The 127,336-nt window shown below is 46.9% G+C and overlaps 2 protein-coding genes, 2 long non-coding RNA genes and 1 pseudogene across 4 annotated transcripts; 2 read left to right on the forward strand and 3 right to left on the reverse strand.

Moving 5' to 3' along the window:
- Positions 1-1,401: 1,401 nt before the first annotated feature.
- On the reverse strand, positions 1,402-7,439 carry LOC144105046 (uncharacterized). The gene is made up of 3 exons (XR_013308695.1): positions 7,373-7,439; positions 2,546-2,611; positions 1,402-1,452 (listed from the first exon to the last, which is right to left on the reverse strand). It is a non-coding gene; the product is annotated as an uncharacterized LOC144105046 (long non-coding RNA).
- A 28,963-nt stretch (positions 7,440-36,402) lies between these two features.
- LOC144127165 (uncharacterized) lies at positions 36,403-112,046 on the reverse strand. The gene is made up of 2 exons (XM_077660465.1): positions 111,539-112,046; positions 36,403-38,373 (listed from the first exon to the last, which is right to left on the reverse strand). Exons 1-2 carry the CDS (start codon positions 112,044-112,046, stop codon positions 37,991-37,993), a joined length of 891 nt encoding a protein of 296 aa, XP_077516591.1. The 3' UTR covers positions 36,403-37,990.
- Positions 41,294-44,462, forward strand: LOC144102375 (uncharacterized; annotated as a pseudogene).
- Positions 57,551-64,805, reverse strand: LOC144105055 (uncharacterized). The gene is made up of 5 exons (XR_013308696.1): positions 64,338-64,805; positions 60,672-60,778; positions 60,362-60,542; positions 57,925-58,039; positions 57,551-57,682 (listed from the first exon to the last, which is right to left on the reverse strand). It is a non-coding gene; the product is annotated as an uncharacterized LOC144105055 (long non-coding RNA).
- A 600-nt stretch (positions 112,047-112,646) lies between the features above and the next one.
- LOC144127181 (uncharacterized) lies at positions 112,647-119,637 on the forward strand. Its single transcript, XM_077660466.1, has 4 exons — positions 112,647-112,926; positions 114,178-114,378; positions 115,187-115,354; positions 119,555-119,637. Exons 1-4 carry the CDS (start codon positions 112,647-112,649, stop codon positions 119,635-119,637), a joined length of 732 nt encoding a protein of 243 aa, XP_077516592.1.
- Positions 119,638-127,336: the final 7,699 nt, after the last annotated feature.

A 127,336-nucleotide genomic window follows, 5' to 3' on the forward strand; every position in this document is an offset into this window, starting at 1 on the left:
TGACGATTAAAAAAGTAGCCATAAACTCGTGTGTTAGCACACAAGCCGAGAGTATCTCTCAGAAGTACTGGTAAAAAAGGTGCCCTTAACATCAAAAATACAGTGCAGATGACTCATCTGACTGAATTGTTATGAATTGACCATTTACTACTGGTTAGGAAGTAGTAACTAACAAAGTTTTGCGATTTTCTGCGTGTGGAATTGGGACGAGAGTACTCATTGCCCGGGTGAATGAGTTGTGGCAAACATAGTAGGTCGCGAATAGCCGTAAGGCCAATGCCATTCAATTTATGCGTATTGACCACTCGAATGCCATTAAAACTTAAGGCAGTGGGCACTTAATGGCATTACAGTTGCCCGTGTGGCACAGGTATTAATGTCTCACATAAGCTTAAAGACACACTGAGAAAATATTGAGGTGCATAACCCATCTAACTGAAAACAGAGCTTTTATAAGCTAGAAAAGACCAAAAAATAAAAATCAGGAGTCACCAGTACAGCCCGATTTCTCAAGTAATCTGAGTGCATAGACAGAGATTTTTTTTTTTTCACAGATCCCAGAGGCAAGGTTACACTGCCACTCACTTAAAAACGACGACAAGCAGTTCTACTAGATGTGGATATGACTAGATTGAATCGAATAGCGGAAAAATATTAAGTTCTATCTTTTTCAGTCATAACTAGGTTTTCTGCTCCCAGACAAACATTAACATACCAAAGAGCCATGTAATCAATTTTTACTGAGAAGAATAATTAAGTAGAGTTATCCTCAGTGTCTCTAATTTTGACAGATTAAAAGCCTTTAACAGCATAACCACATCTTAGCCCGACAGAGCAGGCAATCCCTACTTGAAAAATCTCGTACATATGTGTTATATGTGTCTCATATATACGCAATTATTGGATTGTGTCAACATATGTGCTCGTATATATATATATATGTCCGGATACATATGTGCGCGTATGTTTATGTGCTCGTAAGGCATACGCGTCCCTCGTATGGTGAAACATATATGTGTGATACGTGTCTCGTACATACGCAATTATTCGATACGAGTCATACCTATCCCTCGTATATACGAGGGCCACGTAAACTTCGTACAGATACGACGGCCTCGTCTTGGGGGTACAATTGCCTTGCAACTCTTACTCTGGTGTACAGTTAATAGCTCTGAATATGTATGCTACCTGAATGAACTTGCAACCCTTCAGTGCAGCAAATGCTGCATCCCAGCACTAAATACCCGGCTGCAGTCAATGAAATAATTTTTGTTGCTGCCTTTATTTTATCATTTTTATCTGACTACAGTCATTTACTACAGGGGCAGGAGCAGGTGCCGGCGATGATTACTTGATGTCCCTCAGCATGTCCGTCAGGTAGCCATTCAACTGCTTCCCGCGTTTTCTCATCCTCGGCAGCTCGTGCAGCTTTGATGTATGCATCAAATGCATCTGAAAAAGTATTAATCAGACAAAATTGAAGACATCCAGGTGCTTTAAAATAAAGGTAATTAAGTCGTGCAAATTTAAACAAACAAATGCCTTTGGCAGCCAAGAAATGTACCTAAATGAAAGAGGCATATTGATTACAGCTGCTAGTTTTGCTGAGCTAATCCGAAGCTTCTGCATGACACCTGCCTTAAGGAATTGCCGGCATACTGAGCCGATGATGCTCCTTCCCCGAAGGCTCTTCGGGGAAGGAGCATCACCAGGAAGGAGCGTCACTTTTGTGGGGAACCCCACAAAAGTTTTATGACGTCCTTGCAAATCAAGGAGTCTCGACCTCGGGAAAGAAGCCAGCGCCACTGCTCTGCACTGACAATTTCCGCTCCCGAGGTGTACCTGCAAAAACACAGCTGCACATATACTTTGTAAAAAGCCCTAAAACAGATTGGGGAGAGAGTTATTATTTGCCACATTAAAACTGCTAAAATCCCATTCCTCAGGACTACGATAAGTAACATAACGAAAATGGCAATTTTCCTTACAAACGCTACTAATGATAAAACATGACACATCGCTCTCTTCTTTGGAGTCAGCAGCGCGATGGGCCACCAGGTCACGTTTGTGTGCAATGACATAAAGTTGCCTTTGACAACATAGATGAGCCATTTTATCTCTGCTTCAGGCTCGACTGCACCCTGGCAACAGTAATGCTGCCAAATATTCGGAAGCACAGCACTAACAGATGGAAGATTATGAATATTAAAACACAGCAATTAAATCTTAGCACAAGAGGCAGTGCTAATTACAACATGAAAGGTGACGGGTTGTGGCCATGGTCCAGTGATCTAAGCCTTCAATAAGCAAAGCTGCCCTGAGCTGTCACAGCTTCAAATTGTGCCTGGGGCTCCTGTGCGGGAAATTTTTTTTTTCCTCTCCAGGCCATTTGGACGGAAAATTTCACGTTTCCGAGAGGTGTGCACTGATCCTCAGCCCTATACGTTTCCCCAGTTTCTAGACTGTTCGCCTGCAGTTACCAAGAACGAGAGTTAAAAGCATTTCAAGCTTACAAACTAGTTCTAAATATGAGAAGCCATCGTACCTGGCCATTGACCTCAGCAAGAACACCTGGATACCGTGGTGCAGCAGGACCCATGCTAGTGGAAGCCTGGAAAGTGTGAGAAGTGCTCGCATTTGCAACAAGATTAATGTACAGTGTTGATGAAGTCTTAAGGCCGAAGGCGTTTTGCTTCAGCCGCATAACAGAGCCATCACGGACCTATTAAAGACCGAGTGACCTCGAAATGCTAGCAGAAGGTTCCTTCTTGCGATGGAGAAGCTTCATGCTCGACTATTCTTTTGAATGATCCGCTACATGTATCACTCTAGGAACATTCATTTCATTGCAGCTGAATGATTTAGCCTTAACATTTCTGACCAAGACTGTACATGGTACATTAATGGGACAGTGAGGAGAACTCATATCAATTTTTTTTGTTAGCAAAATCTGATATTTCGGCATTTCATGGCTTTGTTGCCGCTTGTCCGGGAGCGAAAGATGCGTTTAGTTCAAAGAAATTTGGGTTCGAAGTTGAAAGTTTTTCCCGCCGCTCTGATTCAAACTCTGGAACTCTTATGACGTCACGGCGCACTTTTATGACGTTATAGGACGGCGTGACGTGATACGTGACGTAAACGCAGACTCCGTGATTTCTGGTGGCTAGCGGTGCAGTCTAGCATCAGCCGAAATGAAAGCTACCGCCGCCGCACGTTGAAGGCATCTATCGGGACTCGCTACTGTCGCTTCGTTAATATTTGCATCGGCGTCTTGCCAGCGTTAAGATCAATCCCGATCCCGGACCCGACGACGAAGTTCTCGCAAAAACTCCGGCCTGCATTTCAGCGACCTCAAGACCACAGAGCGTGCGATGCTTTTGAGGGGCACGGTTAGGTTATGCGCCGGCGGGTCGTTTCCCCCTTCCGCCGTGAGCAGCCCTTGCAAATAAATATCATAACCCCAGTGCGGGGAGTCGTGAGGGGCCAGTACAAGGTCGGCGCTTCGCATCCATCGGAGGTTGGCCGGGGCTTTGGGGCTAACGGATTGTGATTCCTTGAACGGCGCAGTTGCACGGTGCAGCAGGCGGCGTCGAGGTCTCCCTCGGTTGCAAGGGCCAGGTTATTTATTTATTTTTTGCCACAAAAACAGATGGGTGCTCAATGGCGCTCGCGTTTAAGGTTGGCGGCTTGAATGTAAAGCCGACGCTTCAACGGCTTCCGCGCGTTTCCAGAGTTACGGGGTCCACTGGATCGGGCTCTCTCGCCCACTTGCATGTACCTTCCGATCTGTACTGTGAATGGATTAAATTAGCCGAGAGCTCGATCAGAACAGCCCCGCCCAACTACCGAAGCTATTGAATGAAGTCACAACGCGCACCTCGCCACGGAGCCGAATCGGTCTGGCCGGGCTGGCACGCCTAGCGCACTCGGCGGGAAATACAGACATGCTCCAAGTCTCCACCAGTGCGGTCAGAGTGCGCGGAAGCCGCCGCACGCGTCGGCGGTCAAGCCCAGTTGGAGTATAGAGAGTCTCGCTTTGGCCGGCATGACGTCGCCGTGCAGCTCGCGCGTTATGCCGGAGTATAAGCGCGCCTTAACATAGCCTGCGCTTAACCGCTAACCGACGTATTCGGTGGCGGCATCTATGCGAGCCACGGACACCCCCCGCCCATTCACTGTATAATAATAAAAAAAACCTGCGCCGCAGCTCTGAATCGAACCAGGGTCATTGGCGTTTCATGCGGAGACGCTACCACTCCGTCACGACGAATTCAGGCGCATCAAGATAGAATAAAGGCGCATCTAATGAATGCACTCTTCCGATGTAGAAGTCTCCGCGCTTTCGCTTCGTATATCCTGGCCTAACAGAACTAGGTCGTCAGCATATTTTTCTTAACTGCCTTGTACCTTGTCTCCCGTCCCTTACAAACGATTTCCGTTAAGTAGTTTGAAGTTGACTGGCACAGCCGGGAATGTTTCGCCGGACGAGCGTGCGAAGATACAAGTGCTCTGTATACTGCGCACGGCCTTGTACGATCACCGACCATCGTGCCATCTTAGGTTTTCATCGACCGTGGCTATCAAATGACCAGCCTTAACAGGCTTCTTCAACGGTTAACTTAGCCGCCGCGGTGGCTGAGTGGTTACGGCGCTTGGCTGCTGGCCCAAAAGACGCGGGTTCGATCCCGGCCGCGGCGGTCGAATTTCGATGGAGGCGAATTTCTAGAGGCCCGTGTACTGTGAGATGACAGTGCACGTTAAAGAACCCCAGGTGGTCGATATTCCCGGAGCCCTTCACTACGGCGTTCCTCATAGCCTGAGTCGCTTTGGGGCGTTAAAACCCCCATAAACCATAAAACCATAAACCAAAGGTCAACTAGCACTTGAAGCGGCACTTGGAGTTAATCTGCTGTTTGGCGCTTGTAAATCGAGGCGCGTCAAAAACAAACCACGGGGCACGCAAAGGTCATAGACGCGAAGCGCCATAACAAATCGAAACTCTCCTGGCCGCTTTTGGCGCCGCCAATCATCGGCTTTCTTTGCTTCCAAAATTCAGGTTGCTTTTGTCTCTCTTCCTTGTGTGATAAAAGTGCACTATCAGTTTTAAAACAAAATTAACTTCCATACTGAACCGCGTAACCTTCCTTTGTCAGCCTCAGAGATTTGCTGTTTCATGTAGGAAACAAAATTCCTCCAATGGTGGCGTCTCTTGTCCTATGACTTCATCACGCATGTACATGCGAGATTCGCCTGTGGCGGCGATACCTGTATTTTGGTACTTGCTATTTTCTACCTAACAAGAGCTTTCTTTTCAGTAAGAGCGGCGTTTTTGTGATCAGGAGCTGGTATTCTATCGATACAAGCCAACTTCAATTTCTCCTCAGTGACACTGAGGAGAAATTGAAGTTGAAGAAATTGAATCTCTGAGACTGACAAGGTAAGGTTGCGCAGTCCAATATTGAAATAAGTGTTGTTTTAAAACCGAGTGCACTTTTATCACACAAGGAAGGTAGACAAAAGACAACCACAATGTTGGAAGCAAAGAAAAAAGATGTTTGGCGGCGCCACAGGCGGCCTGGAGAGTTTCGATTTGTTATGGCGCTTCGCGTCTATGAGCTTTGCGTGCCCCGTGGTTTTTTTTTTTTAATCGCTTCTATATACAAGCGCCGAACAGCAGAGGAACTCCAAGTTCCGCTTCAAGTGCTAGTTAACCTTTGAAGGAGCCTATTAAAGCTGGACAGATAATCGCCACGGCCGATGAAAAACTTTAATGGCACGATGGTCAGTGATCGTACAAGGCAGTGCGCAGTATAAAGAGCACTTGTGTCTTCGCACGCTCGCCCGGCGAAACATTCCCGGCTGTGCCAGCCAACTTCAAACTACTTAACGGAAATCGTTTTTTAGAGACGGGAGACAAGGTACAAGGCAGTTAAGAAAATTAAGCTGATGACCTATAGCTCTGTTAGGCCAGGATATACAATCTGAAAGCGCGGAGACTTCTGCATCGGAAGAGTGAATTTACTAGATGCGCCTTTATTCGTCCTCAAGCGTTGAGCCGTCGTGGCGGAGAGGCAGCGTCTCCGCCTCAAAACGCCAATGGCTGTGGTTCTACTCCGAGCGGCGGCACAGTTTTTTTTTTTAGTGAATGGGCGGGGGGTTCCAGCAGCTAAGCGCCGCTAGTTTTTGCGAGAACTTCGTCGTCGGGATCGGGAACGGGATGCATCGTAACGCTGGCAAGATGCCGGTGCAAACGTAAATGAAGCGCCGGTAGCAGCCCCCGATAGATGCCTTCAACGTGGGGCGGCGGTAGCCTTCAATTCGGCAGCTGCTAGACCGCACCGCTAGCGCCAGAAATCACGGAGTCTGCGTTTACGTCACGTTTCACGTCACTCCGTCCTATGACGTCATAAGAGCTCTCAGTGACGTCATAAGAGTTCTTGAGTTTGAATCGGAACGGCGGGAAAACTTTTTTCAACTTCGAATCCAAATTTATTTGAAATAAAACCATCTTTCGCTCCCGGACAAGCGGCAACAAAGCCATGAAATGCCGAACTATCAGAGTTTGCTAACAAAAAAAATTGATAGAGATCTCCTCAGTGTCCCTTTAATGGGCATCTGCATGGGATTTTAAAACTTTTTGAGCTAACTATCACATTACACTTCTTGAACCTTGTCTCAATTGCAAGAAATACTGCAAAATAATGAAACTTCAACAACTAGAATACAAACAAAAACTGGATTTCGACCTCAAAGCCACAGCTAAGCAAAACTGCTCTGAGCTTCCTCGCGTTACAATTGTGCCTCGGGCTGCTCTGCAGGCAATTTTTTCTGCTTCAAATCATTCGAACGGAAAATTTCCCATTTCCGAGAGGTGCGCAGTGATGCTCATCCCCATGTTTCCATTTTCTAGATTGTTTGACTGCATTTATCAAGGATGAGAGCTAAAAGCATTTCAAGCTTACAAGATCATTCTTGTAAGACCGACAATTGGGCTTTGATGCCCCAGCGGCCAGTGCTGAAAAGGAGCAAAACACAGACGGAAGACGAGGCTGACAAAATTCAGTTTGGCGCTCAGGAACGCTTGGCTACCGAGGTTTCTCTGTGATAGCAAAGATTGTGGCCGTCGGCACTTCTTGTTAGCACGGCGCACCCAGCGCCTCCAACTGTAAAGACGCAAATCAAACAAGAAGTGTGGACGGCCACAATCTTTGTTAGCATGACACACCCCGGTAGTCAAGCGTTTTTTCAGCGCCAAACTGAACTTTATCAGCCTCATCTTCCGTCTGTGTTTTGCTCCTTCTTCAGCACTGGCCGATGGGGCATCAAAGCCCAATTGTCTGTCTTACATTCTAAATATGCGACACCATCATACCTGGCTGATGACTTCAGCAAGATATCCGGGTTCTGTGGTGCAGCAGGATCCATGCTTGTGGAAGACTGCAAAGTATGAGAAGTGTTCGCATTTGCTACAAAAGACTAATGTACAAGGTAAATTAAAGGGCAAATTCAGAGGATTTTCAAACAGTTTGAGATCACTATCACATCACACGTCTTGAGCCTGGTCAGAGACCCAAGAAATGATTTTTCAAAATAAGGAGCAAAGAAATAATGAAACACCATTAACTAGAACACCAAAAGACGATTTCAATCACTAGATCAAAATATGATGTTAAAGGATTTGATTGGTAACACTGGTTACTGTCACATTCTGTAATGCACCAACTAGCTTTAAAGGAGTATAAACACCTAACTTTTGGGCGTGTGTTTTTTGCTTTCTAATGAGGCATCAGGCATTATTTTACATGGATCACCTTGTGGCATTCTTCTATTCTCAACAGTCTAGCAAGGGAACAGCAGTTGACAATTGGAAGCGAGGTAAGGGAAGTGGTAAAGGAATACCTCTATTTAAGGCAGGTACCTACAGTGACAACTGATCCGGATCATGAGGGAATAATTAGAAGGATCAGAATGCGATGGATCACGTATGGCAGGGTCTCTCAGGTCATGAATGGCAGTTTACCAATATCCCTGAAGAGAAAAGTGTACAACAGCTGTATCTTACCAGTACCCACCTATGGGGCAGAAACGTAGAGGCTAACGAAAAGGGTTCAGCTTAAGTTGAGGACAACGCAGTGAGCCATGGAAAGAAAAATGATAGGCGTAACGTTAACGGAGTATAACACCTACCTTTTGGGTGCGTGTTTTCTTGTTTGCAATGATGCGTAAGGCATTATTTTACATGAAGTTCCAGCTAGAATTCTCTTACGACCGCTAAATATTTTTATAATCGCATTTCTATTTCGTCTAGTTTCGGCTTAACACTTGAACGAGGACAGTGACGTCAACGTGTGCTTACATGACACATGAGATATGAAAAACTGCAATATAATTGCTGCTTGCACATTCGTTGTCATTTCGGCAATTGAGAAAGCCTGATTTCAGCATTGCAGTAAAATAGAGCAATGAAGCAGCGATTATATGGACATTTTTCCGTGGCTCACGTGAAGGAAAGGCCCTCTTTGACATCACAGCCATCGGTCGGCTGTTGAAACCGAAACTGAATCAGCGTGACAGGAAACAACAATTTTAAATTATGTAGCAGTCGTATGCAAACATCACATGGTGATTCGTGCATAGTAGCGCCTTCTGCATCATTGAAGAAAAGAAAACGTTCCACCAAAATTAGGTGTCTACACTCCTTTAAGAGAGCAGAAGCAGGAAGAGTGGTTGAGGAAACAAGCGTGGGTTAATGACATCCTAGTCAAACTCAAGAGGAAGAAATTGGCTTCAGCAGGGCATGTAATGCGAAGGGAAGATAACTGCTGGTCTTCAAGGGTAACGGAGTGGATTCCCAGAGAAGGAAAGCATAGCAGCGGGTGGCAGGTTAGGTGGGCGTACGAAATTAAGAAGTTGCAGCCATAAGGTGGGCGCAGCTGTCAAAAGACATGGTTATTTGGAGAGACACGGGAGAGGCATTCGCCCTGCACTGGGTGTAATCAGGCTGATGATGATGATGATTATTCTATGACTGCTAAATAATTTATAATCGAATTTCTTTCTCGCGCTCTTTCAGTTTCAAGAGCTGAACGGGGACAATGACGTCAAAGTGAGCTTATAGGTCACGCGAGGCATGAAAAACTGCAGTATAATCGGTGCTGCTACTTTTGTCATTCCGACTATTGAGGAAGACTGGCTTCAGCACTGTATTGAATTAAACCGATCAAGCAGCAATTAGATCAAAAATTTTCCATGCTTCACGTTACATATAACCTGACTGATGTCACAGTCTGCTCGGCTGTTGAAACCGAGACAGCATAACAGAAAAATTTGATTATAAATTATTTATAGGTCGCAGGAAAACACCACAGGATGATTCATTCATAGTAGTGTCTTCTGCATCATTGTATAGAAGGAAACGTGCCACCAAAATTAGATGTCTATGAATCTGTAAATTATCATTGGGCTTCTAATTGCCGCGCTCGGAGAGCCTGTTCGCTGCCAGAAAATTCACTCCTGACAGGAAGGTGTATCATGCTCACATGAACTGGTAGCCGCCAGAACCAGCCCGCTGGCAATCATGGCGCCAAGGCCGTCCATGGTTCACGGAAGGCGAGTGCCCTCTGCTGCTTCGCGTGCTGTTGCGTCTCATTGCTCGCATGCGTACGGTAGAAATCTGATCCTTGAAAGTGAAAAAAAGGACGTTAGTTATTGAGGGCAGCCGCGGACTCTTGCGCTCAGACTCATAGATCGGCGGCGACAACACAAGTTTATGTCCTTCAGTGTGTTGTCTGCTGCCGTGAAGTCTGCATGTAAGCATCGAGATATCCTCAAAAGCATATGTGACGGGCAGTCGCACTCTAAACACTTGCATTTGACACCACATCAGAGGGTTAAATGTACAGGGTTAATTGGAGAGACATGGGAGAGGCTTTTACCCTGCAGTGAGCGCAGTGAGGCTGATGATGATGAGGAGGAGGAAATACCTGCGCATGCATTGCTCAAACAACATGCTGTAGTCTCCGGTTATTGCATATTTGTTGACTACACACTATTTACTTGGGTGCCAATGATCGACCCTGCCTGCACTGACTCTCCTGTGGTAATTGCAATTTCTGTTTGTGAACTAACTCCTGTGGGCTGTAAGCAGAAATAATAATAATAATAATAATAATAATAATTGGTTTTGGGGGAAAGGAAATGGCGCAGTATCTGTCTCATATATCTTTGGACACCTGAACCGCGCCGTAAGGGAAGGGATAAAAGCAGAAAACAATCAGGATATGTTCCGCTCAACTGTACTCTGCCACCCAGCAGCTGTTAATACTGCTGCCAGCAAGCAATGAACGCATAATTTTGACAAGCATGTATATCAGCTGGTTGAACATTTTTCTGAAGTGCGTGTACTGTACAAATTTAGCTGCACGTCGTGTCTGTATGCTATCTATCGCTTTACAGCAAAGCTAGCACTCGAATGAAAGGCATTACAATCTGGCGTTGCATGTCGGCACCGAGCTGTGTGTGAAGGCATGATGATCCACACTGGGAAATTTTTCTTTTTAATGAGTCAAATGCAAGGTGAAGTATGCATACGGTATTTCTCAGGTATTTTAAGCACTTGTGGCAGAAGACCCGAGCATAAAGCTTTATGGCAACGACCGAATCGGCACACACAAGGTTAAGCTTCTTCAGCTGTCCAATGAAAATGACCCCCGTAGAAATTTTGAACAAATTTGGCAGAGCACACATGCACGCCAGCCGGCTGCCACTACTTAAAGGGCCCCGACCACCCTCTGGCTGAAAATGTCCTCTACCAAGGTTGTTGTGAGACACCACCCCCGGAACACACAACCGCAAACAATTCTTTAATAAAAAAACCCATTATTGGAGTTACATATATTGCAAACAAGCTACTTCACCATGCTCCTCTCCTTCCATTCCCTCTCAGAGGTTTTTCTCCCTTCTGCTTGGTCTACTAGCTTTAGTCCTCCATCCCTGCTTGTTCTGTGTACCTGCACTTCCGTTTACAAGAGTAGACAGCAACCCTTTTGTTTGAAAGTCAAGTGGGGAGCTTTCGGTGGCGTCCGCGTTGCACCTGTTATGAACGGAATGCACACCAGCCGAAGACGATTAAGGTGCAGATCCCATCGACAGGGATGCCCACGGTGGCGCAGCAACTGCAGTGGCAATTTCGACACGTCAGGTGGCCGGCGACTGCACAAAAAAAAAAGGATGACTGGCTGGGAAGGAGCCTGTGGGATTCTTCCCACGCTCGGCTCGATGCAAATGACCTTCCCCCTTTGACTGGTTTCCTGCAAGAAGCGACCGACGATGGACAGACGACGGGAAAAGGGGAACGGTGCCTTCCAGTAATTAATCGTGTCTGACAAGAGCCGCCCCGACCGGAGAGAGCCCACCGCAGTTGTAGCCCACAACGCGGCACCGGTGTTTTCGATAGGCACGTGCCGCTTGCAATATGGTTGCACCACGGTGCAATAGAGCAGCGGACCTGTGAATCCTCCTCACCCATTCCCACGAGTGCCTCCGCTTGCTAAATGCTGTGTGCAACTTTTCTCATCGTGAAGGAATGTGCCACGTATTGTGTTGGCCCCCGCCTTGCGAAGGGGCGGAACCTTAGGGTATTTCACAAGCGTCCTGAGTGAGAACAAACGTTCTGTGCGCTGGGGACAAGGCTCATCCAATTGGCTCAACGTTATGAACATTTAATTTTTGACTGTTTGCTCTTTTCTAAATTACGTAAATAAGTTTCTTAAAAGTGCCAGTAAACCCACTTCTTTCTGTTTCTCCCAAATGTCAGGCTTCCATCGTTCCTCATCACCTCTCCGGCCCAACAACGCTACCCTGCATCGTAACAAGTAGTGGCAGCGGTGCGATGCTGCTACCCGACCCATAACTGGCCCTATTGCCTACTGTCTGACCTCAATGGATATCCGAGGCAGGGACCCCAAAAACCCTGCAGCATTTCTTGGAAAGCAACCCTACACATGTGTGCATGTCTTCTGCGTGTTTGTCTTTTCTGCGTTTTTGAGTGCGTGACTCTCAACAGCGCTAAGAGAAACAGTAAAAACGCAGTAAATGCGAGATGAATGAACACGAAGCAGTGTATAGGGTCGTTTAGAATAAGTGCGAACACTGCTCAGCGTGGCCGCGCTCTGCGGAGCGCATCCGGCGCTGGCGCGCATCGAAACTAATTAAGCGGCGCAGGTACAGATGGGCCCGGAGGCGGTGCTTCGTGTCGTCTGCTACAGTGCAGAAGCGCACAGGCACTGTGTTTGCATTGCAGTGAAGCGCACCAGACTGTGTGCCGATAGCGTCCGAGCCCACCGATACCGTGTTTCGGGAAAGCGCACTTCTCTCATTGCAGTGTGTTGTCTTTGCTTCTGCTTGCAACTCAGTGGCCTGTATTCTCAGTGCCACGATGCCGGTTGAATATATGTATTGCTGCAAATTTATAAGCCCTGCTTTTGTTCGGTTATGCAGCTTACTAAAGCTAATCGGTCTTCTTGGGACGCCAATACGGCCCCGAACGATGACGACCATGGGGAGGTGGGTAACTTGCACTGACAACGCGCATTAAACAGCTGCTTCGCGTTTGACCCACCCGAACGGGGTCTCCGCAGCTAAGATCGATCTCGGGTGCCCCGAAACTGCAGTCGGGCGGTCTGCATTGAGCCAGCGCGGCAAGGCTTCCTCAGAGCTTTATGCAAGTGACGTGGATAGCGGAGAACTTCATTTTAGTTGCGTGCTGTGTGAGGCGGATGAGATACTTTGCAGCAGCTGCTAATCACGGGGCAGATCGATGAAATCAATGTCATTCTTTTTGGCAACAGTTCTCTTATAATAAGCCTCGTGCGAAAGTGTTCGCAGACTGCACCGCTCTGCATTGAATTTTACTACAGGACGGATAAACATCATCAACCGTTGTAATGAGTTTGAAAGAAATCAGAATACGTTTAACTTATCAGGAAATTTTTTTTTATGGATGTCATTGATTCCAGCATTAAGCAGACTGTGCGACAATGCATTTGGAAGCTCAAGCGACCACTCACAGGACCCTATTCGTAGTGCGTTGTAATAGCCTACCACGCTGGGATCCCCGATAATATAAAAGAGCGAAACCAGCAGTCAACGAAGCTGAGGTTGCGGATCGGCGCGTGGGTACAGCATTAATATCGATGATGAAATGCAAGTATGCCTAAGGGCTGTGCAATGTGTGTGCACGTTAAAGACACCTCGTGAATAATAATTATCAGAGACCCTATCCGCGTCTCACGTGGCCCGATTCGCTTTGCCAAGCCGCATAACCAAAGAATAGCAGGGCTTATAAATTTCCAGCAATACATATATTTAACCAGCATCGTGGCACTGAGAAAACAGGCCACGGAGTTGCGAGCTGAAGCTAAGACAACGTGCTGCAATGAGAGAAGTGCGCTGCCCCGCAACGCCGTATCGGCGGACTCGCTACAAAGCTCTCTGTTGCTGAAGGCAGCCTGGCTGCTCCTCCAAACAATAAATATTTTAGACGACAATGCGAGGAGGCAATACGAAAAATGAAACTTTGACCTGACATCAAGCACACAATACACGAGAGAACAAAAAACAGCACGATGCTTTCATTCCACATGCTGTTCTCTAGTGTCCTACGCAATTTTTCACAATGGCAGCATTTAAGCAATATGTCTGTACTACAATTCAAAGATCCGCTCCAAGGCTCTCTCTGTTGCTGAAGGGAGCCTGGCTTCTTCTTCCCGCAACCATAAATATTTTAGACACACACAGAGAGATACATCTGTCTGGGTCTGAAGTATGATGCTATGTAATGTACTTATTGCGACTGGTAAGCGTGCGAGTGGCACTACCAGAGGCATCCGCAGTAAAACTTCGCTCAGTACATACATGCATCTGTGCAACTGTTGTTGCTGGCTCAGACTTTTCAAAGTCCATCGCAGTGATTTTTCTCTTCGACATCCTCTGGATGCGCTCGGCTCTTGTTACTGGAACACAAAAAATTAGAGATAAAATAATGAAAGCGACATCAAACACAGGGCAAGCTACGAAAACGGATCTGTTAGTGTGTCGCGGTCATTGATTTCCAAAACCCATATGATGCGAAAAATTAACAGATCTGAAAATAGCGGTTTCTCCCTGCCTTATGCAATTACTTGAATTCATGAAAAAAATCACGAAATATTCTCTCGCTCAGAGTGACGCTTGCATCGAGACCTGCTACAACGCGACCACGCAGTTTTTTCTTTCTTTGGAAAGCGTGCGCTGGGCTACTGTGCGCACGGATCGCAAGCATAGAGGAAGTGGTATAGTAAGCGTTCTGCTAGTGCTCTGAACAGTCAAAAAAGTACGTGCATCGACTTTATGTGGAACGCCACCAAGCTTCGGTAAAAGCGTTATGCTAGACTGTACAGGCATCACTAGTTTGGCACACTTCTGTAATCTGACCACGTAGCGAAGTAACTGCAAAACTCACCTCCAAGCTCCATTACTTGGCCGGAATAGAATGCCTTCTCATCTTTTCCGCCGCGCCAGTAGGCGTCCTTTTTTTCGCCAGGTCGCTAACGCCGGTCGGTGAGGCATCATAGATAGGTGTAGCGCAATGGAAACAAGGACGACATAGAGACGTGTACGATAGCTTTTGCACCATCGGTCGAAGTATTTCACGTACGCATTGCTCGCCGCAGCTGACGAACTCATAGTGGAAGTGTCACATGTGGCTGCAAAACACACAATCTAATAACTGTAACAACCACACACACCGGCACAGTGCTGAGTGATGACGCAAACGTTGGACGCAAATGACCGCAGACTTGGATTGGCTTGGCGACGCGGACCGCACAGGGCGCTGCATACGATGATGATGACCTCTTCGTTACAAACCAGAATAATAAATACGTTTCATTCTTTCAGTTTCGTCTGTTTATTTCCTGCGGCAGAACTTGCGTCTCCGACCGTGATTTGTATCCCGCTCCATGTCGCAGCCTCCTCGTGCAGCGCATCCGGTCATCCAGTTGACTGCTGGTTGACCGCACGTAGTAGCAGACGACGCGGAGCTCTACACGGCATGAAATACTTATAATATTTGAAAAGTTAAAAATACTACTTTGAAGGGGAAATAGTTATGGGCGCCGTGCCAAGCCGTTACACAGAGGGTTGGTCCAACACAAGCAGAACCAACTGCAGAACGAACTAGCCCGTCAAGTCCCTCTTGCACCTGTGACAGTCCATGGAGTGTGAATAAAGTGGCTTAGTGTAACGCTATGGGCTCTATCATGTATGAGCTTTATGGTACCGCTGTAACCTAGATGTCTGAAGTGTTCTGCGATTTTTGATCGCCGCTGCATTAAAACAAAAGTAGTCGCTATGTGACAAATCGCCTTCGGTTTCGGCTTCAAAGCTGGAAGCTAGTGGTGCGCAGTGCCTGATGGTGCTTTGCGCTTTTTACTTAGTGCTTTAAGCAGAAACTTTTGTGTGGTTTACGACAAACAGGACGCACCTATAAAGTCTGAGCCTAGCCGTTAGACGACGCTAGAATATTTTCAGTTTCGTTTTCGAAATATAAAAGCTCCTGTTGCGCGGCTCTTGATCATTACGCTGGGCCCTTCCCTCTTCTCTGCGCTGTAAACAGCAACTGCTGTGTTATCTACGATAAAACACACACTTCCTTTAGAACGCCCATAAATGCAGCAAGTGCTTGAAAAGTCTGTAATTGCAGCAAAATAAGCATTTTCGGGCATGGTGCGTGGTATATATCATAAGTATTATAATGCCACCGACCTGAAATCAGCGACTTTGGACCAGCAGAGAGAGAAATATAGATTGCTGAATAGGTAAGCTGGTGCACTGAAGGAATATATGTTAAGAAAACAGAATAGTGCAAGTTACGAGGAGGAAGAGGCTCTAAAAATAAACTGTAGCGTGCGCTAGAACACGGAACTGGGTCGCACAACCGCGCCCTCGGTCGAGGTGCTTCTTTGAGTTCTATATGTATAGTTTCGCAGTGCTCTCTGGCACACCGCTGTCGTGTCCGGGTCATAATGGCAGCGGGTGAAGGTATGGGCTACGCTGGAGACAATTAGTATAGCCAGGGACTCCGGAACTTTTTTTTAGAGGGAGGGCAGGACTTCGAGCTTATTTTGTTATTTATTTATTGCTCATTTACATAATAAATTATATATATATATATATATATATATATATATATATATATATATATATATATATATATATATATATATATATATATATGCTCTCGTGGCTCGCTTACACCTAGTAAACATAAATACCCACGAGAGCAGCAGATTGGACAGCCGTCGCCGTAGCTCAGTTGGTAAGAGCACCGGACGCGATATTCGGAGGTCGTGGGTTCGGATCCCACCGGCGGCATGGTTGTTTTTTCTGCTGCTTTATAAGTAATTTTCTTTAAGCGATTTATTAATCTAAGTATTATTATCCCACTGATAGGCATAACACATTATTAATAATAAAAAAAAAAATTAACGTTCCCCTATGCACCTTGGTTTCGGTGACTGTTGGCTCCCTTCATAAATTTGTCAAACGGGCCCCTCATTTCCTTTAACTTGTCTGCTAATATATATATATATATATATATATATATATATATATATATATATATATATATATATATATATATATATATATATATATATATATATATATATATATATAATTTTCACTGTACAAAACTTCATGCAAAGTGTCACGTGGCGGTGACGATACTCCAGCTGTCGGGAAGAGAACGAAAAGGCTTCCAAAATTAACTGTTTAAGGGTCTGATTCACACCCACTAAGAACTGAATTACTCGGCGGCGGCGATAGGCTCAATTAAGCGTGCTCGGCGGTCATCGAACTGAATGTCATGCAGAATTTAAAGCTAGCAAAGAACCTTCGAGATAAAGAACCAAAGACAGCAAGAATCTGGAAAAAATGTGGATTCATTTGCACGTGGCCATGATCAATGGATATGTCTGGTCGCATCTCGCATTACAAAACAAAATGATAAATCCGCGTGCCAGCGGTTGTGAGTGCAAACGAACAAACGGTGCAAAGATTCATGGCAATATAAAATTAATTGAAATGAGGAGCTTAATTAATAGGTGGGAAGCTGTACGCACGAGGAGTGATCAATCCCATTAAAAAGTATGTGCCTAGTTTGTTTAAATTCTGTTAATCATGTTCATGTACACGGTCAGGTCGACAGTCGATCGAATTCTATAGGGACATGACTGCTTTAGGTTACTCATATACGAAATGCTTTACAACTGGCTACTAAGCCAAGCAGCTAAGCCCCACTGTGCTTTGAATTAAAAGAGTCCTAGAACTAATCCGTTTCAATTTTAAGAAGTCTGATCCAAGTACAAGCAATTGGAGACTGGGGGGGAGCGCTGCCCCCTCCGGAAAAATGTGGGGGGGGGGAGGGGGGGGAGGGCGACCGTCCCCTATGCCCGCACCCTTGTTCCGGGGTTCCTGAGTATAGCCTACCTGAACTCAGGTAGGCGGCCCTATAGATACGTGATCGGCCCGCTGGAGTCGGTATCTCGCATATTGTTTACCTGATATTCGTCGCAAAGCCGATGTCTATTGGTATACAAGTTTAAAACGTCCAAGGTGTTCCGAGAGATGTTCGATCCGACGAAGCATTCGGTCGGGAAAGATCTTTGAAGGCAGTTCGCAGTGTATTGAATTGTTTTTTCCGAATGTAAAGCTTTCGTCGAACTAGGAACTTTAAGGACTTCTTTTATGGACATATCTCCAATAAAGCCTTCATTTCTGAAAAAAAAACACACACAGTGAACGAGGTTCATGAAAGTCTCCTCTAGGTCGAAACAGACAAGTAATTAAGGTAATTAAGAAATTGCGAAGTACGATCGTTGGACGTGCGCCGCAACCATGAGAACGAGAGGTACGCGCGACATGCTAAAATAATGCTGGGACTAGAAGGAACAGACTCGTACGTGTACAGTTTCGAGGAAAAACGGCATGCGCAAATTCGATGCAGCCTGCGGAAATCGTCTCTCACTGCAGCTCCACGAATTTTCACGGAAAGCTGCGTTTCTTGTATATATTGAATTCACGTCTGCATTCATTTCTTTCGGCGTGGCTTGTTTACAGTTCTTTAAAAAAATTCAGCATATTAACAGCAGGAGTGATTTCCAATCGCCTCTATCCTTGTTATCACAGGTCTGAACAAGTAAGCGGGAATGGTATTCACGTGCAGCAAGCAATATGCATCAAGAGGCTTCTGATTGTGCTTCCGGTTTTGGAACATGGTGCCACGAACTTCACGGACGCATGCAAGGCGTTTATAGTAGCTGTGTTGTCGGGAAAAACCTTGAACCATTTTCCCTATAGCTTCCCTATAGCCGACAGGGATAACCTGAATGTGATAACGACCGCGGTTTCTTGCTCCTCTGACTTGAAGTAAACATTTGGAACGTTGCAGCTGTGCATTTTTGTATCGTTACAAGTACGATCCTCGATGCGTCACTGATAACAGGCTTTCACGAAACAAATGAAGGAAATAATCTCAAAAAGAACTCTCAGCGAGGGCTACTTTTTGTTACAATGGCAGTCACATAAACATTGTGTGTCGTCTGCTAGCGGTTCATCTGAAAGCGCTGCCTTGCGGTGGACGCGGGCTGGGGGGTGGCGTGAGCCGCCGTCCGATTTCAAGGCTTCGGCTTTTTTCATCCATCCATGCATTTATCCATCCATCCAGCCATGGATCCAGCCAATCCAGCTGATCCTGCTTTGAAAAGCGTGTATGGCGTGTCTTCTACAATGAATGGGTCAGCAGTGGCCTAAAAGCCCTTTACATTACGTCGCCATGAGCTAGAACAGCCAACCTACGATTCCAAAGCGTCGCAAGGTGTACTTGGCTAACGAAAGCAGCGCAGCGGTCACTCACGTCGAGCGAGGCTGCTGAAACGCCGCTTTCGTCGTCTGGTAACCGGAACCCAACTTGTCTCTTTCTCCGCTCGCGTTTCATGTAGCTCTAGTGCCGCTGAGCCTAGCAGTGAATCCCACTTTGGAGCTGTGCCGTTGGCGGACGCCACAGGCGAAACTGGCAGCAGCGATGAATGCTTTCACTTGTACGACAGCAGAGACGACGATACCAGAGGGGCCCACGATGGTTTCTGTCGCACACGGAATACGTGAAACCGCAGATAGATGCCACAAGCGAGGGTGACTGCAGCAGCAGCAGTGATGAGTGCGGTGACCCTGGACGACGGCCAAGATGACGGTGCCGCTGGACCGCACGGTGGTGCTGTGCCACAGTTTAACGCTGCAGTGCTTCTTCATCAATGCGTACTGGACTTATGACGCCAAAAACACTGCCTGGCTCGTCGACGACATTGGCTGAGGAAGTTGTTCTGATAATGGCCTTCGTTGTCGCTAACGGGCTGATTAGGGCAGTGCTTGATGCCTTGTCCGGGTATTGGTCAGGCCTGCCGCACTCAGATTACCTCTTTAAAAAGTTGTGAGCGCCGAAATGTGCAAGCTTCTTTCAAAGTCATTTTTACTGCGAAGTGTGCATGTCTCCCCTCCAAGCCAGCAAAGACAGAAGCTAGCTTGCAAAGTGTGCAAAACACAACCAGAAGTGTGCATTTTTAAGAAAAGAGGCTGTTTTTTGTGATAATGAACCTCAGGGGACAGATTTGCCTTCGCAGGGAAAAATAATTTTCTGCTGAACACCGCTTTGTTGCTCCTTCAAGAAGCGCACTTAACATAACACGTTTTCTAAGGAGTACTTGTAGCTAGGCTTATTGGCGCATATTTAGGAAAGGTACAGGAGCGCAAAGTATGGACAAAGGTGAAGTGATTTTGACATGCCAGCATATTCACCCTTATGCAGAGGGACAGACCGCGAACATTCACGCATTTATCGACAACAGCTATACTCGGGTACAACTTAAGAACACTGCACTTTTACCCGTCAAAGGACCTCCTTCCAGCCAGTGGCGTCGGCCGATTCTCATGACCCTGCTGATGTGACCAAGCAGGGAGCGGCGGACGAAAGGGGGCATCCCTTCCCACTGTGTCCAGGGATAGAACCCTCTGTTCATTGCGAACTGCCTGCAAGGTTGAGCACTATGATATTCTTAACTTAACACCGGTGCTGTGCGATGAGCATGTGATGCTTCGTGCTCCTCAGGGCATCCATACTCCAGCACAGTGCATGTCGCAGGTCCAGCTTTTGTGCTTCTCTTCAGCGAATAATTGACCACACAAATCTGATGCTTCCACTTGTAGAGTAACACTCATGCTGGTAGCATTGTGTGCCTAAGCTACGTTTTGAGCTACTTTTACTGCATATCACAACAAGTTACTTAGAGCATGTAGCTCATAGCATGGTAACGGCTAAGCCACTCCGATATGAAACAGGCTAGCAGATGCTAACATCCACCCTGAAACATTCAATCAGAGATACTACCGGGGTACTGTGCAAACCTGAAGAAATAAATGAGAGACAGGAGATGGCGGGAATTTCTTTTAGCATCTGCTCGTGGTTACCTGCCTTCTGGTGGCACTGAGTAGTTGTGGTAGTTATGGCTGCCCTTTTGTGGTCATTAGCAATGCCAACATTCAGGGTGAGCTTGTCGTGGCACACTCTGTACGGATTACTAATTCCCAGGAGAGTTGTCAGCGTACTCTCCACAGCATTTTGAACTTGTTGCAGCCCATGTTGCCCATTGTTTATGTCCTAAAAAAACAGGTAGTCGCTGACATAGTTATAAAAGCATTCCAACGCAGTTTGCAAGGCCCTCTTTTTATAGCAAAGAAAAATGCCCTCTACAGAAATATAGCACTTGGCTTTAAAAGCAAGTTCATCATTGTTTCTTGCTGTTCCTTTTTAGAATGAAACAACTCATCTAGCTCTTCATGTTATCATGATTGATGCTGAAATATGTTGAACTATGATCGTTATGTTAGCATAAAGTTAAAAACATGCCAATATGTAACGTGCGCACAGGCCCCTTCCTTTCTTCTCCACAATTTGTGCTGCAGTGTTCCGGCTATAATTCTGCCGTACTGATATCATTTTGATGGGACTGTAATATATAAACCTTAAATGTACACAGGTCAATGTATTTGTTGTAACCCACAGCTGACTGAAATGCCTGTAAACAACCCTCACAATCCTGGGATAAATTGTATATGTGTTGCATTAAAAGGTATCTTAAAACTGTTCTCATCCTTAGCCAAGGCATTTTTGGTGTAAACTGTCTTTGCATTCTCTGTTTTACATGACCAACCAGTTCAGTTCATGACAGCTCATCACTAACTTTTTTATGTCAGTCTGCGAACACCAAAGGTGGAGCGTTAGGTAACATTTTAAATGGACACTGAAGATAAATTCTATTTGCTACGTGTCAACACATTCCTGCATTCCAATGACGAAGTGGTTACTTTAATTGAAAAACTTTTTAAGCTGGTAAAGTTAAAAAATTGAATACAGATATCACCACCACCAGCCCTTTTCTCAAGGAAATTGTGGTGGTGTCAAGACTGGTTTCCCGCCATTCACTTTGTAGCAGGGATGACAGAGTATTTCTCAGTCTAGATATGAATTTGAATGAAGTAGCGAGCAAAACAAACTCATTTTTAAATCCAGTTTTCGCAACAATAAATATATATTTTGCTGCTGAAGAAGTAACAGAATTGCTAGAAAGGGCCGTACAACGTATTTTTACTGAGAAGAGGAATTGCATGGACATGTCCTTAGTGTCCCTTTGAGAAGTAGTACGTATTTTCTTTTGTGTGTTGTGTAAACTATAGTTGAATACAACTCAAGAATGAAGTGGTAAATACTCCTCTATATTCATCTCGCAAGTTGTTTGCATGGAAGGTACGACAACCTGAGCCAATCAGGATGGCGCACACTATATAATTGGGTTGCTGCGTGCCTGCCACAATCATTGCCTTGTGACAGGCAGCTCCATTCTTGTAAATGAAGATGTACTAGTGTTTAGGCTGTTTATTTCTTCAGCAGGTGACACTTGATGTCTTTTTTATTTTTATTTTTGTTTTGTTTTTAGATGGGTGGACATGTTCGCATAGTAAAGAGGGCATATATGGACTACTTTTCTTTTTGTCATTACCTGTAAATATTCAGTTCTTATGTTGTCACGCCACAGTTGTTTGGAAGTACATTTATTCACTCCATTGTGGCCTATGCCCAAGGAAGCTGAGTCAAATCCAGGTGAGGGCAGCCACATGTTAATAGAGGTGAAGTGGAAAACACGCCTCCTTGCTGTGCTCTGTCAGCGCATATGCGATTGAAATTAACTTGGAGCCCTCCACCATGGCGTCTGCAATAGCTGATCAGAGACAATGTCATTCTGATTTTTGATAATCTCATTGTGGCAGTGCTCGAAGTGCTCGGATTGTATACGCAGACATTTATTGGGTCACACTGGCCTGTTAACGGGCTCACATCTCATCGTCATCATCAAAACTCGCATGAACACTGCTGGTTGTGTCCTCCTCCATGCTCATTACGCCTGGTCCTTTGAGAGGCATCTGCCACTTCATTCTTAAGTTGTATTCGAGTATAGTTAATATGGAGAATTGTAACCGATATTGTATGTCACTTGCTGCTGTGTTGTCCGTGTGGTGTGTGTACAAAACTTACTCTTGTGCCATGATATATTATGTAGTGTTTTGTGTATTATGTAGGCTTTCATTGAACAGATGGTATTGATGGATTCTATTTGTACGAGCGGTGTTCAGTATATTTTTTACCTCCTGGTCTGTAACACGTTTATTAACTCATGAAAGGGAAAGATGTTACATGGAAAAGAAAGGTTGATGTTCCCACTTTTCACAATGTTTTCAATTTGCACATGGCACCATTGATATTGAAGTAGTCGCAAGCAAAATGTTAGTATTCATCAGTGCACAGTTAGAACAGCTTTTCGAAACCAAATTTTGGATTAGCAGAAGGTGTTCTCCTTATCAATATCCACCGTCGAATGAATCCTATTTGTGGTGATGTGCATGTTATGTTTCCAGTCAGAAGGTCGGTACAAACTGTACGTACATGCAAGATATAGTTGTGTTGAGTGTTAAAGACGAGGAGCGCAGTGGATGCTGCTGTCTGCATCTCACACCTGAGCTCGTGGCACATGTGGATGAATTTATTCGTGATGATTGCCACATTAAGGAGACGGTTATTGCGGGCATTCTTGAACTTCAGGATGCTGAAGGACCGTGCACTATTGCTTAAAGTTTGTCCCAAAAAATCCATAATTTAACGTGACAGTGCTTGGCATGACAACAAGTTAGGTGGCAAAACCGCCGTGTTGAATAAGCTGCAGTTTCGGGATGCTCTGCCTCACCCATCCACAGTTCTGACCTAGTGCCTTGTAGCTGCTGGCTATTCCGTAGCTGGAGAAACATTTCAAGACCTTTAGTGCCCAGTTGGGGCCACCAGCCTCATTCTTCTCTTAGGGCATGTAGACAATATGCATCGATGACGCAAGGGCATCAGTGTAAGTGGGGCACTGTATCAAAAAATGAATTAAACCTCTGAAAAAAGATCTGAAGCTTTATTTTTACAATAATATCTTTCACTTTCAGTAATTAGCACGTTATAGACAAGGAGGCAAATTATTGAACACACCTCTCGAGCTTAGGGTATATGTATAGGGAATTTTTGGATCTGAATAGTCACTTCCTTATTATTGGAGGCTTCTTGAGTCTTTTATCTCATGGACCAATGTTTTGTGGCCTCATTATCTATTATATTTTAGATAGTGTCCTTCGGTTAATTATACTTCATTTCCCGATGGTTTTCTAAACCTTTTTTGCGAATATGTGTGCTTCAGCTGAGATGTAGCTTTGAAACAGCACAGTATAGAAATGCCTTATGCTAGTTCATATATGTTTTACTAAGCTCATACAACCTAGAATGGTACTTTACTTGGGATTTAACATCCCACCCCGTTAGAGGGACTTATTTTGATCACCTGTGGTTTTTAATTATGAGCTCAAGTGCACCGCGTGAAAGAAAAGATGAAATGTAATCCCTTTATTTTCATATGAGTCATATAAAAGGCACACAAATGAGTGATACGAGAGCTGCATATTGGCTCAAATGAGTGATACAAAAGACGCATATCGGCCCATTCGAGTGATACGAGAGCCATATTTCAGCTCAAACAACTGATACGAGAGATTCGTATCAGCCGAAGCGAGGGATACGAGGGACACATATTGCCTATACGAGAGATACGAAGGACACATATTGCCCCCGAGGGATATGAGGGACATATATCAGCCCATAAGAGACACATGTTGTCTCAATGAGACGCATATTGGGCATATATCATCTCTTCTGACCACTTACTAGACACATAAATTCATACGAGACAGATATGCATCCATAGGAGATTTTTCGATAGGGATGATTTTTCAGTTCACTACGATGCAGTCGTAACGGCTGTGCCTTGATAGGTATTCAGCACAGGGGCACGTTATTATCAAAATAACCAGTGAGCCACCACATTCACGGCATAGTTATTATTTCAATAATTTTATTGGCATTTGTAACAAATCAATCACCCACATTTTTTTAGGCTTCAAGTGAACCGAATTTTTCTTGCCGCTGCATGTACGTTCTCGACTGCGAAAGATTTAAACCATGCCTCAAAGTGAAATCCTAACGAGCGCATATACTATCGGCACCATTACCGCCTTTTTACTGCTTTCATAATTAAGTTTTATAGCCACGTGGAATGTAGCAGTCGCGTCGGTGCATTAGTAAAACGTGGATAAAATGCCGACCATCCATGTTACTGCTTCAGATGTGCTTATATGTTGTCACAGGAACTGCGCTAGCATATTTTGTTCCATAAACATAACCTAGGGCTGTATTTTATGTTTTTTTTTCACTTTCTCTTTCTCATTTAGTCGTACATGCAGCACTGAGGTGAAGCACGCTTTACATTTTTGAAAGGAACATCCTTGCACCTCGACGGCACTACCAGGAGTATTAGGGTCACACGCACCCGTTCATGCAAACTTCTAAAATTCATGGGTGCAGGATGGGAGCATGCGTAATAGAAACTCCTATTTTTATGGTGTAAGGGTGCGCATGGAATTATGCTCCCTTTAAAGGTGTGAAATCTTTTACAGTGTGTTAGGCTGCTTTTACAGTGTGTGTTAGACTATCGCAAATCTGTCCCCAGTTGGATCGGAAGAGCTCCTCAGAGTGCTCATTAATTTGTGTTTGCAGTGCGGCAGCCGCTTTTTAAGGGTTCGATTGAGATTCTGCCCTTTCCAGCGCTCTAGGATGCTATGGTGGACCTCCCATAGGTGGGCTGGGCGAGTGCCGAGGGTGGGCGTATCTGCTGTGGTGTCAAGGGTTAGATTGTGTGCGGAGACATCGTTCATGAGTGATGACACCCACTGGTGATGTCTGTAATGTGAGCGTCAGGAAGGGCCGCCCGTGCGCTGCTGACCGCATCGCAGTTGGTGAGTTTGTGTGTTAAGTGAAGGGTCGTTCTTTGTACGGTACTGTAAAGGGCGCTGTACGATCACTTTTTTCCGCATGCGCACGCGTCATTGCGACCATGCGCACGGGCGCTTGAGGGCGCGTTGCGGATGAGGTGCTGTGCGGTAAAGTTTGCAGCATGCGATCGAGCAGACGATTCCGGCGTTACGATTGGTGCGCTCGTCAATGCCGCCCGTGCGGCAGCACAGGCATCTTCAGTAGCGAAACACGAAGATATCTTGCCGTACGAATATACACACATTGGTATTGTGGCTCATCCGAGACATGTTCAGCTGTGAGATTGTTCGTAGCAGGTAAAACCGCGATCGGCTGTGATAGCCATGGATCTCGGCGCGGCCGATTCTGATGTCCGCGAACGAAGTAGCAACAAACTTTGCAAAACCACAGGAAAGGTTCTAAAACAGCGTCGCGGGCAACGATTAACGTTTGCGCTATTTCCACTTCGGAAAGTGAAAAAAAGGCATCACACCGCGATCTTGACACGACTCGTTCGACCGTTAGCGGGCGGGCTAGACTCCGCTGAAGACCGCCCATATATGCAACTGTTCTAACTACGAAATAAGATTTTTGCCTCCTAATATTTGATGAGTGCCCCATTGAAAGTTACCGTATGCCCTAACATGCAATAACATTTTCAGAACGACGACGCGATTAGTATAGCGAATTCTTCAGGTCAATGATGCGGGACTAGAACAAGCTATAGGTTAGTAGTAAATATTCGATCATTTGTAATTATAACAGGGAAATTCACATAGCTGAGCACCGGCACAGTTCAAATCATGAGTTTTTAAATCTAGCACACAGCAGTCTTTTTACATGTATTTTAATTGCCTTTATTTTTAGCTTTTTCATTAATTCATGCACACTTTAGTTGTCATCTATAAACGTTTGTTACTGTAAAGTAAACAGGCCTCCTTGCTGTCTTATCTACTTAACTGTTATTGCAATAGACACTTATCTATTCGTCGATATATGTAGTGTGTATGAATTGTGCATGTATTAAAAATTCCATATTTTAGCACTCTGCTGTCGAATACGAACCCAAATACACAAGAAAATTATGACAACCCCAGTAATATGGAATATGTAAAATCAGTTGTAACTGTAGCAGTTGTGCATTTCATAGAAGAGACCGTGCCACAGTACTGCTTTCTCCCTGTAATGTTATTCGGTCCGTTAGAAAAGCCAAAATTGAAATAGCACAGTGTGGTGACAATTAAAGGGGCTAAACCACCTATCACTGCGCTGAAATGCACAACTTTGTTTTTTGCACAGCGACAGCGGGCGACCAGTTTTATTTTAGCAGTCATTCCTTAGGTCATATTGCAATGGCAATTGACAAGCTGAAATGCAGCAGTGCAAACAAGCCTGGAGAGTTGTGCTCAGAGCCAATCAATGGTAATACATGCAGAAACAACCTGGCATGTTTTCTGTACAACTCCAAAAAATTCTGAAAGTGCCCATTTGAATGAAAACAAAGTGGTTGCTTAGTACTTAGTAAAAGGCCATACCTGCCTTTTACCTTCAGTGTAAACATAACATGATGTAGGAGTTGGTAAACTGGCTTATATCTGGAAGGCTCCTGGTTGAGGTTGGGAAAGAGTACTTCATATATTCAGAAAAACAGGATGCACTGACTACGCATAGTGGTCCTCTCAAGCAGAATTTGTAACGATATATTTATAAGGTGAAAGCTGTGTTGTTGTAAGACACAATGAAATAAAAAATAAGCGTATAAGTGTGTGTAGGGCATACACGCGTATATCCTCTCTATAGCTGTACAGTAATGTTTAAGACTCTTTTCTGAGCAGAAAAAAATGGGGTATCGTAACAGTGATTGTGGCTAACAAAACAGCAGATAAAAGTGGGCATTTTCTGCACAACGTGTCATGTATAAAATTTTAGAACGTGCTAGCTGTTGTGGGGTTTGACATGGGGAGATAAGTACGTTCTCCCCACTCAATCGCGGCTGACACGGTTCAAATCCGCCCGGACCCCACCCCGTGATCGCGTACGCTACCGAGCGCACGCCGACCACGGCGGGCCTTGCTCTGGGGGAACAAAGGAACGACACATTGGCTGACACAAACAGGCATTTATTGCTACAGAAACAATAACGCCAGCTAGCAACAAGGTACGCTAATGAATCAAGGACGTCCGACTCACCAGCAAGGTTCCGAGCGAATGTTCGCCCGCGCTAGGGCAAGGGATATAAACTCCGCAGGCCGGACGGGACGAGTACGGGAGCCTGTCTCCCCGTCGCTTCTTCGCCCCGTCCGCGAAGAGCGGAGACCCGAGCGACGCGTCCGCTCAGGGTGATTATCCCGGCCGAAGAGACCCCATCTCCCGCGGGCAGGCTTCAGCAGTCTCCCGCGCAGCGACGCTGGCGCCCTCTCTTGCCAGTTAATGTAACTGACAAGGGAATCCGCTCAGCCTCGAGGTGAGACCGCCGCTGCACGGTGCATCGCGGGAAAGCAAACTCAGGGGCTGCAGGGCAGGTCCCCACACTGTTGCTATTAGCAACAACTGCAAAGTAAAGCTTGTTTTATTGCCAGTTTGGTTTTCAAACTGGCAAAGTTCTCTTTAGGGATACCTTATGTGAAAATGGCTTAGCCGCAAACCTAACTGCTTGAAGATTTTTGCCTAGGCTATGCCTGCTTCTCGGCTTCATACATGGAGTGTATGTGAATTTAAACAGTCCTAGAAGGACTGCATGTATTAGGCAAACAAAAGTCTTGTTTTGTGGCCTTTTTTTCAAAATAATGCACCAAAATGATAACCCTCCTTAGGGCCTTATATGAAGTCTCGTGTTACTAGTGTAAGAAAAATAGCAACTCTATGAATGAATTAATATTGAGCACAGGTTTGTGCCTATCCGTGCGTTTGAATGCAGTCAATGTAAGAAAATCACATTCACACGCAAATTCACAGCAGATGTAATCTCACTCCATTCATGACAACCGAACTGTATGTGAAACTTAGCTTCATTACAGAGAAGGAAGCGCCCTTTTATAAACGCTGTAAATGCTGGCCCCATAACATACCTGACTGGCCATTTCCGATGAGGATAAGGATCAAATGACACACGCACATAAAAGTCACATGCGTAAACACACGCACCTAGCATTTTAACCACATCACATAATTGAAGTCTCCGTGTTGCTTCGCTTGAAACAGGGTAGGATAGAAGCACAAAGGAAATACTGACATATATCAGCTCGCAATAGAGAGGGGTATTGCTGACAGCAAAAACTATTATTGCAGTCCTATTAACATTGGCAAATAGGCCATTCCCGAGCACGCAGATGGTTGTCCTTGAGGGTTGGAATGTTGATATTGATAGCGGGATGGCAGACCATATAGCAATCAATGAGGACTAGTTAAATGAAACAGTGAAAGGAAGCAATTCAGCAATGTGGGCTAGTTGGTTGCACATTTGATGGGAATAACGCGCTACACACGGACAAGAACCGACAACTGAAACGAAGGACACAGGACAAGTATGGACTAACAACTAAAATCCATTCTGGTACGAGGGCACATCAATACATTTCATTCACCTGCTCAAAACAATCAGTTCATTGCCACCGGCTGTGTCGCACGCTCCTTCGTTTCTTGATTAGATCTAACTCTTCACTTGATAACAACACTGAGGTTGTGCTTACGCACTCATCTACAATGGCCTCCCGTATCTCAAAGGCTTCTTTTTTTTTCTGTATTTCTTGTCCCTTGCACGAGCTAAAATGGTAGTCTCTTCAAAGTAAGGTGAACATTTGTGATTTGCACAATGGGGGGCTGGTCCTGTGTCCGTCGTTTCAGTGGTCGGTTTTCCTCCGTGCGTAGCACGTCATTCTCATCAAGTGAAAGGAAGGTCATTAATGAATGTAAGAAATTGGGAAGGGCCAAGTACAATACCTTTGAGGTTGCCCGAGTTTTCAAAAAAAGAAAGGCAGGATGGGGCCAAGAGTTAGCATGGGCCAACTGCTGTTAACTGGCTAGGATCGCTTACATCCCGCTCAGTACAGTTATGATGCAAGACATTACTTTATAAAGGATTTTATCGCATGCTTTCTCAAAGAGACTAAGGTGCAAGTGTATGCCACGAAGAACGAAAAGTTGGCTATCACATGAATGCTTTTCAAAAAGCGTACCGATCTGGAAGGAACAATTTAATGGGCCACAAAAATTTAGCAGTGTGAGAGTATATAGTGTTTTTCACGATTAGGAATCCATGCTAGTCATAGAAATGGTGCAATGATTTGGTGCTTGTGATATTATCAGAACTAAAAAAATTTACCACATTCTGTTCTATGCAGCCATGCCTCATTAATATCCACCCTGTGATACGACGGCTCGCATTATGGACAGTTTTTCTGGGGATGAAACTTTATCAAAGCATGCATGCCTAAACATAGAAACTTGCTGTTTGAAAAAATGCCAGCGTTTAAATGCACGAAGCCCATTGGCACCCGCATATTTTTGTCGTGTAATATGGACTGCAATGCGAACATCTGGACTGTGGTAACCAGCTACTATAACATAGTGCAAGGACTGTTAGAAGTGTTTGGCGACAAATACAGACTGAATCATATGACTGTTGCACCCTGGAATTGGCCTCATACCCCTTGCAGCATAGCGTGCAGTTTTTGATAAACATTGAACTGCCAGGCACGCCGACTCTCTCCGCTTGCACTTTCTGACTGACAAAGTACTTCTCGTTCTGGTGTCAAAATCATTGGCACTGAAAGGCTCGGCGACTCATTTCCTGGCACACATTGTTCACTGTACGAATTATTTAATTAAGCCGCTGGCTGACTGTATAACCTTTTTGTCATAATCTCACAGATGTTTACTTGCAACACTAATTTAATGTTTTCTTTTTAACAGAGCACACAGGAAGCAGGAAAAAAAACTGCTCGAGTTAAAGCACGGCGGGCACGAGGAGAACTCAGCACAGGTGCAAAGCAGGGAATCTTCAAATACAATCCAAGCAGTGAGGAAATGGGTTGAACTTAAATGTGATCTGAACCTCGACAGGTCGATGGCTGCACCGGCACTATAGGATGTGCAGAAACGGCTCAATGTCAGCATTGGAGGGCCAACCACCGTGCAATAGCGCATAGCACATTTTGCAAAATCAGAATTAATCTTGTTAACGTGGTTTTGGCAATACGCACACATATGGCCCTGTCGCGACCATACGACAAATGTGAACAGATGTGCATCCACAGAAACCTATGGCTGAGCATTGTGGAAGGTGCAAACAAGCATCTACATTCAAGCAAACAAATTTAGAAATGCAGCAAATGCAAAGAAGGTGAAGGAAATCTAGGAAGCATTCTACATTTATGGCAAATACATTCTCCTAGGTCAACCATCGCCTTCATCCAGCAGGAATATAATGTTCACTGCAGGCAGTCACAGGTAAATAAGCACAGCAGATACACGTGTTCATGTGCATTGATGACATATGCGTCTAAGGGCTTCGAGAATGTCTCACACAAGCTGGTACAGCTTACTTAAGAAGCGCTAGTTAAAAACTGTTCGACACCAATAAAGCCAGGTTGTTGAGCACCTCGGCGACAGCAGTGTAGTGAAAGCAACAATAAATATGAGATCAGACGCTGATGCAAGGAGTACAGTTTCTATCCCGATTGTCGTGGCTCACGGAGCACTTCGATATAGCTGCATTTTACCAATAGCCATGGCAACCACGATAATGTACTTATATTGCAAGCATTTGTCTAAAATCCAGCTTCACTGCACGCTGCTAAGCAAAAATAAATTATAATCACAGCAGTTTACTGAAAGTGCTTTTGATTTTTAATCACGATTCACTATTATGGAAAACTCTGCATGTACAGTTCTGATCCAGAACCAAAGTGTTCATATTAATAAGGCAGAATTGTATATGGGTTCCTTGCTTTGAGAAGCGTAAGCATCTGCTGTGGTCTTTTTTTCTTTGTTGGCAATAAAATGAAATGCCCATGAATAAGAGCTGCACTAGTGGGCCCATATTGGATACTTCTGCATTGTGAAACACAGGTGAATGAGTTGCGACAATGGTTTTTGTTCGTACATAAGCGTTCCTGATCTGGTGATATGTTACAACCCAAACTTAACACTACTGCTTTGGCTCAGACCATGATCACATGCAGGGGAAGCTGTATTCATTCCATTTGTTACGAAAATATTTATTGCAGATATGGGCCCCCGCAGCCGGCAGGAAATAAAAAAAAACTCTCCAGGTGTGAGAGCTGCCATGCACACCGATGTTTTCACACAGAATTCACAGTGCCGCCGGCATACCATCGTAATCCGGCCACTCATAGTCGCAAATTGCACTTTATGGAGCACAATGGCGCAGAATGCTGGTGACGCTTCTGTAGTCCCGGCAGAAAACAGCCCAACGGCCGTGCAGCCGAGGTCGTTTCGCATACGCAATACACAACTTGCAGAATGGTCTCGTCGCACTCACGGCGGTTGTCTAACACAGTAGTACACCCGAACTACGATCGATATCGGTGATGGCTACGGCGCAGCACTACGACTTGTGCTCGCGATCACTGCAACCACTGCAACGATTGCGACTCGCTGCAGAGCGCGAAGTTAATTTCGTCACGTCGCACTCACGGCAGTTCTCAAACCCAGTACACACGCGTGCACCCGAACCAGGATCTGCTGTACAGCTCTGTACATTTCAGCACTCGGAAAACAAGGCGTGCGTAGTAAGCTTTTCAAACGTAATTATACTTGCAGGCGAGATCACTGACTGACGCGAAAGCACTCGTTCCGACTGCAATCATTTTCACTACACTGACGTTTGTCACTGCGCTGTGAAGCTTGCTGTATGCACAGGAAATTCACCCTGGGAAGCTGCTTCTCTCTGCTGTTCGTCAAGATCGTAGCGCGAATAAAAAACACTTGAAGCCATCACAAACGGCTCCAAATAAACACATCGCGACACCGGCACTGTTACGTCTAGCGTAGCCGCTCGGTCACCTCAGTGCAGACGACGACAAAACAACTTGGGGGAAACTGCCGCTTGCCGCAGTTGCACACAGTGAAGCTCGAAGTCGCTGTCAACACTCGTAAATGTATTTCTCGGCACAGCTACCACCTACTAGGCCTGGTTAAGTATAGAGGAGGCACTGCCTGGTTTTTCACACCGCTTCGCGGGCGGCCATCTTGCTGAGGAGGCGCGGCCTGGCACCGGTCCGCTGCTACGTCACGGGACAGCAGCCAATAGCGTGATGCGACCATCCGCTCATGCGGAAAAAAGTTGAAGTTGAACCAACTTGTGCGCACAGGTGATGCATTCATGCGCTGCATTGTTCGGCTCTTGCGAAGCCTTTGCGCACTGTCGCAATGATGCGTGCGCATGCGGGAAAAAAGTAATCGTAGTGATCTAATGCAAGAGCTTATGATTCAATTTCCGAAATTTGGCTGCCAAAATACGATCGAAATTGAGACCGGGAGACTCCACCCACCGGCAGCGACCGCCATATTGAAAGCTCTCGTGTGGTCACTAGCACGTGCACGGAGCAACGTCGTCTTCTCTCGTTGCTGCAATATGCGCAGCGAAGTCTCATTCCCCCCTGCTCTTTCGCGGGCGATCGAAGTAGAAGTCGTCCCCCATATATGAATTACTGGTACCGCAAAAGCGATAATAACAGTAACGCAGTTTTTCTTAGGTATAGGTAGGGTCCGGTCACGCTATAGGCCGATGCGACGGCGAACGTCGGTCGGTGGGCTGATCGGTACGCAAATGCCGTCGCTGACGCAGTGGTCTGTCACGCTAGACCGACGACGACGCCAGCACCATCAACGATCGCGTACTGTAGTTAGAGTCAACTTAGTGGGAACCAGAAGAAAGTGGTAGGGGACTATAGTTGGTATGACATTCTATAAACTTAAGAATTTTAAAACTTATTGTACCGTATGCTAACCACGGCGATATACGCGATGTGCGTGCACCAGCGAAGATGTTCTTTCATTGGGTGCCTGCGCATAGAACCGATAGGCGAGGCAAGCGACACGGGCAGAAAACGCCACACGATGGTGCCGCTCGCCGCCGTCGCCTGGGCTTGTGCGGCCGAGCGAAAGCTTCACGTCCGGTGAGGCAACGGCCGGAAAAAACTGCGCTTGTGTACCATATCCGTATTCAAAAAAGCGAAACAAGCAACTACATATCATATCTTCACACTTTTTTACTAATTAGTGAGGAACTTTTGCCATATTCTTGAAAATTCGGTTGACGGTGAACCGCCGGCACCTTTCGTGACGAGGCCTTGCGAGTACGCAGGATTCGTGTGTGCGATTTCGCCGATTGCGGAGAACGAATTCGCACGTTTTAGCGCCTGCGAATAGCTATCGAGCGTAATTTTGGCTACAGTGCCCTCAAAGCGATGGCTGTTTACACCGCAGGACGCGAGTACAATATGGGGGAAGTGCCGATATATGTGACCCGGTCTACCTAGCATGTGCAGAAGGCAGCTTGCAGCAGCCGGCGGCGTCGACTGTGCACAACAAATCTGGTTGTTGTCATTAATTCAAGTAATGCCCGAACGTTTATTTAGCTAAGCCGATTTAAAATTAAATTTTTGTGACATAAGAGAAAGCAGATACAATTAGCGGAAATCGCCGGTATACTACGCGAAGCGTTCCCTATAGGCAGGCGATGTAGCATCATCAGCGATTATTGCAGTGTTATCATGGTAAGTAAATGAGTAAAAGTAAAATTTGTGAGCAAGAGCACGTAATATTTAAGATAAGGATAACCCACCTGGCATTTTATGCCACGCAAACGAGTAGTACTGTTTGCGCACAGCCATGTAAACAACCTCAGCGCGGAGCAGCAGTTGTAATCGTCGCACTCCTGGGGCGTTGTTGCATGAGCTTCGAGATTAGTCCATCTGTGGGCCAGCGTGAATTTTGGGACGCCGGGACGTAGAGAGAGACATTGAAACACGGAACACAGCACTGCATAGATAGAATCATACCAACTAGCCCAGAAGAATGCCATTTTGCAGTACCTCGATATTAGCAAACGCACAGCTCGGCGTGTTCGCTCAGTGAAGGTACCAAGACGCTGGGCAGCACTACAATCTATGAGAACTATTACAGAATTTACATAAGTCCGCACGTAACAGTCTCTACTCATCAGTCGTGACTGTGGCTCCGATGACAGCTCCCGAACCGTCAGCGTGGCTTAATTGCTGCCGACGCCGGCTCCTCGGCGCTCGGACATGCTTGATATCCGGCCACTCAAGCCAGCGCTCAAAAGCATATCACATGCTACATTAGGATGAGGCCGCTGAAGTGCTGGCTGGAGTTCTTTGCAAGAACTTCACTGTCATTATCGGCTACGGGATCAATCGTAACGCTGGCAAGACGCTGGTGTAAACGTAAACGAAGCAACGGTAGCGACGGCTGATACATGCCTTTAACGTCTGGCCGGCGGTAGCTTTTATTTCGACTGCTGCTAGACAGCACTACCGCACTGCTTGTTTCCAGCAATCACGGAGTACGAGCTTTACGTCATGTTTCATGCCACTTTTTCCTATTTGGGATCAGATAGTCCAGGGTTTGAATCGGAGCGGCGGGAAAAATTTTCAACTTCGAATCCAAACCTCTTAGCAATAAATCCATCTTTCGCTGCTGGACAAGTGCCAACAAAGACAAATGCCGAGCTATCGCACTTTGCTAACAAACAAAAAAAATTCATGGAGCAGTCCTCAGTCTCTTTAACTAGGTCATAGACCTAGCACGAATGAGACCTCAGGTTACTGGCGCGGAAAGAAGTCTTTTCTGCGGAATTACAGAACCTGTAAAGCCTGCTCTCCAGAAGCGGAAGGATAAGATGTTCCCAGTAAACCGGGTGAGAGAAATTACTGAACGAGAAATGGGCATCCGGGTCCAGGGACAGCCCCCAAACTTACCAAGATATTCAGCATAGTGACTGTAGCGGACCCCCTATAAACCCGCGGACAAGACGCTCACCAAAAATCAAGCGAGCGCATGGCGACGGCTACAGACGATCTTACCTACCCACACCGGCTCTACACTCCAGAATACATCCAGAGAGATACACACCAACATGCAAATTGTGCTCACAATCAGTTCCTTTGGGAATGTCCAGACCTACCCTTCACACACCCAACAGTCATTACAACCAAACAGTGGGAGGCTCTGTTCCGCAGCTCGGAGCCACGACTCAAGTGAGGTAGGAGGGCTGCGGAGGCCGCCGCGGCTCATAACCTTGGGGCCGTCTGATATGCAACCTTTCCCTAAAATCTCTCCGAAATAAAGTTGTTACCCACCTACCTATTATTATACTTTAACAATGGCTTTTGAGACACAAAAAACACGAAGCAAGCAAGCTGGTTGACATTAAGTATCACCCAACTTCTCCTCCAGCTCGAGCAAAGAAGAAAAAAAAGATGCCAGCTGGGAGCTATTCCTCCTGTGCATTCTTTTTCCTTCTATGTAAAAACAAACACAAGGTCTGGGGGAAAAGACTACGCACCGAAAACAATTTCACTTGTAGAATTTGAGCGTAAAATGCTGCAGGCATCACAAGGCACAATCATTAAAGGATTAAAAAAAATTTACCTCTTCATTTCCTGACCAAAATGCACGCGATTTTCATTCTTGTTGCATGAACGAAGAAATAAAGTCTTGTCGCGTTGCTTGGCCGAGAAAGGCCCGACAGCTTGGACCTGAACAGAATGTCTCAGTACCTCGTTAAGCAATCAGGATGCAAGCAGAACACACACACTCAATTCATTAAATTTTTATTTTCGTTTTAACAGATGTTCAGACAATCACTGATAACCACTGCGCAGCCTCGCTCGGACTGCGTGGTCGGTTTGACATCAAACATGAAAACTAAAATATGTGCTGTATCGACAGACCATTAAATTAAAAGCACAAGGGAGAAAATGAAGTCCTACAAAAATTACTACATGAGCCATTTAAATATCAGATGAGGCAGTGTATTCGCCCCTTCAAAGCACAACAATGTTTTTAACTAGCAGGTCCCCGAAAGAGAGTGTAATGAAAAAAATAAACGACAGAAAACTGAAAAACACAAATCTCGTGACCACCTGCGGAGAGGAAAGCAATTGGTCATTTACAAAGAAAAGCAGAGGAACTCTCACATTGCCGGCTGGCCCGTAGTCTGGAGAAATGGCCCCGCTATCGGACGGAGTGAGTTTCATCAGTAAAAAAGCTGCTTGTCTGAAGAAAGCAGTTCGTCGTTTGTGTTAAATATTCGGCAGGAAGTGCTACCAGACAAATTCCTCGGTGGAAAAAGAAAGGCCAATATGTAACTTGAGCGCAGTGGTGTCTGAATGAAAACTGTGTGAGCGTACAAACTGTGTTGGATTTACGGAACCAAGCAATTCCAATATGCCGTGAGTAAAGGAATGTATGAGGGAGTGAAAAAGAGGAAGAGTGCCTGTAGTGTAGGGTTCCGAAATAACTTTGACCATCTGAGGTTTAGTGTGGACTGATCCCAGCTGAAAAGTCCATTGGTTCCAATTGAAATTCCAACTGGTATTATATGGAACCAATTGGAGTTACTGGGTTCCGGTTTCGGAGTTACTGATCACAAAGATAACTTGCTTTCGAGGGTGGCCTGAAGAATGCAATTATTGCTTTGCTCAATAGGCATATGGGCTGTACATTGACCACAGATAGGCATATAACTGCAAAAAACATAATCGAAACGTCTGAGCTTAATCCAGGTTCAGTACAAAGCTGCTAAAGGCGCCATTCTTCAATATGTGATAGCTCAAGTCACGTGACAAGAAGCACAAAAGGCGAGGCGTAAAGAATGCCGGCGTAAACCATGCAGTAATTTTTCATAAAAGCAGCATATCTTCCAGCTGATGTTTTGCCCCATTTCCGTTTTGCTATTTTTTATTACAGTGCTATTGACTCAAATGTTATAGAAAAGAAAGGATAGCTGATGGTAAATATTGCTAACATGACAGAATTCCGCGCAGTGGTCAGATGCTGCAGAGTTCTGAAACTGAACCAGTGACAATTCACCACACAATGTCATACTAGTGCTTCAAAAATTCTTATTAAATAAGGCATGCATGGTTAAAGCTTGATGATTTACCCCGAGACTAACCACAAGATATGAAACTCAAGGCAAATGGCCCTGGGAAGCATTGCAAGTTTCCAGGGTGGACTTTCCGTCATAACGAAGACTGGATGATCGAAAACAAAGAAAAAATGTAGCATACCAAGTTTGACTTTTGCTGGAGTTTCCTGCAGCATCACCGTTCACCACACTGCTTTCTTTTTCCTTTTCCAATAGCTCTTCAGATGTCATTGGATGCAGAAAACAGGGAAAGCAATAATGAAAGTATAACTGAGACTCGGAAAAAAAGGAGAGATCCACGGCACTGGTCACTTGTGGTCCAAATGCAGGATATGCACCACGTGTGTCCGTCCCTTGGGCGGCTTGCCGTCGGCGCCAGACTTGGCCGACTCGTGGGCGCCCACCTGAAGGGCCTCGCCCCAGATCTGGGTGATCTTGTCGATGGGATTTCGGCACCCTTTGCAGCGGCACTTCGCGCAGCTCGAGCCGGCCACGTAGCACGGGCACCGCTGGCCCAAGCACGTCAGATTGCCAGGGTTGATGCTCGCCGCGCCGCACCGGCAGCCCCGGCGCCCCGACGCCGACACCGGTGGCTGCGGGTAGTGCAGCACCGCAGCCGTGGGCAGCGCCGCCGTCGAAGTGGTGCCGCTGTACTCTGATGAGTCCGAACCGTTGCTGCTCAGCTCCAGCACTGCACATACACGCGCGCGTCGGACGTCAGTTGGCCACTGGCCCAGAACAACTGGCATACTTACGACCGTTTGCCGTTGTTTCAATTCTTTCGCCTATTTAGCAGCTGCTTCCGCGGACGGCACAGATGCGGACATCTCTTCTCGCGCGCCGGCGCTTAGGCGTGCGCGCCGCGTGGCTGCAAAAAAGCGGACCGCTCGCACAGAGAGATTTAATTTTACCATAGCCCGATCCGCGATCCGCTACCGTGATCCGTTTTCGCGGCGGCCCAGCTGCGCCTTGAAGAACCGGTTCGCGATAGCGTATCGCACTATGCTAAATATTTAATTCTTTCTTTTGCTCAGCAAACGAGCGTGACGGTAAGGCTTTTGTTCTTTCTGGTGCCAAGGCGTAGGATGCGCAACATAGTGGCATAATGGCGAAGCCTCCTCACTGTAGCAGTTCCACGCAGAGCCAGAATTAACAGAACGCACTATACGGTCGCATAGTGCGTGTCACAGGCACCTGTTGCCATCCGGTAGCTCTGCGCACAACATTGCGCGCGAGGAAAATTACACGATAAACGCAATTGGTGTTTGCTGCTAATTCGGGCTGGGTGGCTCTTACACTACGGTATATGGTAGCTCCAAGAAAAGGCCTGAGAATATATGCCCACCGCAGCATTTTCGCTACACTGAGAGGGAGAATAATATGACACAGAAAATTCACTGAGTATTCAAAAATCCATTAAATACAATGGCAGGAAAATGCAGTCTTAATAGAATTTAACACTTGCTCTTACTGACTTACCCACATAAACCCAGATTGAACACAACATTCCACAGCACGGTCTCGTAGAAAGAATTTATGAAAACTCAAACCTCCCCGCAGAAGTAAACATTTGAGCTTGTATAGTTCGGACAAACGGAGAATAAAATGCGCAAAATTTTAGTACGCTCTGTCCGAAAAAGCTTATCAAGACCAATAAAATTTTATTTATCTAGCGCTCGCCCTTCCCCAGACTCAAGTACAGTCAAACCCGAATATCTTGAAATGGAAGGGAACGCGAAATAGCTCAATATATCGATGATTCGATATATAAAAATAGCAATAGATAAACTTGTCTGTAACCTACAAGCAAGAATACATTGCGCTAGTGCAGCGTTATACTTGCAGCTACATGCTGCCCGCCGGCGTTCTGGCAGCGCATAGCTCTCAAGGCACTGCTACGTGTAACCTGCTTTGCATCGAAGCTGCTATGGATGGTGCTTTGGAACTAGCCGCTACCTTATAGGGTACATAACCGTGCCACCGCAACATTATAAATAGAATTATCGGTCATTAAAATCAAGGTACACTAGGTTTCCACAATGCCTTGTCAGGGCCGCCGTCAACCTTTAGTTATATTGGCTGGCTTGGCAGCATGACAGCGATGTGGCGTGGAAAATGAGTACAAGAGACCGAAGGCCACCCTCAAGCAAACCCTCATTCACCTCGTCAAGCGGATTCACAGTGCTGATGCCGCTGCAAGCAGCTGCCAAAGGCCGAGCAGCTAATCAGTCCCGGAAAGTGACCGAAGAGTGCAGTTAGGAGAAGCACCACTTGCACGGCCGGTGCGCAGTTCGATGCACAGCGCAACTTTCATACATACTTTTACATGGCATATTCCAGGGGATAATCTGTGTGTTCGATAGAGCCAATATTTGAAATATCTGGACTCTACTGTAATACGATCTGCGCCAAACATCCTAAAGTACACTCAAAGCTGTTTTTTTTGCAAGCCTGTTATAAGCAGGTGTTGTGTTTTGAATAAGCATGCAGCAAATCAGGAAATATGAGGGGAAATTATTACTGTACCAGTGGGAAAAGATGAAACTCTCTCTTCCAGCATGTCCGGGTGACGAGTTATATTACTAGGACTTTTATGAAAAGCTCGCCGTTTCCGAATAGGACACCATTTGTAGATCTACGTGGCTAACTTCGCTGTGTGAGCCAATTCAGTGTCGGTGATGTTTATGACTGGCAACACACGCAATGCGTCACAACGGTAAGGACTGTTGGGAATTAGGAAGAACACTAAGTAGCAGAGATGTAGTCTCTTCCGCATAGCCTGAAGGTGACCTTATGATAACGCCTCGCTGAACGAATTAAGCGTATCTTCCACCACACCAGTGGGTGCCTTTTCAATAGCTGATGTAGTCAAAGCTGCCTCCACATCAGGTGCAGAATTAAGAAGGCCAGCATATAATAATGATTTTGTTTTAATTCCAACAATGCACAGGCATCTGTTCTAAAGGATCTGTTAAACACGCTGATGACATCGCCGTATGGGTAAAATAACTGCGGCACAGACAGCAGTTAGATGAAGTGGAAGAACCGTAGTTGAAAGCATGCTTTCCGCCACAAACTCGGCAGCGCATCACAGATTTGAACGCTCTACCACAGCGCACTTGCCGCCTGCAGTTCTAGATACGAACAAGCTAAAGAAGCTGACAGTCTATGTGGTATACAAATGAAGTTCTGGCGAGTAGAAGGAGCCAGAAAATGTATGAATAGCCGATCCTGTCTTCCTCTCAGCTGCAACAGCGCACCAAATTGACACGATGCACCGGCATCCTCGAAGCTCTCGAGCACATTCCAAAGAGATGAAAGTCAGCCCACACTATGCTTCTAATGCTGGCTAGATGATGTAGATGTGAACCATTATTTGCCTTTTCATTCTTAAAAGCCTTACAGAGAACAGAGACCTCGGAAATATCCGTGCGAGACTTTCGGCTGCTTCCAATTATTGCTCTGGGCCGCGTTGTCTCCGTGTCATCCCCGATCTCTTATTCGAACGAAACAATCCGGCCTTGGTCATAATCAAGTAGCATTCGGCGAAGGCGCTTATCGCAACTGTGGTAAGCACGGGAAGAAACTTTCACTTATAGCGATAGCCCACCATGGTACCCAATGTCTTCCACTGCTTTTGCCTGCTTCGTTTTGTGACGGTGGAGGTATGCGTTCCTGTAGTCCTTGTAGGCTGCACTTGACAAAATATGCTGGTATATTTATGTCGTGTCCATTGTAGTCTCGTGTTAATTGCAGGACTAAAAGGTTAACTTACTGAGAACTACAGCGCAGTAGCAACACGGACAAGAAAGTCGGACACAAACACAGATGCTGGCTAACAACCTCGCCAGCGCCTGTGTTTGCGTCCGTCTTTCTTGTCCGTGTTGCTACTGTCTGTATTCCTCAGTATGATGAACCAACAAGCCAGCCACTACATATTAAGGTTAACTTCATCAGGCGAGGTGAAGGTCACAAAATTTTAGTTCAGTGAAATTGTGTATAAATACACAGCTTTTGCCAAAATACAGAAGGAGAAAACTAAATCTAGCATACACTTTGAAGCGCATGCTTGTTTGAGTTCTCTCTTTATCTGTAAAACAGTTATACATGGTGCCACTGAAACTGAACTTATTACTCTCTGCCGTGCATTATCTATAATTCCTTGTAGTGTAGTGCATGGTTAACCTGGAAGCTTTCTCCGTCCAGCTTACTGGCACGAGGCGTATATTTAAATGGCCCTCTGCAGCACTTTGTATTTGATAGCGTAATGATTTTTGAGTGGACAACTGTCAAATGTGCTCATGAGGTTGTAAATAAATATTTCTTTGCTAGAATGAATTTAGAATTTTATGCATGAGATCCCTGAGCAAGGTTTTTGAAGTCGGGTTCTTTGCTTGCTATGCTCGCACAAAAGTGGCCTAGATACTGGCCACACTTTATTCACGCTTTCTGGTGAATAGCACAACCCTCTCAGATTTAGGCCGCATGAATGTGCACATGCTTGCTTTCTGCCGATTCGTGAAGAATGCTGTCATGCATGGTCAAGTCCTAGCTTAGTGTTCAACCTGCCTTTTAATGCTGCTCTTGATGTTGAATATTGCAATCTGCCTCCATTGCATATGTTTCGGTAGCTGGCCGTGTCAACAGTGCCTTCTTTTGCAGCAGTGAGGACAAGAAAAATCCTTCAGTATTTTTTTTCAGTCTTGAATAATGTATTTATCTTCATTGCAGGTTTTTGCGTGGCTGGCCATGCCAGGAATGCTGTCTTATACAGCAGTCAGGTTGGGCAAATATACTAAAAAGTTTAAGTACTTGACCCTGAATGCAAAATTTAGTATCATAACGTGTTCATAATGAAGGCCATGTCAACAATGACTTTTGATTCACAACTCCAGGAGCCACTCATACAGGTGAAAGAAACTTAAATGGCCAAAAGTGCCTATAGTAACACGGCAGGGGAGGATTTATGGGGGAGGGGCTGTCGCCTCCTTCCCAAAACCTGATATTTTACACAGGAAAACCATACAGAACCCCTTTCTCTCTAAGAAAAAAGTCCAAGAAATAAATGTTTAAAATGGGACCGCCCCCCTTAAGAATGATCCATAAATACTAACTTGTACCACTGCAAAATAGCATGGTTCACATCCACAGATCTAATTTGGTGTATAATATACATGACCGTAACTTTTCAGACTGCTTCTAGAAGTTTAGGAGTACCCACTGGCTGCAGTAAATGTTCCAAAGTGTTGTGCATTATTTCAATGCTGTGTTTCATATTTAACGTGCAGAGCTGCAGCTATATGCACCAAGTTTCTTTACTTGGTGAAATACTAGCTTGTAATGTCACTGCATAGGCTTCTGCTTGTGACGCCATCAAAGGAGGATGCTTTTTGTGGAGCTACAGCGACCTTGTTCGAAGCTAAGTGCTTTTGATATTTGTTTTTGTACATGCTGTAGGGGTGGTGGTTTTAAGCCGTGTTAGGGGCAGGAAGGCTAGCGGATGTGCGTGTGCCGTAGGGCTTTGTTTGGGAATTTTGGCGGGCTTTTACATTAAGTAGTTAGCCAGACGATGGGTTCGCAAGCTAGGAAAGCCAGGGTGGATGGGGAGCTAGTGCAGTGCGAGGAGTGAAAGCGTTGGTATTATTTGGATGAGATTGATTTTGGGAGCTTAGCCAAGGCAGTCCAAGAGGCTAGCTTCGCGTTCAAGCTGTGTAAGCATTATGAGGAGGCCGTTCGGACGTTGGAAGTGGAATGGGCAGCTAGGATTAAGGAATTCAATGGGGACCTGAAGGTGGAGCGAGAGGAACAGATTAAGCTAGAAACTCAGGTCGCCAAGTCGCTTAAGAGGGAGGGGACTAAGGCCGTCCTGATGGAGCGAATTGTGGGCAAGCTGAAAGACGAGCGGGAAAACCAGGCCCAGCTAGAAGAGCAGGTGGAAGAGCTCATGTTACGGCAGGCAGGTCACTGCGGTTCGGGGCAGCGTCAGGTGATGGACGAGGAGAGTGTGGTACCTCTAAAGACAGTTGTTCCTCACGCAGAAGGTAGCTGTAACAAGGAGGATCATCGACCCTACCGCGTGGCAGCGCAGCAGGCTTTGAATGGGGAAGACGGAAAGGTAACAACGGACATGATGACATGCAACAGTAGTGTACGACAGCAGGAGAGCCGGCTAGCGCGATTCGGAGGGCAACAGTCGCAGGCAGGAAGCGAACGGTTACAGCACAGAAGGGTTCTGGTAGTAGTGGGTGACTCAAACATATCGAGGGTTGAGGAATGCATTTTAATGAGAGTGAAGGCGGACAGGTGGGTGCAGGTGGAGGCCCAGTCAGGGAAGTGCATGGTAGATGCAATGACCAAAGCTCAGGAGGTGGTAGGGGACAACATGGATAACGAACACCTTGTAGTTATCCATGCTGGTCTCAATGATGTGCTTAAGGGGAGGAGCCAGAATCTCGAGAAACAGAAGCGGGGATGTGTAGCCTTAGAGAGGCCTCTGAGAGGGTGCATGTGACCATATGCACAATTTCAGAGGTCCAGAGGCAGTCTAGCGGGATGAAAAGTAGGGTAGTTGAGGCTAATACTCTAATTAGATTAATGAGTCAACGACTAAGATACGAGGTAAAGGAAGTTAACAGGAATGTGTACAAGGCCGGCTTCCACCCTTTTGCACAGGATGGCATTCGCTACAGTGGTGCCACTGGCAAAGAGGGTGGGGGTAGGATAGGTCGCCAGGCTACAGTGTTTCTGGGGGGACCAAGAGCCCTGAGGGCACGAGTGTAGACAAGGATGAACCAAGATCAAAGGGACGATGGAACCATACGAGAAGAAATAGACGCAAGCACCAGTGCTAAGTTAATTCAGATATAGGGTAAATTAACATGCATGGTGGCAGGAATAGGCTGAAATGGGAAGAACTAGAAGAACAGTTAAGGCAGGAGGAATTAATGTTACATGGTTCAGTCGAAACACGTCTTAGGGACATGGAGCAACAACCTTGTAATCCAGACTATGCATGGTTTGGTTTGGTTTATGGGTGTTTAACGTCCCAATGCGACTCAGGCTATGAGAGACGCCGTAGTGAAGGGCTCCGGAAATTTCGACTACCTGGGGTTCTTTAACGTGCACTGACATCGCACAGTACACGGACCTCTAGAATTTCGCCTCCATCCAAATTGGACCGCCGCGGCTGGGATCGAACACGCGTCTTTCGGGCCAGCAGCCGAGCCAGACTATGCATGGGAATATTGCAATAGAACAGAGGGCAGCAGAAAGGAGATGGAATTAGGACGTTCATACATAAAAATTGGAGGACGCTTAAGCTTCGCCTTAAAGAGTGGAACGCGACAGCATGTTGTAGCACTGCCAGGGAGCCCACAGAACGCCATCGCCTGTTCGGCGCGACGCCTTGCCTGTTAGACAACTGGCTCTGCTGCGTACCGTGAAACGGACGCGCGGAGTGGCAAATGACTTAAAATCGCTGCCAGGCGCCTTGCCGAAACGCGCAGTACTCAAGTTGCAGTCGTAGTTCGTCGGCACATCGTTCTTGACAAACCCGATGCCACGAACGCCAGCATAGCTTCCGCGCCGAACGAATGGGCAGCAAGCCGCAAGCTTCGTGGTGAGCGCGCTTTGGATGTGTGCTGCGTCGTTCGCCGCTCACCGCGTGATTCCTGCGTGCCCGCGCGGCCCCACTGCGCCCGAACGAGACGAGCGGGAGGCGCTGCTGTCGCGCGCTATCTGTTGGGGCAGTGGCGTACATTGCAAGGAGGAGGAGGAGGAGAGAGAGGAGGGATTTTTCGCTCACGGCCAACGAGGAAGACAGAAAAATGGTAGATTGTATCGCAAGCGACGTTGATGAGCTAGGAGGACAGGGCGAGATAATTATATTAGGCGACATGAATGCACACATAGGAGACCTGGATGGGTACACAGATTCGACAGAAAGCATACTGCTGGATATGTGCGACAGGCATGATTTCTTTGCATGCAACAGTACCGAGAAATGTAAAGGGCTCGTGACTTGGGAGGCAGGGAGTCTGCACTCGACGATAGGTTATGCACTTATGTCCCATAGGATGTATAATAGGTTAGGGGTAATAAGCATACATTACCATGGCTCCAGAAGTCTAGGCAATGACACACAAACGTATCAAGCCGTGTTCCAGAAGAGAAACAAATGTAGAACTGAAGGGAGATGTACAATCAGACGGAAAATTTTACTCAGAAAAGCAATTTGAAGCAGCAGCCAAGCAAATTGAGAAAAAAATATTTCAGGATAAGGAAACACAATGGACTTATACCATATTAATTCGATTACTTGAGCTAGAGCTAGCTAAGGTGCGAGTGAGGAAAAAGGGAAAAAAAGACGCAAACCCAAGAGTTGGTGGGGTGAGGAGGTCAAGAAGGCTATAGTAAAACGTCAAGAAGCGTCCAAGGAACGCAGATATTCCAAGAAGAGGGGAGAAGGCAAAGCTGAAGTAGACAGCAAACGGGATACCTTCATAAAGTGTAGAAGGAAAGCATCCTATTTGATCAACGAGAAAAATTAGAAGAAAGGGTGCCCAGTGGATATCAAAAGTATATAAAAAAGATAGAAAAACAGCTCATAAATTTCGGAAACTTCTCAACTCCATGAGTAATAAGACTAAGCTAGAGCAAAGGTTTATAGTTACAGACCAGGGCATTCGGCTAGAAAGGGACGAAGCAATAGAACATATAGGAACAAGGATGACAGCAAAATTTTAAAAACAAGGAAATGTTGCACATAATTTATCGAAGGAGGCTAGTCCGGTTACTGCAATTGTTTCACTTGGACAAAGAAAGTGGGAAAGAGCAGAGAAGAAGGTTCCTAGTAGCACGTCGAGAGGACCAGATGGTATTGTGACTGTGTTAATAAAGAAGCTAGGTCCAAAATCCAAGCAAACATGAAGAGAAGTAGTGAGAAAAATTATAGTGGATGGCAAAGCCGTTGATGGTTGGCCATTAAGCAGGGAAAGAGGGACAAAGCTGTCATAAACAACTAGCCCCATAACAGTGATGTCTGTGGTTTACAGGGTGGTGATACAGATTATCAAGGACAGACTGCAGGCTTGGGTGGAGAACGAGAGTGTGCTAGGGGAGCTAAAAAAGGGGTTCTGGAAACAAAGGAGGTCGGGAGACAATCTGTTTTAATTGACGCAGTGTATAGAGATTGCTGAAAAGGAATACAGGCCCTTATGGCTAACGTTTCTGGATATCAGGGGAACCTATGACAACGTTATTCAAGAGGATTGTTGAGAGAAGAAGAGTCTGCCGTCATGACATTTAATGATGAGGGCGGCGAGCATAGAATACAGGAGTTCATGCTAAAAGTAGTGGATAAGTACAAGTATTTTCGGGTGTAGATAAATAACGGTGCTGAATATCTGACAGAGCATGAAAAATATGCAATGACTAAAGCTAGTAGGAATGCAGCTTTCATGAAAAATTGGGCATTGTGGAATTACAATACGTACGAAGTGCTAAGAAGGATCTCGAAAGGAGTGATGGTTCCTAGTCTGACTTTCAGCACTGCGGTTCTGTGCATGATACCAGATGTTCAAGCAAGGTTAGAAATTAACCAACCTGGCGTAGGGAGGCTAGCTTTGGGAGCACATGGCTACATATCAAATCAGAGGGCACAGGGTGACATGGGATGCACGTCGTTCGAGAGCAGAAAAGCTAATAAAAAGATAGCATTTGAGGAGTGCTTGAGAGAAAAGCGGGAAAGCAGTGAGCTAGGAAAGTTTTCTGTTAGCTGTACATGAGGAATGTGGATACAAAATGGTGAAAGCGAACTAGAAAATTGACAACCAAATATCTGGACAGCAGTTGGTGGGGCAAATCAGCAATTGTTGGTTAAGAAAAAGGTTAAAGAAACAGAGAGCTCTGTGGAAAACAGAGATGCTGATGAATAATTATCAGACATCATTCCAGTGTACATAAACACATGGACAAAGAGAGCAGACACTACAGACGCCGGGCCTGAACAATGCTCTTGGCATCACGACAAAGCCACCCTTTGCCACCGCTAGCCCCCAAGCGGTCAATGCTAGATCCACTTTTTATTACCTGAAGAACAAAGTTTTAGCCCTGATGGTTGCAAAAAAAGAGGGGGGCTTTGTCGTGATGCCTAAAGCATTGTTTATGCAAGGCGTCTATGGTGTCTACTCTCTCTGTCCATGTGTTTCTGCACGCTGGAATGATGTCCCATAATTATACCCAGAACCAACTAGCCCAGCCCTACATGCTTATCCATGCTGACGAAATTGGCACTGGGAAAATACACAATCTTGAAGCAGGAAATTGCCAAAGAAAATATCTACGAGAATTGTAGCGGAAGCTCTTTGTTGTTCGAGGCCAAGACGGGAGTTCTCTGGACTAGAGTCAGGTACCACGAGATACGCGTTATGCGGTGCGTGTGGAGAGGAGGAGGAAGCGGCTGAACACATGATACTTTTCTGTAAAGGGCTTCACCCTACAGTGGAAAGCAGCAGGGTTGATTTATTCAAAGCATTGGGGTTTAAGGACAGTGAAGGAAAAGTAGATTTTAACTGGACAGAAGTACAAGCAAAGGTTATCTGATTGGTGGCTAAAATCAAGATTGAAATTTCACGAGTCATGGCTAGGTGGCTTGAGCCATCACCGGATTTAAAGGGTTCAGCCTCATCCATTCATTAGTCCATCCTTCTGTCCATCCGTCCAGTACACTTTAATTGCGATCCACAATACAGACAATGAGAGTCAATTTACGTACGTAATGAACGCATCACATTATATTTCTTCAACATAACCACAGCCGTCATTGCAACTCAATGCATATGTGCATTCTTATTCCAATAAGTACTTTATACCTCAAATAACACTATCACAGGACATCGGCACAATAATCACGTGTGAGAAAAGGCCTCAAAATTCAGTTAGAGCTTCATTACACTAAGAAAGCTTAGAGCAATAATGTTCATACAATACACGAAAGGTGGCAAACGAAATCCAGAAATCATATCGACAGTTGAAACATTTTCACTGTCGCAAAGCGCGAAAATGATTCACCTTTTTCACACTTCTTGACCATGACCTCAGCCAGAAAAGCAATAGCCAACCTACTACAGGAAACGAATCTAAAAATACAGACTTGACTTCGATAAGAACAAATTAAATTGAGCCCGGCACGTCCCCGAGGCAAGTACACTCGCTATACACTTACGTCACAAACGTTGAGCGGCAACTCCATGAACGCTTCCTCGCGCATGTGAGGAGCGCCTGCGCTCCCAGCGCCGCGACGAACGTCGAAAAGGTGCATGTACCTCCATGCTCCTGGCGCTGGCTCATTCCTCCTCTCGGGCCCACGGAAGAAATTTCAAGGCGTGAAGAAAGGGGGTTTAGGGGGAGGGGGGGGGGGCTCTCAAAGGACAACTTAAACAGCGAAGAAGAGTGGAAAGAGCGCCAAGCCATGAAAAAAAAGCCCCCGAGAGCCCCGCGGTCATCCGATTGTTGTAAACCAGATCCCGCTTCTGACGCGCGCGCGAGCGCCCGTGCGCAGGTGCGGATATCTGACATGCCAGATATCTGTGCCACCGCTCGCGCCTGCTCGCGCGTCGCACCTCGCGCATGCGGATAGGCTCCAGCGTACGCCCGTGCGCTAGGCGCTGTGTCCGTCCGTCTAGGATGTGCCCATCGAGCTGGGGCTTTAAACTCTTCAAACGGGCATGCAACAGAGTTTCTATGTACTAAGAACAAATCGAGCGCAGCTGTTTCCTTTACTATATCGCTCTCAGCCCATATGTCATGACCCCCGCCGCTGATACAAGCGCAATCGCCGATAAAGCAATAAAATGACAGTTATATTATAATCAACACCAGTTACAATCGCTGAGCGTTGCAAGAACACGCATAAGTAGCAAAGAGGTTTCACTCCCGATGGAAACGGGAGCGCGAATGGCACACGCACACTGCACGCACAATTAAGAATCGAAACATTGCCACAATACGCCGACGCGCACTCCGTAGCGCAAGACTGAAATACTGGTGGACGAACAGCGCGAATGCCCCACAGTGAACAGCGGCGGTCTCTTGACCGACGGCTCCGAGCAGTGTCGCAGTATACGAAATGCCCGTGCTATCGTTGTCGCCGAGCGCGCTCAAATCCTTGCACGCAACAAGAGTTTCGCACTGAATTCCACCTTGAGATATCGGTGAACGTCGTAAACGTCAGCCTGTGAGCACGACCAAAAACAGAAACTCGAGCAGTTAAGGAAAGTGGGCCTACGCCGCACCTCAAATGGTACGCCGTGGCCCGCTGCTGCCGCATTGTTTGTAAACAGCAACTATGAGATAGACACGTTGTGCGCTGAGCGCGTAGGAGGAGGAAACGTCTGAACACTTGGTACTTTTCTGTAAAGGGCTTCACAGTGAAAAGCAGCGGGGCTGATTTATCCAAAGCATTCGGGTTTAAAGACAGCGAAGGAAAGTAGATTTTAAGAGGGTAGAAGTAACCAAGCGAAGGTTGTCTGATCGGTGGCTAAAATCAAGACAAAATTTCACAAGTCATGGCTAGGTGGCTTGAACCACCGCCTGATTTAAAGGATCCGTCCGTCCGTCCGTCCATCCAGCACAGACGGCACGGAGTTCGAGCACTCTAGACAGGTCTGTGGACGACTGTACAAATGATGTACCACCGGAACTGCAGAACACTTGGCACTGCGATTACGAACACGCCGATAACAAGAGTGCCGGGCTCATCTTTTTCCGCTGCAGCTGCAAATTTTAACGAATGCGCGGGAGCGAAAAGCCCGAACTGAAGTGCGAACGGCGGTGTACTCGCATTACGCCTTAGAACGCGCATGCGCAGACGAATTGTGTCCGTGCGCTGACACCATGGAGCGATCACGCTGCCGACAAAAAGCGCCAACGACACTGCCTGCGGAGGAGAATCGAGATTACACCGGGCATCGAGGCATATAACAATAGTTGGTTTTTGGGAAAGGAAATGGCGCAGTATCTGTTTTAATATATCGTTGGACACCTGAACCGCGCCGTAAGGCATAGGATAAAGGAGGGAGTGAAAGAAAAAAGGAAGAAAGAGGTGCCGTAGTGAAGGGCTCCGGATAATTTCGACCATCTGGGGAGCTTTAAATGCACTGACATCGCACAGCACACGGGCGCCTTACCGTTTTTCCTCCATGAAGAAACGGTAAGGCGCCCGTGTGCTGTGCGATGTCAGTGCACGTTCGTAGCGGATTCCGGGATTCTTTAACGTGCAATGAAATTTCAAGCGAAGAGCGTTTCTTATCCTTTTTTCTCCTTTCACCTCGCCAATGAGCGGCCGGCGGGGCTGGGATCAAAACAGTTGCGTTGCAGACAAGTAATTTATTCGCGTTTTGGTTTGCCACCTAGGCAACTGCATTGTGTTGTCTGGATAAAATACTCTGCCTTTGAACCGAGCGCCGCAGTCAGTGAGCCAGCACGGCGAGTCGAGAAGTGAGACGAGTCTCGCGAAGAGAGCTCTCGCGCAATCGCCGCGTTTCCATCCAAAGTTCCACAACGAGAGAACGGAATTACACGTACCGGCGACCAAGAGTTTACCCGTGAAAATACATCGTGTTCTAAGTTCAGCGCAGCATCAGGACGTTTGTTCAACAATCGCGCAAGGCTCAACGATCCAGAAGCTTCACGCAGGGTCTGGAAATGTGGAATGGAGAAGACCCGATTCGCGCCGAACGTCCTCCGATGAAAGAAAAAAAAATGAAAGCGCAGATTGCCGCTACGTACACTGTAAAAAAAAATGCTCCGCAGTACAGAGAAACCCGCTGGTAATGCGTTGCCGGAGGGTTTTCCGCAACATGAGGTACGGACTAAATGTCAGAAACAGAGACTCCGTATGACGACTGTCACATTCTTGGTAACGGAAAGTTACGCCATGCTATGCACGAGACCGAAATCGTTTTTTCACAACGAATGCTTATGTTTTGTTCTTATTGAAGTTTCCGCAATGTGTATGCATACGTCCTCCGTTTACTCGGAAGTGATTTCATCTAGAGCGGAAATTATCTGTATTGTAATTATGTACTTTCTGTAGTACATGAACATGCGTCTTCGTATAGCTTCTGCCCGCAATGTTCACTGCAGATATAGCCGTCCAGGTGCCGAAGAAATAAGTATTATGTACAAGGCTTTCCTTTACGCATATTATGTAGTGCATACGTACAAAGAATGCAGCTTAGAATGAAAGAGTGGTAAGTGTTTGGGTGAGTACAAGTACATACGTTTTATTTTCATGGCAAACTACACACATTGTACATCTGCACATTGCTGTCGGATCCATCTGAAAAGCATAAAAAAAATCCTCATTTAGTGGTCACACAACACCAAATATAAATTTCACAAATACATTTCAACCATCCGCTATTGAACAATCGGCTTTCGTAGAAGCTTTCAAAAGCCATTCACCGAGAACCAACCCGTTATAATTTATTGCCCAAAATTCATTTCTCATAACAGTAAACAGTAAAAACCACAGGTCCAGAAAGAAGCAGACAAAATGCGCTTTCCCGGGCGGCACTGTGCGCATGAAAGTCTTTACAGTTGCTTATCATTTTGTGCAAATAGAAAGTAGCTCAGGATGGGGGCCAGATGCAATTCAATGCAGGTGCCTTTCTGTACATAGTACTAAATCCACAACTTAGCGAGCAAGGAACATTGGTAACATCTGAAAAAGGTGGGAGACGCTTGCCGAATTTATCGTCCATCCAATTTGTTATAGGCAAGACAAGACGAAGTCAAAGTCCCCGGGCATGCTTGTTGCGGCAGATTATGACGCTTTTTATTATGGCATTCCAATATCTCTGCAGTGTGCCTCACAAGGAACGGATGCTCAAGTTTCAAAAAAGGGCTCTTGGCAGAAATTTAACCAAAGGCCGTTGCCATGTGAACCTTTTTAAAATGATGACCCAGAAAGACGAAGTGTCCTCATGTGTCTGATGTAAAATAAGGATGAAGGCATGAGTCTTTCTGCTTTTTGAACAGCTGTGATAAGTTTTTTACTGGTACTGCTTGGTGCAGCTTCAGTCTCCTTCTTCACATTTTGTGAAATAATTATATATCTGCGAAAGATCTCGCTAGCAAACATTTTGGCACTAATGGAGAAGCAAAAAGACCCATGTCCTAGGCCTTTTTTTGTGACACTAAAGGAAGGCTTGCCTTTTAGAGTCATTGATTACGAAGAGGTCCATGTGGCAACAAACTTTGAGAGAATTCCTTCAAGGGCTCTTTGTTCTCATGAGGTGCCCTGTAGATATACCACAACACCTCAGTGAGCTGTTACCAGCCCTGTGAGTTCACTGTCACTTGACATCAAGGGTATGTACTTTTCCTCGCCACATGCAGCAATGATGTATATGTCAAGAGAAAGCATAAAAGATTTCTAAGTGCAATTCTAGATTGCTTGCGGAGGAAAGCACAAGAGTGGCCATGCTCAGCTGTTACCTTTGCTTCTTGCTCGAGTTCTACAGTGAGTACTACGTAATGACAGGTGTCTGCATCAACTCATATTTAACACCCGTCCTGTGCGACCTCCATCTTGCTCTACATGACAGGCAACTTTATAACACCCTTCATGCAAAGAGTGTCATCAGGGTCGGTGTGTCCTGTCAGTTTCCTGGTCCTGTGGTTTGTGCTGTGTTTTCTACTCTTAAATTATTTACTGCCTTCATTCTCCACTCCTGAAGCCTGAATGTGCTACACTGGGCTGCTCCACGCGTTGTGGAGCAGCCCAGTGGCCATTTTTTTTTTTTCATACGTCAGAGGCACTCAGCTCGAAAGCCATGCTTACTATATTCAGCAGACAAGGGTACATGTGAGACACATCATTAATAACTAATTCTCACAGTGGTATCTGGTGCAAGAATATCTAAATACTACTCAATTTTTGCTTAAGTTTTCAGATACACTCTTAGATTAAAAACATAATTTGGCTACATTAGCAGAAGCACAGCACCAAGGTACTCACCAGTTACCTGAAGCACAGTACGCAAGTTCTCGTGCCATCATGAATACAGCACACTGTCCACGTCTTCATAATGCCATGTCACTCCAGCACTTCGAGAGCAAAATTTTCCTTTAAAAAAAAGTTTTGTTTATGTTAGACTTGTCATATTTAATTTTACTATATACTATGTACTTCTCATTGTACTGCCCCTGACTAAAAAATACCAATGATCACGCTTTGAATTATGTCATATGTGATCACCAAATTATGTGATCACCAATATGTTCTTAGAAATTCTGATTGAAATAAATCTGACAAAATATTATTTCAGAAAATGTGGCACAAGGAAGAACGACGCTAGCTAGATAACCTGGACGAATGTTTTCAGTTGCATGCAGCCACCGGCACCATTGCACACAAAATGTACAATAAAGTGGGTTTTACCTTTCCGAATAGAATTTAATGCTGCAAACATTTAAGTAAAAAAATTTCAACCTTCCATTCCGCATAAAAGAAAGAAAATTCCTCTCGTTTTTTCACAAGCCTCTGCAAGTACACAATTCAGTGAATCTACTCTACAAGTACTTGAATCTATCAGCACGAGACAGGGACGAAAAAGAAACAAAACAGGCACTGACTCGCAACTGAAGTTTATTGAAGTGAACAGAGAGTATACAGAAAAGCCACACACCACAAACTACACAATTACACATAAGCTACATCACAACGTAAGTAAAAGATTGCCCTTAACATTCCTCTCATCTAGACAGTCCAACCCGCTGCATGTTAACGCTATGGGCAGCACACTCACACAGTCGTCACCGAGTCATAAGATGTGTCTAGCCTCGATAATTTTCTGGTTAATCTGCTGTGAACGTAGTGCCAAAATGCGTGTTGCCGAAAGGAATGGCTAGCAGCCTTCACATCCCTTGTAATATGCAGATAAGTTACAACCCCTACCAATATCCAAATACCTCTCATGCTCCTGTAGTCTTACATTGATACACATTCCAGTTTCACCAACATAAACCCAACCACATGATAATGGTATGCAATGCATGCAATGGTTGCAAGGCACATATATGTTGCCACGTTTCACTCGACACATGTGCTTTTCCCTAACGAAATTCACAAAGTTATTAACAATTTTACAGATTGTAGACAACTTATTAGGGGCCGAACACACCATTTTTATGTCATACCTTCTGGCCACAGTTTTCAAATTTTGCAACAACACAGTCAGTCTTTTTGCATCTCACTGGCTGGCCCCAGCCTGATCATGCCAGTCCCTGCGAAGGGGTTTCAGCTTTTAACATGCTAAAGGGAAGAATGGCACAGCATCAAGTAACGAGGAAAGCAGGACAGCACACCCACACACAAGTGCCAACCCTGGAGCAGATACAAAATCCAAGAGTGCGTGCTTGACATTCAGCGTTTACAGTCAAGGAAACGAGGAAACACGGATTTGAACGCTAAAGATTGAACGAGCCCGATCCTTGGCTGCCAACGCTGAATGTCAAGTACACGCTCTTAGATTCTGCATCCGCTCCAAGGATGGCACTTGTGCGTGGGTGTGCTCTCCTGTTGTCCTCGTTACTTGATGCTGCGCCATTCTTATCTTTAGCATGTCAGACCAACTTGCCCAATCTTATATGCTCAGCTTTAACAATTTATCGCACGCTTCTGCAATAGCATGGTTGGGAAATCATGCTTTCATTAGCCTTAAAATCTTCTCTTGGAAACCAGTTGTCACGCTGTAAAAGCATGGCTTCACCAATACCGAGCCTAGACTTGACGACGCAATGCTATCTTTCACTAGCTTAGAATCGTTCGACCAACAGTCAAGTAGCTGCTTAACACTCCTGGGTGAATATCGCTAGCACACATGGCGTGTGCAGAACATCAAGGTAAGGTTCAGAAACCGCAGCTCTTTTTGTTGGGACATTTTCTCCAAGGTAAACTTAAGACAAAGGCCTTGCTCCTTAAACAAGTTCACAATATGTACAGGTCCCACACTATCACAACCTTTGTAAAAGACCAGAAAATCATAGACGTAGCAAAAGATTTCCCCCAGCCCATGCAATTTCTTGGCAATCATTCCTTCCACCCTGCTTAAGAGAATATTGCTTAGCACAGGGGCAACCTTCGAATCGATACATTTAGCAGACTTTTGAACATATGCCGCACTGCCATACTCCACAAACATGCTCTTCACTTCAAATAAAAGGAGGCAAGTGCCAAAAAAGACTTATGTTACACACCCATTCCTAAACACGAGCTCATCGTTGTGCTCCGATATACACATTCATAAGCTTTTCACAAGATCTTCATACGGGATAGAATAAAATAGTTCTACATCGACACTAATCACAAGACAATCCGCTGGATTGTGATTCTTAAGATACTCAACCACACTGCGAATTGAGTACAAGAAATGGATCTTTAAGATGCGAAGTAGACAGATGCTTTTGCAAATAACCAGAGATAATTTTGCATGAATCCTTTTCTGAAATTTATCTGAAGAGCATGTTATTGAATAGCATTTATTTGAAGAGCATGTTTGTAGAGTAGTGCAGTGCGGGATGTGTTCTAAAGTCTCGAATATGTAGTGGTTCAAAGGTTGACCTTGTGCTAAGCAATATTTTCTTGAGTAGGGTGGATAGAATAATTGTCTAGAATGTGCATGGGCTGGGGGAAAAATCTTCTGCTATGTCGATGATTTTCTGGTCTTTTATAAAGGGTGTGATAGTTCGGGACCTGTACATCTTCTCAAGTTGTTTAAGGAGCAAGGCCTTTATCTCAGGTTTACCTTGGAGCAAATGTCCCAAGAAAAAGAGCTGTGGTTTCTGGACCTTACCTTGATGTTCAGCACACTTCATGTGTGCTGGCGAGTGTTAAGCTGCTACCTGGCCACATGTCGACCATTCCAAGCTAGTGAAAGATAGCATTGCACTTTCTAGCGCGGGCTCAGAATTGATGAAATTATGCTTTCACAGCATGACGACTAGTTTCCAAGAGCAGATTTTAAGGTTAACAAACGCAGGATTTCCAAACCTTGTTACTGCAAGAGCATATGATAAATTGTTAAAGAAGCTGAGACAGTTTTGCGGCGACCGGCACAATCTGGCTGGGGCCAGCCAGATATCCAAAAGACCAGTTGTGTTACCGTATGTACATAAATTGTCGCACAATTTGAAAAATGTGGCCAGAAGGTATGATGTAAAAGTGGCTTTCTCGGCCCCTAATACGTTGTCTAAAGCATGTAAAATTTTAAGAATAATTCTGTGAATATGGCTCGAGAAAAGTACACGTGTAGAGTGAAATGTATATGTACCTTGTAAAATGAATGTGGTATCAAATATTATTATCTTGTAGTCTGGTTTACGTAGGTGCAACTGGAAGGTGTATGAATGTAAGACTACAGGAACACAAGAGGGTAGGGGCTTGGCTAGGTGGTTGGGGTAACTCTGCTGTACACTGCACGGGATGTGAAGTCTGCTACCCTTTCCTTTTGGCAACACGCATTTTGGCAGTAAATTCAGAGAGATTAAATGGGAGATTATCGAGGCTAGACACATCTTAAGACTCCGTGAAGATTGTGTGTTTTGTCTACCGTGTTAACACACAATGAGTTGGACTACCTCGATCAGGGAAATGTTGAGGGCGATTTTTGACTCATGTTGTCCTGTATGCTTATCTGTAACTACATGGTTTATGGTATTGCTTGGCTTTTTATATATTCCCTGTTCACGCCAATAAACTATAGTCGCGAGTCAGCACCTATCTTGTCTCCTTTCTCATCCCTGTCTTTCGCGCTGGTGGATTCACCGCAATGGCTCACCTCAGCAGAAATCCAAGGCATAACATTTTCCTCTTCACACTCGTGGTTCAGCGCATAATACGGCAAAGGCTTTTCAATTCCAAGGAAAGTTCATGGCTCCATTGAACACTGCCTCCTGCTTACAAGACACAGAGCAGCAATCATTGTAGATTCTACCTGTGACACAAAGAGCAAAGTTTTAGTTTGAGTGGACTAAACTAGGAAAGCAGCACAATATATCTATAGCCAAATAACTGAACTGAAAGAAATAGAGGGTAGTGTAATAGTGAACACACTGATATATTGCAAGTGAGATATATGCTTAATATATTGCAATATCCAACACTGCTACCATTGCCTTAGCCAACTACTTCATAAATAACAATAAATGCAGTATCACAAAAATACTGATAACGTACTATGTGCTAATAGTAGCAGTGCAGGTTCCATGAACAAAAAAGGGCCCAGTGCTGACTTTCGTTCCCACAGCAGCCTTGTGACCAATGGCCGGTGTAAAGGAAAGAGGAGGAATGACTGAAAAGAAAAAGAGCCAGGGGGAAGGAAAATAGGTATAGAAGGGCTTAGGATATCATAGGCAAATAAGGTTGTTTAGACAGTGAGCACAAAATAAACATTACCACACAAGTAAAGACATACAAGACCAAACATATATATCATTATGCAGAGTGGCAAACTTGATGCCATTTAGCCCAAAATATGTTTTCAATAAAGTGATTATAATTAATAATAGAACAACTGACCGAGTGAAACCATAACAGGGATGAACAAGGAAGTTGTTAATATTCTGGCAGAAATTAAAAGAAGAAAATGGATCTGGCCAGGGCATACAATGCAGAGAATGAATCACCAATGGTATCTTAGGGCAACATAATGAATTTGATGGATTTTAATGGCACAAGGGCATCTGTGGCCAAAGAGTGCCTTAGCACAAGTTAATTTCGTCTACTCAAGGTGAAATCAGAGACCCATTTCCCAAGCATTTCATTCCAGATAAGCTGAGCACCACGCCAGGAAACAGCTTGTGCATTGTATCGCAACAAAATGAATTTCACCCTAAGGAAAATATAGCAGGAGATAGCTGATTATAAGCTCACTAGATAAGATTAGGTGATTTCTGATAGTGTGGCATGTAGCTGGTGCAAGACACAGATAATTAAACTGGAAAAGGCCATTGTCCTGAGGTGAATGTAAACTAAGCAATGAGGATAATGAAATTCGCTACACTAGAGCTGTTAAGAATCAGCTCAAGTTCCATGCTTCAAGATGATGCAAGTTTGCTCAGTGAAAAAAAAATCATAAGTTCACCCAAGAATTGGTATCTTGGCGGTATCAGGCTGCAGGTGCAGATGAATTAATCCTGCCTCAGAGAAGAGCTACATAAAGCACAAAACATTTCAGGCCAGTCCTAAACTGACAGCTGTTAATAACTATTTTAAAACTGTCTTTCATTGCACAAACAATAATACCAAGTTTGTGTTGGTCATGTGATTATGTTACTGAGGCTCTCCTAAAAATTCTAGCCAGAGCAAAAATACAAGCTGTCTCAACTAAGTTTTTATATCAACAATGAGAACATAAACACATGCAGATTATTCAAGTAGAAGTATTATTCTTCATGACGTGCCCTACAAATTTTAAATTATACTGAAAAGTAATAGAGTGGAGTGCTTGTGCCAAAAATACTAAACCTCAACAACAAAGAGAACACAAGATAAAGGCAACAACATATTGCCCAAAATTTAAATGTTTGACAGAACAAATATAAAAAGAAAACCTCTCCACAACTGGAACAAAACAGCGTGATACCGAGCACACATTTGAAAATTGTTTCATCCAAATCCCCAGTCTGGTGCTCCAGCACTCTTCAGCCAGCATGTCATGAAATGTACCATAGTTCTGGTAGCTGTAAAGAGTATACAGCTGATCCGGCATTTTGATATGTGAACAGTAACCCTCAATGACCACCAGGCTGAATACTTTCAAGAGGCTGTTCTAGTAACAAGACTGCAGTGAAACACTAAGCAAGTTATGCGGGCGTAATAATGCAAACCGTTAATCTGAGAGTTCGCTACCACGCAACTCTGTAGTAACTCCTAAAGTGTTGCAATCGAATAAAAAAAAGGACTGCCTATTATATAAACAAAAGTCAAGAGGCTGCAATGCAAGGCCACGACAGAAGTGCTGCAATACAGCAATAGTGATACAATGTACACTTTAAGCAACACAATGAAACATGATCTTTTATCCTTAATTATCAGAATTTAAATATTTGTTTTCCGTGCTCTCTTGCAAAATTAAGTTTAGATTGTGAAAGCGCTCGAAAAGACAAGGATACAGAAAGAGATTTCCACACAGTGTGCTTACTTCCAGTGTCTTTTTGAGCACATCCACTATCTAAACATGGTAACCCAACTAGTTTAAACGCTGTCGTTATTCCAAAATTAAGCCTTTCCCAAAGTGGGAGCCCCTTTCCCCATACAAGGTGCACCATAACTAATCCAACACTTTTTTCATGGTATGTTTTCTCTGATAATAAACACTGTTTGAAGATTTTGCAATAGTACTTGTCTTTTCGATTCTACGAATGTATCATGCAAGTGTTAAATGAAATGACCATCTGCCTATCTTGATCATTGCTCAAAATCAGGGTATAATGCACCATGAAGGGCAGGCTCTGCTTGATTTTTATGTTTTCCTAACGAAGCATGTATGTGCAACCCTTCTGCTGGCTTGTATGCAGCAGGTTTGTCTAGCTAGGCGAACTGTGGTTTTGCTATAAAGATGAAATGGTACTTTGGAAGTGATGGTTTTCTAAAATGCATTTAACATACATACCGGGGCTTTAACAGCACCTGGTGTAAGCAACATCAGTGGGGGGACCGCAGGAGTGGCCTAGTGGTCCGAGCATCTGCCTCGCAAGCGGTAGGTGTGGAGTTCGATCCCCAGTGCCACCGGGTAACCAGCGGTGATACAATGGGTCGTTTCAATGGCCAGTTTAAAACTTGAAATAACCATGCTGCAATATATACAAAAAATGATTTGTGTGCTCTCTCTTACATGACATAGTTAATCATATCATAGTGTTGGTAGTACACAAAATGCATGTGTGGAACATATACATGCACTGTTTTTGTTCACATCTTACCTGCTATGTGCTGTTATGGCATGTTATGTGCTGGGAAAGCAACAGTTAGTGAGCAATGTTGTGTTGCAGCCTTTCTTCTGATGGAATTTGAATCATGTGAGGTGCAGCTGAAAGAAATTGTTTCATACATAAGTATATTTCATGTAACACAACAAAAAGTGCACAGCCCCATCATGAGTTGTGGTTTAAACTAACAGCGAGCTTTTTAATACTCTATTTAACATATGATGCAAGTCAGTGATGCTGGAGGCACAAAACTAAATACTGTGAGGTAACAAGAGCTAATATGTACAATCATGCCTTTAAGAGATATTGTCAATATATATTTTCCTGAATGAACTAAAGTTATCCTTAGAAGCATTCAGAGGAAGATAATTTTGCTAAATGCCTTTTGCCAGAATAGGCCTTTTATGAACCAGTTGCAAATGAAAAGAATAACTTTAAGACCATGCTATGCATGGTCTAACGCCAAAGTAGTTGCATACAAGCAGTATACTATGCCCCTAGTTTTATGGTGGGCCTGTACTGCACAATTTTCATGCAAGGTAGTGGAAAGTATGTGCCATAAAACAGACCTCTGCTTGCTGAAACTGGCAAATAAGTACTGGGTTTTTAAGGCAGGAAAAAAGTTACATAGTTCCTTCTGCAGGTTTTGAACTTCAGGTTAGGTATTTGAAAAATATCAATCCCTGAACTGCAATGATTGAAGTTTTTAGCAAATAACATTTCCATTGTAACAGTGGAAACGCTCTTTTATATGAGGAACGACTTTTCAAAAGCCTGCGTTTCATGGTGGCTGTCAAGTAGCCCTGATAAAGAGAAACCAGTCACGACACACAACCAAGCCCCCGTAGCACATTTTCAACTATACCCTCATGATATAGCTTTAAAGTAAGTGTTAAGCAATACAAATACAAATCCCTTGATTTCCTTCATGATTTATCACTGGTGTATACATACAAAGATAACCGTACAAGATGTGGAGTGCATGGTACAGAGAGAGTAGGCAGATGGTTTCTTGACACTCAAAAAGTGAACAAGGGAAGGAAAAATCTCAGGGTGCTTGCCATTTCGACAAGACAACTTGTTTTCGTCTGGGGTCAACATATACAGAGGAAACTTAGAATCAATTACAGGGTTGTCCACTCTTAGTGCGAACACACGAGCACATGGCTGTGCTCTTTGGGCCACTGTGTCTGACATTGCCACACATCGAAGTGTAACATGACATGAAGCACCACATCCAGGTGCATCTCCTCTTGCGCCATTTTGCAGCGATGAGTGGCTGCGCCGCACACAGTGGACCTCTAAAGAGTGCGGCCATGCGCTCACATGTTTGCACTAAATGTGGCCAGCTCTGTACATTCCGGAATTGGCATAATTATTTGAAAAGGCCTTGCACATGGTCAGAGGTTTCCCAACCCACATTTTCCCCCTCCTTTCCTGCTTTCTTTAATTTATCGTTATACTTTAACCTTACGCCCTGCACCTCCTGACATCACTTCTCGGAACCTTGGCTGCCATACTCCTCCCCCTCCCCCTTCTTTTTGCCTTTTCTCCGAACCTGCCCTCATTTTCTCTTTTTACTTCAAATTATTTTGCCCCCCCTATTCCCCCTGGTATTTTATTCTGCCATGCTCCTTAATTCCTTTATCCTAGTTTTTCAGGAAAAGGCAGCCAGCCATACCAAGCCACCTGTTGTGGCTGGACATAAAGCCATTCAAGCCCACTATCCACACTCCATACCCCGAGATTCGTTTCTACTGAATTGGGCTTTTTTGTTTTCACAGTTCTGCAGGTCAACCGGTTAATCTTCTTTAGCAGCTATCATGCCTGGTCAAGGTTCATGCTCCCCATCGTAACGCCCTTCCCATATCGCACCCTCGTCCCACACAATAGGCCTTTCGCCTCGAAGTGAAAACCTTATTTAAACCCCACCAATGATGAACACTTTGCCAGACAAAGACAAGTCCTCGTGTCGAAACGTCGGCAAGCACCCTGAGGCTTTTCCATTCCTTATTCAGTTTGTGAGATACCAGGGACAGGTGTTCAAGCAGCCATACCACACTAATACCCCTGTCACACGGGCACCGCAAAGGCCTTTGAGAATCATATCCAAAGGCGTAAGGAATGCAGCTACCCGGTACAAATGTTGCGCCTTTGTCGCTAAGGGCCTTGGAGGCGAAGGCGCTCAACCGAGACCTTCGGAGCCCGAAGACGCGGCATTCGAGAAGCTGTGATCGCAGTACCATCCAAAGTAAAAAAGTAAAAGCAATAAAAAAAATAGATAAGCTAATAATGTTTGAAAACATTTTTTTCAAATACGAAAGGTGTGTCTGGCTTTGGTTTTTGTACGGGTGTTTATGTTTTATGTTCAAATTTCAAGACAGTGAAAGTGTTGCGGCAACACCGAGCGCCCATGGAGGCCAAGGCAATACACGTACAAAACCTGCTCCTGCTGATGAGAGTAGCTGTTGCAGTACTTTTAAGGAAGCAATCAGAATAAAAAATTGTCAAAGCTCAACGAATGAACAGAATACACCACTTTAATTTTAGAACACTCACTTCAGCCACCTCGAGTATAGCAGCGGGTGCTAAGCCTGAACGACTTTCACCTTTGGGCTGCACCGTGTAGCTGCATCGCTGCTCCTTTAAGCTTTCGCTCCTTTGGTGAAAAATGGTGCCTTTGCTGGAAAGGCCTTCGAGGAATGCCATGTGACAGGGGTATAAAGCACATTTTTTACTGACACGAAAGACTCAGTGCCTTTAGTTCTGACAACATTCTGAATCATGCTTTGGTGGCTTAGCATATCAGAATACTGGACATGACAAAATCAGCTAATTAGTGAGGGCTATTATTTGCTATAGGTAAAATTATAACATTCTCCTAAAATAATGAAAAGAAACCACCAGCACTGACATCAATGTACAATTTGGCTGTAACATACTGACATGACAATCTAGTTAAACGTAAATTCTCTTTTCGCAGTTCAAAACTGCATGCATTATTTCTAGAAAGCGCGAAAACAGAAGCTCATACATAGTGCCAAAGAAAAGAGTGCATAATAGTACCACTTATGAGGTGTTTATCGGCAACTGCAATGAGCAAGGCTATGTTAATGGCAATCCAGAGTTATTATGTGTCTTACGAGCGCATGCACTTGGGAGGATATAGCAGCTGTGGACGCAGCTGTCCATCGCAGTTTTCAGTCTGTCGAGATAACACATGGGGTAAGGTATTCCCTGTTTTGCTGCCGAAGGCAAAACCGTCAGCGAGTGGAGTTGCCTTGCTATTCACTGTCAATATCTACTGCTCAATGTAAAGGAAAATAGGGCATAAAACATACAGCATTTCATATATGCTTTGGCCAAATGCAGTGAGAATGAAACAGACTAGAGACTTGTCTTATGACGTTTGCACTCTTTACTTTGCACCAGAGGAAAATAAATTTATGTACAGTTGACCTACTGCTTGCCACAGTCCTAGAAGAAATGAATCCAGGTCTCAGAAATTCTACCGAGAGAATACTGATGCTGCATGTACATTTCTCTGAACTGTTCTGAAATATGCAGAAGTTACCAATTTTTTTACTACCTGATTACATACTGTAATCTTTGCAAGGAATATGAGGTTAACGGACTGGGAAAAAATGTCAGGAATGGTACCTTTGGTACTGGGCACTTGGACAAACAAATGACCCACTGGGCGTCCCCAGGAGCTCTGCTACCAGGCACCCCTGGCAACAGTAGTCAATTTTCCAGATCCAAAGGAGCCATGCGAATGATTGCCGAAAAGTCAAGTTTAAGGACAGCAGATGCATGAACACAAAACAGTTTTCCAACTTTGTTTCAGTGTGATAAATGGTTTCAAATGTCTAGACTATATCTGGTAGTACACAAATTATCAGAACACCATCTCCCGCTCAGAATCATCTCAAAACACATTCGACACGCAGTACCAACATGGACAGTTCGTGCTTAATTGAATCCAAAAGTTTACGCTGATCGACCAATATTACTCTAATTAGAGACAGAAAGCGCATGCACGTTGTAATGATGTTATCGTGAACATAACATGCGACGAGACGCAGGGTTACAATACAAGCAAAAAACCGCTTTCAAAATTTGAGAACAAAAGGCTCACCTTCTCACAAGTTCGCCAAACCGGAGACGTTGCCGAGTGGCTGCCGCCAAAGTCACTCGCAATGCACAGAAACAATAAAAATGCAGTGCCGCTGACTTTCCTTGAGCAACTCCAGTCGACTGAACTTCCAACTGTTCGCATCGACTACCTCTGCAAGCATGTCTAAAAGTTAGCGGCGCAGCCGCGCCATTTGCAATTTACGGAGCAACACGGGAAATTCATAGCGCCATTCGCGTATTCGCGCTCAAGCTCACGTCGCTGATGTCGCAAAGGCGCACAACGGCAAAAACATATAAGATGTATTTAATTTTACGGTAGCTTTTTTAGCTGACAACCTGAATCGTTTTATATATTGTTTTTTCTTTTCGTTGCATGAACGTTATTACCACCAGCGGCAGCGCAGCTTGGCCATGGCTAGCCATGGCGAAGTCGAAGCGCTAGCCGAGCCCGCAGTCGGAAACATGTGCGCAGTTAGCGCAGTGTGGAGTTGAATGAACAGGCGCTATGGAATGGGTTTTTGTTCTTCCGTGTTCGCTGCGTGCGTCCTGCGCGTTGCGTGTCTTTAGTATGTGTGTGTGTGTATGTGTGTGGCCGGAACGCTGCATTGGAGTGTACATACAACAGCTCGCTGTCCCGTGCGGCATCGGTGCGTAGTAAAACGATCATGCAGAATGTGCGTTACAATGCCAGTGGCCCTGCACGAAAGAGTAGACTTGAAGCCGACGGAAAAGCTGCTCTCCCTCGTGGGACTGCAAGAATCTGGCGAGTAACAGTCGACGCGCGTTTCGGTGGATGATTCCGTTTACCACGCCAAAAAATTCAGCACTGGCCAACAGCAATGATGAACTGCTGCTGCATCATCACCTGTGTGATGTTTGTGACAAGCTTGTTGGATGTGAACGTGGCCATGAATGGTATTCGCCGAGCAGTGGCCCTCAGGGCGTGGCACCAGTGGATACCTGAAGACGATTACTGTTTGCCCGCGCCCTGGCGCCTCGCATTCAACCGAATGCTTTGGCGTTAATTATCTATATCTGAATTTCACACGTAGTTGGACTCGCAAATATTACAGCGTGCAAACGTACCGTCGGAAGAGCACCCTTTTTCATTTTTTTAGGGAGGGGGTAGGGGAATTACCGTCTGCTCAAATTTAATGTCACTAATATTTTGAGCTTATTTTCTAAACAGGTGCCGTGGTGGCACTGTAAGCAATGCATTTACTGGGCAGAAGTTTATTTTATGTTGTGTTGGCACAAGGTTAATGATTGTCATTGTACTGTGGTGCCATGTTCAAACAAAACACATAATTGTACACTCTCTTTGAAGAATGTCTAATGAGGTAATAAATTACTGAGCAGCGAGTATGCACTGTGGTAAATGCGACGAACGTTACTGAATTACTTCACACTTGTCATGTTCTGTTGTCGTTAGTGATTACGTATGCCTTGGTGTCTGCTGCTTTCCAGTGTAGGGGTCGAGAGGCACGTCGAGCTCCACTTAGCAGCTTTTTTTCCTTCCACTCTCTACTGGCCAACGTGGTAAAATAAACTCAACATAATGCGTGATTGCTCAGACCTAGATTAGACTACCATTTCACTTATTTACTCTCAGGGCCAATTGGCATCGAAGAGAGGAGAGCGACTAACATAAATACATGTGTAGGCAGATTAATTAAAATGATTATACACAGCAGACTTGAAGGCATTGGATGCAGTGGTGGACATGACGAAGGCAGAGAAGATGTGACAGCTGGAAACGTAGAAAAGTGGAGATCTGCGTGAGTTTGTACGCGACTTAAGGTGAATGCTAGCAAAAAATTAAGAAGGTGAGGCCAGAGTTAAAACTGTAGTTTAACAGAGGAAAGCACCTCCCAGCAAGCCAAAATGTGCACATGCAAGCAGTTGTGTGTACACAGAACATAGAAAATGAAACTCCTTTTTGGACAGAAGGAAAGCTAAGGCACATTGCTTATTGTGATGTTGCTTAAAAAGTTGGTGTCTAGTTGTTGCCCTTCATATCTGGTCCTTCCACACCCAGCAACTGAAATGCCATCAAAAAGGAGCATCTCCAATCACTCTAACTACATGAAAGGTACACATCGCCAGATGTCAGAGGCTTGGTGTCTCACCTTGCAGACTAGCTAGTTTGGCAGATTTAAACTGTACCGCATGTAAGAGGCATGCGGTAGCCTTGAAGGGGAGTATTTCATAAGTGTTACAGCATATTGTACAGTGCTGGCATGGTTCATTATTTACATCACAGTAATATGCTAGCACAGGCTGGAAAGTTTCTAAGTGAACAGAAAAAAGCAATGTTCATGCCATATCTTAGCCACATTCTTAGTATTGTATAAAAAGTGCAAATAAGGAATTCCTCATTTTTTTGTCAGCTTTTTCTTTCTGTGCATTGATTTTTTGCAAGTTAGCAAGGTTCTACAGTCTTGTGTGCCTATCGGCTGGCCCCTTGTTTGTCAAAGGTACCGAGTACACAATGGGTCGTGTCAGTGCAAGCTAAGTAAACGATGGATAGAAAATTCGGGCTTTCAGAGTATTTCCAGAAAAAACTGCTATTATTTCCTACTCAGGATGGGGGAACAGCATCGATGGTGCACATCCTCCTTGTCACTGCAGCAATTATGGCTGCTCGCTGCTTTTTGGTGGCGTTTCATTTATCTGCAGGAAGAGCAGGCATGAATGGGCGGCAATAGGTACCTACTAAATTAAACATTGCATTGAGCAATATGTTGTTGTGTCGGTGCTTTTGTTATCCATGAAGGAGTTGGTGTTTTTGATTAATGGTTGTGTAGCAAAGATGTAACTGCTACATTGCACTGCATTCACAGATTTGTTTGCCCATGCTTTTGGTTTACTCAGTTGTTTATTTCCTTACCAAATGGCAGATGGAAATTCGGCTTTCAAATTGTGCACTTTCATCATGTTTGCAATGTACTTTCAGCTGGTGTTCAGTTTCACTTTAGAGAAGTTGTCCAACCATTGTCTGTGTCTAAATGTTTTCTAACAGTTGACCTCATTACGCAGCATTTCTCACAGGAAGCAAATGTTGCAGTAACATTTTTATTAAATGTTACTCTATCATGTGGCTAGCAATGTAGCGAAAAATATTTTCATCAAGTCAGCTTTTAACATTATAGCAAATTAAGGACTTTGTTATTTAACGTTGCTCACAATTTGTACCAATCACTCAACCTTGAAGCAACGTAATGCGTTATCACCCTTCCTCGGCTCTTCATTGTGTTAATCACGTGAGACATGCTCACGGTCGTTCGCCATGCTAGTTTGCGGACATTGTTGGCTAAGAGTAAACCAGACAAATAAAAAATCGGACATCATGTGATGCCTATAGTCTGCGGGCCAGCAGTTCATCGTGTAAAAGTGGCGTTACATCATAAGCATCTTCTGTTTTTGCTGCCTTTAAGCAAGTTATTAGTGCATTTGGTGCAACACATAGTCGATGGGGTCAACCATCCTGTCGTGTTAAGTTTTGATCCCTTAAATTGAATGTTTAGTATTTTTCCCTGCAACGACTACAGAGGAACACGGACGTTTCCTTCAATACTGGACTGAATATACGGTCATTCCCTACGTTTCATTGAAAGCAGAAGTGGTTCTGTATTTAAAACGTACATAGTCTACGTTATAGGTACGGAATTTTTTTACAGTGTACTGAGAGCGGTGAAAAGAGCAGTGTTCAGCTCCGATCATGCGCCAGTTACACTTCTCACGTTGCGAACAGGCATGGAGCCGCGTTTCTCCGTTCATGGGCCAGTAAGGTTGCTGCGAACGGGGTTACCGCGCACAACTGTGTTCACAGTGTTCAAACATCTTTGCCGCCTTTCCCGCCTACGGTCGCGGCCACCTGCTCAACCCAAGCACCCGCTAGCCCAAGCCAGGCGTCACCTAGCGGTCCCAGAACGGCACCTCCCATTTCGCTCGCCAAGGGGTGCTAGTCTGGAAGTGCCTCCTCTGCATTCCTTGGGCTTGTTGCGAGAAGCAGCCCACACGATGAGTCGACAAAGCGGCGCGTTTCTAGGCGTATGCGCCACTCTACCTCATGGATTTTGCACTACTATTGCGATTTACAGCCGCCTTCGCTTCACCCAACATATTTCCTCGTTATATCAGTCAATAAATGTTACAGACATACGCATCACAACACGACGAATCATCTGACACCATCCGGAACTCCCCGCTACAAATGGTTCGGCCGTAATGGCAATCTGGAGGTCCTCGGAATGCACGGTTTGGGGGCGGAAAGGTCGTCATTGCGAATTCCGCAATTTTATCCCCAGGAACGTTCCAAATCATTTGACACCACTTCGAAAATTCTGCGTCAAACGGGTGGCTGCAAATTTTGTGCAAAATAGTGGTCCCAGTGTGGTCCCACTTCGATGGCCGCTATACTATATAATAGATCGAAAGAAAAAGACCTGTTGCGCGATAGCGGAACAAAAAGTTGCTTCAATATGGAACAGGCTTCCAATCCCTTCGGAAATTCAGTTGCATATCGGTAAAAGCCATCTTGTGCACCACGGGCAATTTTTTGTTCCGCTGTCGCTCAAGTTGGCAGGGGCATCCAGTACCGGCAAGGCTGTTACTCGTCCGCGCCAAGTATTAAAAATAAAATATCAAAGAAATGACACATTGCGTCAGCGCCGCCGCGCGGCAGCGTGGGCGAAAGTAGGAGAAACGGAACTTTCGCCTGACCGACGTGACGTATCACGGGAGTAGTAGTAGTAATAACTTTATTCATAGAAATATATGTGTGGGTCTCGGTGTAGAGCCACTCTTCACATCTTTTGATGTGGTCTGTGGCTCTTGTGGCAGGGTTGGAGCCGAGCAGCGTAGAGTGGTAGTACAGCACATCCGACAAGAGTGGTCAAAGCTTCTTCAGTGTTCCTGCCCACCTCAGGTAGTTATGAATTCACTGCACATTATAACCCTCTTGGCGTAGCAAGTTCACAAAACCGTGGCGTCCTGCGTGCCTATGTGTATTCCATCGGCAATTTGAAATCGCAACGGTCAACCGTTGCGATTTCAAATGGCCAATGGAATACAACGAATTTCGCCTGGTGCCGTTTACTACAGCGGCTTTGGTTTTGCGATATCCATTTTAAAAGTAGGTTTAGACTCATAAAAGCGAAAATAAGGGGCCGTGATGCAGTTCTAGATGGCCCGACGCGGCATTGCCTTTCTTAGCGTGGGACCGCTCGCTACTTTGTTTTGCTTGCTTACATTTGTGTGTACGCGCGCTCGCGCCTCACTGTCTGGCTTAATCTTAAGTGTCTCGCTGTTACAGTTTGGTATACGTTTTATGGAATTTAGCGCTTGCATATATATTACTTGCGTGTTTTCTGCAGCCGCGATGTGAGCGTCACATTCAGAATTATCGCGCAGGCCTCACTAACACCAGTAGGATGGGGCAGCGCGCTGAAAGTCAAGAGCGCGCCGTGAGCTGCATACATAAAAGCCGTCGAAGTTGTTTTTGTTAGATGCACAGGATGCTTTGATTGGCAGTATTCGTGCTGAACTCCTCAGTGTGCCTCGCGGAAGCGTTGCTCGAAACTATTGTGTACCGTAGTGCTGCCGTTCCAGACACAGCTTTTACATGGTACAACCTGCTCTAAGCATTGTAAATTTCCCTCAGCCCTGAACCCCGGCTGTCCCTGGCGTTTCTCGCTCTAAGCGCGCACGATCGACCATATACTGGAGGGCACCAAAGTATTGCTATCTTGTTCCTTTCTGCCGTGTGTGCTTTCGTGAACCTCCCAGAAACAGTTTCGCCTAGTTTTTTATGGCCTTTTTCGCGGTTTCGCGGCGCTTCCACCGGTTGGGGCAATATGAGTCTGAGGGTGCTTTACGGTCTTTATAAGCGAGGCAGCGCCTTTTGCGCGGGCCGCTTCTTTTTACTTTTTTTCTGGACCCATCTTCGTTCCCTCCTCTTTTTTTCACATAAGCAATGCAAAGCTAGTTTAAGAAAAATTGCACCTGAGCTTTAAAACACCTGGTTTCGAGCCTCCTACCGTGCATTTGTTCTTTTTCAACAGGTGCTGGCCCAAGGACACTCTTCAGAGTTCCAATAACAGCACCATGGAACTTACCCTATGATGGTAAGTGCACAAAGAAAATATGAACATTTTTGCAAATAGCTCGTTTTTTCATTTGCATAAAGAACTATGGACCGGTAGCCGTGATATTTTCGTGATGGATATCGAAGGGTCTGTAATAGGCATCAGTTTTACTTTAATGCAAAAGATTATTTCTTGATTCTCCCATTTCCATAACTCAGACATGTTATGAAAATGTACACACTGTTCAGACACAGCTATGCAAATACTTAAGCTGTTTATTGCTTTCGGAACAAAACATAGTTATAGGCATACCTTCAGTCATTTTGTTCACAAAGTTTAGTTTTTAAATTGCTGATAATGCAATTCAACACAATAGCTAGGTGGGCGAGTTGGTGATACATTTTTAAATATAACAGCGCGGAAAACGGGGACTTCAAAAGGAGAAGTCCTGTGTTTTTCTCCTCTTTAAGTCCCCATTTTCAGCTCTGTTATTTTTAAAAAAAGATAACGCAACATATATCGAGCACTTGAGATATCAGTTGTCTCGCAGCCACGTTTACATGAATGTGACCTGTCTCGACTTTCTAGCATATCAGATGTGGGAAATGCGCACCCATCCCCCGCCTGCACTTGATACCAGCTGCAGCTAACAAAAGTATCCTAAGTTGGAAGTGGGCGCAGCTTGCCGTTCCATAGTCTACACTGGGCATGGCACCACCAAGCTTGATGTGGTGCATGTAAACGATGACGCATCAGCGAAACGAGATACATGAGTACATACAATGTGCCGCAGTTTTGTAAACTTCGCTTATGAAGCCGAGTATGAACTAATATAAATACCATTACTTTGCAAGGGTTGTTGCTTTCTGTCAATGTTTCATAAAATTCTGCAAGTTCTTTAATGAACTGCTTTCATGCCCCGTTTAATTTCTGTAGTTGTGAATTTGTGGTCCTTAGACAGGAAAATTTTCCGACCACTACATGATAAACTTCCCCTATGAATGCTCATTTCTGCCTGAGTATATTCATGACTTCAAACAAAACATGACATGGCATTGCACAGTGGGCAATTAGTTGCCCTGTTATTGCACCCTAACAGTAATTTGTACGGTATCTAGGCTGCTCTGTGAAGTTTACAAAAATACGTCTCTTTGTTTTCTTTAATATTTTTTTCAGGTGAAGCTGGCCCAGTGACCTCAGTGGTGCCATACAGGCCAGCGTCGGACAGGCAACGGTGACATCTGCACCGGAAGCACCAAAAAGAAGACAGAGGAGACGCACATCTGTGTACACCGCTCAAATTCTCAAGCAGATTGAGAAACTGCATTCTTAAAGTGACAGATACGGGAAAGTACTGGGCCGGATAAGAAAAAGGCATCAGAGAAGGCAAGTAACACATCAAGAGGCTCTAAAAAAGCATAAGCCGCATTTGCTACAAGAGATTTTTTCAGATCAGGCTCTGCTCTTTTCCAAAATCCAAAAAGCACTGGTAAAAACAAACAATTCGCTCTCAATTTGTTCATTAACTCAAAAAATCTTGTTTCTTTAGTGAAATGCTTCCTTTGCTGCAGGTGAGGATGCTGAGGCGCTGGCTGGCACACATCCCAATGACACTTAATATCATTCCAGGTGCATTGAATGCAATGGAATCAGTAACAATAGATTGACCACATCAAGACAAAGCATTTTGCCTTTTATTCAATGAAATAGACTTGAAAAGAATTTTGATGCATGATCACTCGCAAGATATTGTTTATGTTCTATGGGGGTTTAATGTCCCAAAGCGACTCACGCTATGAGGGATGCCGTAATTGGCTTCGTAGATGATGGGAATACAAGGACATCTCATGTGGAAAACAAAGCTCTTGTTATGGCAGTGCCTGGCATATCAAGAACTTGGATTCAGCCAGTAGCCTTTGCGGAGCCCACAAAGCATCATCAGCCCTTGCAATATACAAGCTGCTATTAGACTTAATCCAGTGGCTTGAAACAAAACGTCATTAGGTGAAAGCAGTCATCTGTGCTCATGAGTCGGAACGATGCCAGCCTGTCAATAATCCTCATCCATCCCAGCCATAAGTCATATTTGAACACAGCAACTGGACATCTCAAAAGCAGATTAGTGAAGAAACTAAAGAACAACACATTTGCAGGATGCCTTCGCTGACACGAGAGTTTGAAAAGTGTTCAGCAAATCTGTGTCTGTGGCACTTCGCACTTTAACCACCATTCAGGGGCTTCCTGTTGATGCCAAATTTACAGCAGAGCTCGCAGAAAAGGCGGATCAGCTTTTTGACAGCCTGTTCAATTCAAGCCTGAAAAAGCAGGATGACGAGTTGTGGTACGCATGTGTCAGGGTTCGGAACACCATGTCTTCTTTGAGTCACCCATAAATAGGATTACCCAATGACATTTTGGTTGCCCTCGGGACGAGTAACCACGCTACATCAAAGGTTGGCAGATTACAATCAAATTCTTGCTCCTGCTGTGGACTATCTAAAATAAGATTTCCAATTTACTTATCTTTTCACTCGTTGATTTCTGCTAGACCCTTTCCAAACCTTTTTTCAATTATTCATAAAAAAGGCCCTACTGAGACACACAATCTGCACCAATTCGTTGCCACTCTGAAACATAGCTGGATTGGCAAAGTTTTCACGATTTCTCAAGGAGACTCTGAAGTGACAACAAATGCATTCCTAATCAACCTGGAGGGTGTTTCCGTATTGTTGTCATTAAGCAGCATTCAAACCACAAGCCACAGCAGGCCGCAAGGCTCCAATTCATCTGATGTGCAGGGGTCTTCACAACATGCCCCTCGCATAGTATATGGAAATGTTTACCTTATCGCTGTCACTCTTGTGAAAAGCTTTTTTGATCTGAGAACTACTGAGTGTACATGTGAGAGAACACTGCTTGCCGCAGGCGGTGGCTCTGTCCATGAGCGACATCAACTTTTCATACTACTCAAGGAGACTGGTGATCCTGACCGAGTTTTCACATTTTCTGCCGCAACCTCTGAAGAATGTCAATATTATTAAAGGAATTAGATTCCGCCTTCGGATAAGAAATCACATTGTGTGCCCAGTGCCCACATATCGAATGTTTGTAAGAATCTGGTTGAAAGGATGCCAAGCCGACAAGGCATGCTCTGTTCAGTAGGCTGAAGTCTGAAGCTTCTTAATTTAATATGCCACACAAGGCTACATGGGTACACCTCATTCTTCAACAGAAGCACAGATACAAAGTCAAAGCAGATTCTCCTACCAGAAAGAAGCGTAAATATGCTGTTTTATTCATGACGCATTGTGTTACTAAATGATTAAAATATTTAGTATTTTATTTCTGCCTACTGCTTATGTGCTGTCTCTTTGTCGAACTATTTATTTGTCATGTTCATAAGTGTTTTGCATTTGTTATGTGAGGGGGTTGTGGCTCTTCGGCTGAGCCACTACACCCTTCTGCTAAGTGTGTTTCACAAACACAGTTCACCGCAGTTGGTGACGTGGCTGCTATGATAGTTTATAATTCTGCTCTGGTTGCGCATATACTGTAATTGCTTTTCCTCTTGCTGTATGAAATGCAAGATTGCTTTCTGGAACTGTTGTGTGCCATGTTAGTGTGAACGCTGTTAACCCCTTCAAAGAGGATTAGTCATCCATGCCCAGCGAGCGGCCAAACTCAGTGGTACCCTGGAATAGGGGCGCCGACCTCTGCAAGACGGAGGGAGACATCTGCTTGAAGATGAAGACCTCTGTCTGACCGAAAGCCCTTGTTAGAGCAATAAAGTTTATCCTATCCTATCCTGTGACCAGGGGTTTGAATTTACTTATTACTGACGAATACTAACAGCTTACAAAAGGTACTCGGGAACCCCGTGTTATATGGCTTCTTTCTCCTCCTGTTCAACAAGCACATAGCCATACAGCCACTCAAAAAAATGCCAGAATTCAATAATAATAATTAGTTGTATGCTGAAATCAGTCTCTATAAGCAATTGTAGCGTGGTTAGTGAAAAAATCAAGTAATGAAACTTAATGTTGAGGCAAGCATGGCTTCAGCAGCTCAAAAAATCCAAAAAGTACTCTGCAGAACCAAAATGTTTTGTGGCATATAATTTGCCATCCCCTAGTCAGGACTGTTGCACTCTATTTTGCTGTTGGGGGAAGTTAGCAGTATCTGGAATCTAGCACCAGCAAAAACAGGCTGGCTCATGTGTTCGGCTCTGTAACAATTAAGAGGGTATACACATGAGATGCGACTTGGTTGACACGTATGCTAGCGTCGAAAACAGGCATTCTCAAACTATGATAAAGTGCTACTTATACTGGCTGTTTTAGGAATTTTTTCTGCAAGCTGTAACATTGAGGGTTTTACGTCCCCAAGCAAACAAATGCACTAGGAGGGACATAGTACTAGTGGCCGGCATGTTATATTGGATCCCTTAACATGTGCGGACACTGCACAGTACAAGGACCACTTGCAATTTACCATTTTGTAAACCACCCGACATTGCGGCAGATGCAATATAATGCCGCACAGAGAATTAGTGGCTTGTTTTACGCATTGCAAATTATATTTGTTATTTCTCTATGAGCTATTTATACGCATGCATATCTTGCCTTACCCTCCAGTGTGTCATCACTGCAACATGAATTAATGACCTCCGATTATTGTTGTGCGCCAGCCACGGCTACAACCGTTCTGCGAATTTTTAAAAATTCGTTTCTCGACCTGCCTTGGTTACATTTTCCTTCCCTTTGCGTCTACATTAAACAAGTAACCGAGCAATGCCCTAAACCGTGCAAGCCTGGAACTCGTTAGCCGAGAGGTAAACATGCCCATTGTTAGCAGAGTTCGAAGGTGAACTTTTCTTGGTGTCTGTCCATGAAGCTGTATGTAGCACTGCAGCATATTATGTTGCCCTTGGTCTACTTATGCACTGTGAATTCTTCTGCACATGTTAAGGGTTGAAATTTTTGGCTGGCTCGCTTTGTATGTGTATACTCATTGCCACACATTGATCAAGGACTACTTATGCACTGTGAATTCTTCTGCACAAGTTAAAAGGTGAAACATTTGACTGGCTCATTTTGTACGCGTATACTCATTGCCACACATTGATATATTTCAATACATGTGAAATGTTTTACTTCATTGCCATTTACCTGAGTCTGTACAAAGTTATTGTGTATGCACATATATTGATTGATGTAGCATTTGGTTATTTATACCATACTTTTTTGATAGTACCGTACCTTTTTACAGCATACTGGCATTTTCAGATACTGATTGCTTGGAGTGGCTGTCACTGATATTGCCATGCCACTGATGCCTAGAATCACCACTTTTGTACATCCATTGTGAATACTTATGTATCCTTTAATAAACCGAAAACGCTGCAGCACACGACGCCAATAAAAGGTTTTTGTTTTCCGAAGTGGTGTGGAAGAACGTTTTAAAATGTTGAGGCGACAACATTTTTTTCAAAACCATATTTTGTTTTTAAAAAGTGCGCCTGTTAAGCACGAAATATTGGCTTTTGTGGTCTGCAATGCTTGGCCAATATGAGATCAAGCCATTGCTTATTTTGAGCAAGATTTGCTTTTGCATACTTTTCAGCTCGTTTGTTACGATTGATAGACAGGATATTGAATGATAGGACATTCTTAATTATCTAACAACGTTTTTTTCATTACTTTTGGCCAAAAGGCGTAGTTCTGCAGCCGGTAGGTCTCCGCCCCATGATGCTTAGAGCGCCCATGGTGGTACAGGTGGTCTCGAGGAAGCTCCATGCAAACTCCCATAGGCGGAGCGCCAGCTTTCGCTCTAGTTAATAGTAAGAAAGTCAATGACCGGAGCTCACCTCCCGTTCCGCTCGCTGACGACCCTAGCGGAGCGAGCCGGTCCCCGGCAGCGGAGCAAGATGGCTGTCCCCAGCGAGGCAAGCACGCAGAGTTCGTCGTCGACTTCTACCGCCAGCGCTGCTAATTCGGCTTTGGCGTCGCATGTGTAGATGTAGCAAATGTTGTTATACGTAGTACATATGTACGATGGCTCGTGAAATCAACATCAGGAAAAACAAGTACAACCTTGGCTAGGGCTGCTGTTGGCTTGCTTTGGATATCGGGAAGACCCGAGCTGTCGAAGTACATCAACATATGTTAAAAACATTTCTGCTGCCTAAATAACTTCAAGTGCATATAAAATAAAATGGTACAATAAAAAGTATGTTTTACAGTATACAAAGAAATAATGACCCTATATAGTTTATCAAATGTAGTGCTTCCAGTTTAACTGCACCGAGGGCGCTACGAGACTCTCCTCCGCTGAGGGAAATTCGTTTCACGCGAAACCAAAAAAGAACTCGGTGTCTGCGCTCCGCTACCGCTTACCGTGCTACCGTGAGCGGAGCGGGACTATCGCTCCGGTCAACTAAAGCTGTCTAATGTCACATTCTTGGTATCGATTGCTTCGTGACCCAACGGACTGGGATATAGGTTCCTCGAGTATTGCGAGGATTCATCACCGGGTGTACCTGCTGCCAAACCGACGTCTTATCGTATGACTCAGTAGTTTCGACGCGCTCCTTGCCTTTGAATCTATTCTCTCATTTTATACCTCTCCTACTGTTCGCACGTGGCAGCGATTGTGGCTCCGCTTGAGTTAGAGGGCAGGCGCGTGCACTTTACTCTTGATTCTTCCTGCATTCGCAACAACAAAGCATAGGTATCAACTGAGGCGCCCACTGTTGCTATGTGGTACAGTGTGGTCACGTGGTGACTGTATGGGGTCCCTCTGCGTCCAGCCGGCCGAGAAGGCGAGCTTCTGTGCAAGCTACACGCAGGCATTATTCAAGTACGCAACACGTTTCCCCAACCCGTGGCGCAGAGTCGCAGCCACGGCAGGTCCGGACAAAATAGGCAACGGCAGGGCACGCTAGGAAATAGTTTATTATCCTAACGCGAGGTAAAGCACACTGCGGAAGAATGTTCTATCCGTAAAATAGATGTTCAGTAGCTCACCAAGTCGTTGACGTCGACCGGCGTTGGTGTTCGGGGGCCGGCGGGCAGCGGAAGGGGTCCGTGGAGCACTTAGGTAAGGTCCGGCAGCGAGAGTCGCTTCCCGCCGCGCGTTCCCCCCTTTTATCCATTCGGGCATTGCCTCACTGGCAGCAAATCGTTGCCGTCAAGCTTAGGCGTGCTACCCTCTCCGCAGAAGGCAGCGCGCTGCCGTGACGTCACGTCAGTGCTGGGGCGGAAATGAGCAGTCGCGGGGGTGCCTTCTCTCCACATTCCTGGTGACCAGCGCGCCCGTGTAAGTCACGATCGCCGCTGGCGCGGGGGACGAGGAGGGGATACCAGTGTATCCCACATCCTCCCCTCCTTAAGAAGCCTCCCGAACACAGAAACAGGGGCAACATTACTTGATCTTCTCCGCCATCCTGGGATCGAAGTTCTTCAGCTCCCGCAGGTGCATCGGTTGACGGCCGCGCCACGCCCCCGCGGATTAGCTGCTTCGCTCCGAGGGCTTGGCCTCCCGCACGATGACGCTTGGCATCTTGCTCCCTGTCACGGTCTTCCGAGTGCGCGCGGCTGCGCCGTTCCGGTTGATTTGGTCGACCGCTTCCTTGGCGCCGGCTGCGATGGCTTGGAGGCCAGGTCAATGGCTGCGCCCCTGAGTTACTGAGTCAGGTGGCTTCTGGGGCCAGGGCTGTGGCGCTTTATGGTTGAGGCTGCGGTTGGGCTGCCCTGGCATACCTGGTCAGCAGGCGAGGGCCCAGGGTTGTGGTGGTAATGGGGCCCCGCAGGCGGTAGCGCACAGTAGGCGGGTGGGCAGCTCCGATGCGATGTGGCAGGTAGCCGGGGTGGCCAGGGTGGCGACTGCAGGTCGCGGGCGGGGCGTAGCGTCGGGCCTTTGCGCGGCGCGTTGCCGAAGCTGGATGGTGGCTGGTAGTTGGAAGTGGAACGGTGTCGTTCTGGTGTGCCCTGCTTCTTTTCCATCTGCGCTGGAAAAGGTCAACACAGATGTAGCCAGCTCCCGCAGCGCGTGCTGCGTGGCTGTTCGACCCTCACGAGAGTCATGAGGGTTAACGCAAGTCAGTCTTGCGTGCCATTGATCGGCATGAGCGGCCCGTACGTTCATGCTTCTAACGAGACTGCCTGCCGGCTCGCGCCCTCGCTCTAGGCTGCGCAGGCAGATTCTGTTTCTGCTTAGGGCGCAAGTTATAGCGGGACGCGGGGTTCGCCGGCTGATCGCAGCGCTCGTTATCCGACTGCGTCGCGGGTCGGGCTGTGTCCTCTACCCACTCATCTCGCTGCACGTAGCGTTTCAGGTCGCATACGTGCACCGGTCCGCCTGTCGGTTTCGACCGCAAGTCCTCGAGCCTGTAAACGAGCGAGGAAAGTTTCTCTCGCACTCGGAACGGCCCGATCCATTTCGGCGCCAACAAGGCCGCAAACTGTTTGCTAGCGTCGCTGAGAACGTGCTGGCGTCGAAGCACCAGATCACCCACTTCGTAGTGAACATCCCGGTGCGAGCGGTCGTACTGTGCTTTCTGCTGCGTCCTAGCTGTGCTCAGGTTGCGGCGAGCCTTGCGTAAGGCCTCCGTCATCTTAGCGCGCAGCGGCGTCGCGTACTCAGCTCGTGCTGACGAACCAACTGGCGTCTTCCTGCTGTCCGATAGAATCCGGTCCATCGGATTTAGCAGCTCTCTACCCAGATTGAGAGAAGACGGCGCATACCCAGTCGAGCGGTTAACGGTCGAACGCAAAGCAAACGCGATCTCCGGCAGATAGGAGTCCCAATTTTTGTGCCTCTCAGAGTACGCGACAAGCAAGTGCTTAACGTTGCGATTGACTCGTTCCGTGGGGTTCGACTGAGCATGATAGGTGGTCGTTTTCTTTTCCTTAATGCCAAGTGCAGTGCACGAATCAACGAACACCTTCGCAGTGAAGTAGGACGCGTTGTCCGTTATCAGCTGCTCTGGGAAACCGAACCTGGTGAATACGTCCATCAGCTTCTCCATGATCACTCGTGCCGTCAGCTTTTTAAGGGGGAAAAGTTCAACCCACTTGCTGAAGTGATCCGTGACCACCAGCAAGAACTTGTTCCTACTCGGTGTCATAGGATACGGTCCCATGATGTCACACGCCGCGATTTGCCAGGGAGTCTGGCTGTTAATCGGGTGCATGAGGCCGGGTGGTCGTCCGCCTCGGGGCTTCACACTTTGGCACACATGGCACGAGCGGGCGTAGCGTATTTCGTCCCTTTTCATGCCATGCCAGGTAACAAAACGACACAACTTAGTGTAAGTCTTGGGGCCGCTTGCATGCCCAGCGATGCACGTGTCGTGAAAGTAGCGTAACAGTGCTGCTCTCAATACTCGCGGTATCACCACCTTGAACGCCTCGTTTGTGTCGTTCTCGGAGGGGGATATACCTCAGCAGGGACGCCGTCGGAATCCAGCAGATACGAATCCATCGCGCTCACAGGACTACCAGCTGTTTCCGAGCGCTCCGCACCGACAGCAAAACCAGCTGTCTCCGTGTGCGCGGCGGCCCCTGCCGCCCGGCTCCCGGAGCCCGTCGAACACCTTTCGACAAAACGGATCCTTCTGCTGAGCTTCGAGCAGCTCCTTCCTGCTGAACACGATCCCCACGGAACTCCCGTAGTCCACGTGGTTCACGTTCTCGCCCTGGATCAACGGTTGGTCCGCGTTCCTTACATGGGTTACGGCTCGGGTCTGCCCCTCACTCTCTCCGGCTGTCGGGCGGTCGGTCGCGTGACCTTCCTCGCACTGGACAGGCGCTCGCGAGAGTGCGTCAGCCACAGCGTTGTTTTTCCCTTTGCGGTAGCGCACGGTGAAGTCGTAACGCTGCAGCAACAGGGACCAACGCGCTAGGCGGCCGCTCGGCTCACTGAGTCGTCTCAGCCAGGTGAGCGCCATGTGATCCGTCTCGATCACAAATGCCACCCCATCGACGTAGTAGTCGAACTTACGGAGAGCAAAAACTATCGCGAGACATTCCTTCTCTGTCACCGAGTAGTTTTTCTCTGCCGGCGTCAACGAACGGCTCGCGAAAGCTACCGGACGGAGAACGCCTTCATGCTCCTGAAGCAACACTCCTCCTAAGCCCAGGTCGCTTGCGTCGGTTTGAATCACACACTCCCTGTTTAGGTCGGGTAGCTGCAACTCAGCCGTGTCAGCGAGCACTTTGGTGAGGTTGCGCAGTGCATCCTCTTGCTCGTGACTCCAACTCCAGCGCTCGCCTTTCGTCAAAAGCTTTGTCAAAGGCGCCTGCAGTGCTGCGCAATCTTGGATGAACTGGCGATAAAAGTTCGCCATTCCCAGGAAGCGCCTGAGACCGGCTATATCTGTGGGCGACGGAAACTTAAGCAGAGCCTTAAGCTTATCATCGCACGGCAGAATGCGGCCTCTGTCGATCGTGAACCCCAACAGTGTTATTCGGGTCGCGGCGATCAGTGCCTTCGGGCTCAAAGTGATTCGCGCGGACCTCAGCCTCTCTAGAACGTCCCTCAAGTGCGCAGGTGTTCCTCGAACGTTTTCGAGTACACCACGATGTCGTCTAGGTAAGCGAGCGCATGTTGCCACTTCGCATCTCCCAGAACACGGTCCATTAGGCGCTGATAAGTAGCGGGTGCTCCTACCAAGCCAAAAGACATTCTCTTGAACTGGAAAAGGCCTCTGTGACAAGTGAAAGCAGAAGAGCAAGATTCCGGGCTAGTTGGTAATGCATTTAAGGGAAGTAACAGCGCAATGAAACACGGACACACGAAGAACGGTCACACACGAGCGCTGACTCACAACTGAAATTTATTTTGAAGAAAAGATGCTTAAATAGGAAACATGCGAGGGTGCTTAACAGGGCTGCTGCAGCGATAACCGCCAATCAGTGTGGTCGCGTCACAAAATTTCAAAAACAGCAACGAATGAAGTAAGTGATAAAAAACGGTGTAAGGGCCGCAAAAAGGTGGTCAGGTGACAGTAACAATAACAAGACCAATGGGGGGGGGGGGGGGAAGCATTAAAACCATGAGGGACACAGATGTGAAAATACAGGTGAAACATAAAAAAGAAAGACGTACAAGCTTTAAAAGCGTGCCCAAAAAGGGGAGGGGGAGATAAAAGCGTTAAAATCTTAAGACGCAGCGAAGGATAAAACGAGATAAAGGCACTACCAACAAGGGATCACAGAATCATTAGGCTATAGGTTGCACAAGAAAACTTAAGTGTTCATCAGGCCACCCAGAAAATTTAGCTCTTTTTCCGACAAGGAGAGGGATGCAGTGCTCACGCATTGTGATTTCCCTCGTCAACCTATCTCGTCCTCGGCCCATAGTGGTGCAGCGATTAAAGTCAGGGGTGCAGATTCTTTCAGTGTCGTCTTCTGTGATTTTGCACTTCTTACAGTGCTTAGCCAGGTGCCCAGAAATTGCTATACTATTTACGTTGTTCTGATGTTCTTGTAGGCGGATATTGATGCACCTTCCCGTTTGACCGATGTACCTCTTCCCGCATGACACTGGGATGGAGTAAATTATTTCTAAATCACAGGGGACATATTGATCAGAGTGTGCCACCCTACACCCTCGGGTTTCCGGCGGGTTATTCACTTTGGAACAGAGGGCGGAAAGCTTATTGGGAGCCGTGAAGACGACATCCACGCCGGAGCGCTGTGCGACTTTCTTTAGACGATGGCCGATGGTGTGGAGGTAGGGCATTGCCACAAAATTTCTGCGGTTATCGTTTGAAATTTTGTGACGCGACCACACTGATTGGCGGTTATCGCTGCAGCAGCCCTGTTAAGCACCCTCGCATGTCTGCTATTTAAGCATCTTTTCTTCAAAATAAATTTCAGTTGTGAGTCAGCGCTCGTGTGTGTCCGTTCTTCATGTGTCCGTGTTTCATTGCGCTGTTACTTCCCTTAAGTGAAAGCAGTTTTCTCCTTGTCCCGCTCATTCATTTCAACTTGAAAGTATCCGCGGCTAGCATCGAGCGTCGTGAAGTACTTCACACCACCTAGGTTGGACACTAGGGAAGAAATGGTTGGTAGAGGGTACGCGTCTTTCCTCGTAACCTCATTCAGCTTGCGGTAGTCCACGCAAAGTCGATGTGCATCGTCTTTCTTTGGAACCAATACTACCGGGAAGCCCCAAGGGCTTTTAGACCTCTCAACAACGCCAGTGTCGATAAGTTAGTCTAAGGCGCTGTCCAGCGCTTTTCTCTTGGCCAAGCTAATTGGTCAAGGATTGCACTTCCAAGGCAGTGCGTCACCTGTGTCTATTCGGTGCCTGACTAGGGTAGTGAGGCCCGGGCGGTCAGTGAATGTCGCGTTGTACTCGTAGAGGAGCGATGACAAACGTGCCTTCTCCCTCTCCGTCACGCTGTTCACTTCCGACAACAAGGGGTGCGCTGACCTTCCCTGCGCGGCAGAGCAGCTTTCTACCGCAGCAACCTTCTCCCTGCCCTCTCCCTCAGCGGCGATGGTCCGCTCGCCTCCTGGATCTCGGGCTGGCGGGGTGGATTTGTCGCGGTCTCCCCCCGCTCGCGCCGCTTTCGGAGTCTGAATGGTCTGCGACGCCGCGGGCGCTTTCGCGAAAGGCTTCAAGGCGCCTGACGTGCGCTCCCTGTAGCCTCCGCTGCTGATGTCTATCACAATACCTGTCTTGGCTAGGAAGTCCCGTCCATGAATTACAGGAACGGATAAACAGGGAAGATGAACGAGGCGTTGTCGCCGCAGGCGTCTCTCCCAGCGAACCACTATCCTAGCTGCACCGCTTGATTGCGCTGTGCCGCTCGCGAGGCGAAAAGTGGTATCGCACTCTCTCAGCCGGATTTTGTTCTCGCGGAGATTGTTTAACACCTCGTCACCGAACAAAGAAGCGCTTGCTCCTGTATCTAGTAGCGCGGTGAATTTCTTTCGAGCTATCGTTAGCTTAATGAACGGCGCTGACAGGTCAACAGAACTTCCTACGCGACATGCCAAAGGCGCTAGCAAACCAGGGTTTTCTGTGTACGCCACGCGGGATCGAAGGTCGATCACCGGCGGCTTTGGCCGTTTCCCGACTGTGTTTGGTCACGGGCGGGAGGGCGGCCACACTCGCGGGCGAAGTGCCCCGGCTGGTCGCACCGGTAGCAACGGTTGCCCGGGCCCCGGCGGGCTAGGCGCTGGTCGCCCCGTTCCGGTCGGTCATCTCGAACTCGCGGCGCGGATGGTGGGGGCCCCGTGTCGGCCTCGCGATCTCGCCTCGGTTCGTTCCGCTCTGCGGCAGCGTGTGCTGTTCGCAACGCGTAGCTGAATGGGTCCAAAGCGCGGTCGGACAACTCCCAACCCCTTGGGACACCCTCGTCAGCAAACTGTGTTGACGCTTCAGCTCTAGATGGACTGCGCGCTGAGCTGCCATTCCACGCGCAGCGCGGCTCAAGTGACAGCGATGCGGGTGGGGGCGGCCGATACGCTCGTGCAGAGATGATGTCTCCCTGAATGCGCTTCGCCTGAGCTGCCAGCTCATCCAAATCTCTGAACCTAACTCCCCTCAGGTAAGCCGTGAAAGTCGGGTGCGCTTGTCTCGTGACACGCTCAACTTTCTCCGTGTTCGTGGCGCGAGGGTCACCGAGGCGATAAAGTTCGTCCATCGCTCGGACGTACTCTAACAGAGACTCGTCGGGGTGTTGGGTTCGGAGCTCCAGCTCTCTCCTCAAACGCCACTCATAGTTTGCGGGTAGGAATTCGTCGCGGAAGCTTGCGCAAAACTCCTCCATTGGCCTCGCTCGGTTGCCGGCTAGTCGGTACCAGTGGGCCGCTTGCTCCGTCAAAGAAACAGGCACAACACGCGCGAGCATTTCGGCGTCTGCGATTCCTGTCACTTGCTGATAATGCAGCAGACGGTCGAGGTACTCGTTTGCTCCCGTACTGTCGTGGTACCCCGTGTAGGTAGGCAAGCCTATCCTAACACGTGGTGACTGGGCCGGGGCTTGCAAATTGTTTTGCAAAATACCCGCTAGACTCTGCATAACCTGCATTGCGTTCTGCAAGAGTACCTCGGATGATTACGGACTAACGCCCCCGGAGTTGGGCGCAGCCGCTGATGGCGTCGAATGATGAGGCCTAGGTGCCTCATTGTTCGCGCCGCGGAGCGGCGAGGCGCCCGATGTGGAGCCCCCCATGCCAGGCCTAAGTCCTACCAACGCGTCAGGGGATGTTACTCGGCTATTCCGCGTGGAACGCCCAAGATTCACAAATTCAAACCCTTCCAACGGCGCGTCAAGTAGGGAGCCCTGGTTATGTGCCGCTGGCTCTGACAGCATAAACAAAGACTGCAAGTCACTCCTGTCGGCAGCCATCCTTTGTTAGGGCGACGGTAGTCGTTCGCTCCAACAAAGGTCACTGCTCAATTGCCTAGTTCGCCCCACGTTCGGGCGCCAAGATATGGGGTCCCTCTGCGTCCAGCCGGCCGGGAAGGCGAGCTTCTGTGCAAGCTACACGCAGGCATTATTCAAGTACGCAACACGTTTCCCCAACCCGTAGCGCAGAGTCGCAGCCACGGCAGGTCCGGACGAAATAGGCAACGGCAGGGCACGCTAGGAAATAGTTTATTATCCTAACGCGAGGTAAAGCACACTGCGGAAGAATGTTATATCCGTAAAATAGATGTTCAGTAGCTCACCAAGTAGTTGACGTCGACCGGCGTTGGTGTTCGGGGACCGGCGGGATGCGGAAGGGGTCCGTGGGGCACTTAGGTAAGGTCCGGCCGCGAGAGTCGCTTCCCGCCGCGCGTTCCCCCCTTTTATCCATTCGGGCATTGCCTCACTGGCAGCAAATCGTTGCCGTCACGCTTAGGCGTGCTACCCTCTCTGCAGAAGGCAGCGCGCTGCCGTGACGTCACGTCAGTGCTGGGGCGGAAATGAGCAGAGTCGCGGGGGTGCCTTCTCTCCCGTGTAAGCCACGGTCGCCGCTGGTGCGGGGGACGAGGGGATACCAGTGTATCCCAGAACTGTTGGGTCAATTTTGGCCTCAATCCAGACAGACGCGTCCTTGACATTGGCCTCCGCGATCAAGCACCTCATTTCAAAGGGACGGCTCCAAGCATGCATCCATACGTCCGTCTGCTGCGCCAGGTTTCGTTAGCTGCTTAACAATTGAGGGCGCTCAATTGACGTGTCCGTCTGCTATTCTCGTCATTATCCTCTATTCAGTGCCTGTCTTGTTTTGATCATTTCAAAATTGATAATGAAAACAGCCATAACGGCAACTTTTTCTCCCCAAAACAGAAAAAGTGCATGCATGCTCGCGGATGTTAGATCGCTGTAGTTTTTCGTTGAGTTAGCGCTTTAGTTTTACGCAGTCGGCAGAAAAGAAACGGATTGCTCGTGCTCGTCGTTTAGGTAAGGTCTTTTGAACATTCAGTGTGTTTTATGATGTAATCGAACAGTCGACTTCAGCAATTCTGAAAGCCTCACAAAAAAGTCATTTTAAATTCAGAGGAATTAATTCGGTCGCAGATATACGAGCTAGCAATGAGCGCGCTTTTATTACATTGCAAGCGTGCGACTCTCCTTCAGCCCCTTTCTTTTACATCGGCACCGCCCCTACCACAGTTCATAGAGCTACTTACTATTACATACAGGGTGTTACGTATGGAGACGCCAACATGCCAAGAATATTCAAGAAACTGAGAAGTATCAATCGACAGAGGCTTCAAAGAGCCGTCGACGTGGTTGCAGCGCCACGAGTGCAGGTGGTAGCGTCTACAAGGAACCTTCCCCCCTCCACCCCTCCCTGCTGTTTACGAGGTGAAACGGCAGTCCGCTGCCTGAGAACGGCTTTGGTGAACCTGTCGTTTGTTCTCAACGCCGGACCCACCCGGGACATCTTTCTCCCGGAGGGGACGGCGGGGGAGCCGGCGAGCGGCGGGGCTGCAAATGAGCCGTGGCAAATGCGGCCCTGTTTGACTAAGCCAACTACGCCGGAATCCTCGTGCTTCGAAAACAAACTCGTCTGAGACTAAGTGCTTTTCAATATACGTGGAACCTTCTGGAAACTGCAGTGGCAACCTTTAGTTCCCACGCTACCGCTGTGAAGTGCAGGTTACTGACCTTCGACGCTGCCATGGGACCCCCTTCGGGCTATTCATCACTACTGCCTGGAGAGCGCGGACCATAACTTGCCAGAAGTGGCAAGAGTGTGTTGTTGGGGGCGTCCTGGAAGGTGGACCCTAAAGACTGGACACGTGATTGACGTCACAGGGATTGGACGCATTTTTAATTAAATTCCCCATCTAGGGACCTGGGGACAGCGGACCCTATTTAAGCAGCGATCTGGCGTGTGATCAGCCAGCTCCCGATCCACTCTTTCGAACTATGTAAAAATGTTAATAAACCCTTTCAGTCTCTTCTTCACCTCGAAGACCCTCTCATCTCTTCGTCACCCCCACAACAGCAGTCTTCCGATCCGGAACCCGGGGACACCGACCTGAGCGAGAGACGGCACAGGCGAATCAGGGGTCCGCGTCTAACAACTGGTGGCAGCGGTGGGATCGATGCGCAATCCCCCAACACCGGTGGCCTGCTACGGCACAGAATCCTTACACCTAACTGGTTGGCAGCGGTTGGATCGACCATGCGGCGTGGTGTTGCTTCTGTGGGTGAGTGCTTGAACTTTGCTTGAGATTCGCCAGGCTTCACTAGTTTTGGTTAATACATTGAACTGCTGAGAATCGAGGGAAGTTGATCAGTGAGTCTGAGTGCGTGTAGCTCACGTCAACAGTTGTTCAGCAAAGTCAAGGCTCAGAGCAGCAAACATGGACCTAATGAAGTTGCTAAGGTCAGATTTGCTGTCATTGTGTGAAGAGTTGGTTGTAGATGTAGGGGTTAAGATCAAAAAGACGGACATTTGCAAATTGCTCTAGGAAACAGCCGAGGAAAGAATATTTAGCAATACGTGGGAACTCATCAAAGCAGAGCGAAAGAAAAAGGAAGATTAGCGGAGAAACATAGAGGAACAAAGGCTAGCGGCAGAGAAAAACGGAGCGGGAGCTCAGAAGGTTACAGCTCGCGTATGAGGAAAGAAACTGGAAGATGAGATCTCGAGAGGCAAGACTCCAGAGAGAGCGAGTCAGGCCGGATCGTTCCAGTTGGACAGACGTGACGACGTAAAACAGTATTGTGAAACAGCGCACAACCGTCATGAAGATTGCGGAGCTGTAATGTTGAAACGCAGTATCGAAAGCCACGCATGGACAGAGGACGAAAGCTCCATTGCAGACGAGCAGGGTGTTTCAGGGGTAAGCGCTCAGGCCGATAAGCGGGCGGTGGAGGACTGCCTTCAGGGTGTTACGTTTGGAGAAGCCAACATGCCAAGAATATTCAAGCCACTGAGAAGCATCAATCGACTGAGGCTTCAAAGGGCCGTCGACGTGGTTGCAGCGCCACGAGTGCAGGTGGTGGCGTCTACAAGGGACCTTTCTCTCCCCCCCCCCCCCATTGCTGTTTACGGGGTGAAACGGCCATCCGCTGCTTGAAAACGGCTGTGGTGAACCTGTCGTTTATTCTAAACGCCGGACCCACCCGGGACATCTTTATCCCGGAGGGGACGGCTGGGGACCCGGCGAGCGGCGGGGATGCAAATGAGCCGTGGCAAATGCGGCCGTGTTTGACTAAGCCAACGTCGCCGGAATCCTCGTGCTTCGAAAACTACTTCGTCTTAGACTGTGCTTTTCCGTATACATGGAACCTTCTGCAAACTGCAGTGGCAACCTTTAGTTCCCACGCTACCGCTGTGAAGTGCAGGTGACTGACCTTCGACGCTGCCATGGGACCCTCTTCGGGCTATTCATCACTGCCGCCTGGAAAGCGCGGACCATAGCTTGCCAGAAGTGACAAGAGTGTGTTGTTGGGGCCGTCCTGGAAGGCGGACCATAAAGAGTGGACACGTGATCGACGTCACAGTGATTGGACGCATTTTTAATGAACTAAATTCCCAAACTAAGGACCTGGGGACAGGGGATCCTATTTAAGCAGCGATCTGGCGTGTGATCGCCAGCTTCACTCTTTCAATCTATGTAAAAATGTAAATAAACCCTTTCAGTCTCTTCTTCACCTCGAAGACCCTCTCATCTCTTCGTCAGCCCCACAACAGCAGTCTCCCGATCCGGAACCCGGGGACACCGACCTTGGCGAGAGACGGCACAGGCGAACCAGGGGCCCGCATCTAACAACTGGTGGCAGCGGTGGGATCGAAGCGCAATCCCCCAACACCGGTTCCCTGCTACGGGATGAAGCCCCACTCCTAACAACTGTTGGCAGCGGTGGGATCGAAGCGCAATCCCTCAACACCGGTGGCCTGCTACGGGATAGAAGCCCCGCATCTAACAACTAGTGGCAGCGGTGGGATCGAAGCGCAATCCTCCAACACCGGTTCCCTGCTACGGGACGAAGCCCCACTCCTAACAAGGGAAACGAACTGCCCAACTCGGGGGCAGCGGAAGTTCTGTGTGTCAGCAGTGTGGAGCTGACACTGACTGCGAAGTCAAAGCGGCCAGTTTGCAATTGGATGAATGTCTCCGAGGTGCCCCTGTAAAACTAGATCAAGCTAGTTATGATCAGGAGAGGCAAACGGAAGGGTGTAGGCGCAAAAACAGGAAGAGGGCACGGACCAAGAAAACACGGTTGAAATGCCAAGCCCTAAATCAAGGGGCGCAGACAGGTGCTAACGTTAGCACAGATAAAAGTGCGGCAGAAGGGAAGAAAAGCCTTCCCGCATTGGGCCTTGTAAGCTTGCAGCTAAAGTTACTGGTCAGGCGGCACGCGCAGGGGCTTCTAAAAGGGTCCGCAGTAACAGAAAGAGAAAAGCGCATCTTGCAAGCAGGACGGGAGCGAGTTTTTGCAGAGGGCATTGGCTTACGGGACGACGCAGACCACCGCGACCTGACAGAAACGCGGTCAGGAAGAAAGGAAATCTGCCCGAAAGATCAGAAGGCGCTAGTTTGCGGGACGCCCGGTGCATGCGAGCTCAGGGGTTGAGCAACAGAGACCACGCATGCCGGTGTGTTCGGCGCCCACAATTGAGAAGGATGGGTCCTGCACTTTCCGCACTGTATTCGAGGAAGCGCGCAGGGCGAAAGGGTAGGCGGGCTTGCTTGGGGCGAGAACGGAGAGAAGCTTCTCGCTCCGGTCGCTGTCGGTCGCCCGGAATCAGTTATCGGCACTGCATGGGCTACCGGGGCCTTCTGAGCGCGTCGAGGGGCCATGGAGATGACAGTAGCGATCAGGAATGTCTTTTTTCAGTTGCCCTTTGTCACGAGTTGACAGCAGTACAATCAGTCAGAGCGCGACCCCGGCAGGCGCGGCTAAGAGACTAATCCTTTCGACGCGGGGGTGGTGAACCATGTTTCCCCCCGCGTAGCCATTCGAAGTAGCTGTTTTTTATTATTATTGCTCTTTCATTTGTGTGCGTGTAAAATCGGGGAAGGAAATGCTACTTTGATTTAGGTTAAAATTTGGATGTGATGAAGTGTTACTGTTTTCTTAACTTAAATAAAGGTAATTGTGCGATTGGGTTAGAAAGGACGTGTGTCAATTTCAGATGCTACAAAGTGATAAAGGCACTCACAGGAGTGCAGCGAACACAGTTCCTGAACAGACGATGAGCTCTTTGCGTAGGTAGAACCGCTGAGAGCTAGCAAGTTTTTTTTGCCTTTGAAAATTTCGCACAGGTTTGCTTTTATATATTTAGTACATTCAGACATGTTAAACTTGGCAGAGATACCAAGTGCTTTTCGCTGCATAACGGCAGTGTTGCTAATGTCACGCGACGGCAAAGAAAGCACGGAAATTTGTGCCCATTTGAGTACTTGTGTTTAGCGGCGCTAGGCTAGCTAGCCGATTTTGGTAATCAAAGAGTAAGCGAACGAAGTGACGCTACAGAATTCTGCGGAGAACAGCTGTAGCAGCTTTCTGTACAAGTGATGGTGACGAGGCGCATGACTGACTCATTGAGTTTAGAAGTCTCACGCCACTACGGGAAGGAGTAAGAATTGCGATGCGCAGTCGCATCTTTACGAGTTCAACTCGAACAGTTGGTTATTAGACTCGAGCGTCAAGCTTCTTTGAAAAGAGCCAGTGGATTAATTTGATCGTGAGCCACATTTTAAGCAATCTATCGGTATTTCCATGGTATAAGGGGATCATAGCTTTGATTGATAAGGAATAGAGCTTCTATTCGAAAATTTGTAGGCTTTGACACGCCACCGCGTATTGTACAACTTGGCAGTGTGTCTTTGGCGACATCAGATGAGACGCGGACGTTCTCTAGACCCTAAATTCGGGCACAATGGAGGTGCCAATTCGTTTGTTTATTCTATTTTTGCTTCCAAATTTACCACCCCTCTTCAAGTCGTGTACGACGAATCAGGCCTTGGCAGCGAATTTGGCAGACATGGAAGCTGACCTTAGTAGCCGAGACTATTGCTGTCAGCTACAAAATTTTGTGCTTACGTTCATGTCGACAATGCAGTTGTTTTGCATAACAGCCTGGCGGCTCTCGGGTGAATTTTGGGCACTGCCTGGGGAGTGGCGCTATGTTGAGTGGTTGGTTTCATTAATGCCTCTGTTGTACGAGGTTTACGACTCTGTTTTGTGCTCTCAGAGAAGATCAAGAAGGGCCTCCCACGCTACAATTCCCATCTCTCCTCGACCAGTGATTGTGACCACTGGCCGATCGAGATTGTCCTGGCCGCGGAGGAGCTGTTACGTTTGGAGACGCCAACATGCCAAGAATATTCAAGCCACTGAGAAGCATCAATCGACAGAGGCTTCAAAGGGCCGTCGACGTGGTTGGAGCGCCACGAGTGCAGGTGGCGGAGTCTACAAGGGACCTCCCCCCCCCCCTCCGCCCCCCCCCCTGCTGTTTACGAGGTGAAACGGCCGTCCTCTGCCTGAGAACGCTTTGGTGAACCTGTCGTTTGTTCTCAACGCCGGACCCACCCGGGACATCTTTCTCCCGGAGGGAACGGCGGGGATGCAAATGAGCCGTGGAAAATGCGGCCGTGTTTGACTAAGCCAACGAGGCCGGAATCCTCGTGCTTCGAAAACAACTTCGTCTTAGACTAAGTGCTTTTCCTTATACATGGAACCTTCTGCAAACTGCAGTGGCAACCATTAATTCCCACGCTACCGCTGTGAAGTGCAGGTGACTGACCTTCGACGCTGCCATGGGACCCCCTTCGGCCTATTCATCACTGCTGCCTGGAGAGCGCGGACCATAACTTGCCAGAAGTGGCAAGAGTGTGTTGTGGGGGGTGTCCTGGAAGGCGAAACCTAAAGACTGGACACGTGATCGACGTCACAGTGATTGGACGCATTTTTAATGAACTAAATTCCCCAACTAGGGACCTGGGGACAGCGGACCCTATTTAAGCAGCGATCTGGCGTGTGATCAGCCAGCTCCCGATTCACTCTTTCGAACTATGTAAAAATGTAAATAAACCCTTTCAGTCTCTTCTCCACCTCGAAGACCCTCTCATCTCTTCGTCACTCCACAACAGCAGTCTCCCGATCCAGAACCCGGGGACACCGAACTGATCGAGCGATGGCACAGGCGAACCAGGGGCCCGCATCTAACAACTGGTGGCAGTGGTGGAATCGAAACGCAATCCCCCAACACCGGTGGCCTGCTACGGGACAGAATCCTCACACCTAACAAGGGAAAACTGGCGCCCCGCCTATGGGAGTTTGCATGGAGCTTCCTCGAGACCACCTGAGCCACCATGGGCGCTCTAAGCACCATGAGACGGAGAGCTACCGACTGCAGAACCACAGCTTTTGGCCAAAAAGTAATAAAAAGAAACGTTGATCGACAATCAGGAATGCCCAAATGTTCAATATCCTGTCTATGAATTGCAACAAACGAGCAGAGAGCATGTAAATGCAAGGTTTGCCCAAAATAAGGGATGGCTTGCTCTCCTATAGGCCAAGTATTGCACACCACAGAAACTAACATTTCGTGTTAAACAGGCGCGCTTTTAATAGGAAATATGTTTTAAGAAAAAATGTTGCTGCTTAAACACATCAAGAAAATTTAGTGCCATTTCAGAAAACAGAAACCTTTTTATTGGCATTGTGTGCTGTTGAGTTTCCGTTACTATGGCTTTTGCACCCTACGTTCACGCCAAAGTCGTCTTCGCGCGGGGCGCGCCAAAGACGGAATGGGACATCTCAGTAACGCCACTCCCGAAAAAATGCGACTGTCCCGCATCAGGTAGCTCACCGCACCATGATGTTTTGAGCGTCCATTATGGCTGAAGTGCAGCGCCACCAGCTTTCCCTCTAGGTAATAGTCAGAAAATGTATACGCGCAGCTGAATCGAGCTCGATGAATGTAACTATGTGCATATATGGTGGAACTGCCCTCTTATAAATGGTGGACGAGGCTATTTGTCCCAAAAGGCGTATATTAGCGCCACGCGGCCCGCAGTTCTGCTACCCTAGCGGCGAAAGGGATGAACTATAGGACATGCGTGCCACGCCCTCCTGGATGGGACGCGATCCAAGTGGCCGTGTGTGTGCTGAAGCAGCGGTACCTGTGCTGGTCATCAGTCCAGGCCTTCTTGAGACGGAGAAGAGCGCTCGTAAAGATGCAGTCGGACGCGTCAGGAGCGATGTATTTCGACCATTCGAGTGTGAGACTGCTCGTAAAACAACGGCCGCTCAATGAAATCGCACTAGCGGCCATGCCAGGGAGCACAGAAACGATTAGTCAGAGGCAGTTTTAGATTAGGTCAAGACAATCAGTGCGCTTAGTACCACCGATTATATCCTATTCCTGCGAGCGCGTATCATTCGAGTGTTCATCTAGGCTTGGGACTGCCGCACTTCGTGAAAATCTTGAAAGCTGTTATGGCTTCAGTGATATTTTGAAGCGATAGTATACTGCTCCTGGACACACTGGATGAGTAGCTGACGCAAGAATGATTACGTTCCGAGGCCACCTCGTATGCCCGTTTATTCGCCGCATGTCCGAAAGGCGACGTTTTTTTTTGTATGCATAGGAACTGACTGGAACTACCTTCCTGCAAACGCCATACATCACTCTAATCCTGCCCATTTCAATGCCGCTATGGATCAAACTTTCTGTTCACTTGTTATCAGGCCCGGGGTTTTAAGGCAATGGGAATAAATGCTGTGGTTTTCCACATGCAAATACTGATCCGGACTACAGCAAACGCGCGAATTTAAACGGTAATTAACCCCCTCCTCCTCTCCTGACTTCGCATTGTCACGCACAACTCTAGAGTAAGCACTAAGCGAGTATTAAAACACGGCTACCTTGCAAAAAGGCCCCTTTGCAAAAAATAGGCTGAAGTCGCTTCGCTTACCGCGGGCACTTACCACATGGACAGCCAGCTGTTGCTAGCGGCGCTGGATGTCCACCAGCAGTATTTAGTCAAGCTCGGAAACGATATCAGGTTTTTAATGCCAAACGATACTACCCCGTTCGTTTAAACATGGCTGCTAAAATTGCCGACTGCCATAGCAAGCATACAAGAAAACGTAAACTAAGGTCTCCATTATTTTTGCGCGCAATTATGTCCCGAAATCCAAGCCTGCCCTTGAGGTAGTCTCAGAGATATGACTACGACTGACTGATAGCTCTGCTACCCAATACGAATGAAAGAACGGCCGATACGACCGTTCAAGCAGCACTTATTGACTCTCCGAAACCCTAGGTATGCATGCTTTGCGCGTCTTCATTCCACTCACCTGGGAAAGGGTAGAATTTCGTCGGCGGTTCTAGGATTTTCGTGTCGCCTAAACTGTTGCGGCACTCTTCAACATAACATTGATGGTACCTTTTCACGCAGACCAGGAAGCCGCGCGAAGGACGTTCCGAGCGACCAAAATCATTACACTCGGTCCAAACCACGACCGACAACGGCATGAGGCAACAACTCCATCCCTTCCCACCAGGGCAACAATGCGGCGCTGCTGTCGGTACACCAAGCTTAAGCTGCACTCCCGCTGTCTTGCAAGTTGCCCCTTTGTGCCGATGGCCGAGCCGGTGTCAGCGCTCGCTAGACGAACAACAAACATTCGTTCTAGGCTCATTGCTGCATGTGCTGTCGTCCCGCGCGTATGCCACCAAGGAGGGTCGGCAAAACGCGGCAATCCACCGCCCGAACAGACACGCGTCGTTTGGGGTGACGGCTACAAAGCTGGCGCAAATGTCGCGGCACAGTCAATAACGCAGGCCTGGCGACACTGTTCGCAGATGCTTCGCCACAAATGAAACTCGTGGATGGAGCTGCTGACCAATAACTACGCCCGTCTTGCCGGCACTTGAAACTAACATAACAGATTCGATGATGTTTCCCGCGTGGTGCCTTTTAAGGCGTCGGCGGTGCACAAAGCAACCTTTCATACTGAATTTTTGTTTTCAAAAGCTAGCGTTTACGTGAGAAGATAGTTTAAAAAAAAGAAACATGAAAAGAAATAACAGGCAGGTTAAGTACAGGTACAGTCGGAGACGAAAAGTCTGAGCCGCGTGCTCTGTAAACTATTTATTAGCTGCCGGATGCAGACTACACACTTGGGGACATCAAAGTCAAAGGTCTAGCGGCTTTTGTTCCCGACTGTCTATCTTGGCACGTTTTTAAAGTGTTATATTTGTTAACGGTTTCACACTGCTTTCACCTGGCTTGGATTTTGATTTCCTGACTCTGCTTTGTTACTACGCCTTTCACCCTCGTCTGGCCGTTGTGTCGAATTCATTTGTTTTTGTTACTATTTTGGTTTCTTGACACTCCTTACGCTACGATGGGATTTAATTTGCTTTACAGACTCTGCCGTAACCTGCTTACACCACTTACTCTGAATTTTCCTAAAGTTTTTGTTGCTGTCTTGTTTTTCGGGTAAGAGAAATAGGTCACCTGTATGCTTGCATTTTTGCGCTCGTGCGTTTTGTTTACTTCAACATTTTTCTTCGTTTTCCTTCTCGAGTATTGCGAACGCTCCAGCTTGTACACAAATTGCGGTTGCTCTGAGAGAAATAAAACATTAGGAATTTGCGCACTGCACACGTCGTATGTGGTCCTTGTTCACCTGTGTTTGCATCGCACAAGTATACGTATACCTTCAAAACAAGGCGCTACCGGTCGGCTAACGCTGGTGCACTGAAACGTGCGCTCTCCGCAAACAGGAGCAGGTGCATTGTGCATTGTAATTAAGTTTTGTTACGTTTTCTAAAACTGCGCCCTTCGTTTAGCGGCAAAGAGTGCTCGCACTTCCCGTTCGTTACGCGGAGCGAGTCAAACAGCGAACACTGGCCAGGGGCGACTAAAATGTTCGCGAGGAATAACGATCACGCCAGGCGATTCAGCGATGTTCCTCTGGATTTTCCAGTCATTACACGTTCTAAGCATGCTGGAGACGTACATTAGCGAAGACGTATAATCTCACTGCGCGTGCGCACGAGGCGTCCGGTAAATCAGCATACGTCTCCGCTAACACGTCTCCGGCATGCTTAACTCAGCCGAGCTATGCTTCCGAAAACGTGGCTGAAGGGCGCGCAAGAAGGCGATACACGGAATTTGCTTAACTGGAAGCCACGCTAGTCTGTTTGTTTATTTTTTCTCTCAACTCAACGTCACACGTCGCTCAAAGATCCGCCAGACGGGCAACACGTCATCACACGCCATCACTCACAAAGTGTAGGCGTTATGACAACCATGCTCCGCGACTGATACTCGTAGTACGATAGCTGCTAAGCAAGGTATCTTTGGATGTACTAAGCACGACGAAATCGCTGCTCCTACGGCTCAGACTTTATCGATGTCCTGTCAACTCCCTTGAGTATGCGCCTGTAATACAGCAACCACCCCTCCCCCGTCATCTGGAATAGTCTTGCAGGCAAACCTTATAAGCGCACAAAAAGGGACAGTAACTACAAACTCAAGTTGGCTTGTAATTCAGGGGTCTCAGACGTGCGCCCCGCGGGCACTTAATACTCCAGCCTTTCTTACAGAGGGGTCCAGCTAGTAACCGATTGGTTTTTGCAGCGAAAACCTTCACTACGCTAGTTAAAACAGTCGTCGCGTAGGCCGGAGAATGACCTTGAACGACCTTCAGCCCAACCACGTTAGCGGTGTATGACCATATGTGGTACAGTTAGGGTGTCACACCCTTGACTCATGACCTTTAGTTGACCTTTGACATTGGGTGATCTTTGGATTGACCTTTGACCTTAGGAACATCCGATGGGGTGATGTGAAGCCACGTGGTGACAACCGACGTAAGACCATGTGATACCACGCCGTAGCCACGTGGTCGTGTGGGTATGTATAGAACGGCTGTCGCGAGCGTGTAGCGGAGTTGCCACGGACGAGCCTCAAGCGTTTAGCAGACGTCCTTGCTTTTCGCTGAATTCCAGGGTTAGCCAAGGTAAGCCACTGCCAGTTTTTTTTTTTCTTGACCCCGTCGCATCTCTTCACCACTGTTTGCTGGTTGCTTAACGTGTACTTGAGAGTCAGCGGCTGGACGCGCTCTTTGCCCAAAGCCAGTGGTAGCAGTCCACCACTGGCTTAGAGCCAGCGCTTGAACTTTGTTCATTTTGAAGCATTCCAACATGTGGCACTATCCTTTCTCCTCTTGTGGTCCAACATATATTCGCAACCATAAGGCAAAGTGAATATGGATTGCCTTGTGCTTGAGCGCGTCCCTCCTGCTCTCGGGAAAGGATATGAACATAAAAACAAAACAAACAAATATATAAATAAAACAAACACCGTCCACAAGCTTTCAGAAATCTGACTTAGAGTCATCATCATCATCATCATCATCATCAGCCTTACTACACCCACTGCAGGGCAAAGGCCTCTCCCATGTCTCTCCAATTAACCCTATCCTTTGCCAGCTGCATCCACCCTTTTCCTGCAAACTTCTTAATCTCATCCGCCCATCTAACCTTCTGCCGCCCCCTGCTACGCTTACTTTCTCTTGGAACCCACTCCGTTACCCTTAAAGACCAGCGGTTATCTTGCCTTCGCATCACATGCCCGGCCCAAGCCCATTTCTTTCTCTTGATTTCGACTAGGATGTCATTAACCCGTGTTTGTTCCCTCACCCACTCTGCCCGCTTCCGATCTCTTAACGTTACACCTATCATTTTTCTTTCCATGGCTCGTTGCGTTGTCCTTAACTTAAGCTGAACTCTTTTCGTTAGCCTCCACGTTTCTGCCCCGTAGGTGAGTACCGGTAAGATTATGCTGTTGTACACTTTCCTCTTGAGGGAAATTGGTAAACTGCCACTCATGATCTGCGAGAATTTGCCATATGCGCTCCACCCCATTTTTATCCTTCTAGTTATCTCCCTCTCATGATCCGGATCAGCTGTCACTACCTGCCCTAAGTAGACGTATTCCGGCACAATTTCTAGGCTCTCGCTGCCAATTGTGAACTGTTGTTCCCTTGCTAGACTGTTGAACATTACCTTGGTTTTCTGCATGTTAATTTTTAGACCCATCGATCTGCTCTGCCTGTCTAACTCGTTGATCATGATTTGCAGTTCACCTCCTGAGTGACTCAGCAAGGCAATGTCATCAGCAAATCTCAGATTATTTAGGTATTCTCCATTTATTCTTATTCCCAACTGTTCCCAATTCAGGCCTCGAAATACCTCCTGCAAACATGCGGTGAACAGCATTGGCGATATCGTGTCTCCTTGCCTGACGCCCTTCCTTATTGGAATTTTATTGCTGACTTTATGAAGGAATATAGTAGCTGTGCAGTTGCTATATATATCTTCCAGTATTTTGACATAAGGCTCTTCTACCCCCTGATTACGCAATGCCTGTATGACTGCTGAGGTTTCCACTGAGTCGAATGCTTTCTCGTAATCAATGAAAGCTATATATAGAGGTTGGTTATATTCTGCGCATTTCTCTATCACCTGATTGATAGTGTGAATATGATCTATTGTGGAATATCCTTTACGAAAGCCTGCCTGATCATTTGGTTGATTAAAGTCTAACGTTGCCCTGACTCTATTAGCGATTACCTTAGTAAATACTTTGTAGGCAACGGATAGTAAGCTGATCGGCCTGTAATTTTTCAAGTCCTTGGCGTCTCCCTTCTTATGAATTAAGATAATGTTTGCATTCTTCCAAGCTTCTGGTACAGTCGAGGTCATAAGGCATTGCGTATACAGGGTGGCTAGTTTTTCTAGCACGACGTCCCCTCCATCCTTCAACAGATCTGCTGTTACCTGATCCTCCCCAGCTGCTTTTCCCCTTTTCATTGCTTCTAAGGCTTTCTTTACTTCATCTTTCGTTACTGGCGGGATGACGCATTGCTGTGCACTGCTGTCTTTCTCATTGGCGCTCTGATTACATTGGCTACTGTACAGCTCTGTGTAGAACTCTTCGGCTACGTTAACTATCTTATCCATATTGCTAATGACACTGCCCTGCTTGTCTCTTAATGCATACATCTGGTTTTTACCTATGCCTAGTTTCCTCTTCACTGTTTTTAGGCTACCTCCGTTCTTTATAGCATGCTCGATTCTCTCCATATTAAACTTCCTTATGTCGGCTACCTTGCGCTTATTTATTAACTTTGATAGCTCCGTTAGTTCTATTCTATCGGTAGTGTTAGATGCCTTCATGTTTTGGCGCTTCTTAATCAGATCTTTCGTCACCTGAGATAGCTTCCCGGTATCTTTTCGAACTGTCCTACCGCCTACTTCTACTGCGCACTCCGTAATTATTGATGTCAGGTTATCGTGCATTGAATGAACATCAAGATCATCTTCCTCAGTTAAAGCCGAGTATCTGTTTTGCAGCGCTATCCTAAACTCCTGTGCTTTCCCTCTAACGGCTAACTCGTTAATGGTCTTCTTCTTCGCTAGCTTCTTCCGTTCCCTCTTCAAGTCTAAGCTAATTCTAGACCTTACCATTCTATGGTCGCTGCAACGCACCCTTCCGAGGACGGCCACATCCTGAATGATGCCAGGTTTAGCGCATAGTATGAAGTCGATTTCATTTTTAATCTCACCATTGGGGCTCTTCCAGGTCCACTTCCTGTTTTCTCGTTTGCGGAAGAAGGTATTCATGATCCGTAAATTATTTCTATCCGCGAATTCGACTAATAACTCTCCCCTGCTATTTCTAGAGCCTATCCCATAGTCACCTACCGCGTGGTCGTCAGCCTGCTTCTTGCCCACCTTCGCATTGAAGTCGCCCATCAGTACAGTGTACTGCGATTTTACTCTATTCATTGCTGATTCTACGTCCTCATAGAAGCTTTCAACGGTCTGGTCATCATGGCTGGATGTGGGTGCGTAGGCCTGCACCACTTTCAGCTTGTACCTCCTATTCAGCCTAATTACTATTGCTGCTACCCTCTCGTTAATACTGTAGAGCTCCTCTACGTTGCCAGCTATATCCTTATTAATGAGGAAACCCACACCTAGTTCTCGTCTATCCTTTAGCCCGCGATAGCACAGTATGTGTCCGTCCTTTAGTGCTGTATACGCCTCACCTGTCCTCCTAACTTCGCTAAGCCCTATCACATCCCATTTAATTCCCGTTAGTTCCTCGAACAGCACTGCTAGGCTAGCCTCACTAGCTAAAGTTCTAGCGTTAAACGTTGCCAGGTTCAGATTCCAATGGCGGCCTGACTTAGAGTAGCCGGCGCATTATGTGGTGTGGTGGCGACCTTGGCGCGCCGCGGACGCCCGTACTAGGCAAAATAAATAAAATGAAAGCAAAAGAGGAAGACAACACTGAGCGAGAGCCGCTCGAGCGCCACAGGCCAGCGCGTGCTGACGCAGGGCTCGCGGCAGCAGGACCGCTGGAAAGGACCGGTGACGACCGAGGGCCAGGAGCACCTTGAGCAACGGCTGCGTCACGGCGTGCTCGTTCAACGCCATGCCCGTCGGAGGGAGTCGTCGAGCCGACCTGCTGAGCCGACAAAAACCGTGAGACGCCCCTGAAGACAGACCCCGAGCCAAGGTCTGGCGTGCTAACGCACGCACACTGGTGTGCGTGCGTGCTTCCTCTCGTTGTGTCCTTAAAGGGCCTTTTCGTGCGCCCACACAAACGTGGCCGCGACGACTCCCGTCCACTGTTGGCGCGCATCGCACGCCGACAGGTTAGCCGACTCGTAATGCATGCCCTGGAGGCCAAAATGTGGGACAGAATGTGAAAAATGTCAACCGTTGGACGTTACACCGACTCCGACAGTGCAAAAATGCAAGAACTTGGCGGAATTATTGGAGCAATTATTATATTACTGAAGTGGGCAAATTAGGGTGTTTTCTTAGAACACGAAAAATGATAAAACTGCGCACGCATACACACAGCACATGGCAAATCATAATAACGGAGTAATTACTCATTTGCATCCCCCTAAGTGCAGCCAAACGGCTACGAAAGAGATATATACAGTTTTCAGAGAAACTTCCTACGAACTTTCAGTCCCGGGTTCAACCGAAGTTTCTCTGAAATCTGCATAGGTTTCCTTCGCAGGTCGTACGGCAACGCTTGGGTGGATGCTAATGAGTAATTACTTGATTGTTTCAAGTTTACTCCAACTTGGCAAGGAATAAGAAACAACGAACAAATAAAGAATGGAACTAAAAAAGAACATCGCGCACTGAAATCTTCCGTAGCTTCGCCAGCATGCATTGCCTAATGGAGTGTAAGCTCCTGCAGCATGCTTTCTGTACATCTCTGACAACCGGCACCTATACATTTCAATCTGAGAAGCAAGTTTAAAAAAGCAGTTTTGTGAAAACGGTACGATGACCAGACATTTTGTTTTGCGAGCAGGAACAAAGTTTACTGGTTTGTATACTGTCTATACCGCGATACGCCGGCCGTTACAAGGTTGACTCGCAATTTAAAGAGAAAAGAAGCAAAACTGGCTGCGCTTGTGTACGTGCAGTGAGTACCGCAGTCTTGAATTAACGCATGATGTCGGGCAGGTCGGTTCACAGCATAATAATGATTCGTTTTGGGGGAAATGAAGTGGCGCAGTATCTGTCTCACATATCGGCCGACACCTGAACCGCGCCGCAAGGGGAAGGATAAGGGAGGGAGTGGAAGAGAAAGAAAGAGGTGTCGTATAGTGAAGGGCTCCGGAATAATTTTAACTACCTGGGGATCTTTAACGTGTACTGACATCACGCAGCACACGGGCGCCTTAGCGTTTCGCTTCCATAAAAACGCAGCCGCCGCGGTCGGGTTCGAACCCGGCAACTCAGGATCAGTAGCCGAGCGCCCTAACCACTGAGCCACCGTGGCGGTTCAGAGGATCAGCAGATATGAAACTGAAGACGGCACCGGAGGAGAAAACGAAGACGCGCATGTTCTGACGCAACGGTGTTCCTCAGGCCGAATGGCCTGTGAAACAAGCGCAGCAGCACCGATGAAGCTACAACCGCCTTCGCTCCTCATCAGACCAATCTGCCTGCAGAAGCATCGCGCACATATGTCTCTTCCTCCGATGCGTTCCTCAAGGTGGATTCACACGACACACCGAATCGCAGGGCTTTTACCCGCCGCGGTGGCTCAGTGATTAGGGCGCTCGGCTACTGATCCGGAGTTCCCGGGTTCGAACCCGACAGCGGCGGCCGCATTTTTATGGTGGTAAAACGCTAAGGCGCCCGTGTGCTGTGCGATGTCAGTGCACGTTAAAGATGCCCAGGTGGTCGAAATTATTCCGAAGACCTCCACTACAGCACCTCTTTCTTGCTTTCCTGTCTTAGTCCCTCTTTTATCCCCTTCCTTACGGCGCAGTTCAGGTGTCAGCCGATATGTGAGACAGATACTGCGCCATTTCCTTTCCCCAACAACCAATTCAATTCAGGACGAATCGCGCATCACTTGACACGACGTCACGGATGTGCGCGGACGACGCGGACGGAAAAAAGTTGGGCTGAGGCTTAGCTAAAGTGTTAAGCCTGGATATCTCGAAGCGAAAAGCGTTTAGCAAGGCGTGCCTCTCGTGATTCTGGCGTTTCAGCCGCTTGTCTAGCCTTGCACTTTCATATCTTCGCTGCTTTTCAGCCAACTCCTACGCTACCACTTCTGGATCTTCTTTACGACGACGGCCCCGGCAGCAGCGACCAGCTGCGCTCCGCGTGACATCACTCGGTTTCACGGTCAGACGACAGAGTCAGCGCGCGGTGGTTACGACGGCCCCGGCAGCAGCGACCAGCTGCGCTCCGCGTGACATCACTCGGTTTCACGGTCAGACGACAGAGTCAGCGCGCGGTGGTTACGACGGCCCCGGCAGCAGCGACCAGCTGCGCTCCGCGTGACATCACTCGGTTTCACGGTCAGACGACAGAGTCAGCGCACGGTGGTTACGACGGCCCCGGCAGCAGCGACCAGCAGCGCTCCGCGTGAAATCACTCGGTTTCACGGTCAGACGACGGAGTCAGCGCGCGGTGGTTACGACGGCCCCGGCAGCAGCGACCAGCTGCGCTCCGCGTGACATCACTCGGTTTCACGGTCAGACGACAGAGTCAGCGCGCGGTGGTTACGACGGCCCCGGCAGCAGCGACCAGCTGCTACTAGCAGTATACTCATATCCCATGCAATCCCTTAGCTCTCTCGTACCTCTCCTTCTCCGCGCCCGCCCACGAGCTTCTGCCGATCGCGGCCAGCGCCGGACCCCAGGAATAAAAATACCACCGTCGACGGCAATCCTCTCTCTGTCTGTCTAGGAGAGTGGGACCTAAAGGGCGTCACGAGGCGCCCGCGTACACAGGCGAAGGCATAACGCCCTCCCTGCGCTTTCAGCAGCATGTCCTCAAGCCTATCCTATATAGGGGCCGAGAAGATCACACAGGGTAAAGGTGTAAAAGCTACTGCGTTTCGCAACAACGACGTTCGTGTAGTGAGAGCAATTCGTGAATGGCCGGTGATTCGGCTATATGAACGCCCGCCTATCGCAACGCATGAATTTCTGGCACGAGCCAGTCGTTAACACGGTCGCCTAAGCGACAGATTTAGCGGTAGCGTCCCGATATTACACACGGTGTCCCGTGTACCGATGTGTGATACGGTGGGAAGAGGAATTCGTCCCACATTTAGGTCTGCCGAGGCCCACGCGCACTCATGCCCCACCGTATGGTCCCATGATGCAAAACTGGCTTCCTTACGGCCAGTGCACTACGCGAGTCGTAAAGAACTTTGTGCGTCACTCGCCGATGACTTGAGTACAGTAGAGTTCCTATACAGCATATACAGCTGCTTTCATATTTTGTGGAAGAAGTGTGGTTTCGCTTTCGCATAGCGCGGCTACGGCCATTCTGGGCGGACGGAAGCGCCGCAGCATGAGGGCAGCACTCAGCCGACAGCTGCAAATAGATAACTCACGAGCCATTTTATGTCAGCAAGAATAAAAGGCTGATAAGCCCCAAGTCAAGCCTCAATGAAGGACGCTCCTTTTGAAAGCGGCGAAAAGGAAGCGAAACGCTGTTTCAGCTCATGCACAATAATATATTTTTGGTTTTGGGGAAAGGAAACGGCGCAGTATCTGTCTCACATATCGGCGGACACTAGAGCCGCGCTGTTAGGGAAGAGATAAAGGAGGGAGTGAAAGAAGAAAGGAACAAAGAGGTGCCGCAGTGGAGGGCTCAGGAATAATTTCGACCACCTGGGGATCTTTAACGTGCACTGATATCGCACAGCAAACGGGCGCCTTAGCGTTTCTCCTCCATCGGAACGCAGCCGCCGCGGTCGGGTTCCAACCGGGTGCTCCGGATCAGGGCGCGGTCGGGTACGAACCCGGGTACTCCTTATCCGAGCGCCCTGAGGCCGAGCGCCCTGATCCGGAGTACCCGGGTTTGAACCCGGTAATAATAATTGGTTTTGGGGGGAAAGGAAATGGCGTAGTATCTCTCATTTATCGTTGGACACCTGAACCGCGCCGTAAGGGAATGGATAAAGGAGGGAGTGAGAGAAGAATGGAATAAAGAGGTCCCGTGGTGGAGGGCTCCGGAATAATTTCGACTACCTGGGGATGTTTAAGGTGCACTGACATCGCACAGCACACGGAACCCGATAATAAATACGAATTTCAAGACCACATTGATCTTGCTGATTCTGGTTGTGCTATTGCATTTATTATAATTTTTTTTAATTTTCAGCTTCCCCTCAGCCCTTCACCAGCATCAGCTTCCAGCCGCCGCGGTGGCTCAGTGGTTATGGTGCTCTGCTGCTGGTCCGAAAGACGCGGGTTCGATCCCGACCGCGGTGGTGGAATTTCGATGGAGAAATTCTATAGACCCGTGCGCTGTGCGATGTCAGTGCACGTTAAATAACACCATGCGGTCGAAATTTCCAAAACCCTTCACAACGGTGTCCCTCATAGCCTGAGTTGCTTTGGGATGTTAAACCCCGTAAACCCGGTATCGGCTCCCTTCGTTGGAAGCGACGAAAACCGCTTTACGCGCAAGATGCTCCCGATCTGCTGCCGCAATCGAGCTGCATTCCTTCCACTCGGCGGCCAGAAATCACCGAGACACAAAAGTACGCGGAGTGGGCCCGACTTGTTTTCGCGCGAACCACCAGAGATCTCTCGCACATTCTCGCTCAATGCAGGAAAGTGATATCACCGGTCGTGCAACCGAAAGGCAGGCAACGGGACCTCCGTAAGTACCGCTGCGTCCTCAGTCTGCCCACCGCGAAAGACTATGACTGGACGTATATCAGGGAAAACAAAAATGGGAACCACGAAGCTGGTACAGATTCAGGCGGGAGCGCAATCGCAGACAGCTCAGATCTATAGAGACCGGCGCGCTGTGATACCGCTGTTGTTGTAGCATGAACGATGAGACGTATCTGGCTACGCACTAGTTTTTTGTGACTGACAATTCGCGTATCGCCGTTTCACGCCTAACTCTATATCCAGTCACGAGACAGGTCACATCATCATCATCAACATCATCACCACCACCGTGACAGCTATTGCTATCAGTTGGAAGATGCGCTCCGCTTCTGTCGTCAAGATAGTTGGTGTGCTACCCAACCTGCACTTCAGCCGAAAAAAAAATCGTAGCCACGATAGTCAGCCTCAAAACTGGCACTGCAATGGTTTTCGAAGGTGGCGAAGAAACCCGCCCAAGAACATGCCAACAAGAATTCTTAAAGGGGCTCTGAAACACCTCAGGAGGAGAGTACATGAACTCGCTCAAACACTGCACATACTCGTCATGAACACCTGAGCCACATACTACACTCCTACACGCAGCAGAGGACTCACAATGGCACGCGAAAGTAGGCGAGTACTTTCCGACAACTTTTTCATGCTCGCGCCCTCCTCCGTTGCACGCTCCTGCATAATTCTATTCGGAGATGGCTATTGTGGTTAGATCCTTTGAGGCGTGACTCAGATACCATTGCCGCGGCCAGTGAGCCGCGTCGCTCTGGCGGGTCAGGAGGCTCCACCCGCGCGCGTTGGCGGTGGGGATGCTCAGAAGCGCCGACCACTGAGCATGCAAAAAGTGACGAGAGGAGAGGGAAAGGCGCGGAGACGCTGTTGTTGTTAGTGGCTATTTATTAATAATATAACAATGGAAGGAAAAGATGTTGCTAGCCGCTGCATCTGCCATCGAAAGCTGAAGCACTTCAGCTGCGACTAGCGGAAACAGGGAGAGGGCAGGGAGAGGGAAAGAAAGGGGGAGCGAAGAGACGTTGAAATTCAAAATTTTACAGATAACTCGGCTTCTACAAACCGCATTAAAAAAATTGCTGGTGGTTTACCTCTCGTTAACCTTGCAGGTGGAAAGCGAAAAGCTGCATCTGATAATATTAATAATAATTGGTTTTTGGGGAAAGGAAATAGTGCAGTATCTGTCTAATATATCGTTGGACACCTGAACCGCACCGTAAGGGAAGGGATAAAGGAAGCGATGAACGCAGAAAGGAAGAAAGAGGTGCCGTAGTGGGGGGCTCCAGAATAATTTCGACCACTTGGGGATCTTTAACGGCACTGAGATCGCACAGCACACGAGCGCCTTAGCGTTTTGCCTCCGTAAAAACACAGCCGCCGCGGTCGGGTTCGAACCCGGGTACTCCGGATCAGTAGCCGAGCGCCCTAACCACTAAGCCACCGCGGCATCTCCCTGGCTACGCTTGTGGTCGAACGACTGGCGGTTTCCATAGATAGACATACTGACACACACAGAGTAGGCATTGTTTTATTTTTTAAACATCTTGCTTTCGTCGAAACGACATTAAAGGAGGTCGCACAAGACAGTATATATTTAATACAGCTTCGGTGACGTTTACAACTGTATTACTGCTCGTTGTATGCGGAGATATGGAACCAGATCAGGTTCCAAACGACGCGCAAACACCGCAGATAATTTCGGAAACCCAAATTGAAAAATAAATTGTTTTTCTTTTTTTTTGCGGGGGGGGGGGGATGGCGCAATGTGAGACAGGCTTCATTTCCTTTTCCTAAAACCACCTTTCATTTCGCTTCGCTTACGGCGCGGTTCGGGTGTCCACAGAGAGATGTGCGAGAGGCGTAATTTCCTTTCCCTTAAAACCAACCTTCATTTCACTTCATTCCCTTACGGCGCGTTTAGAGTGGCCACCGAGATATGAGACAAGCGTAATTTCCTTTCCTTAGAACCAATTTTCATTTCATTTTCCTTTTCTAACGGGTGCGGTTCGGATGTCCACCGAGATATGTGAGACAGGCGTCATTTCCTTGTTTGAGCTCTAGCTACATTTAAGGTCAAACTTGCGGTCCCGCTGACGGCTCGAAACGCCGGCGTAGTGAAGGTTTTCGCTTCAAAATTCTCGCTGGAGGATATTCGTGAAGCGATGTCCTTTAACATCGCAGGCGCACCACACCTTTACAGAGAGCCCCTTTCAGGGCCCCTTTAAGCACGAACACCAGCAGAAAAAGCGGACTACCGCTAACACGGTAGCTGCAGCGTTTTCAAACGGCCGTTAGAAACCTCCGCATCCCTACGGGAGAAGGGCGGGCGTGCGCGTCGAGAACAGCTACTGGCCGGCTTCCTTCAACCATCGCGAGCAGCCAGGAGCGACCTAACACAAAACGATAGGAGCCGTAACGAGTGGGGCGACGGAAAGTGCGAGAGGCTAAAGGACGAAGAAAACACAGTGCAGTCCCACACACAACTGCCTAAAGTGATGAGAGACGTCGGTGAATAAGCGAGTTTTGTCTAAAGGCGCTACGGAAATTATGCGACACTCGGATCGGGTTTCGTGTTCGACCTGACAACGCGTCGGCCAAAAAAAGTGCATTCGGCTGCCGGAACGTATTCGGACCGACACAAGCGGGTTCATCCACTAAGCGCACGTGAAAACGCAGTGGCACACAACAGTGCGACCTCTACGTTGCGGGAACGAAGGTCTGTCGCAGCTATCGAGCATCTCGAAACGGTATCGGTCGAAGTGTGGGGATTAGTTGCACAGCAGTGCACTGTCTTCAGGTCTCAAAAATACGCACACATGTTTCTCAACTTAATAAAGGAGTAAGGACACCAAATTTTCGTAGTGCGTTATTGAGACGTCCGAAAACATGGATCGCCCCGTCGAGTTCGTCTAAGCCCGGTAAATTACTTTTTGTTCAATGTTTTCTTCTCTGAAGTAGTTTTGGTTTCAAGAGCCGAGCGGTGGCTATGACGTCACAGACGACTTCGGGCGACACTGAGTTCGTGTGAGGCGTGCAATAATTGCGATGTAATGGCTTTTTGTTAATCTGTTGTCACTTTGCCTCTTGGAGCAGGCTGGCTCAAGAGTACTTGTCATTTGAAGAAAAAAAAACGGCAATTTTTTCAACCACACATGAGCCACCCACATCTTAATATATATATATATATATATATATATATATATATATATATATATATATATATATATATATATATATATATATATATATATATATATATATATAATAGCAACATACCCCGACGCACCTTGGTTGCGGTGGCTGTTGGCTTCCTTCAATATAGGTGGCCGCAGCGGGAAGAACTCCCAATATATGAACTTTTCATTTTTTGGGGAGTTTTTCCCGCTGCAGCCACCTTCCGGCCTGTGCCCTACAAGTGGAGAGGGAGATTTCCTTCTCTCAACTTTGCCACCAGCCAACCGTGGCAAGTGCCAGGTGGGTCTTCCTTCTACCAACCATGGCAGGAGGCAGCTGGTAAGCGTACACAACACAACGCCGCCAGACACTGTTAGTGCGCTAGCTCTAGATGCCATGCAAGCTAGAAGGTTGCCCTGTCTGCCCTTGAAGCCTGCCGACGGCAGGCTGCACACAATGAAACAGGCAGGTTGCCACCTGCCCACCATGACAGGTGGGAAGTGAAAAGGAGGAAAACCGCAACAGCTGCGAAGTGTTGCGCCAGCTGCATCAATGTGGAAAGAAGGTTACACAATAGCTAGAAATCAGTAGAAAGGAGGAAACCTGCGTCACGCTAAGAGGGAAGGAGGCCATGTACGTCATGCAAGTCATGGTCACGTGTTCAGGTTTCAGTAGACAATAGAAAGCCACATTATGCGTGGGACGCAGCTAGTGCAGCGTGCCAACGAAAGTTTGATTGTGCTAGCGCACCTTTACCTTTTCTAGCTCTAAAGGCACCCGTTTTCAGTCAACGTCGCCTATTTTTCAGTAGGACGCGGTAATTTGTCGAGGATGACCTTTAGGAATAGGTAACCATTAAAAAAATAAAAAAGACGAGCCCTTTGCAAGCAAGAAGGCGATCAGGCGCCTATCAGGGCCCCCCACGGCCGGAGAAATTCAAGGCACATGAGTAAAGTAAAAAGCGTAGGTTCTCGGACACCTCGCTTTTAGCGGGTGAAGAATCTTCCGTAGCGATTGCAATCGCAGCTAGGAACGTGCTCGAAGCGACCAACGAGACGTGAAGGGGAAGCCCAGAATGCATGCGCTAACGGTCAACTTCCGGCCATTCTTCACTGCTCGCATGCAACAGACTTGGAGAAGATTAGACACCTTTAGCATACCGTGTACCGCGTTACCGTTACCGGAGTACCGGAAGTGTAGTTCACTATAATCGGGAGCCTGCGCTTCGTCAGTGCGCATGCGCAAATCGCCTTGAGGGCGCCAGGTGCCTGGCAGTTGCGCGCGCATAATCTTAAAAATGTGGCAAAAAGGTATGGCGTAGGGGTGGTTTTTTCAGCACCCAAGAAACTTAAAAGGGTTTGTGCTGTTTTGGAAAGAAAGGCTGAGCAACGAAAAGAATCTGAAACAACTTGTGGGCTTAAGCACGAAACAATGTATGTGCCATGCGCAGAAGAGGTTGTGTACAAAATCCCAATGTCATGCGGACAAATATATATCGGGCAGACGGGGCGTTGCATCAATACACGTTTGAAAGAGCATGCAAATAATCTTGAAGCTAACAAATCTAATCATGTAGTTGACCATGTTCGAAACTGCCAATTTTGTTTTCCCTCATTGCCTTACTGTGATATCCTCTACAAACACCCGTCCCGATTAACACGTGAGATTATGGAAGCATATCACATGAAGAAAAAAACAAGGTTGTGTGTCAGTAAGCCATCTATTTCATTATATGACAGTGAGGTTGCATTCCTCGATGCCACGTAGAAACTTGGGTTTTGTCTATGTACTAGCTGATAAGTTGGCCACTTTTTCCATAAATAAATTTCAGTTGTGGGTCAGCGCTAGTCCTGTATTTTCTTCCACTGTCCGCGTCGTTGAGCTGTTTGCCACCAACAACACTCAAGCCGTCGCCCAGTCGGGTAACCGCAGAAACGAACCTCGGCAGAGGTGCCGGTTTTATGAGAAAAATGCGGCGCTGGTCAAAAACTACAGCACGTCCACAAAAAAACAAAGCCAAAGCACCGTTTTTGCGCCATGTCAATGGAGACGCCATCTTGATTTAATTACGTGAAGTAACCATCACGACGACAGTAATCCAAACAAGGCGCGTCCGTAAGTACTCGCCATTCGAAATTATCGCACTTGATTACGCTCTTTAGTGTGGTGCTAGCCATATCGCAGCAACAACAGTGCGCGATTTAAACAACCCGCCGCATGTGATGGTATCGCCATCTGTCGACAAGGCCAGTAGCCCGGGGCAGTAACCCGCGCCGCCATGCGAGAAGTCGCGAAAGCTTAGGCACTCAAACCAGCCAGCCCTGGAAACAGCGGGGCAGTACTATTCAAACTATTTGTCCCCCACCACCGCAAACTACGCGCAAACGTACATGAACTCCAAAGCGATCAAAAATAAACAATGTGGTGGCTCCCGAAGCATGCAGATGCAGGGAAACGCCGGTACGCGATGCTCGTCAGTCTGCCAACTTGAAACGGCGAACGCCTACGAGTCGCTGAACCCCAGTCAAAACTTACAATGCGGCAACAGCTCAGTTTAACGGCCACAATTGTACCTCAGTTCATGCACAAGTGTCCCTGCGTTGTTAGCAAAGGCGGCACACAGGAACGCGTGCAAGGTTACTGCCAATGAACAGCGATGCGTGCTCCGAAACTGCACGTCGGAATGAACGCATAAGCTCTCCGTACGCGCATTTGCGAGCACTGGCAGATCGAGCAGGCTGGTTCGATACGAAAACACCTACCTGGAGGTACTTTTATCAACTTGTACGGCGCAGCATAAGCATGGTCGTGCGCTAGTGCCATCACATCTCCGTTGAGCAGCGCGACGCGACGTGTCCTGTCACCATTGACACTTTTTGTCACTGCGGCCGCCTTTACGGCTGAAGTCCGATTCACAACACGTGCTGCTTGAGGGGGTACCGTTGTTGATGATGCTGCAACACCTGCCGAGGCTAATGAGGAAGAAAACGATGACGAAGCTGCCAAGAAAGGCACTGCCGACGAGGTCGACGGTGTGCTCGTGGGCTCCGCATGCCGATAGTCATCGGCTAGGCGGGACCCTTCGACCACAATGTCCCTAAACGTGATGTCCATGCCCCCATTTAGGCTCCCCCACTTCTTCTGAAAGCTCGGAGCACTCAAATATCGGCAAATCTTCTTGTAGCACTGCAGCACGATACGGAGCTGCAGGTTCTGGGTGAAACCGGCGGTGCTGCTGTTGCACTCTGCACAGGGCGAATTCAACCGCATCGTCTGGCCGACACACATTTTGCACACTGTCCGCCGTATTCAGGAACGACACTTAAGGTGTGACTTAAGTTCTGAGTAAAGTATGAGTGGCGAAGGAAGTTTCAAAAACGGCCCTTAAGCAGCACTTATGAAAGTAGCGCTTTTAGATGTAAGTAGGCGCCATGGGAACGAGGCTAAGCAAACATTTCTGTATATCTAATAAATTCATGAACAAATAAAGAACAGAAGCGCCAAAACAGCGCTGATAATACATAGTACAAGTCTCAACTAACGTTTTAAGAACAACAAAAAGTTTTTTTCGGCAAGCTTTGGAGAACTAATATTACTTGTCTGGCCACAAACAAAGACGTCACTATAGTAGCGCGCGTAGTACTGCTCCTGTCGACGTCGTAGTCTTTCCGCTCGCGCGCGTCCATCGGTTGCATCATCGCCAGCTCTTTGTCTCTGCTTTATATTGTTATCGCGCATTTTAATTGTAAATTCACTGCTTGTATCGTATATATTTTGGTCTTATATTTATTGATAGTGTGTAGTCATTTGTAGTGTGTTTTGTTTTCTGTACTGCGTTATTCTTTGGTGCTGTGTTGCGACGCGCGCGTGATGGAGAAAACGGAGAAGGGCAAAATTAACTGCTCCAGAGTAGAGCGAGCTCTTCTCCTCGACCTCGTCGACAAGCACAAGGCCGTACTAGAGAACAAGAGAACTGATGCAGTGTCAGTTGCACGGAACAGGAAACAGTGGGAGCTTATAGAAACCCAGTTCAACTCCAGTCACAACTTGAGCCCACGGACATGGCTCCAGCTGAAGAAATGCTGGGAGAACTGGAAAAATAAGTGGCGAAAGGCGAAAGCGGACGACAACCGGGAGATATTTAAGACCGGTAAGTCCTGTTTTCTTTCATCTTTGATTCTTTTTTGCTGACGAATTCAAAGGTTCTCTCCCAGATTACAGAACTGTTCCGATAGCTTGCTGCCTGCATTTTATGACTAGATTCCCCCTCCGCCCCTAAAAAAAAAAATACAGAGAATGTTTACGACATTCGAATCTGAGCGAAAGCATGAATTCGTGCTACGTAGAAGACGACGGTGAGAAGGCAGTGCCGCGGGACGGAGCAAATAAAAGTCGAAGACGACGCTAATTCACGGCGCGAGAATGTGGAGCAGTTTAACAAGAGGTGCGTTCGCTCCGACGGTAGCGTAGTCGTCTCGCCCAACAGCCGTTAAAGATCTGTTCACGCAGCCGCGGGTTCGATTCCCGTTCGTTGGTATTGATCGAATTTCCTTTTTCATAATTTGACCTCAGCACATAAGGAGTGATCGACTGCATTAAAAAAAAGTTTATCCATACCATTTCAATGCTAGTAATAATCATGGTCATGAACAAAGCTCAGTTAACAGTTTCTGTTGGGACATGATGGATTTTGGTTACTTAAATTAAGCATTTTAAAGACTGTCTATGAAGCCAGTGAGCCCCGCTCCACTGTGCTCTACATTAATAACGGCCTAAAATTGAAAAGAAGTTGCCCACTCTGCCTGCTTCTGGTCTTTTGACGTTACACCTACCATTTTGCTTTCCGTCGCTCGCTGTGTTGTCCTTAAGCTGAACCTTTTTCGTTAGCCTCCACTTTTCTCTTGAGGAACAGTGGTACACTGACATTCATGATCTAAGAAAACCTGCCATATGCACTCCATTCCATTCTTATCCTTCTATTATTTCCGTTGATGATTCGGATCAGCTGTCACTAGTTGCCCTAAGTGACCTGTTCCTCTGCCACTTCCAGCACCTCGCTACCAATTGTGAACTGTGAGGTGCTGGAACTTGTGCTGCCAATTTTCTTGCTGTGCGTTTTCACCGCCACAGTTAGTATCTAGCTTTCACGCACCCGCAGTTTGGAGTCAGCATGTTTAAGGTTGTTTCACCCGGAGAGTATTACTAAATAAATGCAAATATCGTGCTTCTGTCAGAAAAAAAGGCTCCTGCTTGCGCGAATAAACATGCATGTTTTCGTTGCTTCGTAGCGCTTAAATTCTGAAAGATACTTTGGCGTTCACGTGGAATGTGCTTAGTGTTTGTGAATATTCATCAAGGGATTTTTCCAGTGGTTGTAACAGCGCTTTCTGTGAATACCTAGGCGGCGGCTCAGCGGCCCCCAGCCAGCTCACTGAAGACCTGCAAAGAGTTGGCAGTGTCGCATCCCACATGGGGGTTCGCTTGGCGAACCCCTTCGACAGTGATCGCCACCAAGCAGACCCTGGCGGCGAGTCCCAACCCACACCATCGGTGGCCGCCCTGCTTTCGCGCACTCAAGATGGTTCTATTCCAGGAGCCAGTGGTATGACTTATTTTATATATATATATATATATATATATATATATATATATATATATTGTACTGCAAGCTCCAAAAAATATATATGAGATTATTTTTCTTGGAATACATATTCTGTGTATGTACTGCTTTTCTGTTTTTATGCCTAGAGGATTAGATGAAACACTCCAGCAAAATGAATTGCAGCATCCCTGCCTGGCGCTTGTGTCTGACCATTTTTGCTGTTGTAGGCTGCTTCTGTGCTTATTATTTTGTTTTTTTTTCTGAGCATATGAGCTCTTCTGTCATTAAAAGTGTGCATAACAGCTGTAGCCATGTCCAATTTTCTGTGGCATCTGTGTTGTCTTGACCTGTCATAAAAATATTCGCCTGTGTGACCAGTGTTATCAAAGCTACAGCTAAGAGGCGCGAATGCACTGGCCGAACATATTTTCCAAAGTGGTCATCCAAGGAGCATGATTGGCAGTGTATGTGACGAATGTATTCCGGAAATGTTTCCCTTCGAAGCAGGCTAAGTGCATGTTTTATGCCTCCTGTTTTGTTACATAAACGAACTCTAACGGAAGCATTGATTGAGTTACTGCACGACCAAAAATGGTAAAATGTCACCTGAAGGACATTGAAAGCAACGAATACAAGCGTACAAAATAGCGCAGAATGCGTTTAAAGTACCCACTTCATTGTAAACCATTCAAAGGCTAAGGTAGCCTACAGTACTAGCAAAGATTGAAGTGTTTCTTGATCTAAAGCGACATTGCATTGAATTTGCCCTCATTTCAAGGTCTAATAGCAAGCACTTCCTCCGCATTAGGTGATGCAGAGGACCCGCTGTGGTCCTGGCACTATGAAGAGGGTAGCCCGCAGCAAGATGAGCAAATGGAAGAGGAGCCAGTGGCCATGGCAGCCTCCTTAACATCAGCCACAACGGCAACCGCAACACCCTCGGTGCTTCCTGCTGCCTCTACAGCAAGGGCAGCAGGTACCAGCCGCATGAGCTCACAGAGGCAGTCGCCTGCTGTGCCACCTGCGCCAAGCGGTTTTTTTGTTCCGGCAACACCGGCAGCCGCAGCACCCTCACCCTCAGTGCTTCCTGCTGCCTCTGCAGAAAGCGCAGCAGGTACCAGCCGCACTGCGGGCATGCATAGGCAGTCGCTGGTCGAGCAAGAGCTAGCAGCTCGCCTTAACGATATTTCTACCGAGAGGGCACAAAAGTGTAAAGAGCACCGGCTGCGGATGAGGCTCTTACGACCAGACCACCGCGACAACCTCGCAAAGCGAGCGGCAGTCCATCAGCTCGAGATGGAAAATCTTAAGCTTAAGAATGACTTGAAACGGTCGAAAAAGATCCTTTTGGAGCTGCAGATAAAAGCAGTAAAGGGGGAACTGTGAGGAGGGTGATGTTGGAGGTGGGGCAGGGGGACATAATCTGAAAAATTAAAGCACTGCAACTATGGCCAAGTCGCCTGAGAGAAGGGATGAAGTGGGGGGTATACAAATAAGGAGCCAGATGAAGTCGATATAATGCCAGACGGTGTTCTTTAATGTGCACTGACATCGCATAGAACACAGGAGTCTGCAATTTGCCCCCTAACGAATGCAGCTGCCACAGCCAAGAGGCTTGTACCATAGCCCCTGAGCCATCGCAGCAGGTGAAAAATTTGTAACCTCTTATAGGAGCTCTGAAAGGGGCTCTAGTAAAGTTACAATATGCCTGGGACGTTAAAGCATGCCAGTTCACGAATATTGTGTAGCAAGAATTTTTTTAATGCGCTTTGTAGCGGCTGAGCTCTCTGCAGTCAAAATTTGAATTCTCTCCTCTCATCACACTTTGCACGCTGGAAGGTCGGCGCTCCTCTGCCGGCCCCACCTCCGGGGTGCAAAGCTTCCTGACCCACCAGAGCTACGCGGCTTACTGGCCGTGGCCATAGTAGCTGCCCGACGTCTGAAAGAATGCAACCAGTAGCCATCTCTCAACTTATATACGCATTTGTGAGCGATGGAGAAGGGCGCGAGCATGTAAGTCTCCGGGAAGTGCTCGCCAACTTTGGCGCGTGATTGTGGGTTCTCTGCAGGTGTAGAGGTGTATTATTTGGCTCGGATGTTCATGACAAGCAAATGCAGTGATTGAGAGAGTTGATGTGCTCTCCTCGGAAGGTGTTTCACAGCGCCTTTAAGTCTTGCTTGAATTTCAACCTCATCCAGCTTCTCTTAGTTGCTTTTTACTACAGAATGTCTGTAGTGTTTAGGATAGTCAAGCTGCCGCATTGCCTCAGTGGTTATGGCGCTCGGCTGCTGACGCAAAAGCCGTAGGTTCGATCCCAGCTTCTGCGGTTGAATTTTGGTGGAGGCGAAATTCTAGAGGTTTGTGTACCGTGTGATGTCAGTGCACGTTAACGATTCCAAGGAGTTTATATTTACGGAGCCATTCACTACTGCATTCCTCGTAACCCGACTCAGTTTGGGACATTAAACCCCCTTAAAGATAGCCAGTTGCTATATCCAGTTTGTAGTATGGTTTTATGCAGGGTAAAAGCATGCAGATTCTGTTTTTAGCTGCCACATGGTTGTGCAGTATGGTTTTAGTAATGTGTTCTGTTTGAACCAAATGTTTTGTCGTTCTTATTAATCAGTAGAGAAAAAGAGCGCGGACCTCCTGCCATGAGTTATTTCACGTGGACGTAACTGCCACTTTGAGGCCGACTTGGCACTTCCTACGGGGTTGGTTGACTGCACTTTTTAGACATTCTTGTGCTCCAGCCACTTCTTTCCCGGAACCACGGCAGTAGACTAAAAGCTGGTTTAAAAAGCGCCTCTGCTACATTTCCTGTTTGATGTTTTGAAGTGTACGTATTGCTATTTTTTGCTAATTCCCAGGTTTCCTGCATATGTAAGTGAATGCTGTTTTGAAATCTACTTTTCTTCCTTTGTTTGGTACAGTCGTTTTCCAGCAATGTTTTTTTTTCTCATTATTTCTTTTGCATAGCGCATAGGTTTCTTAACAGCTTTGTACCATGTATGATCATCTGTTGAATCTAATGTACAGTCATGCCATGTTAATTTTACCCCTATTGAAAGGGGCAGTTTTTCTGGGACCAAACTTTTGGATTGTATTTATGCTTCATTCAAATCCAATGTCTATGTCGAGACAATGGGCAGGGTGAAAATGCATATAGTCTATTGGGACATATGTATTTTTGCCTTGTTATTATGGACAGCGATGACAACCAAATCCCAAGTGCCTCTACCAGATGTTGTACCCTTTGTATATTGATATTGATTGTTTTAAAGCTCCTCGCGATTACAATAACGCTCCCGTGTTTCCCCATTTCCACGTGCCACTATAGCAGGCTGCAGCCATAAAGCTTTATTTAAAGAATATTTGCTTCTTTTTCTTCACAATTCATTATTACGGCCAACTCACACTGAAACTTTTACCCACTTTCCGAATCTTTTACCCACTTTCCGGCTGTCCTGGTCCGAAACTATTTTGCCAGTTTGTGGCGCCGCGAAGAAAAACACAAACCGTGGAAGAAAAACTCAAAGGATATTTATATTTTCTATTGCATTTTGCTGGCAACTTCTCTACCGATATTTCGGAAGCGTGTGATAGCGCTCGAAACATTCTCCTGGGTGCAGGCCAGGGTTGTTACTGCAGGTTTTACAGAAAAACACACAGTTTCCCTCCGGCCTCCGCTTGTTTTTCTATCGCTACAAACTGCACAGTCCCTGCTGCTTCGGCCTGGCAGCTTGTATATGAAATGGCTCTTCCCATCTAGCCTTTCCTCGCACTCCTTCCGCGCAGACGGGCCGCGCTTTTTGGCTCTAGCCCTCACGTCACCCACCAGCTGTTGGATGAGGTTGCGGCGGTACTGCAGGTGTCGCTGTTCTTTCTCACCACGATTCTGCAGCTGTGTGCGCCTCAAAATAAAGCTATTTACGGTGTAAACTTCCAAAAGCCAAAAAAAAAGCTTTCGCCACCATTTCATTGTCTTTCGACAAAATGCATAGCTGGCGCAGTAATGGTCCGCACGGTCAACTGCACCCATGTGTTCTGTGTAGTCACATATGACCACTGGTTTCTTCAACGTCACTTTCTTTCCACCTGCTTGTGTCCTTGTCATTTCTTTGAGAGATACATTGTGGGCAGAACTGAGCATCGTCACTTGACGCTTGTCTCGCCACTAAAACACCATGTAGGAGCGTCCTTTTCTGAAAGCTGCCACTTCGCCCTTTTTCAGTTTTTTCTTGACCTGCTGTGGCATTTGCTTGCGATTTGGCATCACGGTACCAGTCAATTGTACTCTCTGTAGAAGTAACTCCTCGGCAAGCATTGGAGAAGTGTAAAATCTGTCTGTGTAGAGGTGGTAGCCACTCCCCGGCGTAGCTTGCTGCACTTTCTGGAGCAAGTGAAGAACAATGCTGCAGGTGAAGGGCAGCTCGGGACGGCCGAGACTGTCAGTTGTTGTGCTGCCGTAGTAGGGCTCGATTGCCGAAATGTACCCCGTTTGGCAGTCAGCAAGTGCGTAAACACGCATGCCCCATTTAGTTGGCTTCTGTGGATTGTAGCATTTGAACGAGACACGGCCTTTGAAGCCAACAGTGCTCTCATCGATGCAAATTTTGGGGCCGGCTCTGAAATGCTCTCTGCATTTCGCGTCGATGTAATGCACGACGTCCCTGATCTTGCTTCCACGTGTTGCCGGCCGACCTGAAGAGGCATCATGGCACGGGGCAACGTGCAACATCCAAAACATTTGCAGAAATCTTTTCCGGCAGAAAATGTGCGGGAAGAAAGGCATCTTGTTGACAATATCTTGGCTAAAATACTCCTTCAGTTCTGGTTTTGGATTCAAGGCCATGTCTATGATTACACCAAGAAAAGCCTTGAATTCTGTCAAGGTCACGTCTTCCCAGTCCTTCCAAATTGAGTCCTTTGGAAGCTCACCGGCACTAGAAATCTTATCACGCGCATAGCGGTTTGTTTCGCGCACAATATTGTCCATCAGGTCGTCTGTAAAAAACAGCTGAAAATATTCCAGCTCAGAGTTGAGATTACAAGTGCTTACTTGTGATCCTGGGTTCGTGACAGTGAAGGGAAATTGTGTGAAATCGGGCATATTATCCGCGTACACCTTCCAGTCCGCAGCACGTGGTCGCGCACTGTTTTGTGTGTCAACAGAGGTGCTGTCTCCACCGCCGCCGTCGTCATCGTCACTCGCTTCAGTGGAAGAACTGTCATCACTGTCCGATGGAGGCACGTAATTCTCTTCCTCACTGAAGTCGTCTTCGCTTTCGCTAAATGCACCACCGAAAAACGCACGCGGTGAAAACGTTGCCATGCTTGTCAACGAACCGCGCCAACGTGCGTTCTGTGCTCAAGTGAGAACGCTCTGGCGGCTCTAGTATTGAGAACATTGTGCTGCGCCCTAGTGCAAAAAAAAAGTAAACTTCAAGAAACAAAGCTTACTTCACCCTCAAGAGATGGTGCATTATGTACACAAAAATGCGCACGATTCGTGGTGAGAAAAACCGCGAAATTTAACCGGCGAACACCCTTGTCGGGCGTTGAAGAAGCGTAGCTTGTTGGGCCAGTTGGTGCATGGTATGAGGAAAACCAGCAAAAAGGACGCAATCACAAGGAGAAGTACACAGGACAACGCTAGAAACACAACTGAAAATTCTTTACTTCGCCAACATCAGAACAGGGCGCACATGCGTGTGAGCGCCACAAACGCTATCAAAACAGCAAACACAAACTGATTAAGCGAGCGAAGAAACATGTGGCAACCTATGTCCCATTCATGAAAGTGTATTCTTTTGCCGTGAACCTGACAGAGCTGTCGCTGACGCATTCAGTTCCTAACTGCTTGATTTTAAAAGCTTCTAAGATTTCTCGTTCTATCTGTGTTTTGCCGCGGCCGATGATGTTGACATTATGGAACAGAGGGGTGCAGTCTTTGCAGTGGTTGCAATGTCTTGGAAGATTTGCTGTGTTGCCTGGCTGCAGCGAAGTGCGGTGCTGCCTCATACGGTCGTTGACGCATTGACACATGGTTGTGCAGTATGGTTTTAGTAATGTGTTCTGTTTGAACCAAATGTTTTGTCGTTCTTATTAATCAGTAGAGGAAAAGAGTGCGGCACTCCTGCCGTGAGTTATTTCATGAGGACGTAACTGCCACTTTCAGGCCGACTTGGCACTTCCTACGGGGTTGGTTGACTGCACTTTTTAGACATTCTTGTGGCCCAGCCACTTCTTTCCCGGAACCACGGCAGTAGACTAAAAGCTGGTTTAAAAAGCGCCTCTGCTACATTTCCTGTTTGATGTTTTGAAGTGTACGTAGTGCTATTTTTTGCTAATTTCCAGGTTTCCTGCATATGTAAGTGAATGCTGTTTTGAAATCTACTTTTCTTCCTTTGTTTGGTACAGTTGTTTTCCAGCAATGTTTTTTTTCTCATTATGTCTTTTGCATAGTGCATAGGTTTCTTTACAGCTTTGTACCATGTATGATCATCTGCTGAATCTAATGTACAGTCATGCCATGTTAATTTTACCCCTATTGAAAGGGGCAGCTTTTCTGGGACCAAACTTTCGGATTGTATTTATGCCTCATTCAAATCCAATGTCTATGTCGAGACAATGGACAGGGTGAAAATGCATATAGCCTATTGGGACATATGTATTTTTGTCTTGTTATTATGGACAGCGATGACAACCAAATCCCAAGTGCCTCTACCAGATGTTGTCCCCCTTGTATATTGATATTGATTGTTTTAAAGCTCCTCGCGATTACAATAACGCTCCCGTGTTTCCCAATTTCCATGTGCCACTATAGCAGGCTGCAGCCATAAAGCTTTATTTAAAGAATATTTGCTTCTTTTTCTTCACAATTCATTATTACGGCCAACTCACTTTATGGGCACTTTTGCTGGGGAACACTGTCAAGTTTTTTGCTTGTGTGTGATGTTCCTGCCCCAGTGTTGGCCACTGTGGGCATTGCATAAATAAGCAAATAAAATGCAGCACCAAGTGCACTCAGGGTTTTTTCTTCATTTTGTAACAGTGCAATTTACAAAACTTCCTTGAGTTGTGGAAAACACTGTTCACCAAACCATGGCATATGCTGAACAAATTTTAAGAGAACCTATAAACTCTCAAACTACACATGAGAGAAATGGGTGGGATGGTTTTCTCAGGAGGATTAGGAGGAAAGGCAGGGAGGTTAACCAGTGAATAATCGGTTTGCTACCCTGCACGGGGGGAAAGTAGTGAGGAGAATCTAGACCTGCACCCGTCAGTGGGTGCAGGTCTAGATTCTCCAGTGCACGGCAGCGAGACTGTCTTTCGGCGCTGTAGGCAGGGCATTCACAAAGAATGTGGGCTATAGCCTCATCACACCCGCAGATGGCACAGCAGGGCTGTCACACATACCTATTAAGAAGGAGTAGTGCTTGGTGAAAGCTACACCAAGCCACAGGCGACGCAACAAAGTTGCTTCACATCGCGGTAGGCCAGATGGATGCCAAAGCTTTAGATCTGGGTCTAAGGTTTTTAAAGGCAAATGCGAGAATTAGCCTGAATTCCACGCGGCAAGCGTGATGTCCCGCAACAGTGCTGCGTCGGGTCTCGTGATGGGGATGGACACACAATCACCCTCGTGGTGAGCAGTTCGCGCGGTCTCGTCCGCATGGTGGTTGCCTGTGATGCCGCTGTGTCCTTGCAGCCAATGGTAAACAATATCGTGCCCTTTGTTGGTGGCTGTGTGGTGGAGCTCTCGGATTTCGGCAACAAGTTGTTCATGGAACCCATGACGAGCAGATTGTAGCGCTTGGAGGGCTGCTTTTGAATAAGTGAAAACAGACCATTGCTGGGCTGTTTCTTCACTGATATGCCACTTGAGAGGTTCATTGATTACCATTGCCAACCTTACTGGACCCATATTGCCAGCCTTCACCGAGGACAATCGCGTCATTTCCCCATTCTTATTTCCAAGTTGACCAGTTCAGTCTTGCACTGGCATCTGCTAGCCATCCTGATTAGCTTGGTTTCTAGAGCAACTGCCCCAACGGGCAGTAGTCATAGGCTTGGTCCTTGTACCGGGATGAATTTATGTTTCAGTTGGCTGTTAGAAAGATAGAACAATGTCCTTTTCACACTTTGGTACCTTTGGCCGCAACGAATGCAATTTTGTGTGATACAAAGCTTTGCACTGGCATTTTCTCATATCCATAACATAGAAGCTGTATGTCCGGGAGGTCACTTGAAATTAGGGGCTTGAGCTAGTGGCTTGCAAAAACCGCTTGTGTCTAACCTCCTAATTTTCCGGCACCACTCATGGATGTGCACAGTGAGTAGGTTTTTCTAAGTGCTGGCACAGGCGTTTTTAAACAACAAAATCTAGGCTCCAACTGCCCGTTCTTCCAAGTGACATTGAAACTTGAAGGTTTCTTGGAGGCAGCTGTGTGCACAGTGAGTTGCATGATTCGCCATATCTTCGTCATAACTTATCCGTGCTTTGTTCAACAATTTACATACTCAAGAGTTCAACAAAGCTTTCTGTGGTCAGGTATTGCAATCGAAGTGAAGGAATGTAGTCACTGACCATAATTTTTTGTAGCTGTGTGGCAGGGTGTAGGTGCATGCTAATCAGCGATTCCTGCCTTGCTTGAAATCTATAGGTCCTTAGAGGGTTTCGCTAAGCAATTTGGATGAAATTAGCATTTATTAGAAGCAGGAAGAATTATGGTGCATACGTAATCATATGCCGCCGAGGCTGTAAAAGTCTGAAGGCTAGAACCGGACGCTCGGTGGATCATTTACAAATGTACAACAAGCAAGTAAGTAATTAAGTGGTTTATTAAAATAATAATAAAAAAAAGAAAGGAAAATATTTTTGCTAGCCTACCATCGATACTGAAGCACCTGAGTTGGGCCAGCAGAAATGAACGATAGCAGGCAGAATGGAGAAATGAAATGAAAGAGGTGAGGGGACAGGAAGAGAGGATAGGGGGGGAGGGGTAATGTACACAAAAACTATTTACACAATAATAAATATGTACAGGTTGCGCACGTGATTAGTTCATGGTGAAGCAATAAAAACGCGCACAGCACAATGTTCACTACAGCTGCAGGGGGCGCCCAGCTGTTAGTCGGCCAAGGTAGCACTCGCTGAGCATTCGGTCACTGCACGTAACTACCTGGCGGACACAACAACAAATAAGGAAATAAAAACTGGTGTAGTGCAACAGTGCATGAAAAAAACAGTGAAATATGATACATTATGATACAGAAAATGATACAGTACAGTCTCAGTACAACACTACTAATATTGTGAAAGCAGAAATACACAGGTGCAAGAGAAACAGTTTTTTAGCAGGTAATAAGGGCGAAAATGCAAGAACCAGAGAAGTGCACAATGCGTATGCCGTGCTATTCCATGTCGGCGCATGTTAAACGACTCCAGTTGTCCTAAATTATTCCCAAGCCTTCCATTAGAGCCTCTTTTATAACTCATGTCATATCAGGGCATTAAACACCACAATTTAAAATTTTTATACCAATTTTAAGAAATATTTGAAACATGTGCAATGCAACAAGAAACAATATTTCATGGGTAATAGTGAACTCTTGAAGGGAAGGCTAAGATGTAGATTTTTATGTAGAAACAAGGCAAGGAAAAAGATAGTTGTCCTTCACACATTACTTCTGCAAGTTGTATGTCCAGCATGATGATGCCCCTCAGTGAAAGTACTGGGCAATGATCCTGTCTCTCAGAAGTACTTGTATTTGGGCGTGTTGGTTCATATCTTTTCAGGAGGACAAAGGGGCGCAACAAAAACACACGGACATAGAAGTAGACAGGGACGAGCGCTTACTATCAACAGGCTTTATTTGACGTAGACCGTTAATATACTTTCGCCTACCCAAGCGCCACTGTGCGAATCACAAGCACGTGGGTAAAGAAAACACCAAAAGAAATCGAAAGGTAGGCGATTACAGAAATCTATCTAAGAAAACCGTTTCAGATCGGCGAAGCATTACAGACGAATCACTGATGCAGTTATCTCCTTTTTTTCTGATGTAATAGGCTTCCACCAGTTCCCGTTCAATCTGATCGCGGCTTCTCAACAATACTCTACAGTCCGATAATCGGGGAAAACAGGCGACCTTAGTCTTCTTAGTGCATTCTTGGCAATGGTCCGGGAGATGGGAGCCTGTCTTCTTTAAAGAATTTTTGTGCTCCAGAAGGCGCTGGTTGAGGCAGCGTCCAGTTTGCCCAACGTAAACCTTCCCGCAAGTGAGCGGGAACTCATACACAACTCCTTTTTTGCAGGTTACGTGGGGCTTACGGTGTTTTACGCCACACTCTTGCCGATTTTCTTTTCTTCTTATGCGTGCGCACAGACCGGACAACTTTCGCGGAGCAGAAAAAACAACTTCTACTCCGTACTTCTTGGCCACCTTCTTGATGTTGTGGGAAGTTCTGTGTACGTATGGTACCACCTCCGGCCTTGAACACTTCGTTGGGTCTTTCGCGTTGCTCTGCTTGCTGCCCTTCAATTTTTTGACCAAGGACTGCGTCACAGCAAGAATGAGGGAATCAGGGAAGCCTGCCTTTTCCAGCCTTGAGACCTGTGACAAGAAGCCAGCGTACACAGCGTGGTGACAGGACTTCGTTAGTGCCGATGAAAGACATTGTAAAGCGATAGCCCTTTTGACCGTCTTAGAATGATTAGAATGAAATGGTAGCAAATCTTTCTTTGCGCGCGGACAATACCGCCAGCAAACATGTGAAGGTTTAAATGTTAAGGTTAACTGCAGTTTTTAGATATCACCTTAACATTTAAACCTTCACATGTTTGCTGGCGGTATTGTCCGCGCGCAAAGAAAGATTTGCTACCATTTCATTCTAATCATTCTAAGACGGTCAAAAGGGCTATCGCTTTACAATGTCTTTCATCGGCACTAACGAAGTCCTGTCACCACGCTGTGTACGCTGGCTTCTTGTCACAGGTCTCAAGGCTGGAAAAGGCAGGCTTCCCTGATTCCCTCATTCTTGCTGTGACGCAGTCCTTGGTCAAAAAATTGAAGGGCAGCAAGCAGAGCAACGCGAAAGACCCAACGAAGTGTTCAAGGCCGGAGGTGGTACCATACGTACACAGAACTTCCCACAACATCAAGAAGGTGGCCAAGAAGTACGGAGTAGAAGTTGTTTTTTCTGCTCCGCGAAAGTTGTCCAGTCTGTGCGCACGCATAAGAAGAAAAGAAAATCGGCAAGAGTGTGGCGTAAAACACCGTAAGCCCCACGTAACCTGCAAAAAAGGAGTTGTGTATGAGTTCCCGCTCACTTGCGGGAAGGTTTACGTTGGGCAAACTGGACGCTGCCTCAACCAGCGCCTTCTGGAGCACAAAAATTCTTTAAAGAAGACAGGCTCCCATCTCCCGGACCATTGCCAAGAATGCACTAAGAAGACTAAGGTCGCCTGTTTTCCCCGATTATCGGACTGTAGAGTATTGTTGAGAAGCCGCGATCAGATTGAACGGGAACTGGTGGAAGCCTATTACATCAGAAAAAAAGGAGATAACTGCATCAGTGATTCGTCTGTAATGCTTCGCCGATCTGAAACGGTTTTCTTAGATAGATTTCTGTAATCGCCTACCTTTCGATTTCTTTTGGTGTTTTCTTTACCCACGTGCTTGTGATTCGCACAGTGGCGCTTGGGTAGGCGAAAGTATATTAACGGTCTACGTCAAATAAAGCCTGTTGATAGTAAGCGCTCGTCCCTGTCTACTTCTATGTCCGTGTGTTTTTGTTGCGCCCCTTTGTCCTCCTGAAAAAATCCTGTCTCTAGTTCTAAAACCACTTGCCGAATCCACTAGTGGCACTGTGGCTGGCGGCTGGGCTGCTCTAGAGACAGGAACAGGCGCAGTACAATCACGAGTGGCATCGTACAGTAGAGCGGGTGGGACGGGGTCCTTGAGCAGCCGGCCCAAGTTGTGCAGCGCCGCACATGCCGTAATCACGATAGGCACCGTGGCCGTCTTGATTTGTAGTGTCATGTCGAGGCATGGAAACCTTCTCTTCCACACCCTGAAGGTTCGCTCGATGCTGCATCGCGTTCTTATTTGTGACTTGTTATACCTGTAGAAAATAAACGTTTTCTTTATTGAGAGCTGCCTTTACCTTTGTTAAAACTACAGCTTGAATTCACTTGTACTGTCGACTTCCTGGTAGAACATCATCTCTCAAAGGAGTCATCAGGTATGGCCTGCATGCATAGCCCATGTCACCAAGAAGGATGCCGGTAATGTCGCCCTGTTCGTACTGCACCCTGGCCCGACTGTTATCAAAAATGCGGCTGTCATGAGCCGAACCGGGCCAGCTGGCAACGAGGTCCAGAAACTGAAGTTTGGGACCTGTGATTGCCTGCAAAATAAATAAATTAGCACGAGTAAGATCGACTTGACCTGCACTGCGGCGAGAATGTTATTCTGGAATATGGAAGGAAATAGTGTAGGGCAGCTGAATAAAAATGTGTGCTTGTGTAAACCAGTTGCATATAACATCAACACTGCTTGTTTTGAGCAATTTATATTCGTGGACACTGCATAAAAAAGTTGCAGCAACAATGCACACTTGTCTCGTACTGTTATGTTATTTTCATGCCTGTCATTACTGAAGGCATGTGCTACATATGCAAAACAACTCACTACTGTAATAGGTTACCTCTGCATTGAAAACAGTTAAAACGAAGGCTTATTTGTGATGAAATAGGACCAGGTAATTATTGTCAAAGCTTACTCTACTCAAAAATAAGAATTAAGTTTGCATACAACACAATATTCCTACGGCCTGTACTCAGCTGCAAATCCAGGAAAAATCGCCGATTTAAACATTTTTCACAGAACTGTTTGTTAGTAGCAACATATTCTTTTGTTATGCTGTTATTGTTGTGATTATCA

Source organism: Amblyomma americanum, chromosome 1 (genome assembly GCF_052857255.1).
Source record: "Amblyomma americanum isolate KBUSLIRL-KWMA chromosome 1, ASM5285725v1, whole genome shotgun sequence".
In the NCBI taxonomy this organism is placed as follows: Eukaryota; Metazoa; Arthropoda; class Arachnida; order Ixodida; family Ixodidae; genus Amblyomma; species Amblyomma americanum.

Bases quoted from the DNA above. Each gene is read 5' to 3' on its own strand.
- LOC144127165 (XM_077660465.1), bottom strand. From the start codon at position 112,046: ATGCGGTTGAATTCGCCCTGTGCAGAGTGCAACAGCAGCACCGCCGGT. The intron at 38,374-111,538 runs GTAGGTGTTTTC...GTGTATGTGCAG, and splicing joins GTTGATAAAAGTACCTCCAG to TGCTGGAGCTGAGCAGCAAC.
- LOC144127181 (XM_077660466.1), top strand. From the start codon at position 112,647: ATGGAGAAAACGGAGAAGGGCAAAATTAACTGCTCCAGAGTAGAGCGA. The intron at 112,927-114,177 runs GTAAGTCCTGTT...GTGAATACCTAG, and splicing joins CCGGGAGATATTTAAGACCG to GCGGCGGCTCAGCGGCCCCC. The intron at 115,355-119,554 runs GTACCAGCCGCA...GTGTGTCAACAG, and splicing joins CTCTACAGCAAGGGCAGCAG to AGGTGCTGTCTCCACCGCCG.